This window comes from Vipera ursinii (genome assembly GCF_947247035.1).
Source record: "Vipera ursinii genome assembly, chromosome: 5".
NCBI lineage: Eukaryota > Metazoa > Chordata > Lepidosauria > Squamata > Viperidae > Vipera > Vipera ursinii.
The window spans coordinates 31,812,887-31,957,065 of NC_139518.1; the positions used below are offsets into that span (position 1 = coordinate 31,812,887).

The following is a 144,179-nucleotide window of genomic DNA, read 5'->3' on the forward strand; positions in this document are numbered from 1 at the left end:
AAATTGCAATATGACTTTTCCAAAATGAATTGCCCTTGTTATATTTCCTTGGGGGGAAAATAAATCACACAAAGAACAATAATCAGGAACCGATTGTGTCAGTCCAATTGCATGCCCCCTTAATAATCCCTATTAAGAAGATTCAAAAATGATATGGAAGTCAAAAATACTATTTTAAAGAATATTTCTTTTAATTATTTTTACTGATCTCTATATCATTAAACAATAAAACATGAAAATGGGATTGAAATAAAATACTTAAAATAATGTAAATGCATTAGTTACCTAGTATAAAATAAAGGTAAAGGTAAAGGTTCCCCTGCACATGCGTGCTAGTCGTTTCCGACTCTGGGGGCCGGTGCTCATCTCCTTTTCGAAGCCAAAGAGCCAGCGCTTGTCCGAAGACGTCTCCGTGGTCATGTGGCCGGCATGAGTAGATGCCAAAGGCACACGGAATGCTGTTACCTTCCCACCGTAGTGGTCCCTATTTTTCTACTTGCATTTTTACGTGCTTTCAAACTGCTAGGTTGGCAGAAGCTGGGACGAGTAACAGGCGCTCACTCTGTTACGTGGCACTCGGGATTCGACCCGCCAAACTGCTGACCTTCTGATCGACAAGCTCAGCATCCTAACCCACTGAGCCACCGCGTCCCTTTTAGTATAAAATACAATGCTGTAAAATCACACACATTATACATGGGTCCTATTTAAATACTCAAAGAACATAGCAAATGAATAAAACTACATTGCAGCGCAGGGGTTCATGGAACAACCCACCAGTTTGATTTATTGTACATGTTCACCATTTCTACATTTCTGAACTGGGAAAAGCAAAGTGGAATTCAAAGCACGCCCAAATGTAAAGGAGTCTAAACCGTGTTTAGCTGCAGAATGCTTTTTCAAATCTACCAGTTCAATAAGGAAGCTATGAAGAGTGGAGTAAATGGGAGAAGCTTTACTCAGGGAGAATAACGTAACATCATTGTGAATGAGTTCCAACTATTCTGTCTACCTGATATTTTCTTTCAACACTCAAATGGAACAGTGCAAGCAATCTCCTGATGCACCTCATCTTTCTGGTATTTTTCATTTATTTATTTTGGTTTCGTTATGCTTTTTTTGTTTTGTACCTCCAAATTAGCATTCAGTTGTGGTGACTGCCTTGGCTTATCAATGTACTTGACTTGGCAAGATTTTGAGAAATGTTTTGCCATTCCCTGCTTCCTGGGACTGAGAGAAATTACTTAGCTCTCTAAGGTGGGTCTAAGATTTACTGTCTCCCAATTTCTAATCAAATTTTAGGCTACTATAGATCAATTACTAGTTATATGGATCCATTACTTTGTGAAATGACCCTTTACTGTTAAATAAGTATAAAGATGAGCAAGTTTTGCATCTTGAATGAATACCACATCTCTGAGCTATTTTAAAGCATGCATGTCATTTTGCAGGCAAATATTACAAAGCTCTTAAAGATAAAGATTTCATTCATTAAAACTGTACTTTCTTTAAGCACACGCAGAAGTTTGAGAAAAGAAGTGCATGATTTATTGAATAGCAGAGAGGTGCCATCCTTGCCCATGGGATCCAACAGTTTTTTTTCTGAATCATTTATGAAACCTCCTATAAATAACAATTTAAATGTATAATGCCAGACATAAATGGCTGGTTTTGGCAAAAGCATCATAAATTGGAGTCATGTGACCATGGGACACTGCAAATAAAAATAAAAGCAAGTCAATTGTCAAGTATCCAGAATGCAGCCACGTTACCACAGCAACAGTCCAGGCTGTCAGAACTTTGAAACTGGGTCATAAATTTGTTTGGGGGGACCGTCGAAACCTTAAACAGTCATTAAATAGTCGCATGTCAAGGACCACTTGTATGGGGAAAACTGGAAGAGGAATTCCATTTTTTGTTCTTCTATTGCTGCTTGGGTAAGTATTGATGTACATTTAAAATCTTGTTGTTTGATAACATGATGATTCACCTTGAATCATTGTTTCTTATCCCTTGAGATCAGATGGAAGAAGCCATGATACAAGACCAATATCCAAAAGATCATTGAAAGCAGCCAATGTACTTTGCATCCATCATCCTAGAAACATAACTCTACATATTTAACAAAAAACCATGGAATCAATATTTCAAATATTATTTGTAAATAATTTTGTAATACCATCGACCTCAGACCAACTACTCTGCAAAGCCTTGTTTAAAACAGCAAAATAGGGGATGGGTATCTTGGAGAATCCCGAGTGCCATGTAACAGAGTGAGCGCCTGTTACTCGTCCCAGCTTCTGCCAACCCAGCAGTTCGAAAGCAAGTAAAAATGCAAGTAGAAAAATAGGGACCACTACGGTGGGAAGGTAACAGCGTTCCGTGCGCCTTTGGCGTCTAGTCATGCCGGCCACATAACCACAGAGATGTCCTCGGACAAGCGCTGGCTCTTCGGCTTTGAAACGGAGATGAGCACCAGCCCCTAGAGTCAGAAATGATTAGCACGCATGTGTGGGGGAACCTTTACCTTTACCTTTTTATCTTGGAGAAAGAGGCAGGGGGAAAGAATGCTGGCTGATGGGGACTAGAAGACAAGCTTTTTCTCCAGCAGCCCCTGTGGGCAGTGGCGTAGCGTGGGGGGTGCAGGGGGGGCCGGCCGCACCGGGCGCAACATCTGGGGGTGCGCGCTCGCACTGAGCTGCTCAGGGAGCCCCAAGGGCTGCACAGAGTTGGCTTGGCTCCGCTCTCGAGCTGCTCTTTCTTGCAAAGCGAAATGAGTTCGGCAGGTGAGATGGGCGGCCACATAAACTGAATAAAATAAATAGAAGCGGCCAACTCTCCGCCCAGGCTCAGGCCAACCGCAAGCGCCCCGCAGGCGCCCTGGCAGGTTTGACCGAGCGAAGACGGACCCGCTGGCCGGCCGGCCTAGCTTCGTGCGCATGCGTGGCTTTATTTAGCGGGGCTCACGTGCGAGCTTGAATGCAGCGGCTCTTGCAGGTCGGAGCCCCGCCCAGCCGCCCTCGAGAGGGACCCGGAAGCATCCCGCATGCGCGCGACTCTTCTTGGAAAGTCTATGCCGCTGCAGGGCGCGTCTTTTCAGCAGTGCCGTGACGTCACCGCCCACCCGCCCCTCTATTTCCACTTCCGGTTGCCTTGCCCCGGGTGCTGACAACCCACGCTACGCCACTGCCTGTGGGACATCCTCCCTTTCGGAGATTAGAATGGCCCCAATCCTGTTAGTCTTCCTAAAGCATTAAAACCAGGCTATATCCCACCCACCCCCATCTCATTGAGGGTGCTACATGCACTAAGGGCCCCATCTCCTGGCTATATTGTTAACAAGCCACATGTCTTGCTTTGTATGTACTCTAATTAGACATTTTAATGTTTTTAGTGTCTTAATGGCTTTTACTGTTTTTATTGTTTTAAAATATTTTGAAGATTTTAATTGTAATGTATGCTTCTGAATTGTGACCCACCTACAAGTCGTCTGTTGAGATGCACAGCTATAGAAATCAAATAAATAAATAAATACATGCATACACACATACATACATACCAGAGAGGAATAGTTTACCTGTAGCCTATATGTGGCTTGCGAACCACTTGCAGAGTTAGCATATGTCTTCATGGTAGGGAAATGGAGGGAGGGAAAGGTGGCCTTCAGAATGGAAAAAATATTCATCACTTATACATTACAGGATAGTAAAAAGGTGGAATTGAATGTCTACTTCCCACATTCATAAAGGATGGGGAAAGTCTAATCTATATTAAACATAACAAGCAGGAAATCAGTAATTAGGACTTCTAAGTACACTTCAAAGTTAAGTTCTTAAATATGTGTCATAGATGTAAAAGGAAGTCAACAACACACACGTGCACACACATACTCACACACACATAGAGAGAGAGAGAGAAAGAGAAAGAGAGATAGAGATAATATGTTTTAAAATCATTGGTACTGCGACTTAAATCTGCAACACACCACATTCTCTGCTTTGCAAGTCCTTAGTTGCATTCCCAGCAGGAACAGACACGGCCAAAACACAGAATAGATACAAGACCCAAACCTCTTCAGCAGACATAATGTACCAGCTGCTTTTGGTTTTTCCTTCATAGTCCTTGATAGAACTGAGGAAGGGTTGATAACAGGACTTCAATTGCTTTCAGATCCTCTTCTTAAATCCTTTATATTTAACCTATTCATTATAAAAACTTGGATTAAGTATTCATACCCAATAGAGTTATTCACATCTTTTAATTTTTGAGTCTAGCCTTTATGAACATGAATACAAAGTCATTGATTTTGAATGAGAACAAGACTGCATTCCCAAAGAATCAGTAACCTTGTTTAGTTGTGAAGTAGGAAGTACCTAAGGTTATTTAAATGCATGTAAAGGATTGGAAGTTACACATGCTGACCTCTGTTCCAAGATTCAAACTTGGCCTTTTATATTGTCATCTATGTAAATACAAAGAGAATTCTTCATTCAATCTGGAACATGAATGCCTCTTTCACTGAAGGCTGTCAAGAAACAGGACCAGCAAGCTTGAGGCCAGCCTTATGCTACTTCCAGATGTTTAGATTTATTTATTTGTGTGTGTGTGTGTGTGTGTGTGTGTGTGTCTATGTATGTGCCACCCATCTCATCTAGAGACAACTCTAGGTAGCTTTTATTAAAGCCTAGTAAGCCTAGTAAACATTAAAATGATAAAACAATAATGATAATTTACAGTTGATAGATGGGGAGAAGGGAGCATAAAGTACACAGAGGGAGGTGAAGTCTCCTCTTAATCTGCTAGTCACATTCAGAGCATGCACTCCCACTGGGGCCCCAGGCCAACTGGCAGAACTGGGTCTCCAGGCCCTCAGAAAGTCAGAAAGGTAGGTGCAAATGTCACCTTGAGGGCTACAATGCTTTAAAGGATAGGAGCTATGATAGAAATGGCTCTTCTCCTGGACTCCCCAGTTGAAATTCCAGTACGTTCTTGCTGGCATGGGTAGAATGGATCAATCTCATTGGGGTGAGATGGTTCCTCAGATAACTTGGACCCTTGTCATGAAGAGCTTTAAAGATAATAGCCAAGACCTTGAACTGTACCCAGAAGCAAACAGGCAACCAATGCAGCTTTTGGAAAGCAGTATAACATGGGTCAACGTAGCCCCCTCCAAGAATTGCCTATGCTGCCATATTGTATACCAGTTGCAAGTTCCAAATAGTCCTCAAGGTTAGCCCCATGTAGCATGCATTGCAATAATCCAAGTGTGAGATGACCAGGGCTTGAGTAACTGAGCGCAGGGACTCTTGATGCAAGAAAGGGCACAACTGGTGCACAACATGAAGTTGTACAAAGGCTCTCCTAGCCACACTTGCCACTTGCTCTTTAAGTAGGAGTTGTGAGTCCAGAACCCACAAGTTAAATATCTTGTGTGTGCACATGCTTTCAAGTAATTCTTGATTTTGGTGATTAGATAACTATCTACATAGATTTTTTGGAATTAATTTGCCAATGCTTCCTTTCTAGAGTTGAGAGAGAGTGACTGGCCTCAGGTCATCCAGCTGCCTTTAAGCCTAAGGCAGAATTAGAACTCTCTGTCTCCCACTTGCTAGCCTCATGACTTTAACCATTATACCAAAATGGATTACTTTTAAACATCTGATTAATTTAATTCCTAAATAAGGCTTGGATATGTGTAGTTTAATGAAGAGAAGGGTGAGGGGTGACATGATAGCAGTGTTCCAATATCTCAGGGGCTGCCACAAAGAAGAGGGAGTCAAGCTATTCTCCAAAGCACCTGAAAGCAGGACAAGAAGCAACGGATGGAACAATTAACCAGTGGAACAACCTGCCTCCAGAAGTGGTGAATGCTGCAACACTGGAAGTTTTTAAGAAGAGACTGGACAGCCATTTGCCTGAAATGGTATAGGGTTTTCTGCCTGAGCAGGGGGTTGGACTAGATGACCTCCAAGGTCCCTTCCAAATTCTTCTTTTTCTTCTTCTTCTTCTTCTTCTTCTTCTTCTTCTTCTTCTTCTTCTTCTTCTTCTTCTTCTTCTTCTTCTTCTTCTTCTTCTTCTTCTTATTATTATTATTATTATTATTATTATTATTATATAAGCAAGCTAGGTTTTGTCTCTAGACATGTGGTTGGAGATGCACACACAATACAAATACTGTACCTAGAAGAAAAAAATAATAGTCTGAAATGATGTAGGTCATTTTTAAGCTTTGCATATTATATGAATCAGTTTTGCCAAACTGCAAATTATAATTAATTTTTTTCAGTCTGCCATTATGAAAGCATGTTTAATTCTTTCATATTATGTTATATATGCATTTAATTATGTAGTTTATGTCAGGCAATACAAAGGAAGGCCTTTGAAAAAATAAAGACTTGAAAATAAAACTTGAATGAAAACAGGGAATCAAACTTTCTGAATAACTTTATAGTAATTCTTAATTAAAACATACCTTTTTCTTTATCCATTTAAGTTCTTTGATAGTTGTTGAAATGCTGGACATATTTCTTTTTTATTATTATGGAAACAAAATACCTCAGGGTACCTCGGGGATCACCTGCTGCTGGCGTCAACTTCCCTCCGCCCTGTGCGTTCCCACAGAGAGGGCCTCCTCAAGGTGCCACCGGTCAGAGAATGTCGGCTGGTGGCCCCCAGGGGGAGGGCCTTCTCTGTGGGCGCCCCGGCTTTATGGAATCAGCTGCCGGTTGAGCTCCGGATGACACCTGACCTTCGCTCCTTCCGACGCGGTCTGAAGACCTACCTATTTGAGCAAGCCGGCCTGGCCTGATGGGGGTTGTGCTGGGGTTTTTATTGGGGATTTTTATATTATTCTACTGTTTTTAGCTCGGGCTCTTATTTAATTCTTTTTTTAATTTTTGTATTCTGTATTTTTTATGTGCCCTGTTCACCGCCCTGAGTCCTTCGGGAGAAGGGCGGTATACAAATATAATAAATGAAATGAAATGAAATGAAAATGTCTATAATTTGAATATGGAAGTTATGTTTCTACTTCACATTCCAGATTATCAGTTGCTAACTGGAAGCTTTCTAATTTTGCTATTTTCTAGCATGTTTAATTTTTGTATTTGTATTCTGTATTTATTTGGGGAATGTGCATAATGGTGTAGCACTGTTCTTGCATCATTTCAACATTCCATTCTATGTTCTTGGTTTAAGAAGTGCATGTGACAAATCTGTCAAACAACAAACAGCTCAAAGTTGGTACAAAGATGCCACAGGAATTCAGTTATAAATAGCAGCATTTGATCTCATCTTTATGAATTCCTCTTTTTTAACCATAGCTAGAAGTAAATAACAAATAGGACATGCATATTTTCATATACATACATATACACACATATACAACCTGCATCCAGAAGTGGTGAATGCTCCAACACTGGAAGTTTTTAAGAAGAGACTGGACAGCCATTTGTCTGAAATGGTATAGGGTTTCCTGCCTTAGCAGGGGGTTGGATTAGATGACCTCCAAGTTCCCTTCCAACTTATTATTATTATTATTATTATTATTATTATTATTATTATTATTATTATTATTATTATTATATATGCACATATATAATGTATATATGTATACATATATAATGTGTATATACACATTATATATATATATATATATATATATATATATGTATATATTATTGAAAAGTTTTACAATACATTTTTGAATACAAACCCCCCGCCCTCCCCCTCCCCTCTCCCCAACCCTCCCTTCCCCTACCCCCCTCCCCGACTTCCCAGAGCTAAATACAGGGTATAAAAATACAAACATAATCTAAAATATGCAAACAACAATAAAATATTAAATTCTATCACACTTTAACTCTCAGTAAAATAACTACAAGCTAGTTATACATCATATATATCCACTACTTATTCAAATGCTAAGTGAAACTTTTTAGTCCCATATTTATTCTGAATATAATCAATCCATCTCCTCCACTCCACAATGTATCTCTGTTGCGATTGGTCTTTCAAATATGCTGAGATCTTTGCCATTTCCGCCGTTAGAAATTTTTAAAGTCCATTCTTCTATAGTCGGCAGTTCTTCCTTCTTCCAATATTGCGCTATTAAAAGTCTCGCTGCCATAATTAAATTCAACATCAACTTAGTGTCTACAACGGCGGTATCTGTGGTAATACCCAATAAAAACAGCGCAAGAATTCACAAATTACCTCATTGCATCAAATCCAAGATTGCACCAGCACACAACCACTCTGCAATGTCAAACACAGGGAAGAAGAGCAACAACCATTTAAGATCCCTGGCATGAGAACACAGACAATGACCAGAGTTATGGCTACAACACATGGAGCTATAAACAATTCACTTTTAACAACAGATACCCAAAGACAAATACATCCCAAAAACGGGTGCGCGACTACTCAAAGAAATACGGCAGACCTCAACAAACAGATCTGAGCATGCTCCATAAGCAGAGTGCAGACACCAACAGTATAAACGGAATCTCCCCACCCCAGCATCTCCATCCTGATGACGTTGGCAGTTGGCCAACGAAAGCTTGATTTTTCAGCAATAAAAACTGTTTTAGTTTTTAATTCTATCCCAGTTTTCATTTGTTTGTTAATTTTAACATTATATATATATATATATATATATATATATATATATATATATATATATATATATATATATATATATATATATATATAATACACACACATACGTGTGTGTGTGTGTGTGTGTGTGTGTGTGTGTGAAATTCCAGAGAACCTGTAAAAGAGGCAATGCCTGGGGACAGAGTCAAGAGATGACTCAGCCTAGAATGATTATGTGTCCACAAATGATCCAAGCCCAGCCCCCCCCCTGAATTCCATTGACTGTTATCTAGTGCCTTTTTAATGCTGACCAATTAGTTGCCTAGATTGTTATGAACAGGCTTCAGTAATAAATCATCTTAACTGGAACTTAAAATATAGTACTGATACTTTGCACCTGACAGAATCAAATCAAAGTTTTTTAAAAATTAAATTCTTAACTTCTCTTAAGCGGGGAGATGGATGAAGGAAGGTGCTCATGAACAAGAAGCCTATTCAGTTCTATTAACTGAAATGACATTACCACAAAACATTCAATTTTATGAGAAAGCTGATATGCAGAATGACAGACTCACATTTATATTATGGCATTCTTTGTATTTCAAACACAGTAATTCATGTAATTAGCCAGGGAAGTATAGTTATTACCATTTTATGAAGAAGTAAAAATATATGTCTCAAAAGGAATAAGGTCATTTTCTTGTTTGCTTGTTTTGCATTCTAAAAAATAATACCTATATAGATGGTCCTATAAAATTAATTTATCCACCAATTAAATTTTAGAATTCTGATTGAATCTGATAATAAAAATACTGGCTTTCTTAGTTGTCTATTCCAGATTATAGATATAAATGCAATATATTTACAATGGCATTGTTAAATTCAACATATACCAGCCCTACTCATTTATAAAAGATACTTTTGTTTCCTGTTAAAAGAATACTGATAGCTAGTAAAAATGTAACAAGAAATATAAGCTGTTGTTTTATTTTGGCCTCAGCAATTCATTTCCTGGTGTGTCAGTCTTAAACCTTTAATTGGAAAATTGCATAATGAATGGACACACCTATCAATGGTTTGTTAAATGTTATTTTTACGAAATAGCTTTCCTTACTGTTATGACAACCTTATATTTATGACTTGTATTTTAACGCACAGTCACTCATGCGCTCGTGACCTCCCGTTTAGACTACTGCAACGCTCTCTACATGGGGCTGCCCTTGAGGACCACTCGGAGGCTTCAGCTGGTGCAGAATGCGGCCGCGCGAGTTGTGATGGGGGTTTCCCGATATCCCCATGTAACACCTCTACTCTGCATGTAGCCAGCATGACTAGACGCCAAAGGCGGACGGAATGATGTTACCTTCCCCCGTAGTGGTTCCTATTTTTCTACTTGCATTTTTACGTGCTTTCGAACTGCTAGGTTGGCAGAAGCTGGGAAGAGTAACAGGCGCTCACTCTGCTATGCGGCACTCGGGATTCGACCCGCCAAACTGCCGACCTTCTGATTGACAAGCTCAGCGTCGTAACCCACTGAGCCACCGCGTCCCTATTATATCTTAGATATAGTTAAATAATCATTTTACCTCACTGGAATAAATTCTGAAAGTAGCTTGAGATCCTAAGTGAGATATGCAGACCAATCTTATACATTTCTACTCGTGGGCACAGGATTATATTATTTGCTAGTCTGAAACAATTGGAAATGAAGATGTTAAGCTCTGCTTATAAAAAAAGTAAACAAAATAAGTTTCTGTTACGATTTTATACATTTCTTTTGACATGGGAGAAATGTGTTCAGTTCATTTAAAAACAATACTTCTTTCTATATATAGCCATTACATCAGCGCACATTTACAGGTTTCCCAAACATATTTAATTTATTTGTAACTGTTTATTAGTTACCATTATGGTCGATCTTAAAGACATGATTCTACTCTGGTAAATAATAGTATGCACTGCAGTAGTCTTCAAACTTGGCCTTTTACGACTTGTGGACTTCAACTCCCAGAATTCTTCAGCAAGTGTGCCTGGCTGAGGAATTCTGGGAGTTGAAGTCCACAAGTCATAAAAGGGCCAAGTTTGAAGACACCTTGGTTTAACACATCTCTTTCTGGATTTATATTGTCTTTGAAAATAGTAAGAATTTGTCTCCTGTTATCTTGTAGCACAGAGAAGCACAGAATTCTGGGCACATGTAGAGTTTACAAACATTTGTTGTTGTTGTTGTTAGTTGCGAAGTTGTGTCTGACCCATCACGACCCTATGGACAACGTTCCTCCAGGCCTTCCTGTCCTCTACCATCTTCTGGAGTCCATTTAGGCTCACACCTACTGCTTCAGTGACTCCATCCAGCCACCTCATTCTCTGCCGTCCCCTTCTTCTCTTATATATAGTCGTAGAGAGAGGTGTAAGATACGTGCATATCCTAATTTAGTTTCACAGTGACAGGAAAAAAAAATTGGTCTTAAATTGGAGACTTGAATTCAGGTGTGTGTTCAGCCAGAAAGGAGTCTAAAATGCCTGCTGGTTGACAATACACATTTTGCCTTAATACAGGTAGTCCTCAACTTACAACAGTTCATTTAGTGACTGTCCAAAGTTACAACAGCTCTGAAAAATATCACCGTTTTTCAGCTATCACTTTTTCAGCAGCCCCATGATCATGTGATCAAAATTCAGATCATTGGCAACTGGTTCATATTTATGATAGTTGCTGTGTCCCAAGGTCATGTAAACCCCTTTTGCGACCTTCTGACAAAGACAGATTCACTTAACAATGGGGTTACTAATCAAGTGCAGCAATTCATTTAACAACTATGGCAAGCAAAGTCATAAAATGGGGCAAAACTCACTTAGCAAATGTCTCTTAGCAACAGAAATTTTGGGCTCAATTGTGGTCATACATTCAGGACAACCTGTATACATAATTTACTTTTTGTTATTTCATAGAGTTCTCTCAAAACACATACAGTTTTGAGTTAGGTGGCAGTTTACAATAATTTTCATGTGGATCTGTCTAAAATCAACCTGAGTTTTGATTTGCTGTAAATTAGTTTATTAGAAGCCTGAATTGGTTCTGAAACTGGTTTTGCGATGCAATATATATGCGTTTGACATCCATTCGATTAGATTTGTGAAAACCGCCAATTTCCATAGTTTTAACTCCATTAAAAACTGTAATCATAAAAGAAGCGTGGACTGCCAGAACTAGGTATCCATACAACGTGTCAGGCTAACAAGAAGCGAGAGGATGCGGGGGGGCGGGGGAAACTAGTCGAGCAACGCTACGTATGAATCACCCCTCCTCTTTCTGAGGTTTTACCGCGTGACAACCAAATCCTATCGCCACCGCGCCGCCGTCATCCAATTATCAGCCCCATTCGCTCGCGCGCCCCCAGCGGCGGTCGAGGAGAAAGACAATACTCCTCCCCCACCCTACTTTTCGTTTACCGCGGCAGCCGTTTGGAGCTCTCGCGAGACTTGTCGAATCTTCCCCCGCTCGCTGGGTTTCCACGCCACTCCCCTTAATCCCTCCTCCCCGCCGGCTGTGCTCCTCCCCTTTCTCCTCCCTCCCCCCCTCGCTCTTGCGCCGCCGCCCCCGCCTGATCTGTCTATGTCTCGGGGAGAGGGGAGGGGGGCCTTCTCGGCCCTGCGCACTGAGCGATGTTTGGCCGCCATCGCGGCGGAGGAAGAGGAGGTGCAGGAGGCTGAGGGAGTCGCCGCCGCCGCCGCTACTATCGCCGCCGCCGAGTGAGAATAGACGGCCGCTTGGGCCTGCCACGGCTCGGCTTTTCGCTGTCTACTGTCTGAGTAAAGGTCGCCGGCGCCTCTGTTGTTGCCGGCGGGAGCTTTTTCCCCCGATCCCTTTCCCTCGCCGCTTCCTCCTGGTCCCCAGGAAGGGGCTCCGCTCTCGCCGAGCCCCAAAATGTCGAACCTGAGCAAGGGGACGGGCAGCCGGAGAGACACCAAAATGCGGATCCGAGCATTCCCGGTGAGTGGACTGAGGCTGCGTCGCTGCGCAGGGCCTGGCTCGGTTCGGCCTGGCGAAGGGACGAGACGCCGGCCTCTCCTGGCTCAATTGCCTGGGAGCCTCGTTGCGCTCTTTCTCTCGCTTCCTCGACCCGGACTGTCAGCGACTCTTAAGGCTGGGGGGGGTGTGTGGAGGTGGGGGGGGGAAGGAAGTCGGCCTTGCAGCTGAGGGATCCAGCGAGCTCCGGTGCCGCGGTTTGGCGAGCAAAGGAGAGCCCAAGTTTCCGTCACAGGAAACGAAGAGGGAGGCTGGAGGGGCCGTCGTTTGCCCCAGGGAAGGACGCTTCTCCCAGGCCTTTTGTAAGGGATCTGTTCTTTCTTTTAATTTCGCTGATAAGGGGGCGAGCCTTTTTTATATAGAAGAATAAATTAACTCGACGGGATTCGGCCACGTACCTGTCGCGCCTCTGTCGGCGGGCCCACCTGGGATGTTTGCAAAGTTGCTTTTGGAGCCAGTAGCGATAAACGAACCTGCACACAGTACAGAGTTTGAAATCAGAAGGCAAAACAAACCTAGTTCTGAAGTAGGGCACAGTTGTCATTGGGGAGGAATTTTGGGGGGATGATTTTCTTCCATAATTGCTTCATAATTGCTTGGGAGGCCGGTGTGTGGTGTAGTTGGTTTACATAGTGTGGTGGGATGGAGGGTTTGTTGTCACTGTGTGTTGGGGGAAGAGAGCAGGGGGGGAGGCTCAGCTAATCTCAATGTACACATGTACTTTGACAAGTTTTATTATTATTATTATTATTATTATTATTATTATTAATATTATTATTATTATTTATTATTATTATTATTCATACCTTGTGATGATTTCAGTTGACATTTGCTTCAACTGAAGGTTGGAACCACAAACACGAGGGCATTCTCTCATCAAGGATTTCTGTAACATGAAGGCTTGGGGATTTTCAGTCTTTGAATCTGTTTCATTGAATCTGATGTACACATATCTATAAATTTGAAAGGCAATGGCTTTTCTTTTTGACCTAAGCAAAAGTTTCCCTGTTGGTTAAGGAGTATAATGGCAAATAATAGTTGACCTTTGCAAAGATAGAAATTGTGCCCATTTAACAAATTATTTGGCAGCTGTCACTGACAACAGTACATTCTACAATTTCTTATTGAAAATATGTTTTGAAGCAGTCCATAGATTAAAAATAAAATCTTAGTATCCATACCAGTTTACATAGAAATTTACTGGTTTTCTATAGTTTCACAATATTAACATGTCAGCTTTTAAATATATATATATTTATCTTCTTCCTATTTCACTAGATTTGTGCTCAAAATGCTCTTTAAATCTTCTTGCATTAATAACTATTTGAGTAGAAGCTTCTTAAGAACCAATGAAATACTGTAGTGTTTTTCTGTTTAGTTGATTCTGAAGTGACTACACAACCAGTGGGATTCTTCCAGGGATAAAGTGTTACACTTTTTAAGGAAGTTTTGTTATTTTTGATTGTAATCAATATGTGTAATATATTAAGAACACATTTAATATTTAAATGTATTATCAGGAAAGTGTTCACTGCATGTTCCACTTGCCTGATAAGTTTGGTAAATGAGATCTATGCAGCAAAAAATGCTTAATGTACAAAAAAGTTAACTTGACTAAGAAAAGCAGAGTTTGTAGTCAGGATACATATTCTTCATTCTGCTTGCTTTTTACAGATGAGCCTGTAAAATGTTGCTGGGTGAATATTCCTCCCATGAAATTGTTTCATATTAATGAATATTTAAAACTATTCTGATAGTAACTGCATAGATGTTTTACAACATGCATAGAGAGAATACATAGATAGCCCCATATAAAAGTTAGTGATTCTGTGTGCAAAGAATATGTATAAAAATTAATGTATTGAATATGAGTCAGATTTTATATTTCTGATAATAGAGAATATTTAGAGAACAGTAATTATCAGCTATTTTTTTCTGATCCATACATAGCACTGAACCTCAGCAGGGTCTATTTCGCTTAGGCACCGCACACACATACCCCCCCCCAATATCAATAAAGAATCGTATACAGGTCTGCAGATTATGTTAAACTAAAACTAAATCTCATTATGGCTTAGTGCAATATGCGTTTTAACTGGCTTCATCGTTACTGTCACATTACTAGAATGTGTACTAAGTTCTGACATCTTAATTTTAAAAAGTATTGACTCAGGTTTAATGTATTGAGTGGACAAACATGGTTTTTTGTACAGTAGCATTGAAATTTTTGAAATAGTTCTAATTTTTCTGGTTTTGTATAGAACAATACAGTTACTGTAAATTGTTCAATTTGGGTACAATATCAGTATCAGTTATTTAATTACATATGCAAATTGACAACCCTGTCTTATGATGAGTTGATATGCATAGGACTTGGTAGCAAATTATTGATATTGGTCACTTATTAGTATGAACATATGATTAGGTACTGAATTAATTCATGAGGTTATTACCAATTATTCAAAGAGGTTCTTAATATGTCATTCTGATTAGATTAACCTGCTACTTTCCTAAAAGTCCGTTAGATACTCCTTGGTCCATGTCTGTGCTATCTTTTATACCTGTTTTCTTTGCAAAAAGAGCACACGTATGTTTTGTGCAAAGTCTTGTTAGCCTGTGAGGCTTCTTCCATCTGCTACCCCTCACCCCAAATAAATGTCAGTGATAAGTTCTTAAGAACATAATTTTCCTGCAAGGACCACTCTGGGGTGATTATGAGTGGGCATGCATTTCAAAAATGTAATGTGAACAAAAGTGGAAATGTCACATTGCCCTAACTATATGCCATTGAAAAATATATAATGTGTATTCTTTGAGTATCTACTCCCAGTTATAGTGATATATTTTCAACATTCTTTGATTCATATTTCTGTAGCTTTGCTTTTTATTCATATTGTAATTACTTCATATTTAAGACATGGACACATAATTCTTTATGTGTCAATTTTCTTTATATCCAGACATGGGTTTAACACTTTCAGTATTGAGAGTTTCATGATCTTAGCACTACAAAATATAATTGTATTGAATATAAAACTTTTTTTCATATTTAATTAGATATAGTTAATATGATTACTGTTCAATCATATTGTACTTTACAATCCATTTTATAATTTTCCCTTGAAATCAGTTTTAAAAAAACAGTTTATTAGCATCTTTTGAAAGCCAGTGGAAGACCTACTTTAGTCTTCTGTAGTTTAGAAATTGTAAGCAACCTCTGATGTAGATAAAACACAAAAATATTTAGATTAACGTATTTGAGTTATTCTGTTCCTCTTTGAAAAAGTCTTAGAAATATAATAATATGAATAGTAGAACAAAAGATGATCAACCATTTTTTGAAGTATTCAAAGTGATTTCAGTCTGGCTATTACCTTGTATCAAAAAGATTACAGAGGTTCTTGTGATAACTTAAAAATTTGCATTTATGAATGGTAACCATTTATGAAAAAGTTCTTTATTCTGGCTTGGACTTTAAATTGCAAAATGTTTCATGAAGATACTTCATCCATTACATCTTTCTGTCTTAAATAATTTGTAATTTGTGCCATAAAATCATGTAGATTGACATAAGGATTGTTGATAAAGACTTTATTCACAGATAATTTTTGCCATTCTCTGTGATCAATACATTAGCTTATTTTTAGTGCACTTCTGCCTTGTAAACCAGGAGGAGTTCTCAAATATACAGCATTGAATTTCATTGTGAGACTTTCAGTTTGACTCCCTCAGAGGAAATCAGGCCAGGGATAGTCTTATCAGTGCCTAAATAAAATGGCAATAAATGTTTGCTGAATAAGTCTACTTATGACAACTAGATAATGCAGCACAAAGCATTCATTAAAGTTGCTTCATGAAGCACCCCCCAAAAAAAGAACACCTGTTCTTTAAGTATTAAAGCATCTTCATCCTCTGTTAAACTTGGTATACATGCATACATAGCTGCTTCATTAGTAATCACAGCAGTAATGTTTATAGCTCTGCACATACAAATATTTTGCTTAGAAAGCCTTTGGAGCAGCCATCTTCTGGATATGATTGCATTAATAGTTGAGATGTTTACACCATTTTTTTTGCAAATGTTTTGCATAGCGTTTCTAGATATAAATATAAAGAATTTCAGTTGGATCCCAGATTAGTTATATTATTTTTCTTACCATAATGGAGGCAGAAACAGAGTATAATAGTTTGAATTGTAATATTCTATACTGCTTTGTTTCATTCATTGATTTGCCATTTTTTGCCTAAAGCAGTGATGGCGAACCTTCTAGAGACCAAGTGCCCAAACTGCAACCCCAAACCCACTTATGTATCATCATGTGCCGGGTGGGCATGGCTCATTGGGTGAGCATGGCCCATTGGGTCGGTGTGGCTGCAGTGGTAATGGCAGACTGGGTGGGACTAAAAAGTTCAATCAATAAATTCCAACTTTGCGAGATCTTTTTTTCCCCACGAGAAGTTGAAAGTGATTGATTGATTGATTGAACCTTCTTTTTTTTTTGCACATGGTGTTGGAGACCTAAAGTGAAAAGGTTTTATAAAACCCAGCTGAAGGACTGGGGCAATGGTGTGCGTGCCGACAGAGAGGGCTCTGCGTGCCACCAGTGGCACTCGTGCCATAGGTTCGCCACCACGGGCCTAAAGTGTTCTTATTCTAATTTTTAGGTTTTAAGAATGTGGCACCCAGTCAAAATCTAGTTCTTCATTACCATATTCATATAGAGAAAATAATACAATATTTTTGGTGTAGAAATTTTTCTTAATCAAAATGAAAGCTATTGTGGTTACAAACTGCAATACAATGTGGCTTAATTAAAGCAAAAGCAGTAGCATTCTTACATTACATTGAGAACACACCAGTTGTTTTGAAGTATGAACAATTTAAGGTAACAACTCCATTTTACTCATTAATTTATGTAAAGTATCAATTATATAATGTATGAACAGTACATTGAAAATTAAGTTCAAGTTTCAGTAGTTTATACAAATTCATGTTGAAGTCGTTCAGAAAACAGTTACTCTTTAGATTCATATTTGTATATTTTAAAGGTCCTTAAACTGCTTTCTGTTTTTTTGGACTAAGACTATAAAATGTTTCCAGTATCCAACCAAACATTATTAATTGTTCAAATGCTACCCAAAATGTGATGTGAGTGATAAGGAATCTTATACTTTGCTACTTCAAAGTATTTTGCCTCTGGTATTACTTGCAGGTTTGTGAAAAAAACATCTGAAGTAATTACATCCAAGACAAGATATTAGAGAAAGGATGGTTCAATCTTTGATCTACTTTTTTATATAATTATCACTTATAAAACTTATCGCTGATTTAAAGTAATTGGGCAGTTGAGAAGAAACATAATTGTTTCTTGTTCCCAGCCTTTAGCATGGATCCATGAATTCTGATTCACTCTGCTAATCCCATATTTGGTAATATCTGAATGGGGGGGTGTCAAAATGGGCACTATGGTGGTTACAGCAATGTTGTTAAAAGCCCTGCCTGTTTGTATATGTATATGATGTCAATAAAACTCTCTTTTTATGACCAATTAATCCCTGCCTACACAAAATGGTTAGGCTTTGATGGTCCTATGACAACTGACATTTTGCTTGTTCTGTCACACACCCATTCATCCTTTAGCCCTCACCATAATTGCCACTGCTCATGTTTGGCCTGGAGTAAAAACAATCATTCTCATATATAAGATAAAGTGTCTTATAACACCTGAAAAATAATCAGGTCGTTATATATTAAAGTTTGTTTGACTCATACTGCCATCAGATTATTTTGTATTTTCTTGCAAAATATCAATATAATTTGTTTTCTCCTAGAAAGTATTACAATAAAAAAAATCCTATTGGTAATTTGTTGAAAGTACAACATCAGCCCAAACTCATCCTGCTTTTCAGTTTTATTCAGGAAATGAGTTAAGAACTATTAAAATATGAACCAACTGCTGACAAACTCAAGAAAAGATTGAGGTTGTTTTCTATATTGTATTTAATGAATTATGGTACTTCTGAAAAATATAGTGCAAGCATAGTATAAATAGTTCTTATTTACTGATTGCATTGTACGATGACTGTCAAAGTTACAATGGTGTTACAACAATGACTTGTGTTCAGTGCCTACATTTATGACCTTCACAAGTCTGCAAAGCAAAGAAAACTGAAGTAAGACTATAAACACAGTTGCAGTGTCGCTTACCACTCAGTTCACTTAACAACAAAATTGCCTTTTCAGTTGTGGTTGCTAAATAAGGATTACCTATATTTGTCATTCATTCATTCAGACTTATCAAGCTCTGATAGATATTAGTTTGCTTGGATTGTCTGTCAGTAACTACTACAATGAGTTATTGTAGGGTAATGGTTGTGATATTGGTGATATCTAGCCATCTTGTTTTCTGTTAGTCCCGTTTTCAATTGTCTTTGTTGCCATGCATTTTGAGAGACAGGAAAGTCTACTGAGTAGTCTGGCTGCCAGCAGTTGCTAGTTCGTTTAGTTCAGGCTGTAGCACTATCCAGAGTGCACCATGAGGAGGCAAACTAGCTTTAGAACCTTTACACAGGCTATATTGAAACAGAATTTCAACAAGGCCTCAAAACCACAGCTATGTTCATAGACCTAACTGCAGCATATCAACTGTTTGGAAGGATGGGTTGTATACAAATTGTGCCAGACATGCCAGCGACAAGGAGATGCAAATCTGGATATGCTGATGATTTGGCCATATATCAGTACAAGAAAAACACATGGAGATGGCAGATATTCTCCTGTCCAAAGATCTTAAAATCTTGGGAAAATTCTTCATTGACTGGAGGCTTACTCTTAGCACCAGCAAAACAGTAATTTTGTGCTTCCACCTTCACAACAAGCTAGCATATGAAAACCCCAAGGTCGTCTTAAACAACAACTTACTGTCTTACAATACCTAAAATATCTTGGAGTAACATTGGACCAGACTCTCTTCTATAACTAAATGGGGAGCTTCAGCTGCCACCCTCGGGCCATCAACACTAGGGGTTGGTCTACTCTGCAGCAAAATACTGGGTCCCTATATGGCTTAACAGCTTCCATTACTAGTAAGTTAACCAGACTCAAGGACACCATTAGGATTATAAGTGGAAATATTAAAAGCACTCTGACTTGCTGTCTGTCCTGAGCCATATAGCACCACCATCTGTACAAAGGCAAGTTGCATTAGTGAGAGAATACAGAAAAATTATGAACAATTCACTCCTATTGATGCATGCCAATCTTTCTCACTCATCAGCTGGAAGCCTCAAATCCAGGAAGCTCCCACTGGCACTTACACAACATCTGCCCAGCAACTTTAACATCAATTCCTAATGGAAAGCCACATGGATTGCTGAACTCCCAGACATAGGTAGACGTAAATGATGCCACAAACAGGATTCCAGGCATTGAATTACCATATCAGCAGCGGACAATCCTGAATAGGATTTGTACCTCACACAGCGTCTGCCAGGACCCTCTGTATAAGTGGGGCATAGACTCCTCCCTTCAGTGTGATGCAAGGTCCCATGTCAGGCATCATGACAGGCTATAACCTGAGGGCATATACAGTACAGGTAGTCCTTGACTTTCAACTATTTGTTTAGTGACTGTTCAAAGTTACAACTGCACTGAAAAATGTGACTTACGAGCATCTTTCACAGTTATGACCTTTGCAGCATCCCCATGATCATATGACCAAAATTCAGATGCTTCGCAACTGGTTCATATTTACGACCATTGTAGTGTCTCAGTTATGTGATCAACTTTTGCAACCTTCTCACAAGCGAAGTCAACAGGGAAGACAGATTCACTTAACAACTGGGTTACTAACTTATGAACTGCAGTGATTCACTTAACAATTGTGGCAAGAAAAGTTGTAAAATGGGGCAAAACTCACTTAACAAATGTTTCACTTAACAACAGAAATTTTGGACTCAATTGTGGTTGTAAGTCGAGGACTACCTGTATCTGTTTGTTTTAATGTAAAAAGTGTTGCACTTCAGTGGTTAGATGACCTAGACCAGGAGTCCCTAACTCCCAGTCCGTGGACCGGCACTGGGCCATGGCATGCCAGAAACTGAGCTGCGCAAACAAGCAAAGCTCCATCTGCGGGATGCAGGCAGTACATGAAACCGTGCACCTGTGGTCCGCAGAAAAAGCTTGCTCCACGGAACCAGTCCCTGGTGCCCAAAAGGTTGGGGGCCTCTGACCTAGATATTGGTATTTGAACATAGCCTTTTTAACATTTATATTTTTTTTTCTAATCTAAGTGAAATGTTATATATTGCTAGCCTGTATGATACGCCACACACTAAATAAATAAATAACTTCCATTTTTTCCAAATATATGGTTTTCTCTAGTGACTATTGCCTTGCACTGTATTTCCAAAATACAAAATATATTAAGGCTTTAACTTCATTGAATAGTATTTCCAATTGTTTACTTGATTTAGTACTGAATTCTTCATTCTGATGGTCCAAGATATTCTCAACATTTTTATCCAGCATTCAAGGTTTCAGTTTTTCAGCTACTCTTATAATCTGGTTTATGCAGTTATTTCTTAAAATTTTTAAAGCCATAGCCTGCTATTCTCCCCCCCCCCCCAATCTGTAGTTAGAAGGATTGTTGGGTCTTCTCATTCTTGTTGCATGAGATGAGCGGAGACTTGGAGATATTTTTCCCAAATACAGTTTGTTTTTACCATTAATATTCCATTATTGGTATAGTTAAAATAGCAAAAATTAGCAAAACCAGAACTATACTTTTGGAATGAAGGAGGTTGTTACCAGGCTTACAAACTATAATGTGAAAGTTGCTTATGTAAGACCAAATATCCAAACACTTTCCTAACTTCTTGTATAGAAGTTTAGTTGTTTTACATTTTTCTTGCTGACTTATTTGTTACATTCACTTGACTAATTGCATTTTTGTATGAGAAAAGGAAAGGCTTTGTACTTTTTGTTAAAAAAAAAGACTTGCAAAAGGAAAACATGGACTTTGCTTCCTGGAAGTATTTCTTTTGCTGTTTTTTTAAATTAGTTTGTAAAGTGACAGTTTGGAAAACAGTACAAGAATTTAGGCTTGATCTGAAATTATCCTTGTTGATAATTCTGTTTCCTTCTTCAGGGTATAGAAATGTATACTTATAAATACAGTGCTTTAGGCAAACGGTACTGCTGAATTTTAGCAGTAATAGATATCGGTTGCCTATTGCTTATGGAGAAGGAAACAGTTCCAGAGCTAGAGAATTTGTGTGAGAATTTTTAGATAGTGTAAAAACATTCAAACTGACATTATCTGACAACTAAATGTAAACCATTCACTAAATATTGCATTTAAGGGTCATGAAATAACGAAATGTAAATGCAACAAGAAAAATATATGAATTTGTCTATGTTTATAAAAATGTGAGAGCAAAAACAAAATACCTCAGTGACTATATTTTCAAATAGAAACTGAATTATGACTAGAAATTGGTATAGTTTTTATTTATATAGAAACTATTAACTGATTTGATTGGTACCACAGATCAGAGAAATATAAGAATTACAGAATGTAAATATAAGCATGTAAATATTTTTTTTGCATTTGTTCAAATTACTATGCATACAATATATGGATAATTAATAAAATATGCCAACATCAGATTATAAAGAGTAGGGTATCAGCCTTTTGTGATGGGAAAGTGAAGAAATAGGTGTCATTAAAAGTCTTGGAATATACTTTAATATGGTTAGGTTATAGTAACAGAATATTGAAAACCTGTCAGAACTGTTCTCTACTCCAGTTTATAGCTATCCCAGTCATGGCAGAGATAAGTTTCTCATATTTTTTCTTTTTCAAAGAGTCAGATATCTTTCTTCTAACAGCTTGGCGTTCTCCTCCTTCTCTGAGTCAACCCAATATTTTATCACATAGGAATTGATTCTTCATTAGTATAAATAGTATGAAAAGTTTTGTATAATTAAAAAAAACTGCTTAGTGATTAGGTTGGCCATACAGTATATGATAACAGAATAAAATATATCAAGAGCCAGTGCCATGTAGTACTTTAATGAATGAAATGTGCCATATGTAAAACGAAATAATTGATCATACGTTCGGTGGCTCAGTGGGTTAGGACGCTGAGCTTGTCGATCAGAAGGTCGGCAGTTTGGCGGGTCGAATCCTGAGTGCCGCATAACAGAGTGAGCGCCTGTTACTAGCCCCAGCTTCTGCCAACCTAGCAGTTCGAAGCACGTAAAAATGCAAGTAGAAAAATAGGGACCACTCCGGTGGGAAGGTAACAGTGTTCCATGCACCTATGGCGTCTAGTCATGCCGGCCACATGACCACGGAGACGTCCTCGGACAAGCGCTGGCTCTTTCGGCTTTGAAACAGAGATGAGCACCGGCCCCTAGAGTTGGAAACAACTAGCACGCATGTGTGGGGGAACCTTTACCTTTTACCTTTTTATTTTAGTAAAGAATGTAATATTTCATCTAGATGAGCCAGCTTAGCTATTGGCTATGATTGTTAAAAAATCCTGGAAATTGAAGTCCATAATTCAGGATGTTTTCATTCTTGCCATATTGCCAACTGCCAAGTGGCTTTTGAGTACTTGAGCTTTTACAATATTTGATAGTTATGTACATATATCAAATAGAAATATAGTTGAATGAAATCTGACAAGTTGTCAGACTTTTATCAATTTATAATGTAATGGGATCAGATAAATTGATTGTTAACTCACAGTACTAAAACCCATAGTAAAGTATATGATTATATGCCTGGCAAGGGTCAAATGGAAAAAAGAACTGTGAAAAAAAGGAATATGGAAGAGCATTACTGTCAAACCTGAATTTAACAGACTATTTAGGATTCTGTTAAATCAAAATGTCCATTAAATTTGAAGGTGAGAAAAGAAAGAAGTATCTAATAACAGGAAGAAAGATTCAGTATTGAATCACAGTGATCTGTAGAATAGATAGAGGATTGTGCTTGCATCCTTGGTGGAAGCCCTGCTTTGGAGAAAAGAGTGTAGGGAGGGGTAAGGGCAGTGAGAACATAGAGGGGCAAGTTATTCCTTTCCTTAGGCTGTAGTGAGAATGGAAGGATGCCAGGATGGAATAAAGAAAGATTAATATTACTAATTGTTAAATGTTTTGTATTATGTTTTTATCTTATGCTGCAGACTTCCCAGAGTCACTAACAGTGAGAAGTGCAGCACATAAATTTAATAAATAGTGGAGAAGGGTAGTATAAAAGTTTACTATGCTTATGTAATGTACTCTGTAGCTTCTCAGTAGGGTCAAAGTTGCACCTCCACAAAGAGAGGAGGAGTTACAGTGCATTCAAACCCCCTTCACTTTTATCAATTTTATTATGCTGTAGCCTGATTCTACAGTTGTTGAAATTTCATTTTTTCCCTAATTAATCTACACTCAGTACCCCATAATGACAAAGTGAAAGCATAATTTTCACTTTGAGTGTGTGAGTGAGTATGTGTGTTGTGAATATAGTCAGTGAGACAATGACAAGCACAGGAGAATATGATGAGGAACACTGAATGGCCATTACAGAAGAGAGTCTCATACAGTGATACAGGGGCCTTCTTCTAACTTAGTAGTTCCACCTGGGTGATTGAATCATTAGATACCTTAGGCTTCCTTGGTAAATGCCAAGTCTATATGAAACCAGACTATCTGTTCACACTGTAGAGGTGGGTTCAGATGTAGGCTTGACATACATTATGAGATTTGGTTGTACAATGATGGTGATGTTGCTCTGTTAAAGGACTGTCCACCTTTAAGTTCAAGTTTTATAGCAATAGCTGCCATGCCAAGAATAGGAAAGGTAGATAGGTTCAGCCCCTTGGCAGAGACCGATATTGTTCCAGAGATGAATGATGAAAAATTATGTCTTGGTGTGCTGTCAAGACAAAACAGGACTTCTAGGAGTGTTTAGTTGTTCTACTGCTTGAGAACAACCTTCAATTTCTGGACTATTCTGAGAATGGGTTTTGGGATCTCTCGGGTTTTGGAGCTGTAGGGTCTTGAATGCCTTTGAGGGTCTTGAATGGCTAGCGTATTTATAGCCCCCATAATGATTTTGTCCCAGGAAATTTCAGTGTCCATCAAGAGCCTTGGTGGAGCAGTGGGCTAATGCCTCCTTAAGTAACACCAGCTGCCTGCAATTAGTGCAGGTTCACATCCCACCAGGCTCAAGGTTGACTCAGCCTTCCATCCTTCCGAGGTAGGTAAAATGAGGACCCAGATTGTTGGGGGCAATAAGCTGACTTTGTAATAATGCCGCTGGGGGGGGCCCCGAAAGCCCTAATAAGCAGGCATATACATAGAATGAAGGCTATTGCTAAGCACATTGAGTTGTGCTTTAGATTGTAAGCCGCCCTGAGTCTTCGGAGAAGGGTGGGATATAAATGGGATTAAAAAAAAAACATAGGCAGGCACAAACTAGATCTGGTCTTTATTTTGGAGTAGGGTAGTTATAGTATGAATCATACAATTGATATCTGTTCTTTGTCACAGATAGATCATTTTCTGGTCAAGCAGGAGATTATCTTAACATATGTCAGGGCAAACAACTTATTAAGATGATCCCATGATTTTGGTAACTAGTTAAAGCTGTTCCTGACTAGAAAGCCTAGCTGATCATAACACACTTCTATTACTGACTACTACCACATGCTGAATGCGGGGTAACCTTTGAAAAGGCCTTGAAAACTATCACTGGTACAGAATTCAGTGCTCAGATGGCCAGTGGATTATACATACTATTGCAGAATAATTCTTAATTTTGTAGTTACTACACTGATTGCTAGTAAGGTTTTGAGTCAAAAATGTTGAGGTTTTTTACCTGTAAAGTCCTATGTGGTATAGGGTAACATTAGGGACTGCCTTGCTCCATATATTCTGTTTGCAACAACAACAAAAAATAGACACTCGTTCTGAGAAGTAAAAAGACATCCACTAAAAGGTGGACCTCCCTCATTGCCCTAACATTGTGCAACATGTTGCCACCAGAAGTAAAGTTAGTCCCTTTGCTTTGGGCTTTCTGGGTGTGTTTGAAGTGAGTTTTTGATCTAAACTGGTGGTAAATGAGCACCATTTCTACCTCTTTATGTGGGTTAAGAAGTTGAATTTTTTATGGATTGTTATTTTATGTTTTACTGTTAACTATTTAGAAATAGATTAGGCATTATACTGTATCAGTAAATAAAAGATTTGTATGCATTATTTTTCTGATCTCAAAATAATCAGTTTTGTGAAAATTATAAAATCCTGAAATACTATTTTATTTATTTTTATTTTATTTTATTTTATTTTAATTCCATTTTGAACTTCATAAAGAAGCTAAAAGCTTTAGAGTAGCCTAAAAGCTTTAAGTAATTTATTTCTTTTTTAAAAAAATGTGTAAATTGTTGTGTCACTAACAAAGATCTAGGGAAGATAAAGTGTCTGTATTTTTGAATCTGTCTTTTTGTTCAATGTAAAGGTACTTGGGTAGGACAGGTTTCTTTGTTCTATATCAGGGCTTTTCAACCTTTTCACCCATTGTACCACTTTTAGGATATGGCAACATCCGAGTACTACCTGTTGCCTAGCAAGGTGTCAAAAACTTGATGACAAGAAAAAAGAAAAAAAGTACAGGTAGTCCTCGACTTACAACAGTTCACTTAGTGACTGTTCAAAGTTACAATGGCACTGAAAAAAGTGCCCCCTAAGCCACAGCTGAGCAAGACACCTGCCTGCCCTCCTGGCGGCGCTCTTCCTCCTGACTGAGGTTTTCATTGTTGTGAGCATTTCTACTGAGGATTGGCAGTGGTGTGTGTGTGTTTGGTTTTTATTCCTCTCCCCCTCTGCTGGGTGGTTGCAGCAGATTTTGGTCACTTCACATGACCCTGGGACACTGTGACCGTCATAAATATGAATCAGTTGACAAGCATCTGAATGTAAATCACAAGACCCTGGAGATGCTGCAACATTCCAGCTGATGAGCACTTCTTCTGGGCTCAGCAGAAACGCCAGGATCAGTGCTGAGCTCCAGCTGGAGGCTGGCACTGATCCTGGCGCTTCCATTGAGCCCTGACAGCCCTGAAGAAGCGCTGATCCTGGCGCTTCCGCTGAGCCCTGACAGCCCTGCAGCTCCAGCCATCTCTCGCTCAGGCTTGTGCAGTGCTGCCACCGGTTCAGCTCATTCCCCTCCCCCGCTGCCACTTTTCTAGGATGGCCACGTACCACCTGCCAGGTGCCAATGTACCACAGGTGGTACCCGTACCACTGGTTGAAAAGCCCTGTTCTATATTATTGACTTGCAGAGTTCAGAAATTTCAGTCAGTGAGAATAGCATGATCTCTACCCATACACCTTTTAGAAGAGTGGTCTGAAAATGCGGATGTATGAGGATGATCCGTATATTTGTGGAAGGAGACCAGGTCCCTGAAGACGATGTTCCCCTGGTAGTGTGATTTTTAGTAAACCTTGTCTCTCAGCTCTTGTTAGATGGATAGAGACAGAGAGAGTAGTCAGAGAGTTATCTGTAGCTTGAGCTTTTTTATCTTTAATATTGCTTTATTTCTTCAGATGGCTAAGTTGACATACCTGGTTATTCCAAATATATCTGAAATTTTATTCATCTTATATTGAAATATTCAGAATTTAATAAAGTCTTCTGCAGTGTTACTGAGACAAGTAGCCGCTTATCATCTTAACACATTTCATTAAAAGCTACCTCAACATTCTAATGACGTCACAGACGGTCCTATGGCTCTTAGTAACCAAATTAGAACTTTGAGTTTCTGTATGAATGGTGTATACTTGTTTAATGAAGACGCTTTTTATAAAACTATTTGAAATACTTGAAAACAATCCTTTTAAAGGATTTTTAGAAAATGATTGTAAAGAAAACACTTCAGAGGTAATACACTTGCAAATGCTTGATTTGGGGGGGGATATATTCAGTATGCATATTACCTGTAAACTTTCTGGTCTTAGATGATCCATTATTTGGCATGAATCCTTAGTTATTTTAATTGCTGTATCTTAATTTTCCAGTTGCTCATATTCTTAAGCTTATTGTATTGGAGTCCAGCAGTCTTTGAAGTTCAATTTTGTGCTTGACCTGTTTCACCCAGCCCCTTGTTTTATGTCTCAGCAATGGTGATAGGCCATTCTATGTGTAACTGCTGGATTCCTGAAGGTAATTCATGATTATGGACAGAATTGGACATAAGTTTATCTGTATTGGAATTTTGGTAACTGATTAGACTCTTAAATTGCTGAGTAAGGTTCTATTCATTCTGTGTTGATATATCTAAACATCAGTAAATCCTTGATATATAGTACTTGAACTATTTCTGAACATATACAGAGAAATCTATTGTACCGGTAATATATCTCACTGCACAAACAGCAATACATGAATATTTAACATTACTAAACAGTTAGGATATATAAAGCTATATTAAGATACCTTGTTTCCTAACTTACAGAGAAAGCATGCATATTTGCAGTTAGAACAAAATCTTGGATTTAATTCTGAATTTATTATGTTAAATATGCAGTTGATTCAGTTTGTGAGAAATTACCTAGAAAAAAATAGTGCATGAAACTTACATTTTGTAATGTTATTGTTAACTTCTGTTGCTAAAAGAGAAGCGGTTTCATGTTTATACAGTGAATTGTTGCAGTGTCTTCCACAAGTATTTTTAAGTAGTATAATTCTAAAAGAAACACAGACATATACATCACATGTAGATTTATTCTTTCTAATCTTTGGTTTAATAATATGTTTGTTAAGATTGTTCCATGCTGTAATGTCAGCTGTTTTATATAATGCCTTTCTGAAGTACAGTATTATCTTGAATCTGATTAGTAAATTCTCTTCAGTAAATTATAGGAGTATTTGGGAAAGAACAGTAAACCAAGGTTTGCTATTACTTCCTTGATCCTGATCCTCCATCCATTTCCTCTACTGGCATGATCCTAAGAGAATAACACTTATATTTTCTTCCATTTTCAGCTAACCCTAACCCTAACATACTGTCTGAAAAAAAAACTGCATTTAGCTTTAATTTAATTATGTAACCAGGTTAAGGTTACAACTGATTTGAAATTTTCATTCTCAGACACACATATATACCATTGTATCCCAGTTTGGTTATAAATAAGGTACTTTTATCCATGGGCTGTTAGGCTTTGGAACGAGAAATAACTTGTGTGAATTTTATGCAGAATTGACTTGGGAGGCCAGTGTGTGTGTGGTGTAGTTGGTTCACATGGTGTAGTAAGATGGAGGGTTTGTTGTCACTGTGTGTTGGGAGGTGGGAACACAAAGGGTCGCTCAGCTAATCTCAGTGTATACATAGTTGTACTTTGACAATAAAGATTCATTCATTCATTCCAATAGTATGTTTGAGTAAAAAAAGGAGGTGGAAATGTTTTTGACACCCTATGGCAGGCATGTCAAACTTGCAACGTCACGTGATGTTGTGTGATGTATTGTGACTTTTTCCCCATTGCCAACAATGGGGTGGGCGCGGTTTCGGTGTGACGCATCCGGCCCATGGGCCGGCAGTTTGACATGCCTGCCCTATGGCTATGCTAGGGGATAGGAACACACTAGCAACTGATTCTAAACTATAATTTAGCTTAGCTTACTGTCACTACTCAGTATTCTTCATGTAATTGACTCTTAAAATGAATACTATCTTTTGCATTGTTTGTTAACATTAAAAGCATTTGATTCCTTGATCACTGTTATCACTGATGTTTGTATATTAATGGAATATGTATGGAATATGTTGTATTTTCCTTTTGACATTTAAATATATATAAAATGTGTTTTTATGTGCACGCATGCATGCATTTGATATGAGTTCTGATCATCATGTGTTTGAACCTGCTCATTGTGACTTAGTATACTGGAAGAACCAATTACTATGGATTCTTCAGAAAATCATGGTGAAAATAGTTCTGATTTTCCTTAAGCCATTTTACACAAAGATAGATATCGAATAGGAACTCTGACTTCAGTCTTTCTTTATAATTCATGTATCATTAGAGATATTGGGGTATTATCTTTGAAATCCTATCTTCGAGGAATCCTGCGCATCCTATTTCTTGCATTCTTCCATTTAAAACATTATTAGCTTTGTAACATATTTTACAAAATTCCTGAAGAAAAATTCTAAATAAGAAGCAAGTAACCCCAAAGATTCAGCCTGAATTAAAACAAGCTTCTCCCACATTTCCATCATACTTATTTCAAAGAGGTATATTTTGCTGAAAAACTCAATGTTTGAGATTTAATATAGAAAATCAGTTGAATTGGACAAGATCAACATGATTTTGAATTATCTTTAAATTGGGATTGCAGCATTATGTTCCAACTCTTAAGAAAATAGGCTAAGTTGCTATATGGCAGTGAAGAACTAGTGAGAGTTCATGAGCCTGTTGACTTTAAGCATTGACAACCTGCTCCTTCTTGACTTACGGTATGTAGATGTTAACTATTTATCTAGTACCATCAAACCTTTTCTGAAAGCAAAATAATTAAAATAACTACTTTGTCTTTTTAGGAAATTATTCCAATAACCCTTCAGTGCCAGCATAGGGTGCTGCTGTGGCTTTTTGTATTCAGCACAGAATTTCTCTTTGTCTTTATAATTTTATCTTGAAATGTAAACATATTTGAATAGTAGGAGATTTAAAAAGAATAAATACACCCGTAACAACAATTTATTTAACATTGATTCTATAGCATGGCTTGAGTCTCCCTTGATGTGAATAACTCCCCCCCCCTTTTTAAAAAAGAATATAGCCTTTTGTTTCTCTCTTTGTATTATTGCTAAATTCCCTGTCAGTTCAATTGGAATTATTCAGTTTCAGAACAGGTTTTCAACCTTTTCAAAAGTTGATTAGATCCTCTTATGTTTTAATGTTGGGAACCAGACTTTCCTGTTTTCGATTGAAATTGAACTAAGGGAAATATACAGATATTCTTTGTTTAATCTCAGTTTACAGAAAAGCTGAAGTGAAGAGATTGTATGCTTCTAGAACAGGCGTGTCAAACTCAATTTCATTGAGGGTCGCATCAGCATTCTGGTTGCCCTCAGGGGGCCGGGTAGGTGTGGCCAGGGTGGGTGTGGCCTAATGGGTGGGCATGGCCAGCTCTACATTGTTCGTGTCAAGGGTGCCTATGGGGGCCTGGGCAGCAGTGGGACAGATCTGAGGGTCCCTGGCAGAAGGGGGTGGGACCAGGGTAAGTGCCAAGGCATGGTCCACTGGAAGAGCCTCACTGTTCCTTTCAGGCCATGCGGGGGGGCCTGTATGGTGGCATGGAGGTCAAAAACCTAGTCCGGTCCTCGGCACTAAGCCCAGCCCCAATTCCCCAAGGAGGTGCCCAGATGCACTTACCTCCTTCTCAAGGCTGCTGCCCGCTGTGCTTGTTCTCCTTAGCCAGGTTGCTCATGATGGGTATGATGGCAAAGTCAGAGGGAGGCCAACTCCTTCTCCATATGAAGCCGCTGGATGAGATCATTTGTGGTGGTTTTTTGGTTTTTTTTGTTTTTTTTAATCCCATTTATATCCCGCCCTTCTCTGAAGACTCAGGGCGGCTTACAAATTTTAAGCAGAAACCAATGTGCTTAGCAATAGCCTTCATTCTATGTATATGCCTGCTTATTAGGGCTTTCAGCCCCCACCAAGCGGCATTATTACAAAGTCAGCTTATTGCCCCCAACAATCTGGGTCCTCATTTTACCTACCTCGGAAGGATGGAAGGCTGAGTCAACCTTGAGCCTGGTGGGATGCGAACCTGCACTAATTGCAGGCAGCTGGTGTTACTTAAGGAGGCAGTATGCTGATGATACCCAGCTTTTTATCCATCCCAAATCAACCCAGTGATGCCCTCGCCATGATGTCCCGTTGCCTGGAGGCGGTGAGGGTCTGGATGGGGAGGAACAGGCTTCGTCTAAATCCCGACAAGACCAAGTGGCTGTACATACCGGCATTTCGGGTTATCCACTCTATTCCATCTTTAACTATGAGGGGTGAGGTGTTACCCCCGTAGATAGGGCTCGCAACTTGGGTGTCCTTGACTCACAGCTCAGTTTAGAAGATCATATAGGAGCTGTGACCAGGGGGGCTTTTGCCCAGGTTTGCCTAGTGCGCCAGTTGCGGCCCTATTTGGACCAAAATGCCCTACGTACAGTCACTCATGCGCTCGTGACCTCTCAGATTGACTACTGCAATGCTGTCTACATGGGGCTGCCTTTGAAGTCCACTCGGAGGCTCCAACTGGTGCAGAATGCGGCCGCGCGAGTTGTGATGGGGGTGTCCTGATACTCCCATGTAACACCTCTGCTCCGCGAGCTGCATTGGCTTCCAGTTGTCTTCCGGGTGAGATTCAAGGTGCTGGTGATGACCTATAAAGCCCTAAATGGCATGGGTCCGGATTATTTACGGGAGCACCTTCTGCCGGCATCAACCTCCCATCGTCCTATGCACTCCCACAGAGAGGGCCTCCTCAAGGTGCCGTTGGTCAGGGAATGCCGACTGGCGGCCCCCAGGAGGAGAGCATTCTCTGTGGGCATGCCTGCCCTATGGAACCAACTCCCTGTTGAGCTCCGGATGGCTCCCGACCTTTGCTCCTTTCGCCGCGACCTGAAAACTTGGGTTATTTGAGCTTGCCGGCCTGGACTGGGATTGGGATTTAATTTTTTTTAAATTTTTAAACTTTTAGAATGTGTTTTACTTATTAGGGCTAATTTAATTTAATTTATTTTAACTTTGTATAGTGTATATTGTATATTGTGTTTATTGCCCTGTACACCGCCCGGAGTCCTTCGGGAGAAGGGCGGTATATAAATCCAATAAGTAATCATAATAATAATGTGAGGAGACCTGGCTTTGTATCCAAAGCTTCCTTAGCAATAGGATGGGAGACCCCCCAGGATAGGCCAAGAGCAGGGCGCAAGGGGATGGTGAAAGGGCAGCAGGGCAGGACTAAGGCAGTACTTCCCTCAGACTGTCCCTCCTTCCTTCGTTCCTTCCTTCCTTCCTAAGAGTGGTGGGAAAATATTTGAGATGAGGGAGGGAGAAAAACAGGCAAGAAACACAGCTGGGGAAGTTTCATCCTTCATGAAGAATGAAGAAATGCACCATCGCCTGGAAGTGGCCAGCACATGGCCCTTGCCTACTTCAATATCCAGCTTGGTGGACTCTAGGGGAGGGGATGCCATAAGCAGCATGAGTCAATGTTACCTGTGCAATGCTGCCCAGTCCCTAGCCTGCCTGAAGTGGCCAGGGCCATGTGCTGGCCACTTCCAGGCGATGGTGTATTTCTTCATTCCTCACAAAGGGTGATACCTCCCCAGCGTGCACCCAGGGGGCGGGGCCGATGCAGCAAGAGCCGGTCCCTTGCTGTTTCCAGACGGCCTTGTGGAGCTAAGACTGAATGCGTTTCAGCATAGATGGCCACCATGAAATTGTACATTGGCTCCCAGCTGGCCTGGGCTGGGGTCAAGGCAGCGGGGCCATTCCTTCACTGTTTCCAGGATGGCTTCGCGGGCCACATGAAACCACTTCACGGGCCAGATCTGGCCCCCGGGCCTTGTGTTTGACATGTCTGCAATAGACATTAATTCAGTTTTTGTTAATATTTTGCCCTGATTGTGCCCTTTCTTATATACTGTACATATGCTCATGCAAGAAAGCATATTATTTTGCAGGCTTGGGTTCAGTGGCTTTCAGAACCATAACTGAAAAGTCAGGGAAGCTGAGCAATTTTATAGGAATTTTGTCTGTTCTTACCTACACACACGAACGCGCGCACACACACACACGCACACACACACACATTCTATGTTTATTTGGGAATTTCTCTTAAATGCATCATCTATCTTTTAGGTAAATTTGGTCCTTAATCTGATTTAGAGGAAATATGTTTTGAAAACCTGACACCAATAAACTCTTAACTGTACTTTTGTATGTCCGCATACAGATGACCATGGATGAAAAATATGTTAACAGCATTTGGGATCTATTGAAAAATGCTATCCAAGAAATTCAGCGGAAGAACAACAGTGGTCTCAGCTTTGAGGAACTGTATAGAAATGCATATACTATGGTATTACATAAACATGGAGAAAAATTATACACTGGATTACGAGAAGTGGTTACAGAGCATCTTATAAATAAGGTATCTGAAGGCAATAATTTCCTGAAAGCATAGAAAGCGATATCTTGTTTGAACATTTGCTTGTCTTTAGAACAGAGACTGGTATACTTTGGCTTGGGTACATTTCTCACCTACCTGGAGAATGCAGAGCATAACTGAAAACAATGTAATGTTGTTGGATTAAGGAACTCAAATTTGGGGATATGGCTTTTTGTTGATGTTTTATTTTGCTTTGGGGGAATAACAGATAAAATTGATATATTAAGCTCCTTAAAATGCAAAAAATGGCCCAGTTTATGAGGCTTAGAATTTTTTAAGAGCTTCTGTGCATATTTACATTTATACAACATTTAACTTGATTTTGGGGCACAATGCAATCTAGTGGGGCACTAGGGACCTCAGGATGGGATGCTGGATCAAGCAAGTTTTATATTTCCAGCGAGATGTCTTGTTGGTGATATAGAGATTGAAAGAAGATTGGTGATGGTAGCTGATGAAAGAAGAAAAATAGCAGTGTGTCTGTGGAGATTCTCCATCATCATGGTTGTCCCAAAGGTGCTTTTTCCAAAAGGCACCTGGACTTTCTTGGGTTTTTTCTTGAAAATATTTTACTTTCCATCCAAGACGTTTCTTCAGTTCTAATTGACTGGTGGGGAATGCAAGGATTTATATTCTTTGCAAGTTGTTTGTTAACTCTCTGAGAGTCATTGGGGCCACTTGGGAGTTTATATACTCAGTGTTTCCTCAGAGTCACCTGAATTGGAGTGTAAACAGGTGTGGGACCTTCTTGGGACTGCAACTTGCCCTTTTAGCCCTTCCAAGAAGGTTTCACACCTGTTTACACTCTTATTCAGGTGACTGAGGATACAGATAAACTTCCAAATGATCCCAATGACTGTCAGAGTACTAATGAGCACAAGATTGCAAAGTATATAAATCCTTTCATTCCCCACCAGTCACTTATAAATGAAGAAGCTTCTTGGATGAGAAATGAAATGTTTACAAAGAAAAACCCAAGAAAGTCCAGTTGCTTTTTGGAAAAAAGCATCTTTGGGACAAAAAATAGCCATACTAGTTGTATAATTAGTAACATAAATTTTTGTTGGTTATTGACCAAATGAATATTACTATTAGCATAAACAAACCATTTATAAATAGTATCTAAATGTCAGAGTACTTTACATTTTTACATAAATTTTTATTACAGTTAAAATCAATTAATTTAAATTAATTAAAATAAATTAATCTAGGTAAATCATCCACGTACAGGAGGTTAACATAGCAGAGATATTGTTTATGATAAGGGAAAAAAGCCAAAGCAGTTTTTTCTTTATAAGCAGAAGTCTATTTGTCAGGCTTCCAGTCTTTTTTCTTTGGTTTATATAGAGGTTTGAAATTTCTACTTCTGGTTTTCAGCAAACCATTTTTTAAAATTATCTGTATCCAGAAGAAAACACTTTTCCAAGTTTGTACGAAATAGCAAATGGTTTGCTGTAAAATAAAAAATTAAACTCTAATTATGTCTAATAAAAAATAAAGAATTTACATCTTTGTGCTTGTTAACAAAATCATTGATGGGCTTCAGTTCACATGTTTGGTTTAAGTGGTTAAAGTGCTGGCCTGAGTACTAGGAGAGTCCTTCTTTAGGCATGAAAGCCAGCTGCATGACTTTGGGCCTGTTTCTCAGCCTAATCCACCTCGCAGGGTTATTGTGTGGAAAAAAGGAGGAGGAAGTATTATGTATATTTGCCACTTTGAGTTACTTATCAAGTCATACAGGCAGGATAAAAATCAAATAAATTATTGGTGATTGTCTGGAAAGCATAAACCTATATAGCAGCTTGATATTATTAAACACCAAGAGGTGATAAGGGATTTTGGCAAATAAGTAAACTGCTAATATTTATTGATAACTATTGAGTGTGTTTAGAGCAGGGGTGTCAAACTGGAGGTGTGCGGGCTGGATGTGTCACATGCAGGCCACGCCCATCCCAGTTCCACAAGGGCAAAAAAAATGTGACATGTCACGTGATATGATCAAGTTTGACACCCGTGGTTTAGAGCATTTCAGCTGTAGGTTGAGTTAAATATTGTAATATTTGCATTAACAGGTTGTTCTGCCAAGGGCATATTAGACATTTAACCTAATCATGAGACTTCAGTATAGCAAGTACCGTACATGTTTGTGCTATAATCAGAAATCGATGTTATAATAGAGTGGGGGGGGGGGAAATCCAATTTACATTCCAGCATCTTTCACAGATAATAATGGGCACTGAGTGACAATATAGATTATACTATTATTTGTTTCAGGCATTGTAAAACTATAGTGAAAAGCTACTAATCCTTTTCAAACGGTTGGCATGTGGTATTCTCACAAAATAATCATATTTCAGTGAACTTTGAAATTTCTCTTCATCTGTTCATATTCAGAGGAATAGTAATAGGAAAAATGAAATGGCTGTGGAACAGTAGTATAGTAGTTGTAAACTGCATTCATTTGTCTATTTGTCAGGAAAGCAGTGTCCTTCAGGTCATTAGCGTTTTTCTGCTTCAGATATCAAAGGGGATACTATTGTTTGCTCTTGCTATGCAACTACTTAATGAATTCAGTGTAGGAAAAATATTCACTATTTTGACATTTTGTCCCTTAAGTTCCCCCTTCCCAAAAATCAATGTTTGACTTCATTCATTCTTGATAATGTAGGATATAATTGCTCATTTCTGATCTATATTAAACAATTTATTCAATTAAATATTTTGTTGTAGGTGCGAGAAGATGTATTAAACTCATTAAATAACAATTTTCTTCAAACATTAAACCAAGCATGGAATGATCACCAGACAGCAATGGTGATGATTAGAGATATTCTGATGTATATGGTAAGTAAAATCTGAAATTCCAGTTACAAAAATGGTCAGTTAAAATGCAAACATTTTCTACTCCATGTTGTTGGAAAAATTGATTCAAACTTACATGATTAACTGATACACAGAGGAAAGAAACCTTTGTTTCTACCTCTGGCTTTAAAAACTACATTATTTGGCACTTGCTTTTATATTCTTCCACATTATTACATATTGTTTGAGTTTCCTGAATTTATATCTTTAATCTATTTTTGTGTAAGCTGACCCTAAAGATAATATATAAAAATGAAAAATCATAAATACATATAACTCCAAAACTAAAATGGGGTTGGCTCACTTAATTTGCTATCTGTTCAGTTTGAATCATCCTGGGTTATGTCTTGCCCCTCTCTTTTGTTTTTATTTAAAAGAATACTACTCTAAGGATTAAAAGATTGCAAAAAACAAGGAATTTTGCTAAACCTGGTTTATATATTCACTGTTAAGTTTTTATTATTCCTAGCCTAGCCAATACAAATGTGGAGGAACTATTGCAGTAGTAGTTCCACATACAGTGAAATACAAGGAAGTGTTTCTTTTTCCTTTATTAAGGTTGGGATTACAACTAATAAGGCTTGGTAGAAATGCAGATTTGACACTGAAATAGTGATTTGGATTGTATGGCAAAAGCCACATTGCACTTGTTAATATTTTAAAGAAGCTGCATCTTATATTGATTCTAGGAAAAAGATGCCTTTGATCTAAGAATGTTCTGCTAGATAATAATCTTTGCATTCATGCATAGTCTAGAACATTTATTCAAATTCATTGTACAATCCTAGTAGCTAACATTATTACCAACCCATATAAGCTTGGAATAAATAAATAAATAATTTTGTCGTTTATCTGATTAATAGGCAGACATGCACTATCCAGTTTAATTGTTCATGGTTTTGAAACTGTAAAACAGTTTATTTAAACTATTTTTATATTCTAATTAGGTTATTAAATGTGAATGTAAATAGCGTGTAGCATTATTTTTAATGATGTTTAGTATATAGTTCCTTTTGTTTACTACATGCAGGACTTAAAAAGATGTTAGCCTTCCTCTAAAGCAGGGGTGTCAAACTGCCGGCCCGCGGGCCAGACGCGTCACCAGGAAACTGCGCCCACCCAATTGCCGGCAATGGGGAAAACACTCCGATATGTCGTGCGACATCATGTGACGTCACGAGTTTGACATGTCTGCTCTAAAGGGCTCAAATGGTCACTCTGAAATATTTCAAGTAGTCATTCTTTTTGCAGTTCTAATCACAGCATATGAAATAATTTAACACTTTTTATTGCATTTTAATCAGGTATTGTTTCATACATGTGAAGTCACATGTTTATTATGTTCTATCTGAAAGAACTTAAATTATATATAATTTGAAATGGGTGTGTTAACATAATTTGTTGTACGTTAAGTTTATATGTATTGTAAACAATGGGTTGGAGCCCAGTTTAATCTAGATTACCGTATATGTTTTGTTATCATTGAACTCATTCCTAAATCCAGTTTATTTCAATAGACCTACTCCAAGTACGACTAGGTTTAGATCCAACCCATTAATGACTAATACATTTATCCAGTGTACATTTTTCTATAAATGTAACATTAATTTTGATATTATTAAATGCAATATTTTGGTAAGAAACTTAATAAAAGCATATTGTAGAGATGTGCTGAAGCAGAATTAAGTTATTCCACTATAGATAAACTTCACTTATATAGATGCTTTGCATTTGTATTTGTACTTTGATTTTAGGACCGTGTGTATGTACAACAAAACAACGTGGAAAATGTCTACAATTTGGGATTAATAATTTTTCGAGATCAAGTTGTACGGTACGGGTGCATTAGAGATCATCTCCGACAGACTTTGTTAGACATGATTGCAAGGGAACGGAAAGGAGAAGTGGTAGATAGGTATGTCTCTGCAAATGAATTACATTTGACATCGTTTTATTGGTTTGGGGTTTTTTGTTTTACTTCTCAATCATTTTTGCTATTAGATTTTATTGGGGTTTTTTTTGTTCAATATCATATGTCATTTTACATTTTTCAACTCTGAAATTTTAGTTGTTTTGAGCTAGTATGAGGGAGATCAACCACGCCCACCCCATTGCCGGCAATGGAGAAAATGTCACGATGTGTCACGACACATCATGTGACGTTGCGAGTTTGACACCCCTGATCTACACAGTTCACAGTACCTACAACAACCGAGTTGAGGTGCTTCGTAATTCACAGCTGAATATATAATCACAGCTTTATCTTATCTTATATGGCTATCAAACTAGTGAAATTCTGGACAGCAAAAGAATAAAATAATGTCCAATCTGTTGAAAAGAAACAACAACTTAAGGCACCCATAGAAATCTCTTTTCAAACCATTTGCATGTGTCTACCTCATTGTTCCATTAAATTAATCCCCAGTCAGGGCTTCATTGCTTTACAAAAAGCCAACAGTCAGGGCTGTTGGTATCCCTGAAAGGAGGCTGTTCCATAAGGCAGATGCCATGAAAGAGAAGGCATGCTTCCAAGGATGTACCTTGCTGGTGACACTGCTTCACTGAGTGAACTCAAGAGTTTGCCCACTCTGCTAGAACTGGTGGGATGCACAGAAACCATGAGGGATAAAAGTCCTGCAAGTAACCTGGCCTAGTGTCATGTAGGGCTTTAAAGATGAAGACCCAGTGCCCTGAATTGCACCCAGAAGCTTCATGTCAATTTATTATTTGGGGATAAAATGAAGTTATTTCCAAAATGCACACTAATAGATGTTGGGGATAAACAATTTTCTGAAAACTGACACTGATTTCTTTTTTCTTTCTTTTTGGCTTTGGTAATGATTGTACACTATTATCTTTGGCTGATAAAAAAACCTTTCTCGGTACTGTTCTAGCTCTTTCATTTATTGAGAACTGTGATACATAAAACATTTACTTTTGTGTGAAACATAGAACAAGTATGATTACATGAAACACTTATTGAATAGTTTGCAAATATTAATTTCACTAAAATTAACCTAATCTGCAAATTCTACTGTTTTGACAGAGGAGCAATAAGAAATGCTTGCCAGATGTTAATGATTCTAGGCCTTGAAGGAAGATCAGTCTATGAAGAAGACTTTGAAGCTCCATTTCTGGAGATGTCAGCAGAATTCTTTCAGGTACAATGCTGCTTTTCAGTATTTACAGATAGTAATAAAATGGATTTCCCCCAAAGTTTACAAATCCCTGTTATTTAATTCTAGATTCATAAATATCAATCTGGAGTATTGTTATTGGCCCCTAATGTAGAGTGGTTTCTGCTTCAGGTTTTTCCTTTGCTCTGAACATGAGGCTGTGTTCGCTCAGCCTTGACCTCTGGTGATAATGGATTTTGGTGGATATTAATGCATGGCAAATATAAGAGTTAACACAGTAGTAAGGTGATGAATTAGTCCCTTGAGCAATTACTGCTAAGAGAAACTGAATGGGTTTCGTTTATTTTCTGTAGTTCTTCACAGTTTCTGTAGTGTTCTATTTTCCTTTATTTTATTACAGATGGAAAGTCAGAAATTTTTAGCAGAAAATAGTGCTTCAGTTTATATTAAAAAAGTAGAAGCTAGAATTAATGAAGAAATAGAACGTGTGATGCACTGCCTTGACAAATCAACTGAAGAGCCAATTGTCAAAGTTGTTGAGAGGGAGCTGATTTCCAAGCATATGAAGACCATAGTGGAAATGGAAAATTCTGGTCTAGTTCACATGTTGAAAAATGGAAAAACAGAAGGTAAGTCTGTGTAGTGCTATCTGCAACAATAGTGAAGCCTCATGTGGATGGATGCTAATTGAGACATTCCAGGTGATTTCAAAATGATAACAAAAAAGGAATAAGGCAAACTGATTTCAGAGAGAGAGGGCTATGATTAAGTAATGCTGCTTCTGGAAAATTGGAGAATTTAATGAAACATCAGAAATACCACATTATGATTATTTGCTGTGTAATGTTACAAATATGTTATTATTAGATAACAATATAAAATTTATGTATATATCTGCTGCAGATCTTGCGTGTATGTACAAATTATTTAGTCGTGTTCCAAATGGTTTAAAGACAATGTGTGAATGTATGAGTACCTACTTGAGGGAACAAGGTAAAGCACTTGTATCTGAAGAAGGTGAAGGAAAGAACCCAGTGGATTATATTCAGGTAATCAAAGCCTTTAAATACTCATTTTTTCTTATGATGAAAATGTTTCCTTTAGCAGAAGTGTACTTACATAATTCAAGTACTGGTTCAGCAATGTTTCATAGTAGAGATAAGCAAAGAGAAATTATTAAGAATCATTTTCCCTAAAATTTAAAAATGTATTTACATTTTAATACTCTTCATTGGCTTCTCAAATTAGCTAACTATTTTCATATGAGATAAACTAGATTTTTCATGGCTGTAAACAGAAAATTTCCGACTTTCCTGTCAATTCCTAGAAAGCTTATAATTTTAATCCCAAAGAAGCATAATAAATAAATTTTCAATTTACAAGAGGAGATTCTCAATCATCCAGGTCACGGTTGTCCCAAAGGTGTGTTTGGTTGTTTTTTTTTTTCCAAAAGGCAAGTGGGCTCTAGATTTTTTTTTCTTTGAAAACATTTTGCTTCTCTTCAGGTCTAACTGACTGATGGGGAATGGAAGGATTTATATTCTTTGCAGTCATCTGCTTGTTAGCTCTTTGAGAGCCATTGGGGTCACTTGGGGTTTTATCTGTATCCTCTGTGTTCCCTGAATCAGAGCGTAAAGGGTGAGGAACTTCTTGGGACTGCGGACAGGAGATAGATGGTATTGTCTCCCTCCCCCTCTGTCGAGGGAGGGCTGTTCAGTTTTGACGTAGATGTCAAATTATCTAAAACACCATTCAGAGCAACAACCAAGATGCCTGCAAAGAATATAAATGCTTCCATTCCCATCAGTCAGTTAGAACCGAAGACGTTTCTTGGATGAGAAATGAAATGTTTTCAAGTAAAAAAACTAAGAAAGACCAGTTTTTGGAAAAGCACCTTTGAGACAAAAATAAAAATATTTTTACTTTCAGTGAACAGTACAGACAGACAGCTCTTTCATAGATCATTCCATCTGGCAGCACAGGCCGGCTTGTCTGAAAGGGAGAAAACAATTCTCTTGAAGTGCCAGTTTTCCTTTTCTTAGATAGCTTTCTAATATGGTTCATACTAGGTCAAGGGTAGGCAACCTCGGCTCTTTTATGACTCATGGACTTCAACTCCCAGAATTCCTGAGCCAGCTTGGCTGGCTCAGGAATTCTGGGAGTTGAAGTCCATGAGTCATAAAAGAGCCAAGGTTGTCTACCCCTGTACTAGGTGCACAAAATGCTTCAGTCAAAAATCTTACATAGTTCTCATTTTTCTTCCTCTGGAACCTTTTTCTAAACTAATTTGTGAAAGTCTCACTTTGAAGAAGATAATTGACTAGATTCTCTAAACCTGATGGTAAATGAGGTTACTTTATTATATTTGGGTCGGCAATAAATCTGTGTTTGTTTCTCCAGGGGTAGCTAGAAGTATGTGGGATGTAACTGCTTTCCTAGCCTGAATTTCTGTCAAATTTGTCAATTGGATTAAGGCACCTTTTGACAACTGTCTGATTCAGTGAAATGCTTTTTTATTAGGGAAACAAACAAAGCTTTTCAAGAGACCTCTTTTCACAGGAAGAGAGGCAGGTTACTGCACCTTCCAGTATTGTAGCATCATGATGGCTACTTTTTGGGTGAATTCTAAATCAAAAGTAAATATAATTCACCTTATCTTCTCCAGAAGGTATAATTTTGGGGATATTTTAAGTATAATATTAGGGAATGAAGAACAAGAAAAGGGCCAAAACAAAAAGCAACCTTAATCAATAACCAAAGCTTAATATTTACATATTAATAGGAGCCCAGAAAGAGGGACACGGTGGCTCAATGGGTTAGGATGCTGAGCTTGTCGATCAGAATGTCGGCAGTTTGGTGGGTCGAATCCCGAGTGCCACGTAATAGAGTGAGCGCCTGTTACTTGTCCCAGCTTCTGCCAACCTAGCAGTTCGAAAGCATGTAAAAAATGCAAGTAGAAAAATAGGGACCACTACAGTGGGAAGGTAACAGCGTTCCATGCGCCTTTAGCGTCTAGTCATGCCGGCCACATGACCACGGAGATGTCCTCGGACAAGCGCTGGCTCTTCGGCTTTGAAACGGAGATGAGCACTGGCCCCTAGAGTCGGAAACGACTAGCACACATGTGCAGGGTAACCTTTACCTTTACCTTTAGGTGCCCAGCAATACAGCATATATCATTCAGAAGTATAGCATAACATCAGAATCTCCTGATACTCAGTTTCAGGTGGCTTTCATGATTTCCAGAGTTTGACTCATTAGGGATTTTTTTTCTTCCTAAGAAGGCATTCCTTGAAAGTTTTTTAGATTTTTAGAGACAGTTGTTTCTTCTTCAGAAACATGCCAAACAATACAGCATCTTCTAATCAAGATTTTGCATTATTTTCTGCAAACATCAGTCACATAGTTTACCTCTACATAATAAATTAATAATGGTTTAATTGGAGTGAAGGATTCCGATTCCCAAGAACTCAGCTTGAATATTTGCAATTGTAAAAATGGTGTGGGGTGGAGTGCAGTGGAGACTCAATCATGAGAACGAACCCCATGTCATTATCCCCAGAAGAGTCTGAGAAGAACATAAATTGTCTTAAAGATACTCATCTAGCCTTAATTTGTTTTATTATAGGACTGCAAGGGCAATATAGCTGAGAATATAAATGTGACAGGATAACAGGCAAGGAAACGTCAACATCCAAGTTAAAGGATTTTTGGCAACAATAAAAGTTACCAGTCCAATAAGTTCCAAAATAATAGTGACTATGATTTTCATATAGAATATAGTAGAAATCTAAAAAAATAATATGCTTTGTTGTTCTAAGGGCTTACTGGATTTGAAGAGTAGGTTTGACCGCTTCCTTCAAGAATCTTTTAATAATGACAGGCTCTTCAAACAAACAATTGCGGGTGATTTTGAATATTTCCTTAACCTCAACTCTAGATCTCCAGAGTATCTCTCATTATTTATTGATGATAAGCTAAAAAAAGGAGTCAAGGGAGTAAGTATCCTTTCTATTACAACTGTTCTGCTTTTGTGACAAAACAGCTACCAAAATATGTATTTCTGTGTGTTAATTTATTTCCATAGTGCAAATTAATGTGAATATAAATTATATATTTGGGTTTTTTCCCACGTAGAATTGAAGGTGCAAGAGCAACGTTTCGACGAAATCTCATCCGTCATCCTCAGGCTGGTGGCTGAGGATGACGGATGAGATTTCATCGAAACGTTGCTCTTACACCTTCAATTCTACGTGGGAAAAAACCCGAATGACCAAAGATCCACATACAAACACCCGCGAAAACCTCAGAAAACATACATACATACATACATACATACATACATACATATATATATATACACACACACACATACATACATACACATACATACACATATATATACATACACGCTAAATGTTTGTTAAGTATTTAGAATGCACTTGCTTGGTCCCAAACACGGGACAAATCTTATCCTGGCCCAAGGCCATCTACAGGCAGTAGCCACAGCAGTCGCAGCTCATATTTGTGTATTTTTTTTTCTAACAAAGAATAAAGGGAGACAGATATGATCATTTCAAACTTATTCTCCTCAGTCAGCCATAACCTTCTGAGAAAAAAAAATTTACACACACAGACACATATATATATATATAAAAGTATAGACTGAATAAATTCTTTTTAGGAACGTAAAACTCTGCAAAATACTGTATATATAGTTAAATCGTGTTGAAATAGTGAATGTAAGCCTCCATTCATATATTTCTTTGTTAGAATTAGGTATGTATATAAAAATTACTAATAAGTTATATGCTCATATCAAAATCATACATAGATATTAAACTAGGCCTGGAGAGGTTGGTTATGAGGTCTTAGTTGTGGGGAGAATCAGGATTTGAAGGCAGATGTAACTCACTTGCCTTTCAGTTACTCCATCTGTTATATCTTTGCTGTCACATTTTGAAGGAGTTACATTAGTTGGATCACTTTCAGTTAGTTTTCAGATCTGTAATACTTTAAGAAAGCAGCATTGATCATGCTTTTTCCATGGGTTAGGAATAGGAGGCATGGTGATTCTCCGCCTTCCTCCTGGGCTGGTTCAGGTCACTATTGATTTGGAAAAAGGGGGAGCAGAGAACTAGCATTGCTTTGCAGAATGCCTCAGGGTTTGGTTCTCTCCCTGCTCCGAGTTAACAATTATGTTCATTGGCACAAAGCTAGATATCATCAATATGCTGATGATTCTCTGTGGTGCAGCTTAGATCCAGACCCTGCAATGCTGATGAAGTTCTGTAGGGATTTAGATGGAGAAAAGAGGCTCAGATTCACATCTTGTAAGAATGAGTGGTTGTGGATTGTGGAACCCCGAGGGTATGGAGATTTTTTTGTCTTTGGTCCTTGGTGGGGTAATACTGCTGCAAACAGATCCAGTGCACAATTTCATGGCTTCTGTTTGAAGAGCAGATGGCATCTGTAACCCTGCAGGCCTTTTCTGCAGCTTTGCCATATGCGCCAGTTATACCCTTCTTGAATTGGGAGGCCCTTCTGCCTTACTTAAATCATGATTGGATGAATACAATGCACTCTACATGAAGCTGCCCTTGGACGCGCCAGCTGGTCTAGAATGCAGTAACATGAATACTTATTGGCATACCTCACTTACATGCACTTTTAATTGTGAGCAGCACTATAATCAATTTGATTCTAGGTAAAACTCAAGGTGCTGGTTCTTACCTATAAAGCCTTTCATGGAAACAGAACTAGACTATTTATGGCAACATAGTTGTTTAAGCTGTCATATTTAAAGATTCAAAACTAAAACATTACTTTATTTCATTAAAATGAATGTTATGTAAATGTTTCACTCATATTTATAGAGTTTTGATTTTTGTTTTGTTCATAAATAGAATGGATCAGATAATCTGTTACTAGTTTTTTAATCCCTGCCTAAATTAACAGCAAGATAATTTAGTTTTGAGAAATATTTTCTATAACAGTCATAGTTTTGACTCTTCTAATAGTATATTGCCTATTATTTTTATCTTTATAGCTAACTGAGCAAGAGGTGGAGACTATATTGGACAAGGCAATGGTTTTGTTTAGATTTATGCAAGAAAAAGATGTATTTGAACGATATTATAAACAGCACTTAGCAAGGAGGCTTCTGACAAACAAGAGTGTTTCAGATGACTCAGAGAAAAATATGATATCTAAGCTAAAGGTAAGCAGTATAACGATTTCTCGGTGACTTTTCCACTTAGCTTTAATTTTATGACAACATTTATTCAGTGGGATAAATTGCAGTGTAATTGGTTGTTTCAGCTAATTGTAAATGTTATATGATGTTAAGAAAGCTATATTTGGTTCAAATATTTTGTTTTTGTCAGTAAAGAATTATTAAGCCATTCTGGTGGAGTGACTAAGAAGTTATACTAAGACTGAGGATCCAAGTTCAAATCATTTTCAGCCATGGAATCTCAACTTGTTGTACTAGTCACACTCTGTCAGCTCAGCTTGTCTCATAAGGCTTTTGTTGTGGGTTCCTTTACATAAGCCAATGTGCGCTCTAGTAAAAATTCAGAATATAAATCAAATATCAATACTATAGGGAAGTATTTTTCTTCAAGTTGCAAGTAACCTCCATATCCACAGAACATGCTTTTCCCTCTTTGCTTGGAAGAAGCAGTTGGATTCTTTGGGCTAATGGTTCCTAAAAATAATCCTCTTAAAAAGCAAAATTCCCACCCCATCACCCAACCATAAAATTTTACATTCCTGCTTTTAGCATGTGCTTGAATTAATATGCACCTGCAATGATATTTTAAGAATTATTTATGCTTCGAAAGGCCTAAGGAAATATTTACTAAATTCATTTATAGATATTTAATGGGAATATTGCCAATCTCTATTCCATGTTGAATTTTAAAAGATTGAAATAGTAAATTCTTATTTTCAGTAAAATTTACTAGAATAGATGTCTGATAATCCAGATATAAATTAGCATAATTGCCTGTTGATATTTACTGCTGATTAATTAGTGCCTGGAACCAAATAGAATGTGTTATTTTTTCATAACTTTCTTACACTTACTTAAATGTTTGTATTAAAATTCTAAATAGCTAGCCTAAGAGGTTTTTCTCTGTTTAAATCATCCTAAAAATAACTTTCTCTTTTGCAGACTGAATGTGGATGTCAGTTCACATCAAAATTGGAAGGAATGTTCAGGGACATGAGCATTTCAAACACAACAATGGATGAATTTAGGCAACATCTACAGGCCACAGGGGTAAGATGCAATTTTTTTATTTAACTTCAAGGATTCACAGACTTTTTGACCTGGTAGACACATTTGGAATTTTGAGAAGAGGGTGTGTGACCCTTTGTCAGGTGTCCCCCTACCAAGGCAGACCAAATAATTTATTGGGGGAAAAAACTCTTACAAAGAAATTTCTGCAATCACTAGGTATGAAAAGTGCATCATTTATATAGCAAATCAAAATGTTTATTTCAAAAGAAATAAGACAAAAGGAAAGCATGTAAATTAAAAACTGCGTAAAACTAAATAAAAATGTCAGAGTAACATTAGGCTAGTATTGCAAATAAAAGAATGAAACAATTTTAAAATAATATTCAATAATTAATAAAAGTGTGTTGTAAACCTATGTCAGATTTAAGCATTATCCAAAATTTCTATCTCATCTAGAAAGTTATATCCTCATATACTAAAACATTTAGAGAAGCCGAGACTTCATATGTTTCAGGTGTGGTAAAAGTCCATATATAATCTTAACAGTTCATGAATGATTTTCAGATTGAATTAAATTTGATATCAGACCTATTTTTCAAGTACAGATATATTGTTTGCATTGATGCATACCCCACAGCTGACAGAAAAAACAATTATTTCAATATTTATTCTATTGTACAATAATCATATTCCAGGATTCTTGAACTTAATGCCGTCAATATAAAAGAATCTGATCTAATTATTACTTTCCAACAGTTTTTAAAAAATGAAGTAAACTAATTTGGCAATTAGCATTGAAATAGTTTCCAAAGGTAAAACATTTTGTACTCTCTGATATTCATGATAAAATTTATATTAGTCTTCCACAGATACTCCTCTTGTTGCATATCGATTTTTTTTTGTTTAGATTCTGCACTTTATCATATAATCTTTTGTTAAATTGCTGAATCTTATTTTAATAACAACCTGTATGTAATTATATAATTGGTCATTCCTTCCTTACATGTTAAAATTATAAATATAAACTTAGATATATTTCAAAAATCTAACTGAGTTGCTTCACCAGCAGATGGCAGATTTTGATTTTTGTAATGAAAACTAATTGAATAATTTGAGGTCTGCTGCATTGAAAGCTTTTTGTAATTCATATATTTTAAAAAATATAATAAAATCTCTTGTAGATTATAATAACTTGAAAGCTACCTAGCTGAGATATAAGGACCTTCTCATCTTGTTCTGAGTTTGGGATGAAACAGAATCTAGGCAACATGAAGAGGGCAAGGTTAATGTACAGGTAGTCCTCAACTTACAACAGTTCATTTAGTGATCGTTAAAAGTTACAATGGCACTGAAAAAAGGGATTTATGGTCATTTTTCACACTAACGACCACTGTAGTATCTCCATGATCATGTGATCAAAATTCAGATATTTGGCAAATGACTCGTCTGTGACGATTACAGTGTCCTGGAGTCATGTGATCATCCATTTGCGACCTGACCAGCAAAGCTATTGGGGATTCATGTAACAACTGTGTTAGTAACTTAACAATTGCAGTGATTCACTTAACAATTGTGCCAAAAAGTCATAAATGTTGCAAAACTCACTTAACAAATATCTCACTTAGCAACAGAAATTTTGGTCTTGATTGTGGTTGTAAGTTGAGGACTATTTGTATATTGCTCCCTTTCTCTTTTTAGCAATTATTTATGTGTGTCATTTCCCACTGGCCAAGTTATCCTGAACTTTCCCTCCTTCTCATCAGCTACTTGCATTTCTCCCTATTCCTTCAGCTCCAAACTACTTCTGGGACAAAACAACTCTGTTTTGTTTCACATGACAAGATACCCAATATGTACATGTTTCAATTTGAAGATGGACCACTCAAAACCGGTTGTTCCTTTCACAAAATAGATCATATGCATAATGTTTCCTTATATTCAATTTCTTCTGTTATTTCTATCAGCTTTTAAAGTATGCTATTTGTGAACTTGGAAAGTAATTTTTCATAGATAATAGCTATTCTCAGCATTATAAACAGATGGAATTTAGCTAATGGTCAGTGGTTGTTACTGGTGGTAAACTCTGGACAAAATTGCATGGAAAGTTAAGAAAATATACAGGTAGACCTCAGTTTATGACTAGACACTTAATGACCATTTGAAGTTATGATGAAAAAGTTGGGAAAAAAAGTTACTTAACAACCTGTTCTCAAAATCATGACAAATCCACTCAACCTGATCACATTTCAGACAGTGGCAACTGGCTCATATTTACAATTGGTTGCAGCATCATGTGATCATTGATTGCAACTTTTTTTGTGGTTTTCCAGCAAAAAAACCTGCTGTGTTTAACTGAACAACTATGATAAAATCAAATCCAGTCACATAGTGACTCAACCTCATTGACTCAACTAAAATTTCGGGCTTAATTGTGATCATAAATCAAAGATTATCTGTATGGGAAACTCTTTAAGAATGTCTATTAGTTCTGAAAGCTTCAATGGGATCTTAGATTTAATTTTTTACAGTTACAGTCCCAATGTTTGGGTTTATATTATGCTGAGCTTGTTGATCAGATGGTCAGCAGTTTGGCAGGTCGAATCCCGAGTAACGCGTAACAGAGTGAACGCCTGTTACTCGTTCCATCTTCTGCCAACCTAGCAGTTCGAAAGCATGTGAAAATGCAAGTAGAAAAATAGTGTTGTGATTCAGGGTCAGCCTGTGGGTTCGGCAGTTGGGTCGGACGATTCAGAGGAGGAGGAGGAGGGGGGGGTGTTGAAGAGGTTGCTGAGGGGGTTGGAGAGCTTGCTGATGAGAGCCCTCAGCCAGGCCCCTCCCACCTGGTCACGACGCAGACCCAGCTGTGTGAGCCTGACAGCGTGGATGAAGATGACCCACAGCTGGCCCTGTTCAAGGACACCCGATGCAGGAGGCAGTCAGTCAGGAGTAAACAGAGGAAGGCAATGGGGCACCTCGGAAGGAGGCAGAGAGAAGCCACGCCCTGAACTGTATAAAAGGGGAATGCGTGGGAGGGCTGGTTTGCTGAAGGCAACCGCTTGAATAGCTCCTGTTTCATGGTTCGTGTCTTGTTTTGTTTGCTTTTGTATCCATAAATTTGGCAGGCTTAGTTCCAGCCTCTTGCCTTCTTGTAAAAGGGGTTGTCCCTGCCTTTTCTGCAGGGCCGGTAGCAGGCTGGTACAGACCAGTTTGCCTTCAGCCTCCCACCCCTTACTATTATCATGGAGCAGCTACGTGCTGAGAATGCCCAGCTCGCCCAGCAACTCACTTTGTTGGCAGCTCAGGTGGCTCAATTGCAAGCTCAGGTCCATGCTGCACCCCCACCATCACCCCTACCCAGGAGAAAACGCCAAGTTGCGATGCCGGATAAATTTACTGGCAATCCAGAACTGTTTCCTGCTTTCCTGGGATAATGCCAGCTCTTTATCAGCGTGAGAGCAGCTGATTTCCCCACTGACCGGGATAAGGTGGGGTTTGTGTTAAGCCTTCTTTCGGGTGATGCAGCTCGTTGGGGCACGCCTCTGCTGGCTCAACCTAGTCCATTGTTGGACAACTTTGTGGGGTTTTGTGATCATATGCGTCTGATGTATGAGGACCCTATAAAGACGCAGACTGCTACTCGACGCCTGAAAGCTCTGAGGCACGGTCAACGCCCCCTACAGGGCTATATCAGCGATTTTCGGCTGCTTAGCCAGTATTCCGCCTGGAATGAGGCTGCGCTTGTGGATGCCTTCCAGGATGGATTGTCGGAGGAGATGTTGGATGAGCTGGCCCGTGTGGATATTCCGTCAGACCTGAATGGGCTGATCCATCTCTGCCTGCGGATCGATGCTCGGTTGCAGCAGCGAAGGAGTCGCCGTGCCACCCCACAGACCCCTGCAGCCCCTGTTGTGCGTGAGCCCCCAGTTCAAAGGGAGGAGCCAATGGAGCTGGGTGCCGCCAGGTCTCATTTATCAGTGACTGAAATGAACAGACGATCGGGGGGGGTTGTGTTTTTACTGCGGGGACCCTGGGCATTTGGCTGCTTTTTGCCCAAAGAAGCGACAGCGGGCATCAGTGACCGAGTCTGCCCCGAGAAAGTCCCCTACTTTTCTGTCGGGAAACGCCCCGAGCCCGATCTAGACGGTGTGATAGATCAGGCGTCCCACAACAACACTGAGCGACATCTTTCCGATGCTGCCTGTGGACCTCCACGGCATCTGATATTGGAGGCACGTCTGATCCTTCCTGGCAAGCCAGAGGGGATTCCAGTCCATGCCTTAATTGACTCTGGGGCCACTACAAATTTTATGGACTTAGCATTTGTGGCCAAATGGGCTGTTCCCCAGTGCCCGGTGGATCCGCCCATGTTAGTGGAGACTATCGATGGTCGAGTGCTCCTGTCTGGGCCAATTACGGCCGCCACGCAACCATTATGTATGGCCATCAGTTCCCATGTGGAGGCCATCCAGTTCTATATCACCTCAGATCTGCATTTCCCCGTGGTCTTGGGACTGGAATGGCTCCGGGCGCATGACCCACAGATCTATTGGTCACAGAACTTGGTCACCTTCCCAAGCTTGCAGTGTGTGGACCACTCCCGCCATATCTGTGGCGGCCAGGTGGAGGGTTCCCCAGGGGTTTCCTTGCCTCCCGAACTGTCCGACTTTGCTGATGTGTTCAGCGAGACAGAGGCGGATCAATTACCCCCGCACAGGCCGTATGACTGCCCCATTGATTTAGTCCCTGATGCGCCTCTCCCAGTGGGGCGTTTGTACTCCATGTCGGACCCCGAGTTGGCTGCATTGCGGGACTTTCTGGAGAAGAATTTGGCTCGCGGTTTCATCCGGCCCTCGTCCTCGCTAGTGTCTGCACCCATGCTCGTCAAAAAGAAGTCGGGCGAATTGCGGCTTTGCTGCAATTATAGGAAACTCAACACCATCACGGTGCGCAATCGTTACCCGCTGCCCCTCATCCCCGAACTCTTGGACTGACTCCGGGAGGCTAAGATCTTCACGAAACTGGACCTGCGTGGAGCTTACAACCTTGTCAGGGTTTGGCCGGGTGATGAGTGGAAGACGGCATTTGGTACTCATTATAGACATTTTGAGTACACGGTGATGCCGTTTGGCCTGACCAATGCCCCCGCCGTGTTTCAGCATTTCATGAACGAAATTTTTTGGGATTTGTTGGATCAGTTTGTCATGATCTACTTGGACGACATCCTGATCTACTCCCCGTCGCGTGAGGTGCACCATCAGCATCTCCATCAGCTCCTGCAGCGACTCCGAGAACATCGGCTGTTTGCCAAGTTGGAGAAGTGCCAGTTCTACTGGGTGACCATCGATTTCCTGGGTCACCGCATTTCTCCTGAGGGCATTGCCATGGAGCCAAGTAAGGTTGAGTCTTTGCAGAGTTGGCAACCCCCGCGTCGTGTGAAGGATGTTCAGCGACTTCTTGGGTTCGCCAACTATTACCAAACTTTCATCCCTGGGTTTGCTTCCTTGATAGCCCCCTTCACCCGGCTCCTGCAGAAGAAGACTCTGTTCCAGTGGAATGCTCCAGAACAACGGGCTTTCCAGACTTTGAAGGAAGCCTTCATGAAGGAGCCCATCTTGAAGCATCCTGACCCGCAACGGCCGTTTGTCGTGGAGGCAGATGCCTCCGACATTGCCATTGGGGCGGTGTTACTCCAGGCAACGACGCCCAGCGGTACCCTCTTCCCTTGCGCGTACCATTCACGAAAACTGAACCCTTTGGAGCGCAATTATACAATCTGGGAGAAGGAGCTGCTGGCCATCAAAGTGGCGTTCGAGGCCTGGAGGCATTATCTGGAGGGAGCGTGGCATCAAATCGAGGTCTGGACGGACCATAAGAATTTAGAAAGCCTGCAGACCGCTCGGAATTTGAACCAACGCCAGATCCGGTGGTCTCGTTTCTTTGCGAGGTTCGACTTCCGAGTTCAGTACATACCTAGCGGGCACAATCAAAGAGCGGATACTCTGTCCAGGAAGCCCGAATATTCCCGAGTGGAAGACAAGCTTCTGCCCAGGACAGTGATCCCCGTCAAGTCTTTTGCTGCGGTGCGGGAGCCGGTTGATATACGGGCTCGGATCCGGGAGGCACAGCAGCAGGAGGTGTGGGTGGCTCAGTGGAAGGAGGAGGTGGGGCCAGATTCTCCTTGGACGTTCACGGATGGACTCTTGTATTATCGTTACCGGCTCTATGTTCCGGGAGGGCCACTCAGAGGACTCATCCTCAGCCAGTGTCACAATAACCCGGCGGCGGGGCATTTTGGCCTGTTCAAGACCCTGAACCTGGTCTCCCGTACCTTCTGGTGGCCCCAAGTCCAACACGACGTCCAGTCCTATGTCACTTCCTGCATCCCATGCAGCCAGGCCAAGTCAGCGACAGGGGCCCCGCCTGGATTACTGCAGCCCTTGCCGACACCCAAAAGACCCTGGGGGGCTGTGTCCATGGACTTTCTGACAGATTTACCGCCATCCTCTGGTTTTAGGACAGTGTATGTGGTGGTGAACATGCTGACCAAGATGGCGCACTTCATCCCCTGTCGTGGCTTACCGTCAGCCCGCGCCACTAGTCGTATGTTCATTCAGCAGGTGTTTCGGCTGCACGGCCTCCCTGATAGAGTCTCTGATAGGGGGGGCCAGTTTAAAGCCCGCTTCTGGCAGGAGTTGATGCATGCGTTGGACATCAAGATTTGCCTCTCATCCGCGCATCATCCTCAAACTGACGGAGGAACTGAGAAGGTCATCGGTATCCTGGAACAATATCTGTGCTGCTACGTCAATCTGCAGCAAAACAATTGGGTGGACTATCTGGCCATAGCTGAGTTTGCATTCAACAATTCGCAGCACACCTCCACACAGATGACACCGTTCTTGGCCAATGTGGGATATCACCCCTGGTTTTTCCCCCTCTCTCCCGTGGACTCACCGGAGCCGGCAGCGAACGACTTCATGGCAGAGTTACAGGCGATCCATCGATTGGTGCGACGTCAGTTAGAGAAGGCCAAGACCGATTACAAAAGGTTTGCTGATCGGTCAAGGCGGGATACGCCTCCACTATCGGTGGGAGATCGGGTCTGGTTGTCCACCAGGAACCTACCGTCAACACGTCCGGTGAGAAAGTTAGATCACCGATATTTAGGACCGTTCCCAGTCGAGGCTGTCATCAATCTGGTTGCCTATTGCTTAACTGCCACGTTCCCTGCGCGTGCACCCAGTCTTTCATCGGTCTTTGTTGGTCCCCGAGCAACCGGCCTGTCCACTCCGCCGAGCGGAACCTCCCCCATCAGGACCTCGTGATGGAGACAGCACCCCCGAGTACGAGGTCGCCAGCATCAGGGACTCCCATTGGCTGAAAGGTCGTTTCCAGTACCTGATTGAATGGAAAGGCTACGGACCAGAGGACTTCACCTGGGAGGACGCGACCGCCGTTCATGCCCCTTCTTTGGTGTCCGCTTTTCATGAACAATTTCCATCCCGACGGCATCCGGATCGGCAGACCCTGGGGAAGGGTCCTGCGGTGCAGGATAGTGTTGTGATTCAGGGTCAGCCTGTGGGTTCGGCAGTTGGGTTGGACGATTCAGAATAGCAGGAGGAGGGGGGTGTTGGAGAGGTTGCTGAGGGGGTTGGAGAGCTTGCTGATGAGAGCCCTCAGCCAGGCCCCTCCCACCTGGTCACGACGCAGACCCAGCTGTGTGAGCCTGACAGCGTGGATGAAGATGACCCACAGCTGGCCCTGTTCAAGGACGCCCGACGCAGGAGGCAGTCAATCAGGAGTAAACAGAGGAAGGCAATGGGGCACCTCGGAAGGAGGCAGAGAGAAGCCACGCCCTGAACTGTATAAAAGGGGAATGCGTGGGAGGGCTGATTTGCTGAAGGCAACCGCTTGAATAGCTCCTGTTTCATGGTTCGTGTCTTGTTTTGTTTGCTTTTGTATCCATAAATTTGGCAGGCTTAGTTCCAGCCTCTTGCCTTCTTGTAAAAGGGGTTGTCCCTGCCTTTTCTGCAGGGCCGGTATCAGGCTGGTACAGAACAATTAGGGACCACTATGGTGGGAAGGTAACAGCGTTCCGTGCACCTTTGGCATCTAGTCATGCTGGCCACATGACCACGGAGACGTCCTCGGACAAACACTGGCTCTTTGGCTTTGAAATGGAGATGAGCACTGGCCCCTAGAGTTGGAAAAAACTAGCACACATGTGCGGGGGAACCTTTACCTTTACCTTATCTTTAATAGAATGTTTCTTTCAGCATCATTCATATTTTAAATTATGATGTAAAATACAGTTATTTCTGATCAGATGGGTAGCTGTATAAATTTGATAACTAATGGGCCAGTATAATGAAAAGTAGGAATATAAATTCTTAAACATATATAAAATAAATTGAATATTGAAAGGGTGGAATTATAAGAGAATACAATACATTGTTTGCCTTTATTTTTATAGGTCTCACTAGGCGGTGTTGATCTGACAGTGCGGGTTCTCACAACGGGTTACTGGCCCACTCAGTCGGCCACACCAAAGTGCAACATTCCCCCAGCCCCCAGGCATGCTTTTGAAATATTTAGGAGGTAAGAAATTTATTTACTTGTTTTAAAACGTAGTTAGGGCCCAAATTTTTGTGAGCATTTATGTGTGAAATTATTCTGCATCCACACTAGGTATTCCAAAAGTTACTGTTCCAACAATATTCGATTATTGCAAGATTTTTTTTTGGGGGGGGGAAACATTTAGGCATTTAAGACTTAAAAACATTATTTACATTACATGCAGTTGTTTTAATAGGTTCTTCTTTATTACATTTGTGTGTCTGCCTATTTTATGTGTGTGGACACTGATTGGTTCACAGTTATAAGATTATAATTAGTATGAAACATTTAACTTTTGAACTATGTTTTTGAAGGAATATTGCTTATATCTGTTTTTTGAAATCATTGATTTTCGTAATAAATAATAAATAAATATTGTTTAATACAATTTTTATATGGACATCAAAAATCTTTTTGTTGGAAATTCACAATACAGTTAGGCAACTGTTGGTTGATTTTCTTGAATTTTGTAGATTTTATTTAGCCAAACATAGTGGACGGCAGCTAACACTCCAACATCACATGGGTTCTGCAGATCTTAATGCCACCTTCTATGGTCCTGTAAAAAAAGTAAGTGCCCTTGCTTATAAATAGTGTGGTTTAAGTCATATTTTAACAACAGTTTGCTGTATTTGTACTTTTCAAAAAATATTTATTTTGGCATTCAGTTATCTTTCAGAATAGCCACTGTACAAATTTTATATGTACTTTAAGCAAAAAAATGGATACAAAAGTGCATCATTAAGAAATAATTGACATAAACATGAATATACTCATTAAAATGACAAAAATGCATATATAAAATATATTTTTAAATGTATATTAGGTAAACTTGCATATACCATATGCCATATGGTGGTTTCATAGTCTCAGATACGTTATTTTTTCTAGGGTTAACCTGCCCATCTTGTTTGACTTTATCTTAAAATAATTTTTATCATTGGCCACAGAACAACGGAGTTGGAAGGGATGTTGAAGGTCTTCCAATTCAATCCCCTGCTCAAGCAGGAAACCCTATACCATTTCAGACAAATCGTTGTTCAGTGTCTTCTTAAAGAGTACCTACAACTTCATAATTTTCAGAGTGTGATTTTACAGCATTCCAGGATTTTACAGCATTCCAGGATCCACAAATAGCATTTTAATGGTCACAGCTGTAAATTGTATATTTCTAGTTTGATTCAGAGTAACAAGGCACAGCCTGACAGTACGATCTGTTGGAAACTTACTGATAGCAGTACTGTGATGACATATGGTTTATTTATGACTCTCTGGCTCATTTGTGCTTTGTTTCTGCTCTTTTCTCAAATCATCCAAAGACATGCAAGACATCATTAGCTAAAACAAAAAAGAAATAAAAGTGTTTTTTGCTATGCTCGTTCCACAGATTACATTCTTTGTCAATGAACTGTGATTTGGCTTAATAGATGTTTTGGCATTTCATGCTTTCAGTTACAGTTTGAAAGGCTTTTGAAAAGATACACTGGTAACTTCGATCTTCCAATAACTTATTAAAAAAATAAGCAAATCATTAAATGCACAAAATAATTTAAGTCCTGTGACAAGAAAACAAAGATAAATACCTTTAAATGAAAAGCATCTAACAACTTAAAACTTTTTAGTGAGTACACTAAATACTTAATCACTAAGTAAATGAAAATGTTCCTAGAATGACTTTTGATTATTATTATTTTAAACAGGAAGATGGTTCAGAGGTTGGTGTAGGAGGTGCTCAAGTAACTGGCTCTAATACACGGAAGCATATATTGCAAGTCTCTACTTTCCAGATGACAATACTCATGCTTTTTAACAACAGAGAAAAATACACTTTTGAGGTATGAGCTAAGTCTTTGTTAGCTGTACACTTTCAGCTGTCTTTTGAAAATGCTTTTATTTTTATATATCATGGGAAAATAGGATGAATCATATATTTGAGCAATTGCATAGGAAATTCCCACATGTAATACCTAGAATACTGATCTTCACATCTTAACAGATCTTAACATCTTCACTTGTTAATTAAATCTGAGTATGCTATATTTGTTATGCTTTACATTTTTTGTTAATGTAATCTTGAAATTATATTACACCATTGTAAATGAAATTGATATGCTGCAATTCTTCCCACCCATTATTTTTATTTAAAGTGTTTAGTGATAATATTACCATATTCATACTCTGTAAATTCACTTTTTTGCCATGTAATAAGGTGTGAAATGCAAGTGACATGGGAGTAAAGTTAGATTATTGCATTTAAATGTCACCATATATGGTCTTCGAAATTCAGTGTACAATTAAAGAACAAACCTATCTTAAAAGTGAATACTTAGTGGATTGGTAATGTAGTTAAAACTTTCTTTAAAAGATATTTTACATCAAAATTGACTTTGTTTTATAAATGTTTAATAATGTTCTAGTTTGGTATTTAAATTATTTTGTGAAAAATCTTGCTAAGAATATTGCCAATCATTAGGCAAGTGAAAATAACTTTTTCTGGACTTAGAAATTTGGAACTTGAAATTCACAATTGTCTTTTTGAATGCACTTTCATATTTTTGTTTAAAAGATCTTTATTTTGAGAAGCAATGGATATTGTGGGTTATTTCTATTTTTTGAAGTGGTAAAGGGCAAATCAATGAGGAAGAATTGATATTACTCTCTGTGTTAGAGAATATACCCTGCCCTTGTATGGAATGGACAACCTACAGACTGCATACAGGTAGTCCTCGACCTATGACCACAATTGTGCCCAGAATTTATGTTGCTAATTGAAAAATTTGTTAAGTGGGTTTTGCCCCGTTTTATGACTTTTTAAACTGTTGTAAGTTGAGGACTGCCTGTACAACTCCCCAATACCTTAATTGGTCACCCCATATCTTAAGTTCACACCACATAAGTTCAACCACTAAGTGCCCAATTTTGAGTGGGTATTAGTTTTTTTTAATAACAGTGGGAATGGGAATCTTAAACTTCTAAAGAGATTGTTTTTTCAATTTTCACTCTTCACCTTCAGCTTCTCTCTCCTTCCCAGTATTAAGTCCCTTAAAAATGCCAAACACAGGCTGATGTTTCCATAATGCTCTGTTGGTGACATCAAAACACAGATTCTCTTTTGTGACCTCAGTTTGGTCAGGAGATTGAACTATAGTCCCCCAACGTCTGTTTTTTTAAAATTTGCCTTGCTGTGTACAAAATATTTATTCAATTTGATGTAGGAGATACAACAAGAGACAGATATTCCTGAAAGAGAACTTGTACGAGCGCTGCAGTCCCTCGCATGTGGAAAACCAACACAACGGGTTCTTACAAAGGAGCCAAAATCAAAAGAAATAGAAAATGGACATATATTTACAGTGAATGATCAATTCACATCCAAACTGCACAGAGTCAAGATTCAAACAGGTATGTTCACTTTCACTTAGCTGTCAATTTCACTATTTATTGATTCCTGGTTGCTCTTTCTCTCATACTCCCTTCATCACAGCTCCTCTGGCTTCTCCATTGATTTCAAATATTTTACTGTCTTGTCCCCAAAAAAAGCAGGGGAGGGATTCTTAGGGGAACATCATTCTCCTTTTTAGAATTGATAGTCTCTCTTAGACATTCTACTGAAATCGCTAAATCTAAAGGTTTTCATTCTCATATTGCTGGATCCAGTCACATTTGATTCACTTTGTTATTTATCAGTTAGATCTCTGTGATTTTATACTCAGATAATTCTCTGTCCAATCGTTCTTTCAAATTCCTCTTTTTCTGGGTGAGGATATCTCCTAAGGCTTAGACTTTTGTCTATTTTTGTCTGTTAATATATTGAGTCGGGAGACTTAAACAAAATGTCTCTCATGAAAGTATTAGATTATATATTGAAACTTCATGACAAGCATCAGTCTTCTTTTAAAGGTATTCTCATGCCTTCCAGATATTGCTAAAAGACAATACATAATCAATTAAAGGTTACATAAACAATTAAAGATGCTGGGAATTTTATCTGGGAAGAACATAAGAACCTCACCTTGTTTAAGGAATGAAAAGCAAGTTTCATTATTACACTACTGGATCACTTTGACTTGGCTTATTTTCAAGGACTGATTACTATTTTTAAAAATGCTACTTTTATTTTAATTGTGGGCATCTATTCTATTCTTTCAGTTGCTGCCAAACAAGGAGAATCAGACCCCGAAAGAAAAGAAACAAGACAGAAAGTAGATGATGACAGAAAGCATGAGATAGAGGCTGCTATAGTGCGGATAATGAAATCTAGAAAGAAGATGCAACATAATGTGCTAGTAGCAGAGGTAATTTAATTAACGAAACATTAAAATTAAAATGTGTTTTAAGTTTCTAATTAATTTGAAATTAAAATTTCACAGTTGCAAGAATCATGAAAATTCCAATTAAGAGAGAGTTTTGTTTTCACAAATGGAGTTAGGCACATATCCCTGAGGAAGGACTTCTGTCAGATTGGATGATGCTCTAGTTCTAGCCCCAGCTTATAATCTTAATAATAACCATAAAAGTGGTTCATGCCACCAAAGCTAGCGATCCTTGTTTTAAAAAACTTATATGACACCTTTTTTCTGGAAGGAAATAATCTAGACCCAGGTCATTTTATTCTCAAACCCAGACCCCTGAATTGGCCGTGGAAACACTAGCTTCCATATGGTGTATAGTCAGTCTAATTTTGATGTAACATAGCATGTATACATGAAAGCAGGCTTGCCTTTCCTAGACAGTTACAGCTGACATGGAGAGAGAAAAAAGTAAATATGTCTCATAAATTTCACTGTGTGGATACTGTCTTGCAATTTTTCGGACAACAGTGGTGAGGTTGTTTACCATTACCAGATTTTTGATGTTTTTGACTTTAATTTATTGCCCTGTAATCCAGATACTAGCATATTCTTCTCTGATTATCTTCCAAACCCAGTGTTTGGTTCCACCTGCTTAGAAATAGTCCTACCTTCAGCCGCCATGTATTTGTTTATATTCAGTGATGTTTACCAAAGGATCCCAAAAATACAGAATTAGTTTTTCAGTTTATGAAATTTGTGAAAGTATCAATAATCGAAAACGCATCCTACATATCTTGCTTTTCACACAAAATCATATCCGGGTCTACTTACTTGCTAGTATAAATGATATTAAAATACTTTACCTTTTGTTCCAGGTAACTCAACAACTGAAGGCACGATTCCTCCCAAGTCCAGTTGTTATTAAAAAGCGTATTGAAGGACTTATTGAGCGAGAATATTTGGCACGAACACCTGAGGACCGCAAAGTATACACTTACGTAGCATAAAACGTGTTCCACAACTATGATTTATTCTTGGACTATATTCTTCGCATGAACTGAGAAGTTCTTTTAAAAATCATTAAATATTAAGACGACTATATCTTCTATTAAATTACAATACATGTTCTAGACCAGTCAGATCAAGCCTTTACTTCTTCAGAAAGTTTTTCAACATCAAAATGATTGAGCTTCAAGCTTCTCAGCATTTATCCCTGTAGAGATCATCCTTACAGTTTCCTCGGGAAAATGTGAATGTGCCGCGTTTTTGTTTTCAATAATGTATGAAAACAGGAGAAAAAAATAAAAACAAATTTAGAAAATACAGCTCATTAAAAAAAATAAAATTGTTGGAATTTCATTTCCCTGAATCTTCAGTGTTGATGTAAATGTGTTTTCTATAGTGTTGCTTAGCACTTTGTGCATTGTATACGTTGGGTTACAAGAAAAACACATGATGGTAAGATTGAATTTCCAAAAATACTACTCTGTTTTGGACTTTTCTTTAAAGAACCATGTTTAATTGACTGTTTGGTAAACTTATAAAAGCCCAATTTTGGCATGGTTTTCCTTTCCACCTGCACTCATTCATATTCCAGTTAAAATGAGCAAGAACCTTTTTTTCGGCACAATTATGGGCTGTAATATTTGGCCTTCCCTTTTGTCATTTGAGATCTTCCAAATTAAATTGCATATTAATTTGATTTGTTCTGATTTCTTTATAGGAGAAATGGGAAAACATTAGTCTGTATAAACTGTATGATACTTTTTGCTATTGTATTCACTGCTCATAGTGGATTGTACAGAGCTATGTTTTTATTTCACTCAATGTAGACAAAACAGATTTAAAATAAATGGATTTAGTATACACAGAGCACTAGTTCAAATATATTAGAGCACAGGGATGGCAATTTATTAAACCAAATACTGCCCTTTGGAGAAGCACATTAACCTATGCTCTCATGAAGTAGAAGGAGATTTTACAGCTTTTTAATTTCTCATTTTTCAGGAAGTTCAAGTGAAGCCACTGTGCACTATTTTACTGTTTTAAAATGCAATCTTAAAATGCAATAAATATTGTTACTTTGATCTTATTAAATCTCCAGTTCTTGCAACAAGTACTTTCTCCTCAAAGTGGGTAAGGATGAAGTTTTGACTATTACTAAAGCTTTTAAGATCTGATTTTTAAAAAAAAATTCAATAGCATTTTACTGTGTAATCTGATACCAAATGAATTTTTATGTAGCTCCTATACTATACAACCTAGTTTTACAGCAAATGAGTTCACAAAGATTCTTTTTGTGCACAAATTGTGAAGTGCTGCTGATCAATTTAATTTTACTTTAAGTTCATAAATAGTATTCAGATGTATAGCATGTACAGGAAAGGGAACTGGTTGAATTCTGTTTCAACCTGTAAAATTGAAGTTCTCATTGAGCTTTTCATGCGTTACTGCTGTACTTTATTTGTACATTTGTATAAGAGATTTTTTTTCAGTACTGAATATTTACAGTCTGCTTAAGCAGATAAAAAGTGGTAAGCCTGGTTCTGCATTGTAGGGTTGCTATTAGTAATGAATGTTTTTTCCTATGTAAAAGATTTGTTTTTCCTTTCTTTTTTTTCCTTCTATGGGGATCATTTTGAGTCATTGCAATATGAAATACTGTAAAAGAACTATAGGCAATATTCTTGCAGTTGGGGTTGCTAATGTTAAGAATTAACATTACAGTACACCAGTTAATGTGTACTTTGTTTTTTTTTGACATTGTGTGATTGTTTTTATTGAGAATATTATTTTTTTAAAAAAATATGTGTAGGTAGTTGTTGGTTAATGACCATTCAGTGACCATTTGAAGTTATGATACTGAACAAGGAGACCTCAAAATGGTGGCCAATACTGCATTCTCATCATCACATGAGAAACATCAGAACTTTATATAAAACTATGGAGACTTCCCCCTTTGTCACAGAGTTTGTATACACGTCTCTGAAGACGTGTGGTCTATTATCTACAGTACTGTGCAAAAGTTTTAGGAAGTTGTGCAAAAATGCTGTAAATTAAGAATGCTTTCAGAAATAGAAGTATTAATAGTTTATTTTTATCAATTAAAAGTGGAAAATAAATAAACAAGAAATCCAAATTGAATCAATATTTGGTGTGACAACCCTTTGCCTTCAAAACAGTATCAATTCTTCTAGGTACACTTGCACAGAGTTTTTGAAGGAACTTGGCAACTTTCAGGATTCCAAACATCTTGGAGAACTAACCACAGACCGTCTGTGGGTGTAGGCTGCCTCATATCCTTCAGTCTCTTCATGTAATCGCGATCTCAACGTCAGTGATGTTGAGATCAGCTTTGTGGGGGCCAAACCATTCCAGGACTTCTTGTTCTTTTTACACTGAAGATATTAATGACATTGATTATATGTTTGGGAGTGCTGTCCTGCTGTAGAATAAATTTGAGGCCAATCATATGCCTCCCTGATAGTATGGTATGATGGATAAATATCTGCCTGTATTTCTTAGCATTGAGGACACCATTGATTTTAATTAATCTCCAACTCCATTACACTCCAAAAATGCAGCCCCAAACTTGCAAGGAATTTCCACCATGCATGACTGTTGCCTGCAGACACTCATTGCACTGCTCTCCATCTCCAGTGAACAAACTGCCTCCTGCTACAGCCAATTTTTCCAAATTATGACTCATCAATCCAAAGCGCTTGATGCCATTTTTCTGGACCCCAGTTCCTATGTTTTCATGCATAGTTGAGTTCCTTAGCTTTGTTTCCACATTGGAGGTAGGGCTTTTGGGGCACAGTTATTCCATGAGGACCACTTCTGGCCAGACTTCTCCAGATAGCAGATAAGGGTACCTGGGTCCCACTAGTTTCCACCAGTTCTGTGCTGATGGCACTGCTGGACATATGTCGAAGAAAACCATGAAGTTTCTTTCATCTGTTGCATTAAGTTTCCTTGGCCAACCACTGTCTACGGTCTTCAACATTGCTTGTTCCTTTGTGCTTTGAAAGAGCTTGAAACCGCAGTCTGCTTTGAAATCTTTGCCTGGGAGAGACCATGCTGATGCAGGATATAAACTACCTTTTGTCTTGTTCCTGTGCTCAGTTTTGCCATGCTGTATGACCTGTGACATGAAACTTTTCCACAATCTCACCTTAGAAGCAAAGGTTGTTCCTCACCCAGTGTTAAGCCTCCTACACATGTCTTTCACTTAATGACTGAGTTGCAACCTATATATGAAACTGATGATCCTTAACATGTGCTTGGTATAATTGGTTAATCATACACCTGACTAATCCTACAAAATCCCTGACTTTGTACTAGTGTGCAAGTGTAAGAATTGATGCTGTTTTGAAGGCAAAGGTTAGTCAAACCAAATATTGATTTTATTTGGATTTCTCTTCTGTTCTCTTTCCATTTTGTTAATTGATAAAAATAAACTATTAACACTTCTATTTCTGAAAGCATTCCTAATTTATAGCATTTTTGCACAACTCCCTAACACTTTTGCACAGTTAGTATTTAGTATTTACTACTAAAACTCCCATCATGATCTTTAACTGTGATACAGTGCATCATTCAACAATAATTTTTAAACCAAGGTACCTCAAATAGGCTAACTTACAGAATCTGGGAGCCATGATTCTCTCCTGAATTCCTATCCGCTTCCCCGGTTACTTTATGGAAAGCTTGCAGGAGAAATTTAGAGGGAGGTAAGGAAGATATGATTCCTGGCAGATTTCCACAAAGAAATTCAATGGGAAGCCATAGGAACTCCTAGCAAACAATTGTTTACCATCTATTAATAAAACAAATGAGTTTTTTAACTTAACAGTAGGCAGGATTTCTCACTTTCTAACTGCTTTTAAGCAGTCTTCCCTAACCTTAACTCTTGCAGCAACTTGATTAAATATAAGTGGCCTATTAATACACACACACCCCAAATGCATTTATATAAAATTGTTCTGAAAGGGAAAATTAAACGAAGTAATTGATAGACCCTTATGAGTACCTTTTCCAATAAGAGGCAAAATAATAGTTTCTTACAGTCTTAAAATATACTGCAATTTTCATATTTTAATTTAATCTGCATTTTAATTATTTAAAGTGCGGCTCTATACAAAGGTAAGTTCTAATGCATTAATATGTTCCAAAAAAGGAAACATTGGATTTGAAGATTTATTCTATAAGGGACTCCATGTTTTAAAAATAATTTGAAAGAAGGGCTTTGGGCCTTATGTCAAAGCAACTATTTTTCTGCTATTCATTAAAAGAGGTGGTACTGGGATTTTTAGTTTATCCCCCAAACTTCTGAATCTGAAAAAGGATTTTTCTACTTTTAATAAGTTGATTCAGCAACTCAACATTCATAAATTTATTCATACACTTGGGGAAAATGTTTTAATAATGTCACGTTTGCACAAAGTCTGTTTTCCCAACCATTTTCAAAATCTTACTCTCAGTTTTGCCAACTGATGCCATTGATACCTCTTGGTACATTAATTCCCAGAATATTACACCACAATGGTCTCTATGAAATTCCAAGAATTTCACCTTCTGGAGAGTACATAAATTAAAATTTTACAGCTGAAAATAAAATATTTTTCCATCGAAGACAGGAATACAGCCTATGGAACAGTGTTATTTTTAACTTTGCTTTGTAAAGTACTCAACACATGATTATGAATGCAAGAAACAACTATTTGAGAAAGAATTATACAATGTATATATTGTTTCTTAACAGATAACTGAAAATCCTTGCACTGGATCCAGGCATAGTGCTTTGTGAAGACGGCTTCCCTCCATTAATGAAGGGAATCATCACTGACTCCAGAGGAACACTGGAATGAAGGGTTTTATTCTCGTTTTCATTTTCCAGTGTCACATATACATGCCATATTCTAGAGATCCTTAATTTTACCGAATAGCTCATCTGGAGAAGAATGAATCAACCAGGAGGACAAGTTGAACTTTGAAGAAGCAGGATACAAACAGTATGAATGGTTTGGAACTTTGATATTGAAGAGAATACCTTGGACAGTTAAGAAACCAAACTGAAAATTGATCAAATCAACCCAAAGCTGTCACTGGATGCACTTTTGTTTATTCTACTTATGCAAATACCAAGCTCTCTGGAGAATGCTCCAATGCTATGAAAGGTGGAAAGAGAAGAACGGGATGCCCAGCAGCAAGGTGTATTGACTCAGTTGCAGTGGCAATAATTGCACCACTGGAAGACCAGACATGTCAGGGACAGATCATCAGAAAGTCCATCCTTCCATGCAGGAGTTGATTACAACGTGATGATAAAAACTGGCAAAAATGTGCCTTCTCACAATTTCCCCTAGTCTAGTACTTTGCTCATAAAACTATGGAGATTTGTAAAAGACCAAATTGTGTACCAATTGTTTTTAATCAATAGCACACTATAAAAGGAAACAGTAGTATGTAAACCATTGTTAGTGTGAAAAAGTAATATAGGTGGAATATCTTCCTCCCCCAAGGATCTTATTAGAGGACAAAGCACATCAATTTTAGGATATTTCAAGAGTTATAAACTGAATATTGAGTTTTCTGTAGTCTAAGACAGGACTACACTCTGAAAGTTTTGGATTCAGGAGGCAAAATAAAACACGAACTGCTGAATTTTAATTATTTGTTTTTGCATATTGGTGCTGGTATGTATGAGAAAGATTATTTGGGTTTAAATTAAATTGATCCAATAATGGCAATTAGTATTTCAGTCCTAATTTGCTTTCATTTTAAGTTGTAATAATAAAAACATATTACATTGTTCTTAAAGCTGAATATAACTGATAACAAAAATGCATGCTCAGAAAAAGTTTGCTGTCAGAATCCACTTATATCTCATTTCATAATTGTATAGGTAGAACAACGTGCTATTACTGGGGATTCTGCCATCTCTCCGAGGGGGGGGGAGAGGATGGTTACTAAAGTGATTTTCAAACAACAGGGGATGTTTTAACGGGGGAAGGGAGGGGGACAGACAGGTCTGGTTTGTATCTTCATTTACAACTGAAAAGGAAAGCAATAACTATAAAACCAAGGAGAGTTCCCTTTCCCATGGAAGGTCCTGACACCTAGCAACTGACGACAGCCTGACCAAATGGATGAGGGGAGGGGCTGAAATGGGAATGGTTTATATAGGATTGAAATGTAACTTTTCTCAGATTCCGTCTTGTATTCCCACAATCGATTCCATCCTAGTAAACATTTTCCTTTTGGACTAAACTTGCATCCAAGAGTTCTTACTTCCTAAGATGTGGATTGAGGTGGGTCCTGACAGTAGACGGAATCTGCTTTAAGAGTCAACCTGGAAGGGAAAACCTTACCGGGGGACTTTGCAACAAATAAAATGCCTGGCGACGAAGCAAGAGAGGAGGGAAGCCCCATGGAGGGGGAGTCTTCCCCCCAAATGGAATCCCAGAGACAATGGGAAGCTGAAGCAGCATATTCCCCCGGGAAAGAAGCGGTGGAGCAGTACAACCGAAAACCCCGGTGGTCGATGGGCGTTGGAAGGAAAAGTGAGTGGGAAAAGGCTTCGGGAGAAACGACCCTGAGGCAGAATGGAGGCAAGAGATGGAGAGTTCCCTGCACGCCAGCGAGGAGGAGCGGATCCTGGAAAAGGCCATTGATCTGATGAAAGCAACCCTGAGTTCACTGAGGGAGGAGAGAGCTGAAAATCGCAACCGAGGCAGCGCCTGGGGACGCAACTGGAAAGGTAACGGAGGGGATCCTACACCTGAAACCCCGGGGCCATCCAATGGAACAGGAATTGCTGCCTCAGCAGTACCCCCCCCCCAGAACCACAGATGGGGACCAGGATGAGGAGCGATACCGGCCACGGTGCAGACAACGCTCCAGCCAAAGACTCCCGCCCCTGGAAGTAAAATTCAAGGGGGAGCCATCACGACTGGGATTTTTCCTAACCCAAGTCCTCAGCTACATGGAAGAGTACGGACGGGACATCCCCAGTGACAAAACACGCATCCGAATTGTGCAATCTGCCCTGGACGGGACGGCTGCAGACTGGGTGGTGAACTTGCATGACTCCAACGCCCCAGAACTCAACGACTTCAACCGATTCATGTCATCTTTGAGGCGACGGTTCGAGGATCCTTTGGCTGACCGTAAGGCCCGGGAGAGAATCAAAACGGTGAGCCAGGGCAGGCGAGCAGTGGCTGATTATACCCAAGAATTCCGAGCCATTGCCAGCAAGCTGAACTGGCCAGAAGACATCCTCCTTAGCCACTTCAAAGACGGTCTGAACTACGACCTGTATGATGCTTGCCTGCCTCGAGGAGACCCACCCCACCTCGACGACTGGTACATCCTGGCGGAGGAAGTGGAAATAGACCTACTGAAGAGACACCGCAGAGGAAAACCATGGGGCCGCCTGCCACCCGAGCAAACACGCGAGGGGGAAAACCCACCAGCCACAGCCAAAAAATCAACAAGTTGCTTCAACTGCGGGAGAGAGGGCCACCGTGCTGCAGAATGTCGTTCAAAAGCCCCCCCACAAAAACCAGAGGCATCATCCTCCAAGAAGCTGGGGAAGCCCCAAGGCAACACAAAAGAATCTTCCATGAAGGGGACAGAGGCTGTAGAGTCCACAATTCCTGCCAGGAACTGGGACTGGACTCTGGCCTGCACCGCAGGGACGGTGGACAACTCGGAAGACAGCTCAGAGGGAGAACCATTGGTAAGTGGACCCCTTCCACCCATACTTAAGACAGTGACTATATTAGCTTCCCCTATGCCTGAAGCAGCCAAAATAAAAGCTCTGATAGACTCTGGGTGCATCCGCTGCCTTATCAGCCCAACGCTGGTGGAGAGATTTCTGAAAGGAGAGCCGAATGTCAGAATCCACTTATATCTCATTTCATAATTGTATAGGTAGAACAACGTGCTATTACTAGGGATTCTGCCATCTCTCCGAGGGGGGGGGGAGAGGATGGTTACTAAAGCGATTTTCAAACAACAGGGGATGTTTTAACGGGGGAAGGGAGGGGGACAGACAGGTCTGGTTTGTATCTTCATTTACAACTGAAAAGCAAAGCAATAACCATAAAACCAAGGAGAGTTCCCTTTCCCATGGAAGGTCCTGACACCTAGCAACTGACAACAGCCTGACCAAATGGATGAGGGGAGGGGCTGAAATGGGAATGGTTTATATAGGATTGAAATGTAACTTTTCTCAGATTCCATCTTGTATTCCCACAATCGATTCCATCCTAGTAAACATTTTCCTTTTGGACTAAACTTGCATCCAAGAGTTCTTATTTCCTAAGATGTGGATTGAGGTGGGTCCTGACATTTGCTTTGTTTATTCTGCTTGAATAAAGGTAGGATAAAAATAAGTAATAAATAAATTGGTGTGATTTAGGATATGAAAGATTAAAACCACTAATTTAGTTAACCCAATATCCTGTCTCCCACACCACAGCTAGCCAGATTTTAGTCTTGCATGTAATAATGATAATGATAATAATAAAGTTGAAAGGCACTTTGGAGGTCTTCTAGTCCAATCCCCTGCTCAGGCAGGAAACTCTATATCATTTCAGACAAATGGTTGTCTGGTCTCTTCTTAAAAACTTCTAGTATTGGAGGCAAATGTAATATGAATCCAGCCAGTTTGATTAATTTATAGATGATTTGTATGTAGAAAAGTGGGGTACTTCACTAAATCCATTATTAGTTTAATCATAAGAAAGCATATGATGTGGATTTAGCCAGGGCCAGCTAAGTCCAGAAATTCTAGGAACAAGGTATAAAGTTGTTACTTTTCTAATGATGGCACATATCTCTACCATTCCAAATCTTTATGAAACGTTGGCCCTTTAATTTCCACGTAATCCAACATTACGATGAAGTGGATTGTTCTAGGGCAGGTTGCCTAATCTGAGGCAGACGATCATACACAACCCCTGAAAGTTTTGGGCATAATGTGAAAGACCTCCTAAGTACTTAGACTTAAATGAAATTTGTTGGCCTATCCACTAATGGTACTACTTGCATACCATTCAAAAGCTAAATGCAGTCCTTGGTTTGGAAAGTTTAGACCAGCTGTTCAACTTGTTAAAGGGTAAAGAGCCACGTTGAGAAATTAAAAACCATGGTGGTCTCAAAGGAATATCTTGGTATCAGCTGTTTGATGGGTGACAAGGGGAGGATCAGAAACACAGCAGTGGCAGCAGTGAATTTATTGACTTTACAAAATGAGGAAGGACAGCTCAAGGCTGCAGGTTGTACAGGCCTCACTTGGACTCTACTCGGAGAATGTCCATCTTCCGTTTTGCTATGCCGTGCTATGCTACTCCCAGTGTTTGCCTCTTGTAGTGAGACAGGCAAAAGAACCTTTTGTCAGAACGTTTCATCATTAAGAGTTCCTCTGATGGCAGTCGTGACTTTACTCACACCATTTTTAGTTTTCATTTTTCCCTCAGCTGAATTACCTTTTAGTGACTGCAGAAATCATTTTATGTAGACATTTTATAACTGAGATGGTCTATTGTTGTATAGAGTTCATAGGCTTGTTCTGAGAAGAGCTATAAATAAAACCGATTAATTTTCCCAATTAGTATCTCACTTTAAACTGAAAGTCGGACCAGAGACAAAGCAACAGGGAAAAGCTGTTTATCAAAACCTAGTTTCAGCCTACTGTTTGAGACCGGGCCACCAGAAGTGGTTTCACACCCATAACACGGAAGTCTGTGCTCCCAGATCACGCTTAACCGGGGGAATAAACCACAATTGGCTGGCTACCTTCAACCTGCTAAAACCCACCAATCGAAACGGCCAGCTTCGCATAGCAGCCGAAGCAACGCCAAGCGCCGAGCAACTTGTTGTTGTTGTTGTTAGCTGCGAAGTCGTGTCCGACCCATCGCGACCCTATGGACAACATTCCTCCAGGCCTTCCTGTCCTCTACCATCTTCTGGAGCAACTTGCCCTCTCCCAACTTCCCCCTCGTGATGCCAAGGTCCCCTGAGTCTGTCCCGGGGCTTTCCGTGCCCAGCCTTCCCTTTGCCCCTCTCGGACGTTACCTTGACAAGCAGCCGCTGACCTCGCGGGGAAAAAAAAAAAAAGCCACCAGCGTGGACCAGCCCTGCGTGACGCCCAGAAGAGGCGGGCCGGCAGAGCGGATGGGCGCGCGAGGGCAGCGTCTCCCTTCGCTTGTGGGCTGAGGCGTCGAGCGAGGCCCCAAAGATGCCCCGAGATGTTTTCCCCGTAGAGGCTGCGTGGAGCGGGCGAGGGGCTGCTGGCGAAGGTAGGACGCTGTGTTGTTTGGTAGTCTAGGCCAGCGTTTCCCAACCTTAGGAACTTGAAGATGCGTGGACTTCAACTCCCAGAATTCCCCAGCCAGCTATGCTGGCTGGGGAATTCTGGGAGTTGAAGTCCACGCTTCTTCAAGTTCCTAAGGTTGGGAAACGTCTAGGGCAGCACCAACAGCGCCGCTTTTTTTTTGTTTTTTGTTTACCTTCTTCAAATTCTCCCCGTCGCCGTCCGGTATTGTAACGCTGCCCTTAGCTGGGCAGAACCGGCCGGAGCAGGACCGACGAGACGAGGTGTCCGCGACTGGCCTTAGCCTGGCAGCCGCTTCCTTTGTTTTCCCAAGTTTCGCCGGGGCTTGTCGTTCGTTTCCTTTCTGCACCCACCCCTCTTTCATTCCAACCCCCCCCCCCCTCCCCCAACAACTTTCAATAACTTTTCAATTACGAAAGACGATGTACGTCGGCTTTCCTCCGAAATGCGGCCTTCCCGATGCCTTGGGTTGCAAAAGCCCCTGATTCCCAGTCATTCCCGCATCCGACAGCTATTTTGGTTGGGGGGGGGGGTGATAAAAGTTGGGAGTCCAACGCTCTTACAGAATACCAGGCTGAGGAAGAGTAACATGAAGTAATCGATAAGTTTTAAATGAAGTTGAGAAGCAGTAAGGACGGTGCTTTAGACTACAGTTATCAGTCTGTCTAGTTGTAAAGAAATGTTGTATGAGCAGATCAAAGGCTTGTCTAAACTATCATCCTCTCCTGGAGAAACTATTTACTTAGATCTGTTTTCTTTTCATCACTTTATACACATTCCCTTTTTTCCCCCCAATTTATAGATGTGGAAAATCAATTTGCTGGAGAGAAAACCAATCAAGGTTTGCATTTGAGATAATTTCAGTACCGTAATAATTTGACTGTTTAGAGGCCATTTGACTCCTGACAAGTCTGGACCGCTTAAAAGAAATACAGAATGAGAAACATGCAAAAGTTATTGTAATGAACCTGCTATAATTGCTAGCCAGCTTTTTTGCTGGGGAAAAACAACATGAAGGGGATACTATGTTTATGCTTACAGGTAGTGCTCAATTTGCAACCATTGACTGTTTGAAACATTGTGAAAAAAGGTCATAAAATGGGGTGCAACTCAACTGTCTTACTTAGCAACAGAAATTTTGGGCTAAATTGTGGTCGTAAATTGAGGATTACCTGTATTTTATCTAATGGTATTAGAGATATGCCATGCATTTAACTCTGTTATGGTTTGTTTGCATGTTCATAATTTATTAAGAATGATTATGTGAAAGAGTACCTGTGGAAATAAGGGAGGTGAAGAGACAGTGAACTAGTTAGTGAAAAACAATTAAAGAGAAATGTAGTGCTGTTAGCTTACAATCAAAGAAATTCTCAAAAAATGTAAATTTATCCTTGGCCAAAGTTAGAAAAACATGTATTGTTTCATATAGTTGTGTTCTTATCATATTTAGCTGAAAGCAGCATAACTCATTAAATACAGTGGACTTTCAGAATAGATATCTGTAAGATTGTGCTTTTAAGACTGTGCTGTGTTGCACTATGAATGATAGTCTACTTCCTGCCTATTAAATGTCAGGTTTCTACTGACTCCTATTATTTCTAGGCATTTGATTTCCAATCATGTATTATCAAGTTGAATTGTTTTTTGTAATCAATCCAAGTTACATTCAAGATGGTCTTCCTTGCAGTTTTCGAGTTTTGTTTCTCTGCTGTGTTGGCAATTTTCTTTCTGGTCATGTGCAAAGAGCTTATTTTCAGTTAGATGTTGAACTGTATCAGCTACACACTAGGTAGCAATTTGAAAGTTGTTAGTAAACAAATAATTGGTATGTAATTGCCTTTGCTACCCCTTTTGCTGGATCTTTCATTGTTGTGTAGATTCTACCAGATATTAACCAATCTTCCGATTTCACCTCTTTGTAGTATGTTGTTAAACTGCTTGGCAACAAATGGATTAGGCAGATGTTTCAGTCAAAAAAACATGTAGTTTATCTTCAGCTAGTGCTGATCAGTTCTTGATCTTTGCCTTTTTCTCCATTTCAGCTATATTACATGTTATTTCATTTCACTTTTTATTTTTATCCACTACTTTTATCCAAACTGCGTTCTTGTTGTATTTCTTTGGATTGTCCCATGGTTGCATCCAGAACTGCATTGTTTCTTTGTTGTCAGGTATTGACTGGTTCACTGGAGCTTCTCCATTGTTACTTAGTAGAAATGTTTCTGATTCCATTGAATTTGGATATTCTGCATGTAATGTACAATTTGAGGTTCATTATGATTATCTTCTTAGCTAATAAAGCAGCTAAAATACAAAAACCTGCAAATAGAATTAGAATGACTGGCAAGAGAAAGCAAAATAGTACCAATAATAAGAAGTGTCTTAGGTGCAATCCCAAAACATCTGGAACACCACTTTTACACACTGGCATTAACAAAGTCACCACCAGCCTACTGCAAAAGGCAGCTTTACTTGGAATAACTTACATGTTATTGTAAGTGTGTAGTGGGGTGCCCCAGGGCTCTATTCTGGGCCCAGTGCTCTTCAATATCTTCATTAATGATTTGGATTAGGGGATAGATGGGGAACTCATCAAATTTGCAGACGACACCAAGCTGGCAGGAATAGCCAATACTCCAGAAGATAGGCGGATACAGGAGGATCTGGACAGACTCGAACACTGGGCACTATCTAACAAAATGAAACTCAATGGTGAAAAAAGTAAGGTTCTACATTTAAGCAGGAAAAATCAAATGTACAGGTATAGTATAGGTGGTACCTTGCTCAATAGTAGTAATTGTGAGAGGGATCTCTGAATCCTAGTAGACAATCACTTAAATATGAGCCAGCAGTGTGCTGCAGCTGCCAAAAAAGCCAACACAGTGCTAGGCTGCATTAACAGAGGGATAGAATCAAGATCAAGTGAAGTACTAATACCACTTTACAATGTTTTGGTAAGGCCACACCTGGAATACTGCATCCAGTTTTGGTCACCATGATGTAAAAAAGGTGTCGAGACTCTATAAAGGGTACAGAGAAGAGCAACAAAGATGATTGGGAGACTGGAAGCTAAAACATATAGGGAACAGTTGCTGGAATTGGGTATGTGTAGTTTAATGAAGAGAAGGGTGAGGGGTGACATGATAGCAGTGTTCCAATATCTCAGGGGCTGCCACAAAGAAGATGGAGTCAAGCTATTCTCCAAAGCACCTGAAAGCAGGGCAAGAAGCAATGGATGGAAACTAGTCAAGGAGAGAAGCAACCTAGAACTAAGGAGAAACTTCCTGACAGAACAATTAACCAGTGGAACACCCTGCCTCCAGAAGTGCTGAATGCTCCAACACTGGAAGTTTTTAAGAAGAGACTGGACAGCCATTTGTCCGAAATGGTATAGGGTTTCCTGCCTGAGCAGGGGGTTGGACTAGATGACCTCCAAGGTCCCTTCCAATTATTATTATTATTATTATTATTATTATTATTATTATTATTATTATTATTATTATTATTATTATTACATCCTGCGGCAATACCTTTAACACCAACAGACAACAACATCTGCCTCTTCCAGGTCCTCCGGAAGGTCTCTAGGTGAATAAAAATGCCAGAGACAGTGTAAACATTTGGTCAACTGCAACAAACTGTAATAATAACCAAAGTGCATTAACAGCTCTTCATCAAACTGGGAGTAACAATTTGATCTTTGCCACAAATCTGAGTCTTTTACACTTGAATATTTTTATTAATGACTTAGATGAATGAATCCTTATCAAATCTTCAGATGCAAAATTGAGTGAGAAAATAGAAATAAAAATTTAAACAATATGGATGGGTTGGAAACCATGTGTAAAATTAATAATACAATTTTGTACTGCTGTATAAATAGTTCTACTCTATTTTGCATTGATCATACAAACTCCAATCTGGGTGTGATATGTTAGGAAAACAAATGCAGAAAAGCACAATGAAGATGATTTGGGGGCTAAATATTATGTGGAGAGATTGCGGTAAATGTTTTAACTTTGAGGGAAAAATGGCTGTTTAAAGATTTAAAGAGAAATCATATAAAGACAGATCAATACATATTCTTGTTTGCTCAGTTTCACATCATAGAAGAATAGTCTTAACATAGGAGAAGGCAGAGGCCCACTGAAATTTAGGAAAAACTACTAAAGAGCAACTGTGGCAGTGGATTGAGAGAGTCCTTCCCATGAGCTTCTTCAGTAAATATGCTCAAATTGAAATTGGATTAATTCATTAGATTGTGACACTTTTTAATAACCATAGACATAGATCCTGTCCAGAATTAGTATCGTCAACAGCATTCATTGCTGTTTTAATAGAGTCCATTCTAAGATGATTAAAGGACTGGATACAAAAACATGTAGAATGGTTGCAGAAATTGGGTACGACCTCTCTAGAGAAAAGAAGGACTGGAGGGGACATGATAGCCGTATTCCAGTATTTGAGAGGCTGCCACAAAGAATAGGAGGATCAACTTATTTTCCAAAGCACCAGAAGGCTAGACAAGAAACAATAGATGGAAACTAACCAAGGAGAGAAACAACCTGGAATTAAGGAGAAACTTTCTGTCTTCAGAAGTTGTAGGTACTTCATTACTGGAGGTTTAAGACTAGACAGCCACCTGTCTGAAATGGTATAGGCCAGGGGTAGGCAACCTTGGCTCTTTTATGACTCGTGGACTTCAACTCCCAGAATTCCTGAGCCAGCCATGCTGAGGAGAAAGAGTGAGTTTCCAAGCTGAGCCAGGCTGGCTCAGGAATTCTGGGAGTTGAAGTCCACGAGTCATAAAAGAGCCAAGGTTGCCTACCCCTGGTACAGGCTCTCCTGCTTGAGCAGGGGGTTGGACTAGAAGACTTCCAAGGTTCCTTCCAGCTCTATTTTGATTTATTGACCCTTCTTTTTCCTTTCCTTTTTGTCTTTCCTTTTCCTCTTTTCCAACACTATAGGCTCCTCAAGGGTCTTCAAATAATGTACTAAGATATGATATTTTCAGTCCAGTTATTTGTACCTCAGCTGAAAATTCTGCATTGTTTGTCCTATTTGGTGCTTTTCATGGCTTTCTGTGATATCTTTAAAAGTCATCTGCAATAACTAAGTTCAAATGTGTTGATATTTGTTCTGCTTTTGTAAGTCTAACTTTTGCGTATATGGAGTCTCACAAGAAAAACCATAATCTGAACAATTCCGATCTTTGTAGTTATAGAGAATTTTGAATTTTGAATATTTTTCCAAAGCCTTTGTTACTACCTTACAAATCTGTTATCTGTTAGTAGTTTCTAACTACTGGATCATTTACAGTTAATGGTTAATCCTAAAATCTATCTACCAGTTTAATGTCTTCATTATCAGTTCTGATGCTAGGTACCCTTTATTATTTAATCTTGGTATATAATCTTTTTTTTTACTGTGCTCTTTGATTTTCATTACTATATTGTAGATCAGGCATGTCAAACTCGTGATGTCACGTGACATTGCATGACGTATTGGGACTTTTTCCCCATTGCTGGCAATGGGATGGGCGCAGTTTCGGCATGCCACATCCAGCCCATGGGCCGGCAGTTTGACATGCCTGTTGTAGATAATTTGCATTTTGACTATCAGCTATTTCTTGCTCTGAATTTGTATTTCTGAACTGAGTAGGGTGTTGAACTTAAAGGCACAGTTCTGTGGCATAAAGAATACTTGTTGAAAACAAAACTATAGAGATTACATCCTTTTTTAAAAAAATCTTTGGGAAATCTAATCCTGGTTTTTTCCCCACAATTTCCTGGTTGACTTTAAAATACAAAAGCTGTATGTTGGTACAGCTGTGATTTTAGCTATTCACTGACTGCTGGAGAACCAATATGGAGTTGGTACTGTGCACAGGTCTTCTTAGACTGATATTCTTATTGATTGCTAAAGTTGTTATAGGATTTGAACTAATATGAATTTTAATGAAACATTGAATTCTACTTTGAAATGCAAGTTTTTAAAATATCCAATTAAATTATTTTGCATAAACAATAGATTGCAGCAATGTGATTGTATGATGAGTAAAAGGGAAGAGAATATTCCAGCTTTTTCAGTTTCTGCACAAATAAGACCATAAATAAGAGCATGAATAAAAGAGTGAACTTAAATAGTACTGCTCAAAAGGTACAGTAATTCTTTTTAAAATATTTTAAAATTTAATTTAGAAAGAAAAGGCATTCCTTTTGGTCTCTTGTATTTCACTTCTTAGAGTATTATCCACTAGTCTGCAAGTACTGCAGTTCTTTGAACAAGGTATTTTTTGAAGCAACTAGCTAAGAAACCTGATGGCAAAGATACCATGTGTAAATAATGTGAGAAATCAAAGTAATTTGTACTGTTTTATGTATGTACTTTCCTCTAAATAGAATGAATATTGAAAAAGCACACAAAAGATATTTAAAGCTTTTAAGAACTGCCTGGCAATAGAAATTGTGACAAGTGAAAAAGTACACAGTAAAAGCCACAGCAGCTTCTGCCCACCTAGGAAATTCTTCTCTTTAAAAAAAAAAGTAGACTACAATTTTCATCATTCTCAGCCAAATAGGGATGTGTTTTGTTTTGGTTTTTTGGGTTATATGAAGCATGAAGGCATTAGGAGAATTAAATTTGGACATAACATTAATGAACCCACCTGATTAATTGCTAGTAAAATAAAGGAAACTCCATGCAATATATATTCATGGGAAAATTAGAGTTTTCAGTTAGAGCATTAGCATACACCCACATGAGAAAGTTATTCAGGAAAACAGAAAGCAAGTGATAATTAAGGGTGATAGAATAATTATTATATAGCATGATTTTTCCCACGTCTCTTTCTGTTTCAAAGCTCTCTAGACTGGTCTGGGAAATACATAGTAAAATACGTTATCAAAACAGAATTGTGAGCAAAACAACTCTTTGTATGTCCTTTACAGTTTAGAAAGGGAATTTGATACAGTAATATAATTTACTTGCTTCTAAAAAAATTGGAAGATTGGATCTATTGCCACTGTTGAGTCTTGTTATAGTAAAACAAAATACAACATATAAAATTACAGTTCTAATTTTGAGAAGAAGGGTATTGAAATACATCCCTTTTGCTCTATTTATTTATTTTTTAATTTATTTTAATTCCATTTATATCCCGCCCTTCTCCAAAGACTCAGGGCGGCTTACAAGCTTAGCAGTAGCCTTCATTCTATGTATATGCCTGCTTATTAGGGCTTTCACACACACCCCAAGCGGCATTATTACAAAGTCATCTTAATTGCCCCCAACAATCTGGGTCCTCATTTTACCTACCTCGGAAGGATGGAAGGCTGAGTCAACCTTGAGCCTGGTGGGACACGAACCTGCACTAATTGCAGGCAGCTGGTGTTACTTAAGGAGGCATTAGCCCACTGCTCCACCAAGGCTCTTGTATTTAATTTACAAGTGGAGAATATAATTTTTTGAGAGAAAAGTCACTTTGAAATTACTGCAGGACATGAAGAATTTTTGAGAGAACCAAATTTCTTATCCATTATTATTTTAAATTCATTAACTTAACACAGGGTATTGTCCTCAACTAAAGTCCTCTAGAAGGAAACAGTTTCCACCTCTGACAAGACCAACTCACTTACCCTGCAGCATAGTGGAAAAGAGATAGAAAAACAAAAAAAACAAAACTTGTCCACTGTTTGCTTAAGCTCCAACAGTCATAACATGGAACCTCTATGAATCACCCATTGTTGCTTTAACAGATACTTAAACCACTGATTTTATGTGCCACTGAGTTCTCTTGGTGATTATAAAAATCTGTTAAGCCATATGACTCTAGAATTGGGTGGTATCATTAAAAAAAATCCTTTAGAATTATCCCATCTTGGATAAGGATCAATTATAGATAATTTAACTAAAATACAGCCCTGGATCATATACATATATTATTTGATTTACATCTTCATTCACGCTTGCTGTAATATCCAGGAATTTTTCATTTTAAAAGCCAGACATGGTCCTTTAAAATTAAACTGGATTTGCTATCCACGTGTCATGTTTATTTTTCCCCAAGAGATTCTAATAATACAATGCAAGGAAAGCGTTTGATTATTTGAGAACAGTAAAAACTGCAAATGACTTTGTGATATGACTTCTGAAACTATAGTTTAGCAAGGAAACTATAGTTTAGGACAAGAACAGAGGAGAAATTCTGAATGAGAGATGACTATTACCGGTAGGAAATAAACAGTTTTAAAACAGTGTTAATGTTATGGAAATTGAGCTCTCATTTAAACTTTACTGTGGACAAGCTATGTTTCCTATCAGTGTGTTTTTGTCTAAGGAATGACCTGCCTCCAGAAGTTGTGGGTGCTCCAACACTGGAGGTTTTAAAGAAGAGATTGGAAAACCATTTGTCTGAAATGGTAAGTTTCCTGCTTGAGCAGGGGATTGGACTGGAAGACTTCCAAGATCTTTTGAAAAAGCACCTTTGGGACAATCATGAATTGGATGACTGAGAATCTCCATAGACATTCAAGATCCCTATGAACTCTGTTATTCTGTATTATTTAAATACTTGCTCATATGGTTGATGACCACCTCTCATGATTTGGAACTACTTAGTCCATAGGTAGTTTTGTTTCAGCTGCTCAAAAGCAGCTATCTGTTCTGAAATATCATATCAGAGTGTTTGGCATTTTCAAGGTTGATCCCAAATCCGTGAGCTGGTAACTAGCTCACAAACCTTTTCAGAAGGCAGATACATTCAACTCTTTAGTGTGAGAAAATGAGCCTCTGGAATAACTGGAACAGAGCCAACTGGCATTGTAAGAAGCAGCAGTTATCAAACTGGCATTTAGAATCTGTTTCCTTCACGTCTTGTCTTTCCTGACTGACATTCTTCCTGTTATCTTTGGTATTCACTTTGACTCTCTGTAATTGTCCAATTTCCTTTCTTCTTTTAAAAGAATGGTTTATCAGCACAAGCCCAGGAAGGGTGTTGTCACAGGAAGATTGCTGCCTTCGTAAAACGGGCAATGCACACAAAGATGGAGGAAAAAAATCTGAACCTTTAAAATGCAAACATCATCTTGTATTTACATTATTTATATAATATAGGCAGAGATATCTTTTTACCCTCCCTAAAATTCTGATAATTTACCCCAACTTTTTTCCAGATGTAAATGTACAGCCCTGAAAAATTTGAAGAAGGGCATTTGAAAGCATGAAATTGTATAGTATATTGAGCTCTTGCTTGATTTAAAGGATAAGAGACTTTACTGTATTTTCCTTTTTTCCACTACTTGGACTTCAGATCTAATATACAAATAATAAATCAAGATGAAATTGTGGGTCTGCTTTGTACAGACATTTGTAAAGCTTAGAGAATTGCTTAAATGAGAATTAGCTGGGAAGAGTGGGTTTTATTCTTTTTAACATGGTTGTTGTACAAGTACGATCTTATAATCGATAAAGCATTGATTATGTTACTACTTGTATCTGAAGGTCACGGTGCAATGGATGTGACAGGAGATTCCATGAGGATGACTGTGCACCTGCTTGCCAACACTGGACATGCAATACATTTGCAACAAGCTCTTGATCAACTTCAAGAATGGATCTGCCTGGATGTTCGCCTCTTTCTTGTCTCAGAATGCCCTTCTCCCATTAAGTATTATGAGACATATCGCCAAAAGAGTTTCAGGTTTCCTAGTACTTCTGTTCTCCTTTTTTTGCATGAGGACTTTGGAGAAGAACGGTTTTTCCAGGTCCATGACTTCTTTCAACATCCACCTTGGCAGCCTATCCACATTGAGTGTCCCAGCAGGAAGCTATCCCTCCATGCCCTTGATCATCAGGACTTCTATGGACTGGATGAGCATATGCCGGTATGGGGCCTGAGACAAGTTCACTATGGCATGGAAATCCTTCGTGTCACTCTCTATTGTAGCTTTGATAATTATGAGGATGCAGTAAGACTTTATGAGACAATCCTGCAGAAAGAAGCCTCTGTCCAAAAAAGCAGCTTCTGTGCTTTCTTACTGTACACAACACAGAGCCTCGTGGTTCAGCTCTGCTTGAAGCAGCTGCCCTTGGGGATGAGTGTTGACCTGAAGGAATCTTCAGTATTACAGTTCAAAGTGCATGAAATTGGACAGCTGGTTCCACTTTTGCCCAATCCTTGTGTCCCAATAAGCAATACTAGGTGGCAAACGGAAGACTATGAAGGAAATAAGATCCTGCTGCAGGTACTTGTTGTCACTGCAATAGATACCAAAAGACATGATGGTAGAACTTTTGTATTGTCCTTAGCATGGATATTATGCAATAGCTGATACTGCTATTTTCACAGATAAGATCATTCTTCAGATATATATTTATTTGATATTTGGTATGGCTGTACAGAGTGATTGTAAAGGCATTTTATTCATTGGGATAAGAAACCACTTTGTCCCACTGATTGATTATTGATTGATTAACCATATTTGAAGTATTGAAGCAAGAATGTCTTCCAGAAAACCTGGTGTGATTCCTCTGAAGACTTACAGATGGTATGTCCATTTAAAGTGCATGTGGTTATGAGTTTGGAAACCATTCAAAGCCAGACTTTCTGAAGGTTGCCACTGATTTGCAATCACAAAATATTAATGTTCTTTGCAATTATATATTAATTAAACCTTTTAAAATTCTGTCTTATTTTGCAGTTATTAAAAGACAGACAAAATCTTTCAAAAAAAACATCTGGACTTCAGCGGGCTTATGGTTAATCCAATGACATGTAAAGTGAATGCCTCGAATTACAGGCCTTGTAAAAATTATCATAAGCATGTACTGTATAAACAAGTAGACCAATAAAAATAGAATTGGTGAATAGAACATTTTAGGGTAACAATTTATCCTTTGATTTGGTATAAGCGATGTTATATCTTTTCAGTGTTTGCTTAATTATTCCCACTGCTGTCCCACTTCCTCTGCCTCCTCCCCCACCCCAATTCCATTTAAAGCTAAGAATGTGCTATTCTTACCTATGTCCTTAGTAGAACCCTTTAATTACTGATTTGTGGTTGATGGTTTTATAGCAGGAGTCTTCAAACTTGGCCCTTTTATGACTTGTGGACTTCAACTCCCAGAATTCCTCAGCCAGCGTGCCTGGCTGAGGAATTCTGGGAGTTGAAGTCCATAAGTCATAAAAGGGCCAAGTTTGAAGACCCCTGTTTTATAGGATCAAGTGTAGATCTGACTTTATTCCTATTGTCAAGGTGCAGTTAATTTATTTATTTTTGTCCACAGGTTCAAAGCACAGGGTCAAAGCACAATGGAACTCAGCCTCTACCTCCTAATTGGCGCAACAGCACTGATGAGAAAGTGTCTCTCCATTACCACTGTGATTTATGCTCCAGTGTAATGACTCCCAGAACTGCTGTTCAGCAGAAAAACCGGACTCTTCGAGCCATGAAAAATAAAAACAAATCTGCAAGGAGGATGGTGCAAACTCCTACAAGTCTTTTCAGCCCTTCACAAAGTAGCTTTAATTCTTCCTCCAGTTTGTATAATATAGTACATTCTTCTTTGCAAGATCTAGGCCCTTCCCCAACGAACCTGGGCACTAAATTGAGACATTCCAGCCATGAGCTCTGGCTATGCCAGAACAAAGCAGAGGAGGAGGAGGAAGAGACTAATGTTGACACAGGCAAGAGAGTAGTACCTTTCACATGTGCTAACTCTCCCCTAAACAGATTTTCAAGGGACTTACAAAAAGAACTTCTTCAGTCCCAGGTACCAAGCAGTTCATTTATGGAAACAGGTTTGGGTTCTGAGGACAGGAACTCTCTATTGTCTTTGCATATTGCTGAAATTAATAAAAGATCAGGATTTAATCCTTTTCAGCTGAGCACATCAGGAGCAAGTGATGGGAATGAGAAAGATGAGGAAGAGTTTTTTATATGATTTGAAATTTCCATGTGTCTTTTACTGCCTTATTTTTGGAATATCAGAAAGTACAATTGATCTGAACTTCTGTATAAATAATCTGGCAGTGTAATGCTACCTTTTTATATTAATACTACAAAGAAAGGTTTACAAAGGTTGTTAAGAGAGCAAAAAATGTTTATGGATTAAAGTTAGAACTTGGGAAAGAAAAGGAAGAATTTTGCAATATAAATTTCATGTACTGGAGAACACTGCTCAATAGATTGGAAGAAGCCATTCATTTTAATGCACCCCATAAATTTACAAATCTAGGAGAAAAACCGAAATCTAGGAAAGCTAAAAGAAATTTGGGAGGCATCAAGTTGGGATGATGAAAACAGTGCTTTATTTAATCTTAACTCATCTGACTCATATGGGAAGCTTGTTAGTTCTTGGGTAAGGCCTCCATGAAATATCCTAGAAGAAAGCAATGGCAAAAAATATTGCCACCAAGAAAATTCTTGGACACTTTTTGTGAAATCATGAAGATTCAAACTTAACTTTTCCATACCATAGAAATGGGTTTAAAGGTATAGAAAACCAAATAACTATTGTCATTTTGTCATAATTACTATGCTAAATCTATCCTCATTTTCCCCGTGCTTCCTGTACTACATCTTGATGTCAGAAGTATATGAAAATGCAACTTTGGGTCTTGGGGACTGATGGCTTTCCATTGTTAAAAATGGAACTTACAAAGCAGAGGGGCATTCATAAATCTGGCTTCTAATGTCAATCCAAATGCAAAACTGCTTAGAATGGGCAAGATTAGACAATATGTCTAAGGCCAGGATAAATGCTACAATTCATTAAGCATAAATATAAGTCAACTTATAAGATAAACTGATTATTCTATCCACTTATTTTCATTACATTCATATTGAAACCTAGTAGCAATTTTTCCAGATTGCTCTGGAGAATATATCAAAGCTCATTCTGGAGTCCAGTTTTTGCACCTTGATGGAAAATGTAGTGCTACTGTTGTGACTACTGTAGGAATATTTCTTAAGCTATGGGCTACTTATGTCTAACTGATGATACTTGATAATGAGTCCTAGAGAACAGGAAACAAACACTCAGCTTGTTACACCATATTCATTTCTCAATCTGTTTATCAGAGAACTTAGATATATGATCAGAAGGCTGAGCTATATTCAGAATGATAAATAACTATAAGAACTATCGCAAATATAGGTGTGACTTTGTGCACTTGCTTTAACAGATGAGTTAAATTTGTCAATAACGAATTGTTATCTATATTAGTAAAGTAATATTGTGCTATCAATGTATTGATTGTCATTACAAATATTTTTTTCTACTGCTAGGCAGAGGTGGAAGGTCTGAGGCTCTCAAATCATATGTGACACCGAAAAGCCTTGGGTGCCCCAGATATCCCCAAAGATATTATCAAATAAAAAGTTTAATATGACAGAAGCTCATAGATTAAATGCCATCAAGTCAATCTGAAGGGGGGATGCGCATGTGCATGCTTGCCTGCCACTTTGTGTGGCTTGGTTTTGAACAGCTCACGACCCAGTAGTGGACCGGGGATTGGGGACCCCTAATCTAATTAACATGCCAAGTATTGTTTTGCAGCCCACAATGATTTTTAATTGTTCATTGTGACCCTTTCCCCTCTACAAATTATACAGGTCTGATCTAAACACATCCCAGCACTTGAATACCTTTTCTAAGGTCCTTGTGGCTGCTGTACCAAGTGCTACTCTGAACCCAGGCTCCCCAACCCCTGGGCCATGAACCAGTATTGGTCCGTGGCCTGTTAGGTGCTGGGCCATGCAAACGGCAGGTTAGTGAGTGAAGCTTCATCTGTGCATGCGTGGGATCTCGGGTATGTGCAAAACCACCACCACCACCACAATTCCAGGAAACCATTCCCTGGTGCCAGAAAGGTTGGGGACTGCTGGTCTGAACTATATTTTTTAATTACTTGTCCTTTTTTAGTAGAAAGTTGATTCTGTAAAAGGCAAAGACTATTCACCACTTCAATATTTTCATTGTCAGGTGCAGGAATTATGCTTGTAACTATTGTGTGACAGAAATTTAAGTGAATGATTAATGTCATTTTAATTATGTTTATAGTATAAATGAAATTAAATCAATATTATTTTAGAATTGAGCCTTACTGGTTGCACTCAACAAAATGTTGTTTGGAAATGGGCGTATTTTTTTTTAGCAAAGTGCAAGTAGCAAGACCAGAGAAGCTGAGAGCTAGAAGAAGTGCAGCCAGTGCGAGAAGGCATTTGAAGCTACATACAACAATATTGTGAAGCAGAATCAAGAGGAGGTATTGTCATCTCTCCATTTACAGTTTCCTTCCTTTCTCAGATGAAAAGACTGACTCACTATAGAGTGCTTCACTATGCTTACAAACTGTGTGAACAAAACTTTTGTTTCAAGCCTGAGACAAACCGCCATGTTATAGAAATTCAGATGCTTTTATGTCCCACCCTCCCATCTTCTTAAGTTTTCAATGAAACTTCATTTCCAATAATCTTTCTTCCATCCACCCCCTGCTTCCCCTCAGCTGTTACTGATATCCCATCATGGCATATCTCACTGGCCTTCCTTCCCAATCTTCCATTCTCTCCCTCCCCCCTCAACCTCTGCCACCAAAGGATCGGCTTGTGAACCTCATTGCAGGAGTCTCCCAATCATTTCTGGCTCAGCTGCTTCTTCCTGCCTCCTGTCAGACATCACTACAGATTTCCTTCCTATTTCTTGTTGATGCACACACTTCACACTAAACACTTCTGCCCATCAAAGAACTGTATTTCAGGTCACACCTGAAATAAAACAACCCCAAATTGTTTCAATATTTTGTTTTTAATATCCAGGTTCAAATTTCCATTTTATCATGAAATTCACTGGCTTTGGCCATTCATTCTCTCTAATGAAGTTGTTACTATAAAATAAGAAACAGACCTCATCAACTTACAGAAGGAGGGAAGGAAGGAGGGAAAGAAGGGAGGAGAGGGAGGGAAACTTGAACAATTTTAAGACATCTTAATTCCAATAAATAGGTTCTTAACTGTTCTCACAAGCTGATTTTTGAATGCATTATTTTAGCTAAACAAAATTAATAATGCAATTGCCCTGCTTTGAAAAGGATCCAGGGCTGAACCAGGTGAGAAAGGCATTTGCCTGAACTTTATTTTTGTACAGGTTCAAAAGTAAAGGCTTAAAAATGTACATGGAAGTCAGCAAAGTTAGCACTGGCTGTCCTTATTATAGATGAGGAAGAAACAGCATCACAGATAATACATAAACATCAGTTGCTAACCAATCAGGATAACAGAGTGGGAAGGGACCTTGGAGAACCTCTAGTCCAGGGGTCTTCAAACTTGGCCCTTTTATGACTTGTGGACTTCAACTCCCAGAATTCCTCAGCCAGGCACGCTGGCCGAGGAATTCTGGACGTTGAAGTCCACAAGTCATAAAAGGGCCAAGTTTGAAGACCCCTGCTCTAGTCTAAACCTCTGTTCAGGCAGGAACCCTATATGATTTCAGATAAATGATAGTCCAATTTCTTCCTAAAAACCTCTAGTGTTGGAGCACCCACATCTTCTGGAGGCAAGTGACATTTTCACCTCTGAAGCAGTTCATTTAAAAACCAATATCAGAGATGGTTACTATATATTCAACCAGCAGTTTATTTCTTAAACCTGATCCACCTTGTATGCTAAACTGTCTCCATAGATATAGCTAGTAGGAATTCCATGGAGAAATTGATCACTGTTTTGACAATGTGAATATTTCCTAAGCACTAAGTTACTTCCCCCAAATGTTGCCAACTAAATCTTTCCTGAAAATCTATTCTACCTCAGTTCTTCCAGAATGGCGAACCCGCATAGATATTCATTATTCTGAAGAGTTGGCACTAACCATGCCAACTAAATAAGAGAGATGCATAGACTTGTGACGGCCTGCATAGATAAAAAAACTCATCCTAGCTGAATCATGAAAGGCTATTTTATATAATTTATTATTCCTACTAATTTTAAAGTTCTGATGATGAAACGTTAGACTAGTGAAAGGGAGGCATATGTTAGGATAGGTAGCCTTGTGCTTCCACATCTTACTATGTGTCATAGTCCCATATTTGGTCTATATGTCATAGTCCAGGGCTCTTCAAACTTGGCCCATTTATGACTTCTGGTCTTCAACTCCCAGAATTCCTCAGCCAGGCATGCATGAGTTGAAGTCCAAAAGTCATAAAAGGGCCAAGTTTGAAGATCCCTGTCATAATCCCATTCACACTGCACTTAGTATGAATTGTGACCTTATAAATAATGAACTGTTACCTCAGTCAATTCATATTACCTCCAGATAGAAGCAATCATGTTTGTATGATTAAATATTTAGAAGGAACATAGAAAGCTATCTTGTACAACTCAGGCCTAGGTCTACCAGTCTATGATATTCCAGATTTCAGAATCTAATACAAACCTGGTGAGTGAGGGCTTTAGTTCTTCAGGTTCTTAATTTTCTGAATTTCAGCCTTAACCTTCTCTAACAGTTTAGTAAAATAATGTCAGCTGCAAAGAATCAGGACCACAAGTTCGGTTCCAGTTAAGCTAATTTATTGCCCATGCCTATACACAAGAATCTAGTCAACTAATGGTCAGCATTAAATTGGTTCTAGGTAAGAGTTAACAGTACTCAAGGGAGGCTGGACTTGAACCACTTGGGGGAACTTAATAATTTCAGGCTAATTCCTCTCTTGACTGTGGCCCCAGGCTCTGCCTGTCCTTCTACAATATCAACAGATTGTTAAATAGCTGTGATAATATATTTGTCACACACAAAAAATCATTCTAAGCCAACAACATTTCTACAGATGGAATGACCTGCTTTTGTATGAATTTTTGCACAGAAGGTATATTGAGATATTTCAGTTTGTTTATCCCAGAGGAAATAACTGGATAGAAAGGAAAATGCTTAGAGTAATTTTAGAAATTAATTTAAGTGGACTGCGGTTGTTTCTCCCTCCATTGTAGCCAATTAGTATGCAGCATGACTCCCATTTTCCTGCTATCAATGAAAACATAATTTGAGGAATGTCTCAAAAGTGCTGTTCCAATATTTATTTGCAATTGTAATTTTCAGTATGAAGTCTTTGCTTCTCAACCATGCTGAGTTTAGCTCCAAAGAGCTTTATGAAAGAAGAAGAATAAAAAATGTTTATCATTATCGATGCAAAATGCTGCAGCAGTCTAAATGAACTTCAGGTTGCACTGTGCTTTAGCAGTGTGGGTGCTATTTAGTTGGTTCACAATGATGGGGAAGCAAAAGGGACATTTGGGACTGGATATAAGACAGGATGCTCCAAAGTTATAGGCTTAGTTGCCTCAGGGCACAATAACATCTTTTGTCTTGCCTGAAACTAGCAGTAGAGTTATTTCAAAAAAAGAGGGGGAAAAAAACACCTTCAGCTTGGTTGCCAAGAAACTGAAACAGTATCCCATAGCATCTTGGAAGCAAAGCAGAAGACTTTTGGAGGTTTGCCTAGTGTGTCCTGACCTGAGTGTAAGATTTTGGAGTAAGTGAATATCTGATGATTAATGTAGAAAGAAGAATTAGTTTTATCCTGTCCTAAACATACCATTATATCCTGTATGCTGCCTGAGCTATATCTGCCATATATAAAATGACAAGTTGCTTATAAATGACCTGAATAAAACATAAATAAAGATCATGGTGCTGGAGAAGACTCCTATGAGTCCCTTGGACTGCAAGGCGATCAAACCGGTCAGTCCTAGAGGAGATCAACCCTGACTGCTCTTTAGAAGGCCAGATCCTGAAGCTAAAACTCAAATACTTTGGCCACCTAATGAGAAGGAAGGACTCACTGGAGAAGAGCCTAATGCTGGGAAAGATTGAGGGCAATAGAAGAAGGGGACGACAGAGAATGAGGTGGCTGGATGGAGTCACTGAAGCAGTAGGCGTGAGCTTAAATGGACTCCAGAAGATGGTAGAGGACAGGAAAGCCTGGAGGAACATTATCCATAAGGTCGCGATGGGTCGGACACGACTTCGCAACTAACAACAACAACAACAAAGATCATCCAGAGGTAGGAACAGAAACTGCAGCTGTGGACAGGAAGGACTGTAGCTAAGTCTTAAGACTATAGCTTGCTTAAAATGCTAATACAAACTGGGCAGAGCTGGCTTGTTGAAGTTAACATGAATCTCCACATAAGACTTGAACAAGAAAAACAAACATTTGGAACTTGTAGCTGCATATGGGTGTAGAAGTACTATGCAGATTTGATTCATGATAAATTGTAGTTTAGCATCTTTTCTCAGTATGGCATTGAGTTAGGCATTCAGACTTGATACCAGTGTTTTGTGTTACATTTTATATAAGTGGAAAGTTTTAATATTTCAGAGGCTTTACCAACATCAGTAGCTCAGTCACAGTAGAGCATGGAATATATTGAGAAAAGGCCAGCCTGAATAATTGGTTTCTAGAGCAGAAAAAAATGGAATTTATGTGATGTTTTGATGCCTACTATCTCCTAGGAAGCTTATTGCTTGATAAGAAATGCATATTTTATGAAGTTTTGTGGAGCTACGAGATAGTAGGCAGATAAAGAGGAGCGACAGCTGCTACTTTGATAGAACTTTGATAAAAAATATTAGAGCTTGCAAAATGTTTTTAAAAGGAGTTTCAAAAACACATTGGCATGAATGAAGTAGCTTCACTTTTTCCAGTCCAACTGTTTCTCCATTCATGTGCAGGTAAAGCCTCAACTTTCCTGCTTCTCAGAGAAGTATCCGGTGTGCTTCAGATGAATGTGCAAGAAAAGGGAAAACATTCAAAACAGCTGGAGAAACTTGGAAAAGCCAGTGGTACTTTGACAGTTTGAAGGAAGGTATTTCATTCATGCTGATGCATTTTTAAAAATGCTTCATTTAAATACTGTACAGAATCATAAAAAGAATATTGGTATTTGCTAGTAGTCTACTGGAATTCCACCAGTTTCATTGGTTCCTTCTTAAACTTACCTCTAACATTTTGGTACAGATTTTAACAAACTTTGAAAGTATTAATAGCATATTTTGAAAATTCAGATGGTGCAAAATGCAGTGGCATGAACATTTATGTGTGTTTCTGGCAGAACACATACCTCTGCTGCCAGTTTTTTTTCTGTATCCAATTCAAGGTGTTTGTGTTTACCTTTAAAGCCCTACATGGTATAGGACCAGGTTATTTGAGGGACCACCTTCCCAGATTTTATCTGTTCTTCCCACCAGAACCAACAATGTGGGCATGCTACTGGTTGAATCATCTAGGGAGTTACATCTGACAGGTCTTAGCAATGGGCCATCTCTGATGTGCCTGCATAGTAGATTCTTCTCACCCCTGGGGCGAGGATGGCTTCATCTCTTCTGAGCTTCCAAAAATCCCGCAAGACCTGGTTATTCCAGCAGGTGTGAGGAATCCAGGGGATGGGAAACTAGTGATGCGGCTCCATTATTATTAACATTCCTTCATCTATAATTCTTTGTTTTAGCTCTGTTCTTATAGTTGTTAAATTTTAAAAAATAATGATAATTGTTTTAGTTATTTATTGTTTTAGTTTTATTGTAGGCCACCTAGTGTCACTTGTTTGTGAGGTGGGCGGCTATATAAATGTGATAAAGATTTAAAATAATATTACATATCATGAAATTATTCACTTTGGATTATTATTTTTCTAAAACAGATAATTATTTTATTGGCTGATGAGAAGTGCAAATAGGAGAACATACAAAATTATTGGTACGTCCACATAGGAGAAATATAATACATAAATGTTAGCCAAATTTCCCAAAGGTGTTTGTGGTTGTGTTCCACCAAACAGCAAATTCTGGGATTGTTTTTTTTCCCATAATTATTGTAAAAGCAAAATTGAAATGTTGGAATCACTATTGTTTTAACATCTAGTATAGTGGCAGTGAAATAAACCAGTAACGAGTTTAGATTAACAAATAAACATGAGTAGTTTTTCACAAAAAATATATATAGTTATTTTAGCAGGGATTTTTAAAAAAAATATGGATAAAATTATAGAGGATAGAAGTATTTTAAAGAAATAAACAATAATCAGTACATGATATTTATGTAATTATGTGGGAAATGTGAATTAAATAATAAGGGTATATCAATGTGCATAATAGGCTGTGTTGAGAAAGTTGTTTATTGAATTTATCTAGAAACAGGAGAAGCTTCAATCTGTTTCTAATATAAATTAAATATTTGTTTTTTCCAGTGAGGTTATTCATATTTACTGGAATATGCTGCATCTCCATCTTGTGGTCAAAATTGGCAAGTTTTCTTGAATATTTGTTAATTGTACAGAGCAGGGTAGGCAACCTTGGCTCTTTTATGACTTGTGGACTTCAATTCCCAGAATTCCTGAACCAGCCACGCTGAGGGGAAAGGGAGAGGTTTCCAAGCTGAGCCATGCTGGCTCAGGAATTCTGGGAGCTGAAGTCCACAAGTCATAAAAGAGCTAAGGTTGCTTACCCCTGGTATAGAGTATCTTTCATAACATTCCTATGATTATTTCACACACCTGTTATTTGGAAAAGTTGCTCAGAATTTATCTATTCCTTCCATATACCACACACAAAGTACAAAAGTATCTCTGCTGAAAATATTTGTATATGTCAACAGTTGACATCTGCTGAGGTTTTGGGCTGTGTTTCTGTGTATCTCTGATGTTAACCTGTTGCTGTTTATAAGAGGGCCACGAGCCTGGTTGGCTTTCTCTGAGCAAGGGTAGCTCAACTACTCAAGTACTGAGGCAGAACAGATACCAGCTCTGTCTATACTGGCAACATTGCAACATGAAATAACAGATTTCACAATATCAGCAGTTCATAAATAGTAAATACTTTATTTAAGGGAATAATATAAGGAAGAGCTATTTGTTAAAGTGGAATAGTGTTAAATTCAAACGGGATATTATACTACAATGATGATGGCCATTTTATGCACATACAAAATACAAAGTGAACAGATTTGGAATATTAGATCTGATATTCACTAAACCAAGGTCCATTAAATCAAGGGTTTGTTTAATTTTTTTCATCTCTGGTTGATCTTTAGTCATAATAAATTTAAATTTTAAATCTTACTTTATTACTCCGGTAGGGATGAACAAGCCATCTCAATCAAAAGCTAGATGGAAACAAATCTCTGATAAGAAATACCAACAGCAAAAAATGTTGATATTTTAATGTTTCAGTCTCCCAACCACTTTTTCCTCTAAGAGGGTTACCTAGAATAATAGGCACCTGAAGAACAAAGTATAACACTGCAGAAGTGAAATATGTTATACTGAAAACCCAGGTATCATCTCCCATGGCTTTACTATAGAATTAACATATAACGTGTAAAGGTGATCAGCTTGCCAATGCAAGAATGCTTGCATTGTTTACATTACAAATTTACATTATAAATTTGTTATACAAAATACAAAAAGTTTACATACAGATTTCTTACTCTTTAAAGTATTGTGAGATTCTAATGGTACAACACTATCACATCTGTTCTGGAAATGATTGAAAATTTAGAGGCAAGATAATATGGATATATGTATAGATGTTTTTGATGCAGTGCAAAGGAATGGCAGCAAACCCAGACCAGTACCTTAATCCTTTGTGTTAAACCAGAGGTCATCAAACTTGGCCCTTTTATGACTTGTGGACTTCAACTCCCAGAATTCCTCAGCCAGTGTGCCTGGCTGAGGAATTCTGGGAGTTGAAGTCCACAAGTTAAAAAAGGGCCAAGTTTGAAGACTCTTGTGTTAAACGAATGGCACAAATAGCACAATCAAGATATCCTTAAGCAGTGACTCAGAATGCCATAGCAGAGCCCATAGCACTAATATAGAAACTGACAAGGCAGATGGTAGATTTTAAGTCAGCACTGTATTGTATGGGGTGAAAGGCAACGGAAACCACTTTAATAGGAAAATTCTTAGATTGGTCTGTTCTTTTGTATATTACAGGAATTCCTGAACTGTTTATCTCACACCACCTCTAAACTCCAGAATTAAAATGTGCATGAAATATCTACTTTTCTGCATTCTGCCCTCACTGCTAAAAAGAACAACTATAATTCCTTCACCATCATATCCTTCTTTTTTCATTACCAACCAAATAAGCTGTTTGTTTCTGTCTTGACTAAAGAGCTAAAAAACATACAACATACAAAAGATTGGCAGCTAGATTTTTATTTCATGTAGAAATTCTAATACCTAGCATAACATTCACCAAAATTCAATATTCATATGAGATTATTTCAATTTATAACAATCTCTACACACACACAGTATTTATATATTAAAATATATTTGTTACATATCAGAGCAACATAAATTTTTCACAATTACCAAATTTGAGGTGATTTGGGTTTCTTTATGTGACATCCTAGGAGATTTCAGTTATTAATGTTGGGATCTATATAAGAGCTAAGAGCACCAAAATCTTACAGGATTCTTAATTGTAAAAATTTGGTTGATTTTTGCTAAAAATAGGGGATTGTCCAGAAATATTGCTAATCCTTGAATCAACACGTTATTCCTAGGCTTTTGAGAACAGATAGATCAATATAGAATAGGTGTTGTATGAGCTTTTCAAGAGAATGAAAACAACTAATTTGGAAAGACAGGAGGTAGAACCCTTGAATTTAAACTCTGGAACAGAGTTGTACAGGAAAGAATAAATATACGGTATGTTTTACTCTGTATTCTGCAGTTAGATAACTGTATGTGAATGGCTTCATCAGTGGCGTAGCGTGGGTTGTCAGCACCCGGGGCAAGGCAAGTAATTTGCGCCCCCTAACCCGTGGATTTTAGCACTCGAGTCTGCCGCAGGGAGCCCCACATCCTGGGCGTCCGCCGCACCCCCCACCCACACCTCCCCTGGGAAAAGGGGGAAGGTCCGGCATCCCCTCCCTCACGTGCGGCAGAAGCGCCGGGACCTGAGGCCGTGCCAGGAGGCGGGCGGCGCAGCGGAGCCTCCGCTTTGGAGCCGGCGGGGGGGGCAGCTGGGGGCGCCGCCGTCCCTTTCTTACCTCTGATGCCTGGAAGAGAGCGGGACCCGCCAGCGCAGCTGCCCGTCTCGCTCAGGCATGCACCGCGGCTGGCCGGGGCTTCCGCCGGGGGCGAGGGAGGGCACGGGGAGCGAGGGAGGGGGCCAGCACGACGCCCCGTGAGCTTGGCAGCCCTTGGCCGGAGCTGCGGCTGAGCCTGGAGCCGCACCAGCCCGCACCTGCTGCCCCGGGAGAGCTCGGCTCACTCCTCTGACCCCCCTCCCACCACCACCGCCCCCTCAGCCACGTGCGCCGGGCCGCCACCGCGGGGGCCGCTTTAGCGCGGAGAGGGGGAGGCCAGTCCCCGTTCGGCCCGCCAGCCCCGGGAGAGCCTCGCCAGCCGCTGAACTCTGGCTTTTGAGCAGGAGCGACCTTGCCCTGCTTGCCCTTGCCCGGCGCCGGGAGCAGCCGCCGCCGCCCACCCCGCTTTCCGCAAGCCCCGCTACGCCACCGCCACCTGCCGCGGGGTGAAGGAGTCGGGGCCGCACTGGCGGGCGCTTCTCTGGCAGTGGGGCATGCTGGTGCCCTGCACTGCGCTCTGTCTGCGGGGGCCGCCCTGGGAAAGGTGGAAGTGCAGCTGTGGTCTGGGATGGCTCCGAGCCCTGTCTGGCCGGCTTTGTGCCTCCGTCCCCCAAGAGTAGCTGGTTGTGAGTTGCTGCTTCCCCGAGTGCGCCTCAGCCCCGGATCCCCCCCGCGGGACTCCAGCCGCGCGAAGGGCGCTTCGGCGCGTCTTCCATCCCTCCCGAGTGCGAGCGCGCCCCCCCCAGATGTTGCGCCCGGTGCGGCCGGCCCCCCCTGCACCCCCCATGCTACGCCACTGGGCTTCATGTCCACAATAAAGAGATACAGTAAATCTTGCATAGTCATCTCTGAACAACTTAATACTTAATCTTTTCTTCAAGCTAATTCTTGATTAAGAGGCTAAATATCTGGAAAGCCAAGATTTATAGGTTTGTCTGGTATGAAGCCCAACAGTTAACTTACAGCAAAAATCTTGCATGGTTAATAAGCATTTTTTCAAGCCTCTACATAAGCCAGGTAATACCTGTTTCTCATTTACATTAACAAATCTATATTAAAGTATTTGTAGCACAAACTAACTCAAAACTTAGCCTTCCATCTATAACATGAGTAAATCTCATTAATGTGTTATATCCTTTAACGTAATTTATTATTGGCTATTAACGGCTAAGGAAAGCTTTAAGTAAACTTTTGAACCTGACTAATCAATTGGTCTTCCTAAAAGGTTCAGATTAATTTCTGACCATTTGTTTTATAACTCATCATCTGTAATAAATGTTTGATCTAAGTGATAATATTTTACAATGTTTTGTTTAATAGACATTATTCATTATGGCATGCATATAAACTCATAAATTAGTCTAAATGATATGTGTACTTATTTGCATCTTTCCATTAATTGGAATATAAGAAATAACCTCATACTGAGTCATAGCACTGATCCTTCTAGACCAATATACAATAGGTTGATCCTAGCTAGATTCCCAATAAGTGGGAGTTCTTAAACAAGGATATTTAAAACAGATATGCAAATGATTCCAACGAGGGTGAAAAAATTAGGAGGTGGCAATGGAGGCCAGAAAGGCTAAATAAAACCCTTGGGGAAGATCGGAAAAGATCTCTGTAAATTTTAAGTCAAACAAACACAGAAAGCTAATTTCTGCATTAAGATCTTGAGCAGATACCCAAAGAAGAACTGTGGATAAAAGAAGCTCTTAAGGATGAACGTAAAAACAAGACTGCCAAAGATAAACAGAGGAAAATAAAATAGATATCAAAGCAAACTACAGAAATTGCCAAGAAGAAAAGAGAAGCAAAATCCAAGAAACTCAGAACTCTTAGGAAGGAACCTACCAAAGAATTTTAGATGGCTGTTGCAAGAAACAAGAAACAGAATTACAATGACCTATGTAATGATATATTGGACATGGAAACTGGTAAGGAAAAATAAGGAAAGTATTCCAAAATAATTCTGAACTGAGAAGGAGGTTCCAATTATAAATCTCTGCACTAAAAATGCCAAGAAGAGATGTTAACAGATTTCAAGAACAGGCCAATTGGCTGAAACATTTGCAGCCCTGCAGTCATTATTAATTCTTAGAAGCATTTCAGTCTCATCAACATTTTTTCAAGTACTTGAATATTTACTGCAGTGGCAATGGAATTGTGAGGTTGGAGTTAACTTTTGTCGTACTAAAATAGTTTTTAATGATTTTCTTTAACATAAATCAGACCAAAAGTATAAAATTGGAGTCCCAAAAAGTGCTTTTTCAAAAGGCAACTAGACTTTCTTTGTTTTTCCTTCAAGATTCCTGTTACAGAATCTGGTAGTCCTTCTGGAAATACTTTGAAACCTCCTCCCTGAGGGGAGCAACAGAAACAGACCGTAAAGTGGGTTTGTGGGGTCTCTGACAATGCTTTGAGCTCTAAGCACGTAGCGCTTATAAGCAGTGTCCTGAATAATGGGAAGCGGGCTTCGTATAATCTTCTTGGCTGTCCTTACTACTCTTTGTATGCCTCTTTGGGTGTTCCCCAGGAAGCTTTTTTAAGAAAATAAATAGTGGCACAGCTGGAGTGGTGGACTTATGGTAAAATAATATCTTTTAATTTTGATGATCCTAACCTCAAGTCTGAGAAAGAGCTAGAATCAGAAGGACATGTCTGATTTATTTATTTACAACTGAAAGAATGATTTAAATTAGACAAAAAAACAGCTATGGTTTGGACTTTATTAAAAATATATGGTAGTGTTGAACATATCATTGCTAAGGTCTATAAAATGTTATTGAAAATGAATTTGGAAAGTGAATTTGTAAAGCATTGTATGATTCAGTGGGCAAGGAATTTTGGATATAATGTAAAGCAGACATGTCAAACACAAGGCCCAGGGGCCAGATACAGCCCGCGAAGTGGTTTCATGTGGCCCGCGAAGCCATCCTGGAAACAGTGAGGGAATGGCCCCCAGTGCCTTGGCCCTGGCCCAGAGACCCTCCTTCTGCCAGAGACCCTCAGATCTGTCCCACTCCTGCTCAGGCCCCCATAGGCACCCTTGATGCGAACGATATAGAGCTGGCCATGCCCACCCAGTAGGCCATACGCACTCTAGCCATGCCCACCCAGTAGGCCACGCCCACCCAGCCCCCTGAGGGCAACTGCAATGCTGATGCGGCCCTCAATGAAATTGAGTTTGACACCCCTGATGTAAAGCTTGAACAATGGGAGAATATGGACGAAAGGTTTAAAATTTATATTAAATTACAATTTAAAAGAAAACTTTTATAAGATGATGTATTGTTGGTATTTAACACCAGATAATTTATCAATAATGTATAAAGGTTTTTCAAATTAATGTTGGAAATGCAAGTTAAAAAAGGGACCTTTTATCATTTATGGTGGACATGTCATAAAGCAAAGAAATATTGGAGTAGGATTCATATTCTAATACAGAAGATTCTTTATGTGAATATAAAGATACAACCAGAATTTTTTCTTTTGGGTTTAATGGAAAAAGACTTTGAAAAAAAATGGAACTTTGATGTTATATATGTTGATGGCAGCAAGATTACTCTATGCATAAAAATGGAAGAACACTTTGATCCCCACAAAGGATGAATGGCTGCAAAAGTTGATGGAGTTAGAAGAGATGGCTAAATTGACTGCTTTGATAAAAGAAAGAAAAAACATAAGTACTTTGTTTGTATTTGGAAACTGCTTCTGGACTTTGTGCTTGAGGTGGAAAAAATGATATTTTCAACCATCTTGGCAACAGCTCTTTTGCTTCATTCGGTTAACCACTTGTACAGTCACCTAACAACTACAACTACCAGTAGGAGAGCTGGGATTGTGGTCACTGAGTGAGTCAGTCATGTGGGTATCTCACTTAATGACCGCAATGACTGATGACCAAACCTCCAGGTTCAATTATGATAGTAAGTTGAGGGGTACTTGTAAGTGCAGTTCAATGGTAGAATTGATTGACCAGAGAGTTGATGAGCTCCCTTTTATTAAGAGGATGTCTATGATACTTTAATTTGCATTTCTCAGTGAGCAGGGGATTCGACTCAGTAATTTAAATGGCTCCTTCCAAATTAATAATTTTATAAATCTATGGAACAGTGTTAAGTTCCGGTTATTTTAGCATCAGTTTATTGAGTGTTTGAATTCAGCTAGCAGTGGCAAGATATTTTCTGTCTTACAAAGAGAAATAAAAGATTTTATCTGGAACCCTCTGCTTGCAATGGATGTATTCCACCACTAAGGTATGCCCTTTACTTATTCATTTTGTAATGCATAATAAAGACTTCTCAGTGTCTCTTCATGTAGAACATCAAATAAAAGCAGTTCATTTCATTTTCAGGAAGTGAGTCAATGCAGCAGTAATATTGGAATACATCTAAATAAATTACCGTATCTCAAAAATCCATAACCTATACTAGGAAACTACCCTGTATTAAGGCAATAATGGTCACAAATTGGTATGTTTCAGCATGTGGCTATGACAGAAGTTGCAGCCAGTAAGTCTCTAATTTCATCTCATAGAGCAAATACTGGATTCCATCTAAAAAGGGGTTCATTTAAGTCTAAGATTATGAAGCGCATTTATGCCTCACCCAAGACTTACTTGGATTAAGAAGCAATCCATGGCACTATGCTGAAGATAATGTTCAAATCCCAGTCATGAAGCAGTGTGACTGGAGAACAGATTCAGTGCTTCAATCTGAGCTTGTCTGGAGATTGTTTTAACAAAAAAAGGGAAAAAAAGAGTGACAAGCATATACAGTCTCTCTCTCTCTCTCTCTCTCTCTCTCTCTCTCTCTCTCTCTCTCTCTCTCTCTCTCTCTCTCTCTCCCCCCCCTCTCAAGGAATTTTGGAACTATGTTACTTCCTAGTGATGTACAGTCAGGCTTCTATGTGGAAATGTAGAAGAATTATTACTCCATATATTCTGACTACTAATCAGCAGGTCATATTGGTGTCAGAAGAGTTTTAAGGAAATAGCAACAAAAAGTTCAATTACTGAATTTCAGACATAATTCAGTTTATTAAATCCTTGTCTGTTTAAAGCTAATGCATTAAACTAAGGAGTGCTTTATAGGCAATCAGTTTTTTAAATCAATCAGTTCGTGATTATTATTGGGATATGAAATCCCAGGACTGAAGAAAGAAATGATAAATCATTTCTATACTGTTACAAGAAAATTACACCACAATTTCTTTGTAGGTGAAGAAAGTCACAGACAAAAATGATGAATCATGCCTTATTATAAATCGGCACAAAGATTTAATAAAATGTTTAAAAGAACCAGTTTGGTGTAGAGGTTAAGGCATCAGGCTAAAAAGTGGGAGACTTTGAGTTCAAGTCCTGCTTAGCCATGAAAGCCAGCTGGGTGACTGTGGGCTAGTCACACTCTCTCAGCCCAAACCACTTCACAGGGTTGTTGGTATGGATAAAATAGGAGAAGGAAGGTGTGCTGGATATGCCAGCTGCCTTGAGTTATTTGTAAAAATAATAAAGGGATACAAACAAACAAAGAAATTTCTAGCTGCTTATTAAAAGGAACTGTTCTCCGTATTCTCTCTTAGCTTTCAAACTGTTCTGTTATAAAATACACCCTTCATCTGAACCCACTTAATCTGTCATTACAAATGTATACATTTATTAATATAATCGATAGCAGGTAGTCCTTGTCTTACAATCACTTGTTTAGCAACTGTTATAATAGCACTGAAAAAAGTGACTTAGGAACGGTCCTTGCACTTATGAGCATCACAGCATTCCCACAGTCCCATGATCAAAGTTCAGGTGATTGACAATTGGCATGTATTTATGATAGTTGCAGTGTCCTGGGCTGTGTGATTACTATTTGTGACCCTTCCAGACAGCTTCCAACGAGCAAAGTCATGGGGGAAGCCACCTTAAGGGCTGTGTGATCGACTAAACAACTGTAGTGATTCATTTAACAACCAGGATAAAAAGGATTGCAAAACCAGGCACAACTCATTTAACAACCATCTTGCTGAGCAATGGAAATTCTAGTACCATGTGATTGTAAGTTGAGGATTACCTCTTTGTGGCAACCATCTCTTCAAGAAACTCTGGGCAGTGAACAACATAAACACAGAGAATGTCATTAAAAACAAAAAACCTGCATAAAATAAAAACACACCACCACTAGACATGCGCACACCTGCCAGAGCTCCTATGCCATCATCCCTAATGTATAGAAAACTTCAGTAGAAGGTGGTTAGCTACTGAATTTCAGCAGAGGAGAAAGTCCAATTTAGAAATGTATTTTATATAAAAGCATTCCCTGATGTGCTCTAAAAACAGTCCATGCTCAATATGGGATAGCATGTGCCCCATCCACCTCATCTCAGGTGCCTCCTCTGGGACCGCAGTTGGCAAACTCCAAAACTCTTTATCAGAAGAAAGTGCTTCTAAATTACTCAACTTCAACTGATTTTGCACGGGGCAAAATCAGGGCATAGGAGTTATCTTTTTCCACAGAGATATACTGTAGATGTAAAAAGGAAATAAACCCTGAAATTTCTTTTCTGAGTTTGCTTATTTCAAAATAGCGATATTCCAACTTAATCATTTCAAGAAAGCACAAAGTCATCTTCTTGTTTATGTAGCTTTGAGAAATCTTTTGGTGTCCAGGAACTGCTCTTAATTTTTTCCCCAGGAAGCCATGTTAAGTCTAATGGAAAGTTGGGTCATGCAAATAGGTATGGCTGAATATTGAAAAAATGTTGTTTGTTATTTAAGGTTCATGCTAAATCTAGTTTAGGTCTGACAGCATTACTATGATTTATTTCCTTCCTCAAAATAACAAGAAACCACACTTTTTAGCAAAACAGTATACAGAAAAGGGGTGCTGTGTCTAGGAGTTATCCAGGAATATTCACACAGGTTTTAGATGATCTAGTTCTGCCCTAATTGTAGGGCTCCCCATTCCAATTCCTATTACTCTCAGGAACAGAAGTAGAAAATGCCTATTGTCCTTCAGTCCTGTTTATCAGCTTCCAATCTGGTCACTTTCCAATTTCATCTGGTATGATACTCTACATGGACCTTATCTTATCAATCAGAATCTTATTTTAAGAGATTTATACATATGCATATCACATGTCAGAGTTAGACAAAAATTTTGTTACTGGCAATGCATTCTTTTTTAAAGAGGGCAATTTTATTGGCCTCCATCAATTACTGGGGCATGAATAATAATGTCATGAAGGAAAAAAAGGTTTTGTAGTTAAGACTGAATTGTCCAGCTCCTCCTGAATGGTAAAAATTGGCCTTTTGGAAGGAGATGATGTGATGCCTTAAACTTAACCCATTTCCTGCAAAAGAGTTTGGCTCAAATACTCAAATAGGTATTCTGATTGGCAGGGACAATCCTATGACCCAAGGATCGCCACTTTTGTTTTAAACATATATGTGACCACTTCTTCTCCAATATATAAATGTATCTATGTCACAATGCTCTGTAGAGGCAATCTGATCAGTTCTGTAATAATATTCAGAGTCAAGAGAATTCCTTTTTATGCATCTCCCAATTGCTATTTCTTTGTAACAACAAAACTCCTCCTCTTTCCTGAGTCTGTTTGAGATTAGTTTCTTAAGATATTTACTCTTTGGTCTTGCTAGAACAACCAAGGCAAAAAAAAAGAGCAAAGTTTCTTGGCTGTGGTTACACACAGCTCTGAATCAGCAGCTTGCATCATACAATTTCACAATGGGAAACTGTCTGACCACAGTTACAGACCAATCCAGCTTGATCTGCTGTTACTGAACTGCATCACAGTTAAGTAGACACAATAGCTTTTTGCCTAGTAGAAGACCTGGAAACATTTTATCATCTTTACAACCTGCCAGATAAATTAATTTGAGCTATGTCTCATACTGTTTTTTCTCTCCTCTCATATTTCTTTAGTCTCTTATTCCATATTTTTTTTCATGGTGGGATTCTGTTTTGCACTTTGGACATTGAAGGAAGGAGATTCAGACATCTGTTTCTTTTAAGTTTAAAAATGAGATTTGCTATTATTCTACTTCATGGGAAACTTTGCTGGCAAACAGAAAGTATATTTTTCCCTGCAGCTTTTTCCTAAATTCAAATTAATCCAAATCTGAGATCCATAAAATACACTGTGTACTTTTTAGCCTTTTCCAACATATTGCTTGCTAGCTGGGGAGGATTGAAAACATAATCCAATCACTTGGTGAGAACTTAGTGGGAGAAGCTGCTTCTTACTCGCCTTCATTGTTATAGTATTGTAGTTATATGATGTGGCACAGATTCTTTTTTCTTTAAAACATGAGGTATAATATTAAGATGCTATAAAATGTGAAGCACACAAGCAGTTTTGATAATACAGCTATGAAGTTTTTTATACAGGCAGCTCTTCAAAGGAATAATTGCCCAAGGTATAAAAAAGGGTGCTTCATAATTTCTTTTGGAGTTAATGTGGTTTGGAGAAGATAGCTTTTTTCATCCCTCCAGCATTCAGAACCTTCCTACTTGGCTCTGCTACCTGGGAGGAGTTTTCCAATATACATCTTCCTACCCTTTCCACAAATTTCCTTTCCATCTAGTTGAATCAAAATGGTTGAACGAATATGGAGCACCACACAATAATTTATTCACAATTAATATGTTTTTGTGCAAGATTCCCCCTCCCCAATATTATATTTCTACCACTATTTTACTAGAGTTTCATTTCTTCAAAACAGTATGGAGTATGGCTTTAAAATTACTATTAATTAAATGATTGTGTTCATATCCTGCATCAAACATATTACATTTTAATGTAGCAAAATATATGGAATGACATGGCAAGTATCTGGACTGCAATTTTGCTAGTAAGGTAGCTTCCTAAGTTTGTCCGACATGCATCATTCGTATTAAGAGAGTTTGAATCAGGAACACACTGATCCACATAAGTGATGATACCAAATTCATCTGAGATCCTTTGATTCCAAAACTGTATTCAGCAAGATTGCAATGCTTGCCTAAATGTGAGGAGACAGGCTCTACTATTCCTCAATATTGTCCTCTAGCTTAAAAGTTCTCTCTTCATGTTTTTGGACACCCCTGTGATAATAGGGGATTAGAGCAATATCTTTTTTATTTTACACACACACACCCTTTATTTATTTTTTGCCTCAGTGTTGGAAGTAACAATTGTAACACTGGGGTGGGAGAGAAGGCAAAGGAAACAGGAAAAGCATTTCCCCCCCCCCGTCAATTTTCCTATCTACAGTATGTGCTACTGGCCCTTTTAGCATGTCCTGACTATAAAGTTACCCAGGCTGGATTTATGTGGGGATGTGGTAAGATTAGTTTTACCTTCTAAAAAGCTTCCATTACCTTTAATGTATTTGATTTGCCAACAACATCTCAGCCTCTCTTATGTAATTTCTTTCCTTGTAACCGTCAGTGGATAATGTCCTGGCTTTCTATTAATTACACTTGCTGATTCCTAATACTAGCCAAAATATTCTTGTCTATTTGTGGTTTTTGATTTACCCTAAGGGTTTTTAAAAGATTTACTGAACTGGAGATTAATAATTAATAACTCACCATTACAATGGTGTTGTGTTCAGACTCAGTGAACTACTATTCTCTTCAAACTAGATAAAACTTTGCTTGAAGCCTGTATTAGGAACTCTGCTGTAGAATCAGCATGATCATTAAATTTGATGAAAAATAATTTATGAGACGTTCTCATAACTGGAGTATCGAGTTTCTATCCTTATTAAGTGGCCAAAAAGTTTGTGTGAATGCCCTGTCTTTAACTGAAGAGTCTCTTATCCCTCAGTCTTACTGTTCCTGGCTTCAGTGAGATATCCGGGAAAGAATCCAGAGGGAAGTATTAGCACTACTTTTCCTTCTAAGGGAAAATCCTGCCCTTGGAATAACAGAATAACAGTTGGAAGGAATCTTGGAGATCTTCTAGTCTAAGCTCTGCTCAAGCAGGAAACTCTATACCATTTCCAACAAATGGTTGTCCAATCTGTTCTTAAATATCTCCGGCATTGGCACACCCACAACTTCTGGAGGCAAGTTGTTCCACTGATTACTTGTTCTATCAGGAAATTTCTCCTTGGTTCCAGGCTAGATCTCTCCTTGATTAGTTTCCATTCATTGCTTTTTGCCCTGCCTTCTTCTTTGTGGCAGCCCCTCAAATAGACTGCTATCATGTCACCCCTAGTCTTTCTGGAAAATTTCTCCTTCCTAAGAAGAAATTCAGACAGTTCAGTTGCCCACATTTGTGTGAAACTGAATTCAGGAGGCAAATTTAAAAACAAAATTCTCATTGAAATGAATTCCAAACTCAAAGGAAATTTGATTTTGAACCTGCATCATGTACAGCTCTTTGTTCTACTTTAATCTGTCAGCAAACTGGCAGCTTTTATGAACTGATTTTTGAGGTAGGATTAAACTATGAACATCATTAGTGAGTGAACTTTCATACTAAGTAACAGCATATGGCAAATGTGAACAATTAACAATTTATAATGTGATCAAATTTCAGGACAGAAACTACTAAGATCTCAGTGACTCACTATGCAGGGCTTAAAAATTCCAATGGGATGGTGTCATGTTGACACCACAGCTTTGGTTGTCTAGACAAAACTAAGACTATGATAATCTCTACTTTTTTCCTTTTCAGGTCAAGGAAATCATGGACTTGGATTAGGTATAAATAATACGTTGCATTTTTCCTATCAGAATCAATCGTGTAAATGTCATGATTGACATTCCTCCCTCCCTCCCCCCTTCCATTATTGTTTTTTATAATTTTATATGTATATAACCAGTTTATTTATTTTATATATTTCATTAATATACTACCACAATTGTATGGAGACTCTAAGCAGCAGGATATACAGTACAGAAAATTTATTCTTTGGGTCTTCCACTATCTGGAATGCCATTTAAATTAGTTTTTATGACAATATGAGATGAAGCTGATTTTTTTTTTTACTTTTCTAAGAAGCTCTTTTGTCAAATCAGTAAAATGGAAAGATCTACAGCATGGAGGGAAATCTCTGACATGTGCAATTTCAGACTCACTGAAATGAAAATGGATATGGTTGATAAATTCAGATTCATAAATAATGAGCAGCCATTCACAGAAACCAAAGAAAAGATTGTTAACCTCTGAAATGGATGGATGGAAAGTCAGACAAACAGATAAATATGGGAGTCAGAAAATTTATTGCCTGAACATTTTTTTAAAAAAATATGGGAAAAATGTTTTGGTAACTAAATGCTGAGGGGAAAGCAAGTCTTGGATGGGGAGGGTAGAAATTTAATTTTTTTTTCACATTTTGGGGTACAAACACATGCTTGTGTTTGGACTTCATGATGCTTTAGTGTTTCTGTTTTCACTCTTATCTGCCCCTCCTCCCAATCTCTTCAAATCACATTACTGAAAATCACCCATGGTCCTGCTGCATTTCAGTAGCATATTTTGAGGGTATTCTGGGATTGCAAATATGGGCTGGTATATGTGTGTCTGTGTGGGAGCATGTGCATGCATGCATATCTGTATACTTAAACAAGGATAAAACAGCTATCTAGCTAAAGATCCTGAATAGCAGATTCTGGCAATTTAGGGCCAAAGCACACATTATGTTAAGCATGACTATTGAAAATTGGGAGCAATTGAGGTAATGGAGATCTGATTAAAGCACATTAACATATTAGAAATTAAATCAAATTATGTAATGCTGAATTAGGAGAAAAATGTGTATAGCTGCTATATAAATGAAATATATCAAAGATTGTCACTGGGACAGAAAACAGAGAAGTCATAGAATATTTTTTAACAAATACCAGATTATTATGTTAGTAAACAGATGTTCATGCTTAGAAAGTATAAAGAGCATTTTGCTCTTTATATTGGCAAAATTCTGTCCTGAAGCAAGTCAACATCTTTAAGTCTTCTACATACCAAATAATTATATATGCATCTTTTTGTTATTAGATAATCTTTAAATTAAAGTTTAATAACAAAACTACTAGAATTCTTTGAATTAAACATTGCATTTATCTTTGGCCACCTTATTAGATTTCAAGACATCATTTACATGCCCTCCTACCATTCACTATAAATATATAATTACACTTGCCTTTTCCTACTACTACTAGCAAAAATAACTTATGGCCATCTTAAGTTCATCATAATCTTGTAAAATTTGTTGGTATAAGAGATATTGAAAATAATAATAATAATAATAATAATAATAATTATTATTATTATTATTATTATTATTATTATTATTATTTTATCCCATTTATATCCCGCCCTTCTCCGAAGACCTAGGGCGGCTTACAATTTAAGCACAAACCAATGTGCTTAGCAGTAGCCTTCATTCTATGTATATGCCTGCTTATTAGGGCTTTCACACACACCCCCAAGCGGCATTATTACAAAGTCAGCTTAATTGCCCCCAACAATCTGGGTCCTCATTTTACCTACCTCGGAAGGATGGAAGGCTGAGTCAACCTTGAGCCTGGTGGGATGCGAACCTGCACTAATTGCAGGCAGCTGGTGTTACTTAAGGAGGCATTAGCCCACTGCTCCACCAAGGAACTTCAGGAATTGAATGTAGACCTCTCTCAGGAGAATATAAGCAAGTAGGGAAAGTCCTGTTCTCTTTGTTCTTCCTTATGGGCTTTCCACTACACAGAATCATAGAATCACCTGGCTGTATTTATACAGGTTTTGTCTGATCCCACATATATGAGGGACTTTCTAGGTCACTTGATTTTGCATCTCGCACCTCTAATTTCCCTATTTTACAAAACAAAGTTAAACTTGGTCACTGTTGATCTACGTTTCATTTCTCATATCACACACAATCCCTTGGTGGAGATCATGATAACGTTTCCCCCTCTTTTCCAACCAAAAGCAACACTAGGTTCCCAGTGGTGAATGGAAAAGATGGATCTTGTTTAGTTCTTTGTTATATACACTTACCTGTATAACAAAAGCAGATAGTAGATTCTCAGCATCTATCACTAGCCCTCTGAATGGACAGCAGGTTTATGTTGTAACTTACTAGCATAGGAAACAATAGAAAGCAAGTGTGGTGGCAGTGGTCAAGGTATTAAAGAGCACCACATCAGGGAGATTCACGTTCTGCTCTAATCTCAGCCATGCAAGTTCATTGGGTGACTTTGCACTGGTTCTTTTCTTGGCCCAACTTACTTCAGAGAGTTTTGCAGTGGAAAAACTGGGATGGAGGAACATTATCAATGCCACTTTAAGTTCCTTTATGAAGGGTGAGATGAGAAAATAAAGAAATTATCCTTTGCCTACTGTATTCATAAAAGCAAAGAAGGGAAGTTCAATCTTGTACAAATCAAGGACAATCACTTAAAGATGCTGGGGTTTAACAAAAAGAAATTGGTCAAATGAGAACAAAGAAATGGGAGGGTCCATATTTAAATTTGATTTAATTTAAATGTTAATTAAATTAAATAGATTACTGTTCCCATTTGTTTAATTACTTCACCATGGTAAGATTAAAATTTGGTAGCAACCCAAAGGCTACTACACTCAAAAGAGTTGAGAGAGCAGCAGAGTTCGGGTCCTGATGCATGCATTGCATGTAAATCCTCAAGCAGAGAATAGGAAGAGCTCATCAGAAAGCTTTTACTTTCAGCATGATTTCTTTCTTTAAATGTTGAAGATATTTCATTTCAAAAGTGGGAGTAGAAAAGATGTGTCAGGAAGCAGGATAACTTAGAAATGCAATAAGACATTTTGAAAATTAAACCTGAAATATTATGGAAGCCTGTTTTTTCTTCTGCTTTTGGGGGAAACTCACTACTACATAATCACGGCATACTGGATTTCTGAATTCTCTCTCTCTCTGTCTCTCTCTCTCTCTTTCTGTGGGTGTCTCTGTGTGTCTCTCTTTGTGTATGTATGTGTGTATATTTAAGAGGAAGAAATGACCAGAATGTATTTTGTCTCATAGCTTGCCTTTTACAATTGAAAGCCAGAAAATTGAGAAGTTAGTTTATCTGGAATGGGAGACCTGTTCATCATTCCCTTTTTCAATTCCATAGCCGCATGGTGGTGAACCTATGGCATGGGTGCCACAGGTGGTACACACAGGCCTCTCTAAGGGCACACGCACTGTCGCCCAAGTTGTAGGCCTTCAGCTGGGTTTTATAAAATATTATCACTTTAGGCCTCTGCTGCCGTGTGCAAAAAAAAGGTTCAATCAATCAATTTCAACTTCTCCTAGGAAAAAAAAGATCTTGCAAAGTTGGAATTGATTGATTGAACTTTTTAGTCCGACCCAGTTTGCCGAAACCACCGCAGCAATGAGCACCCAATGGGGAATGCACACCCAATTGGCCATAACAACCCAATTGGCCATGCCTACCCATTGGCAATGTCCATTTTGCTCTCCGAGTTCATGGTGACCTAACCCTAAGTGGAATTTTCCTCAAATGGGATTTTCCCATGTATTTTACCAGGAAACATAGATAGGGCAGGCTAGAAAAGTCAATGCCCTTCTAACCATACCCAAACACTCTGAATTTGTTGGCAATGTCCATTTTGCTCTATGTGTTGATGGTGATCTAACCCTAACCCTTAGTGGAATTTTCCTCCAATGGGATTTTCCCATGTATTTTAACAGGAAACAAAGACAGGGCAGGAAAGGAAAGTGAATGCCCTCCCAACCATACCAAAGCCCTCCGAATTTGTTGGTGATGTCTATTTTGCTCAATGAGCTCATGGTGACCTAAGCCTAACCCTAAGTGGAATTTTCTTCCAATGGGATTTTCCCATGTGTTTTACCAGGAAACATAGACAGGGTAGGCTAGAAATGTCAGTGCCCTCCTAACCATACCAAAGCACTCCGAATTTGTTGGTGATGTTCATTTTGCTCTCCAGGTTTATGGTGATCTAACCCTAACCCTAAGTGGAATTTTCCTCCAATGGGATTTTCCCATGTATTTTAACAGGAAACAAAGATAGGGTAGGCAAGGAAAGTCAATGCCCTTCTAACTGTACCCAAGCACTACCAATTTGTTGGCAATGTCCATTTTGTTCTATGAGTCCATGGTGTTCTAACCCTAACCCTAAGTGGAATTTTCCTCCAATAGGATTTTCCCATGTATTTTACCAGGAAACATAGATAGGGCAGGCAAGAAAAGTCAGTGCCCTCCTAACCATACCAAAGCACTCCAAATTTGTTGGTGATGCCTATTTTGCTCTATGACTTCATGGTGACCTAACCCCAACCATAAGTGGATTTTTCCTCCAATGGTATTTTCCCATGTATTTTAACAGGAAACATAAATAGGGCAGGCAAGGAAAGCCAGTGCCCTCCTAACCATACCAAAGCATTCCAAATTTGTTGGCGATGTCCATTTTGCTCTCCAAGTTCGTGGTGATCTAACCCTAACCCTAAGTGGAATTTTCCTCCAATGGGATTTTCCCATGTATTTTACCTCGGAACATAGGGCAGGCAAGAAAAGTCAGTGCCCTCCTAACCATACCCAAGCACTCTAAATTTGTCGGTGATGTCCATTTTGCTCTATGAGTTCATGGTGACCTAAGCCTAACTCTAAATGGAATTTTCCTCCAATGGGATTTTCCCATGTATTTTACCAGGAAACATCAATAGGGCAGCCTAGAAAAGTCACTGCCCTCCTAACCATACCCAAGCACTCTGAATTTTCTGGTGATCTCCATTTTGCTCTGTGAGTTCATGGTGATCTAACCCTAAGCCTAAGTGAAATTTTCCTCCAATGGGATTGTCCAATGTATTTTACCCTGAAAGATAGATAGGGTAGCCTAGAACGTTCAATGCCTTTCTAACCATACCCAAGCCCTCCGAATTTGTTGGCAATGTCCATTTTGCTCTCTGAGTTCATTGTGACATAACCCTAACCTAGCCAGTTTTTGATTCTTTATAAAATATGGGACTTGCTAAATTGACTATCGTTTAATGCACTATTTTGCAAAGACATTGTTTTCCTGATTTCAGTTCCGATAATCTGAAGTATCCTCAGAGACTGGGTGAGACAAGAAACTTAATTGAAATAACTCAGAATCTTTCTTCACTTGCACATTTTAAAATAAACCATTGTTCTTCTCCTTTGCCCCCTGCCTGTGAGCAAGAAAAGTCCAAGTTACCTTCATTCATATTCTCTGCTTAGTCTGACACTGTTGAAGGGCAGCTTTAAAGTGTATGTAGTTTAACGTGATGGGATTTCTTTAGTAAAAGTTCCCAAATTACTTTAATGAAACTTGTATAACTATTTTTTTCAAGATAGGGAAGGCTAGAAATTTGCATCAAGGATAGCAAATATCATGCTGATTTAATGACTGTAAAATTCAAGGACTGGAGATGGGTCAAAGAAGGTGAAGAAGTGCAGGGTCTAAATTTCATCATTTGTAATACTTTTTTGTGGTGATTGTTCTATTATCAGATTTATGTACAAGCTGAAAAGAGCAAAGTAATTGTGCTGCTACACAAGCAAGATTTAAAGTAGAAAGATTTTTACAGCTTGATGATCAAGATATCTTTGCATATCAAGATTTATTCCTGGCCAATTCATATTAGCAATTATGTTTTAACCCTTCCTTTTGAAAAGCAAGCTAAAAGCTGTTTCTCCCTCATAGACTTACAGCATCAAGTAACCACTGTTAAATATACTTTAAAGCCTATTCTCAGCTATCATAATATTGGCACAATGACAGTTGGATTATCCAAAAAGAGTCATTAGTGGGCTCTTTTATTGTTCAATTCAAGTCTTCCCATCTTGTTCTTTAGATAATTCTACCTGTCCCTTTAATCAAAGCAATAATATTGGGATTATCTATATGGGTAAATTAGGCATGAAAAATTCAATGTTCTCTAAAGTCAGATGTGCATGTTATAACAATTCAAAGTCAGAAATCTGTTCTTCTGCTACTACATAATATTCTAGAGGCTACAGTTTTTAGGAAATTACTGAAGCTCTAGCACTACACCCACACTTGAATCAGAGTAGCAATAACTACACTGGTTTTTTAAAAAAATATTTTCATACTCAGCCATGGTCTTTGAAACCTTCCAGCTTCTTGGGAAAACATTCCTTTAGACTGAAATTTCTCATGTTCTCTTAGCCAGTTTAGGAAGTGAAAATATCTGTTTTTTCCATCCCTGTTGTTTTACTAAAGGTACACTAAACATTGCGACAATTATTAACTGTGAAGATGTTTTCTTCACAAATGAGTAATTGCAGAGATCTAAGAACTATGAGTGGCTCATCTTAGCCCTAAAAAGTACACAGAATATATTAATGATTTCAACAGAAAATCAGGCCAGTGTTCCATATTCAGTGATAGATAGATGATTAGATAGATAGACAGACAGACAGTTAAACAGACAGATTTCCTTCTACCCTAAAATTGTACAGTCTAATCCTTTTATTTGGGGCCTGAAGCAACAGGTCATAATAAACACCTTTTGCAGACAATTCTGGAAGGAATGAACTGGGGTGCCTGTTGTCTGAATGCTCATTATTCCTGACATAGTCTTATTATTTGGGTAATTTTTATTTATTTTTTTAAATTCCATTTATATCCCGCCCTTCTCCGAAGACTCAGGGCGGCTTACAAGCTTAGCAGTAGCCTTCATTCTATGTATATGCCTACTTATTAGGGCTTTCATACACCCCCCAAGCGGCATTATTACAAAGTCAGCTTAATTGCCCCCAACAATCTGGGTCCTCATTTTACCTACCTCGGAAGGATGGAAGGTTGAGTCAACCTTGAGCCTGGTGGGATGCGAACCTGCACTAATTGCAGGCAGCTGGTGTTACTTAAGGAGGCATTAGCCCACTGCTCTACCAAGGCTCAGTATCCAGTAATCCAGTAATAGGAAAAGGAATACTCTTGGGCAGTGCTTTTTTTGTAATAAAAATGGTGCCGGAACTCAGGCCAGGCCATTCCTTGATCGGCAACCTTTCACTCCCCTCTCAAGCTGGACTGCCATGCTAAGGTGGATGGGATGGGTGGGGTAGGCCTGATCCCCCTCCACCATTTTGGAGTTAGAGGGGAGTGATGGTGAACGGCTCCACTGCTGCTGGAGGGGCTTTCTTTAAGCTTCACTCAGCAGATCACCTGCCTGGGCACAGCTGCCACCTCCTTGTCCCCTGCCAACTCTCTCATGGCTTGCGCCATGACTGGGAGGCACAAGCCTCCCCTGCCACCTCCATCCATCAGTCCTTTTGTCACCTGTCCCATGGAGAATGGAGAACACAGCAGTTCCGCACAGGGATGCAGAGCAGAAAACAGCACTTGCTTGCTGCCCTGCATTGCCTCACATCTCCCTTCTGGAAATGGCAGCCCCATTTCCTGCTGCTTCTCCTCCTGGTGCAGCTCTTCCCCAAAAGCATTTCTTTGCTAACCTGCTTTCCAGCTCTGGCGTTCTGCTGCAGGGAAACAGAGTTTGTGGGACTAAAAAAAGTTCAGTCAGACCTTCCAACTCCTTGTGAGATCGTTTTTTTCCCCCGCAAGAAGTTGGAAGGTCTGGCTGAATTTTTTTTAGTTCCATAAATTTCATTGAAAAAAGGTGCCGGAACACTGTTCTGTGCATTCTATGACAAAAAAAGCCCTGATTAAATCCTGAGTTTAGCCCCGAAAAATAAGAAACTGTGAGAAAGAAACTCAAGATTGCCCTATCTTGATTCTTTGGTATAAATCCCAGAATGAGGCAATGCCAAGCCATGTCCATCCTATTCCTATGAAAATCACATAGATGTTTCTGTGCAGTTATTTTGAGTAGAGTTTGACACAAGGGAACTTTTTTTAGTTCCTCAAATTCTGTTGAAAAAAGGTGCCGGAACACCATTCCGTTTGTTCTATGACAAAAAACCCCCTGCTCTTGGGACTATAGGAGAGGGGTGGGCAATGTGCAGATTGGATGTGGCCTCCAGCTCTTATTTTGTATTTTATGGAGTATTCCAAGATTTTTTTCATCAAAAGTGTTGTTTTTTAAGGGCACAATTGCCATTTTCAGGGTCCACAAACTGTATAATCATCTGGAAAAGCCAACATGTTTAATTACATTTTAAAACAAAACCTAACTGCATTTTTGTCATAAACAGAAAGGAAAAAATGAACAATAAAATTTACCTAATGAATAGGTAAAGAATAAGCTTTCTCTAGCATATAATGTAAAAATGAAATTTAAGTATTAGTCTGAGAACCAGTTTGGTGTAATAGTTAAGGCATCAGGCTGCCTGGGAGACTGTGAGTTCTAGCTCCACCTTAAGCGCAAAGCCAGCTGGGTGATCTTTGGCTAATCACTTACTCTCAGTCCTAGGAAAAAGACAATGCAAGTCACTTCTGAAAAATCTTGTCAAGACAACTGCAGGGACTTGTCCAATATTTATTTCTTTTGTTTGATTGGTTATTTTTTAAGGGACCACCTCAAGGGGACAGAAACTGCAGAGCTAAGTACCATCTGAAAGTGTTGTGTGCAGCCTGCAGAGACTCTCCAAAAGTTGCCACTTGATTAACTTTTATAGCAATAGAAGAATAAATTGTCAAATACATTGGGTAGGTGCTCATCATTAATTATATCCCATTAACTCAATTTTAATTACAGTAGTCTAAAATTAAAATTTTCAAGTACTGTAATTAACTTGTTTTGATTTTCCAATACTCTTGAGATGTCAATCAAAGAATGCATGTACAGTAGTTCTTTGCAAAAAAATGGTACAGTGTTTTTTAATCTAGCAACAAAAACAACAACAATATGAGTTAGCAATCATCAGTCTTAGGAATGTATGCATTTCTCAGCCTCATTTTTCATACATTCTGCAAATCATCAATTTAGACTTCTGGTTAATAACAACATGTACCTTGCCCAACAATTCATTGCATGGGGAAGAAGATCTCATCAGAGTTTCTTTTGATCGTGGTTTTTTTATTACCGTTTTAATCAGGCTTACCCAACAGTTGTAATCTGCATCAGAGGTCTCCTGCATCTGCACAACCAACATTTCTGTCCCTTTTTTCCCCACTTCATCCTATCCTCCCATCCCATTTCAGTTCAAATCTTACATCAGAGTCTAGGCACTTTGTATCTGATGAAATGAGCTGTAGTTCATGAAAGCCTGCATCTTTTAATAAAATATGTTAGTCAAAAAAAAAAAAGGTGCAACTAGAATCCTGATTTTTTTTTGCCTAACACTACTCCTCCAATAATCTTAACTTCAGTATATATGCCACAGTGTGTTAATAACAAATGAATCTGTTCCTTCTCAATAGGAAACATGTTAACTTTTGATGCATATAAAACCCAATTACTTGAGACCACTGGACACATAAAAGGAAATAGCTGCCTTGGGAACTTGCTCATTCAGTAAATAGCTTACAAAATAATGCTAACAGGTAGAAAACATCAATATATTCAAAGGAAAATGATGAGGTTGCTCTCTCTCATCTTCTTTAATTTGTCATGCTATTCATCATTTCAAGGCCCAGCTTAGCTTCATTTTCATTTTCTTTTTTAGGATAAGTGCTCACATCTACAAAATTCTGAGCTACAGCCATATCCCATTGTTATTTTATATGAATACCTAAGGACTAATGTAAATCCAAGGGCTTCCTTGGAAATAAAGATCATGGAAGTCCTTGATTATCACCTCGAGTTATAACTGTGTTTATAACCTAAACTTTTTTTTAAAAAAGTGGCAACCCCTGAGATATTGGAACACTGCTATCATGTCACCACTCATCCTTCTCTTCATAAAACTAGACACACCCAATTCCAGCAACCATTCCTTGTATGTTTTAGCCTCCAGTCACCTGATCTTCTTTGTTGCTCTTCTCTGTACTCTTTCTAGAGTCTCAACATCTTTTTTACATCGTGGTGACCAAAACTGGATGCAGTATTCAAAGTGTGGCCTTACCAAGGCATTGTAAAGTGGTATTAACACTTCATGTGATCTTGATTCTAGCCCTCTGTTAATGCAGCCTAACACTGTGTTGGGTTTTTCTTTCCTAAATGTAGAACCTTACTTTTTTCACCATTGAATTTCATTTTGTTTGAAAGCGCCCAATGTTCAAGTCTGTCAAGATCCTTCTGTATCTGGAATGTTGGCTATTCCTGCCAGCTTGTTGTCATCTGCAAATTTGATGAGTTCCCCATCTATCCCCTCATCCAAATCATTTATGAAGATGTTGAAGAACACTGGGCCCAGAACAGAGCCCTGGGGCATCCCACTACACACTTCCCTCCATGTAGATGCAGTTCCACTGAGGACCACACACTGAGTACAGCCAGTCAGCCACCTATGAATCCATCTGGTGGTGATGCTGTCTAACCCACATTTTTCTATCTTATCAAGTAGTAGGTTGTGGTCTACTTTATCAAATGCCTTACTGAAGTCCAGTAAATTATATCCACAGCATTCCTCTGGTTCACTAATTTTGTCACCTGGTGAAAGAATGCAATAAAATTTGTCTGGCATGATCTGTTTTTGACAAACCCATGTTGGCTTTTGGTAATGACTTTATTTGCCTCTAGGTGTTCACTTCTTCTTGCAGTTGCAATGTATGGCTGTGAAATTTGGACCATAAGAAAGGCCGAGCGCCAAAGAATTGAGGCCTTTGAACTATGGTGCTGGAGAAGACTCCTCTGAGTCCCTTGGACTGCAAGGCAATCAAACTGCTCAATCCTAGAGATCAACCCTGACTGCTCTTTAGAAGGCCAGATCCTGAAGTTGAAACTCAGATACTTTGGCCACCTAATGAGAAGGAAGGACTCACTGGAGAAGAGCCTAATTCTGGGAAAGATTGAGGGCAATAGAAGAAGGGGATGACAGAAAATCAGTGGCTGTATGGAGTCACTGAAGCAGTAGGCGTGAGCTTAAAGGGACTCCAGAAGATGATAGAGGACAGGAAGATCTGAAGGAATGTTGTCCATGGGGTTGCAAGGGGTCGGACATGACTTCACAACTAACAACAACAACAACAATAAGGTGTTCACTGATTCATTGCTTGATTATCTTTTCCAAGATCTTCCCAGGTATTGAGGTCAGGCTGGTAGTTCTGTAGTTTCCTAGATCCATTTTTTCCCCTTTTTTGAAGATGGGCACTACTTCAGCTCTTTTCCAGGCCTCTGGTAGTTCCCCACTGCTCCAGGATTTAAAAGTTTTTTTGCCTCAACATTTCAAAACGCCATAAATTTTTGAAAGTATGTTTTCTTATGAAAATCTTTTAATATACTTTTGCATACTTTTGCTAAACTGTGTTTAATATTCTTAAGAAACAACTAACAGCTAATTCCAGACACTAAAATACCAGCAATTATGCAGATTTTTTGTAAGACTCTGTATGATTATAATGTACACAGGACGATCACAAGCATATTTTGTAGATGACTGATTTGTCTCAGAAGGATGATGCAACTCAGCTCAGAATTTAGATCTAAATAGGAATAGGTAAGGTAAAGGTTCCCCCGCACATGCGTGCTAGTCGTTTCCGACTCTAGGGGCCGGTGCTCATCTCCGTTTCAAAGCCGAAGAGCCAGCGTTTGTCTGAGGACGTCTGCGTAGTCATGTGGCCGGCATGACTAGATAAATAGAAATAAATGGGAGTAAAAGTGAGAAACAATGAAAAGAGTCCTATCTAATTTACCAAACTTGATGAAATTTTTAGTTGGTCATTTCACATGACTGAAGAAGCTGAAGTATTATATCATCTATGGAAAAAGAAAGAGAAAGAGAGAAGGAAGGAAGGAAGGAAGGAAGGAAGGAAGGAAGGAAGGAAGGAAGGAAGGAAGGAAGGAAGGAAGGAAGGAAGGAAGGAAGGAAAAAAGCTGCCAAGTATTCTGAGCTAAAAAAGTGATCTATCTTCTAAATTAACTTAGTATGGGGAAATCAGACACAAGAATATCTGTAGCACTGTTCTTGCTATGAATTCATCTACCACAGTATACTATGTATTAACCCAAAGGCTCATCTGAGACTCAGATTCCCTAAAGAAGATGCCCTGTATGAATGTGGAGAAAAAACAATTTATCTCATATATACTATGATGCATACAATGTCCTTCAGTGTGTACAGAGAAAGACCTCATGGTGGTGAGACAAAATGGTGTTGACATGACCTGCTACTGGGCAAATGTCATTTAGTTTTAATCCTAATTATTTACATACTTTTTATGTATGCTATGTTTTATGACCTATTTTATACCTATTTTATTTGAATTGTAAGTGCTTCTGACACTAAAAAAGAAAGATCAAGTAAGAATCCTTTCCAGATTTACCAAAAGTATCAAGGGATAAGACCTGGAAAGTTTCCATCCATCCATCCATCCTTATAGGGTTAAAAACCATACCATTGGAACATTTGTGATTTTCAAAAATGAAAACCAGTTTTTCTCTCTTGAAAACTAAAATGATTGATGATTAGGAATGTTCTTTAAACAAAACTCTAATTTTAAATGCCTTTCACAGCTGAGCTTCTTAAGTTTCTTCACAGATAATCCTAGACTTCAAACAGAGGCCAAAAACGTAGTTTATTTAGATGGTAAGACAAATGCATCACTTTCAGGATGATGAAAATGATGATGCAGATACTTTCTGTACATTCTTTCAACATGCTATGTACATATCAGTCCAATATTTTCACTCATCTATATATTTTATTTTGTTTTCATAAAGAGGGTGAGAGATATGGAATTGTCACCAATTGTGGCACTAATTCTTGTTCTACAAAACAAAGTTGTTACTCTTTAGAACATTGCTATGATGGTGATCTGATCTTCATTTCTTTCCCTATCCTAAATCAATTTGTGATATGAATTTTGCAGGCATTTACACAATACTTGTCTGTAAGAAGAAACATACAATTCTCCTTTGCACAAATCCATTCTAATAATTAGTAGTCTTGCTAATATTTTGTTACATTACTTTTAAGAATGTGCAAGTTTGAGAAATCTCTCCCACTAAAAGTGCTGGCGTTTTGTTGTTGTTCTTTCCTTTACATGGTCACACAGTGTAGGTGGTTGTTTGCCTTCCAGTTGACGTTTCTTTCCTTTTTGGAGTGATGCAAGACTTTAGTCCATGCCTTTTGCCATCTATGCTTTTTGCAGTTGCTTCAGAAGACAGTCTCAGTCTGTTCAAATATCATTTTCATTCTTCTCTGAAACTGCTGTCTTGATGACATCTACAATTAGAAAGCAGCAATTTAAACATGTTTTTGTTTTGACAGCCTCTCCAATCCCCAAGAGAAAAGATTCTGTCTAAAGTGCAGTGCACATAAACACACACACACACACACACACACACACACACACACAATATGTCTTGAGGGATCAGAATTTAAATTATCAGATAGATAGATAGATAGATAGATAGATAGATAGATAGATAGATAGATAGATAGATAGATAGATAGATAGATAGATAGAGGCAGACAGACAGACAAGGGTGGATCTACAGCTATTTGGAAGCCTTTTTGTGTTGTTTAAAGAGCTGTTTCCCTAGAAACATTTAGTTCTTAGGTATTTTTATTCCAGGCACTTTATTGAATGGGGATAATTTGTTCAGCGGATGGCATCACTTAATTAAAAGTCCCAGCTTATGAGGGGGAAAGAATCAAGATCACGTGAAGTGCTAAAACCACTTTACAATGCCTTGGTAAGGCCACACCTGGAATACTGCATCCAGTTTTGGTCACCACGATGTAAAAAAGATGTCAAGACTCTAGAAAGGGTACAGAGAAGAGCAACAAAGATGATTGGGGGACTGGAGGCTAAAACATATAGGGAACGGTTGCTGGAATTGGGTATGTCTAGTTTAACAAAGAGAAGAGTGAGGGGCGACATGATAGCAGTGTTCCAATATCTCAGGGGCTGCTACAAAGAAGAGGGAGTCAGGCTCTTCTCCAAAGCACTTGAAGGCAGGACAAGAAGCAACGGATGAAAGCTGGTCAAGGAAAGAAGCAACCTAGAACTAAGGAGAAACTTCCTGACAGTTAGAACAATTAACCAGTGGAACAACCTACCTCCAGAATTGGTGAATGCTCCAACACTGGAAGTTCTTAAGAGGAGACTGGACAGCCATTTGCCTGAAATGGTATAGGGCAGGGGTGTCAAACTCAATTTCATTGAGGGCCGCATCAGCATTGCGGTTGCCCTCAGGGGGCCGAGTGGGTATGGCCTGGGTGGGCGTGGCCTACTGGGTGGGTGTGGCTAGAGTGCATATGGCCTACTGGGTGGGCAAGGCCAGCTCTACATTGTTCGCATCAAGGGTGCCTATGGGGGCCTGGGCAGGAGTGGGACAGTTCTGAGGGTCTCTGGCAGAAGGAGGGTCTCTGGGCCAGGGCCAAGGCAGTGGGGGCCGTTCCCTCACTCTTTCCAGGATGGCTTCACGGGCCACATGAAACCACTTCGCGGGCTGGATCTGGCCCCCGGGCCTTGTGTTTGACATGTCTGGTATAGGGTTTCCTGCCTGAGCAGGGGGTTGGACTAGATGACCTCCAAGGTCCCTTCCAACTACTACTATTACTTCTTCTTCTTCTTCTTCTTCTTCTTCTTCTTATTATTATTATTATTATTATTATTATTATTATTATTATTATTATTATTATTATTATTTTATTATTATTATTATTGAAAAAATCATTGTAATTTATTATCTGCCATTGTCATTTATGTCTTGTTTCTTTTTCCAATTCTCTAATCTCTGCAGTTCAATAGGAATCATCTGTATCATCTGTATAGATAACAAACTGTTGAATAATGTTTCTTTGTCTTTTAACTGCTTTTTAAAAAGAGAAATATCTAGTTATGAAGATCTGTTGTTAATAAGGTAAATAATGTCTTAAAGAAAATAAACTCATATAGATAAGGAACACCTGAGATAAATTCACATCTTGCAAACAGGTGTTTTTGATTGTGGAGGCATATAAACACATTTAAGAAAATAAATAAAAAGTATGGAAAGCTGCAAAATTCTAAATGACTTTGTGCAACATGCAACATCAAAAACAATAGAAACAGAAATAATACAAAAAGAACACCGTATGACTCAGAAGAAAACATTCAACTAACAAGCTTTCAAAATATGGTGGGGAGCATATAGATATCTGCGGGTTGGAGGCTATTCTAGAGGGCAGCTGCCATTACAGAGAAGGCATGCTTGCTGAGTACCATCAGTTGATGGGACCTGGAACACTTCTACTCTGTTTGACTGTCCAGGCCAAGCAAGTCCTATGTTCAGAAGGACTTGGTGATCACCATTTTGAATTGCACCCATAATTGAATGGCAACCAATGCAGTTCATGGGCAATGATGTTACATGGGCATTGCTCATGGGGAAATAATTTTAATACTCTCATCACTGACCACTCTGCTACATTCTAACTTTACTAGATTTTTTTAAACTAGAGAAATAAAACTAACAAGAATTAATGATTAAGATAAAAGGATAAAGAATGAAAGGGAAAGCAAAGCCAAAATTTCAGAGAAAAATACAGTAAAAATACAAAGAAGTGACTTCAAATTTTCTTTTACAACAGGCATAAGCATAAATTTACATTAATCTCTTACTCTAAGTTTTTGATATAACTTTCATTTTTCTTCTATTATCTACTATATTTTATAATCATCAAACCCATATATCATGTCATTTTTTCCCATTTGGAAGTCCAAAGGGTACTTCTAATCATCATTAAAATTAGTGTTTTTTTCTCTAATCAAGATGTCAGTTTTATCATCTCAGCTAGCTCCATCAACTTCACCATCTATACTTCCATTGTAGGTAATGTCAAATCTTTCCACCATTGATTATATAACAGTCTCACTGCTATTATCTTATATTTGAACTCTTTTCCATTTGTTGGAGCCGTTCTCTGTCCAGGTAAGCCTCCACCTCACCCTTGGTCACCCCCATGGCCATTGCCAACATTGTTGCCATCACCTGGTAGCCCTCAGCCAATTGGTGGCCTCGCTGGTGCTGCACGAGGCTGCCAGTCGCTCGGCAGCTCTGGAATCGGCCTGGGAGGCCTCCCAGCTGTCTGGCGGTGCTGCAGTCATGCTGCGGATGATTACTGGTGGTGCAGAGGTCATATGGGGCTGCCAGCTGATTGGTGGCGCCGGAGTTGGGCTGACAGGCCTCCCGGCTGTTCGGCGATGCCGCGTTCACCGGTGGCACTGCTTTCAGCAGTGTTGTGTTCCGTGCATTGCTGCTTTTGTCCCCCCCCCACTTGAATGTTTAGCCCAAGGGGCTTGACAATTATAACATAATGTGAATTTCAATCCTTTTATCCACATATTCTCCCATTGTTCCATTTGTATATTATACCCAAAATTTTAGCTCATTTATCATATTTTTTCACTTGTTCATCTTTTTTTTCAAATTTCAACAAAGGTTTATACATTTTACCAATAATATGTGCATCATTTGTAGATGATTCTATTTCAAATTGTTTTAACTACAGCAGCAGGTGTATCACTGGGGAGGGAATGTATATTGTTACCTCATTATGTCATTCCTTAAGAAGTAATTGATATGTCTAAAGAAATTTGATTGAAAATTCTTTAAAACATCTCTGTAATCATGATTTAGCACACCAAAACACTAGAAGAAAAGTTCCTCTACATAGCACTTTCAATTTTCCCCAACAACAACTCTGCAATATGGGTTGGGCTGAGAAACAGTGAGACACAAGCTCACATGGTGAGCTGAGGGTGAATTATAACCTGGTAGTCCCCACACCTAGTCCTACAACTTAACCACTACACCACATTAGCATACCTTGCCACTTGCTCAGACATCCTGCAATGTCATCTGTTGTGAAGCAATATGTTTTCTTTACCTCTTTCTACAAAGAGTATCCTGTCTGCTTAAGGAATAAAAAAAGCTGCTTACAGGAATAGGAAAATTCAGCATAAAGTTATTTAAGAGAGTTCTAGGGATGCCCTGCACTTCCATTGATGATGTCAACTGCGCATAAGGAAAGAGCCACAATGGACTGCCCTATGGCACAGAGGAGAATACAGAGGAAATTTTAGAAGGCACATTTGACCTTCTCCTTCCTGAACTTTTAGCCATAAGCCTATTTGTGTTTTTATTACATTCCATTGGTTGGAGAGTCCAGTTGCACAATCTTTGTAAACATGGCTTTGCTCTCATTCCCAATCTGTTTATTTATCCTCCCTGCTTTCCTGTCAGTCTACCACCCAGAAGGAGCTACTGCTACTGTATGCAGTAGTTCTTCATGAGATTCCAAACATAAGTCCAGGCTTTAGTCAAAAGGACATGTTACAGCTGCTTTCTGCAGGTGGGGTTCAATTTTGTTAAACCAAGCACAGCAAAGCCAGGAGAGCCAAGGCTAATTTTAACTTCTCAGCTGAAATGTAAATCCAAGGTGGTGGCTTTTTTTTCAAAATGAAAGCTATAAGCCATGGTTACCTTTATAACCTGCAAATAAGCTAATCATTCACAGCATAGATGTTTAGATCGATGTGTGAAGTTCCTGTTGGGTTGTGTTTTTTTTAGTGTTTCAGGGGTATTGTGATTGTTCTTTCAGGGATCCAGCATTTCTTCTTCATAATTCCTCTTTCTGGTTATGTTGTCTTTTATTTTATAATGTAATCCCAGAGTCTTCTGGGATTTGGCAGCTTCTAAATTTAAATAAATAAGCCTGATTTACAGAAGTTGAAGGAAAGTGATGGAATTGATATTAGTTATTTACATGACCTGAGAAAAATTAAGCCCACTGATTCCAGCCAAAATACTTTCTGTTTGAAACAGATACTTTGTGAACTATATCCAGATTTAAACATGCATATTTCAGTCTCAGTACTGACCAATATGTATTTCAATTTGAATATGGAATACCAGAAACAAGCTGTTCCTGCATGAAAAAAATTGCACACAGAATATTTTGCACATCTCCAGTATTGCTAACATCAGTAAGATTGTCATATGATTCTGAATTAATAGTTGAATGAGGTCACTAAGAATTGACACCAACTTGATGATACATAATCAAAGTTAAGAAAAGAAAAGAAATGTTAAATTTGATAAAACTGTCCCAGTAAACTTTGTATCTAAAAACCTATTGACAGTAAGGGGTACTATTATAAAATAGCAATAGCACTTAGACTTATATTCCCCTGCATAGTGCTTTAAACCTCTCCTTGAGAGGTTTACAATCTCAGCATGTTACCCCAACAACAAAAGGGCTGCTTATTTTACTGACTTTAGAAGGATGGATGGCTGAGTCAATCTCAAGCCCCATCAGGATCGAACTTCAGACTGTGGGCAGAGTTAGCCTGCAATACTGCATTCTAATCACTTATCTGATGGATTTATAATATCTATCAGTCCAATATAGACATAAGATAAATTACTTGATGGGACATCTGCAAATTGGATAGTTCCTTTCTTTTGAAGATATCGTATTTCTTTTTCTTACCAAAGAACTAGTAAGTCCTCTTTCCTTAGTTGTTTCCATATAAGGAATCATTCATGTACTGTAGTTTCTGTCTTGTAGCTCCTAACCCAGTAATCCTTCTTTATAAGAAGTTGAAGGAAAAAAATAAAATTTATATTAAGTATTTGCATGACATTTGGGGAAAAACGCTATCTGAATGTCTCTTTTTATATAAAAAAAGTGGTGAGTCGATTTAAGCTATTATTGTTGTATTGTTATGATTCTAGATCAATCACTGCATGTTGAGAGAGCTACTGCCCCAATATCATTTTTATATATTATACCATACTGGAAAATACATTTAAATTTGTTTCCTGCCTACTCTGTCTTAGTCTTACAATTCTTTACAACCCAATAAAATGTTGGAAGAAAAATATGTAACAAATATATTTGTTTGAAAATGACCTATGACTCCTGAAAAAAATTCCCAATACTTCCCTATGGAAGAGTCAGCTGTGCAGTTGCTGAATGCATTGACAACAGCTACATTTTAAGCCTCCCCGATGGGGTGGAATGTAGTCTGGAATCCCAGGAGGGAAGGGCTGCTTCACAGAGAACAAAGTAGCAGAGTAGCTTGGAATCTCAGAAGTATCTCTATGTGTCATTCTTTGTTCTTTGGGTCTGACACCTTCCAATCATGTGACCAAGGCATTTGCAGTCTAATCCATCCTTTCCAATGACAGTGATGGAGAAAAGGTTGAAAAAGAAGCATGATTGAGAAAAGGCTGAAGAAATAGCAATGCAATCAAAATTCTTGTTCTGTTTATATCATAATTTTAATTTGTTTCCTTTTGTTATTGCAATACACAGTCATTTTGATGTTTCAGTGCTGTTTCTGTGCATATGAACTTTTTAAAATTAGTTTACATAATTTTACATGGTGACCTACATCAAGAACAGACATCTTGATGCTCTCAGATCACATATGTCTTTGCCCTATCAGTTCAGCAAGCGGACAGAGAAATAATGAAAGTGAAAGAACAGAATGGTTTTTTAAAAATAACAATGGATACTTTATCCAGTTTTAGATATGACCCTACCCACCCCTTGTTTCAGCTGTTTTATCATTGATTTATGATTCCTAACCAATTAGGAAAATGACATTCTCTTCTTCTTGGTTTCCACAAGTCAATATTTACTTTATTAAAATTACCTTATTGAGTGTTTTCCCTCTCCGTGCAGTAAGTGGGAAAGGTAATTGAAGCACTTTGATCAAGTTTGCTCAGATCTTTTCTTGCCAACATTTTCCTATAGCTACCAGGTATATATATGAGGAATGAGAAAGTTGGTGGAAAGGAAGGAAATTATTTCTATGGAGCTGGGTCCAGCTTGGGGCTGGGGTGTTGGTGATCAACAGCTTCTTAAGACAATTACTTATAGCTGTATCCTTGTAAATGTTATTGTCCAATACAAATTTCATCAGTCTGGCATCCCTTAGATGGGGTGGGATGGTAGCCTAGCATTCTCAGAACTTCTCAGGAGCATAGCTGAGTTTCAATCAATGAATACTTGCAGAACACCAGTTTAGAAATCTTTTATTGCCATGGAAGAAATAACAGTTTTGAGGAAATGATTGTACTGTACATTCATATTTCCCATTCAATAAATAATTTTTAAAGATTTTTTTCATACTCTACACAATTCACTGGAGTTTTTTGTATATGAACTTCCTGAAATGGTAAGAGCTTGTGCTTTCCACTGAAGTCGTGCCATGTACTAGATTTTGTATTGGCAGACCAAATCAACCCATTTTTCTAAGGAGTAGTATTTAAATGGTGTTACTAGCAAGTGTCTAACAATAAAATCATTACTGTGGCTTTGCAATGGGATTTCTGAGGATTCTCAAAGAGCCATTCTGTGGCCTGTGAGACAAAGAATTCCTTCATGCTACAATGAAAGCTTTCACTATTTTAAAATCTACTTTAAAAAAAATGAATGCCAAAACTAATTGTGTAAATTAACTCAGTTCAGTACTACTATCTATACTTGTCCTATCTTCGCTTGAGGTCTTGTTCCAGGAAAAGAGAGGCAGCACGTGCTATAATATATAATTTATTGGCTGTAATTAGAATATCATGGTTTCTTCTTTGACTCCACCCCACCCTAAAAACATAAAAAATCAAATAATCTTCACCCAAACCCAGCAGTAAGAACAGACATGTTACATTTGTTGCAACTGAATTCTTATTTATCCTCCAAGCATACATTTCTGTACTTTGGGAGAAATCATGAGAGTGATATTTCTGAAATAAATTTTTCCCAAAACATTTTCATTAATTTGATAGACATACCCTCCTGTGAAAGTGCTTTTGGTTTAAAATGAAAGTGCTTCAAAGCAACAATGTGTAATTATGCTGATGAGGTTTCTCAAGAATATTCTGAGTTTGTGAATAAAATGGTAGAAAAAGGCCAGTTATTTGAGTGGATATAAACAGTCACCAGGTTAGTCATACTTAATGTAAATGATTAATGGGATTAATGGGATTTAAGTTATTAATGGAATTAATGGGATTTAAGTTATTCATCCCCTTCATCGATTATTGCCTTGTCGTGTTGAAGGGGCTTGCATAATTCAATGAAGCAATGAGCTATGCCATGCAGGGCCACCAAAGACAGACAGGTCATAGCAGAGAGTTCTGACAAAATGTGATCCACTGGAGAAGGAAAGGGCAACCCACTCCAGTATCTTTGCCATGAAAACCCTATGGATAGTACCAAAAGGCTGGAAGATGAGCCCCTCAGGTCGGAAGCATCCAATATGCTACTGGGGAAGAGCAGAGGGCTAGTACTTGTAGTGCCAGAAAGAATGAAGCGACTGGGCCAAAGCCGAAAGAACACTAAGCTGTAGATGTATCTGGTGGTGAAAGGAAAGTCCGATGCTGTAAAGATTTTTTCTCCATAGGAACCTGGAATGTAAGATCCATGACTCAAGGCAAGCTGGACATGGTCAAACAAGAGATCACAAGACTGAACATTGACATTGTGGGCAAGAATCCCTCAGAAGAAATGGAGTAGCCTTCATAGTCAATAAAAGAGTAGGAAAAGCAATACTGGGATACAATCCCCAAAATGACAGAATGATCTCAGTTCGAATCCAAGGCAAACCATTCAATATCACAGTAGTCCAAGTCTATGCCCCAGCCACCGGTGCTGAAGAGGATGAAATTGACCGGTTCTATGAAGCCCTACAGCACCTTATAGAACTAACACCAAAAAATGATGTCCTTATCATCATGGGGAATTGGAATGCTAAAGTAGGAAGCCAAAAGATAACCAGAATAACAGGCAAGTTTGGCCTTGGAGTACAAAATGAAGCAGGGCACAGGCTGATAGAATTTTGTCAAGAGAATATGATGGTCATAGCAAACACTCTTTTCCAACAACCCAAGAGACGGCTCTACACATGGACATCACCAGACGGTCAACACAGAAATCAGATTGACTATATGCTCTGCAGCCAAAGATGGAGAAGCTCTATACAGTCAGTAAAAACAAGACCAGGAGCTGACTGTGGCTCAGACCATGAGCTCCTCGTTGCAAAGTTTAGGCTTAAACTGAAGAAAGTAGAGAAAAGCACTAGGCCACTCAGGTATTAGTTAAATCATACCCCTGATGAATATACAGTAAAGTGACAAATAGATTTAAGGAATTAGATCTGATAGACAGAGTGCCTGAAGAACTATGGATGGAGGTTCGCAACATTGTACAAGAGGTAGCAACTAAAACCATCCCAAAGAAAAAGAAATGCAAGAAAGCAAAATGGCTGTCTGAGGAAGCTTTGCAAATAGCTGAGGAAAGGAGGGAAGCAAAAGGCAAGGGAGAAAAAGAAAGATATGCCCAATTGAATGCAGAATTCCAGAAAATAGCTAGAAGAGATAAGAATGCCTTCTTAAATGAACAGTGCAAAAAATAGAAGAAAACAATAGAATAGGGAGGACCAGAGATCTCTTCAAGAAAATTGGAGAGATCAAGGGAACGTCTCATGCAAAAATGGGCATGATAAAGGACCAAAATGGCAGGGACCTAACAGAGGCAGGAGAGATTAAGAAGAGGTGGCAAAATTACACAGAAGAACTACACAAGAATGAGCTTAACATCCCTGATAACCACGATGAGGTAGTCACTGACCTTGAGCCAGACATCCTAGAATGTGAAGTGAAATGGGCTTTAGAAAAACTGAGCAACAACAAAGCTAGTGGAGGTGACAGTATTCCAGCAGAGCTATTCAAAATCTTAAAAGACGATGCAGTAAAAGTGCTACACTCAATTTGCCAGCAAATTTGGAAAACTCAACAGTGGCCACAGGATTGGAAAAGATCAGTTTACATTCCAATTCCAAAGAAAGGCAGTGCCAAAGAATGTTCAAACTATCGCACCATTGCACTCATTTCTCATGCTAGTAAAGTTATGCTTAAAATCCTACAAGCTAGACTCCAGCAGTATGTGGATCGAGAACTACCAGAAATACAGGCAGGATTTCGAAGAGGCAGAGGAACTAGAGATCAAATTGCCAGCGTATGCTGGATCATGGAGAAAGGTACAGAGTTCCAGAAAAACATCTACTTCTGCTTCATTGACTTTGCTAAAGCCTTTGATTGTGTGTATGACAACAAACTCTGGCAAGTTCTTAAAGAGATGGGAGTACCAGACCATCTTATTTGTCTCTTGAGAAACCTATATGCAGGTCAAGAGGAAACACTGAGAACTGGACACAGAACCACTGATTGGTTCAAAATTGGGAAAGGAGTCCAGCAAGGCTGTATACTGTCATCCTGCCTGTTTAACTTATATGCAGAGCACATCATGAGAAAGGCAGGGCTAGATGAATCAAAAGTTGGAATTAAGATTGCCAGAAGAAATATCAACAACCTAAGATATGCAGATGATACCACTCTAATGGCAGAAAGTGAAGAAGAATTAAAGAGCCTCTTGTTGCAGTTGAAGAAGGAGAGTGCAAAACTTGGGTTGAAACTTAACAGTAAGAAAACCCAGATCATGGAATCCGGCCCTGTCAATTCCTGGCAAATAGATGGGGAAGAAATGGAGGTAGTGACAGATTTTATTTTCCTGGGCTCCAAGATCACTGCAGATGGGGACTGTAGCCAAGAAATTAAAAGACGCTTGCTCCTGTGGAGGAAAGCAATGGCAAATCTAGACTGCACACTAAAAAGCAGAGACATCACCCTGTCAACAAAAGTGCGTATAGTCAAGGCTATGGTCTTCCCAGTTGCAATGTATGGCAGTGAAAGTTGGACCATAAAAAAGGCTGAGTGCCAAAGAATTGAGGCCTTTGAACTGTGGTGCTAGAGAAGACTCCTGCGAGTTCCTTGGACTGCAAGCCGATCAAACTGGTCAGTCCTAGAGGAGATCAACCCTGACTGCTCTTTAGAAGGCCAGATCCTGAAGTTGAAACTCAAATACTTTGGCCACCTAGTGAGAAGGAAGGACTCACTGGAGAAGAGCCTAATTCTGGGAAAGATTGAGGGCAAGAGAAGAAGGGGACGACAGAGAATGAGGTGGCTGGATGGATTCACTGCAGCAGTAGGCATGAGCTTAAATGGACTCCAGAAGATGGTAGAAGACAGGAAGGTCTGGAGGAACGTTGTCCATGGGGTTTCGATGGGTCGGACACAACTTCACAGCTAACAATGACAACAAGTTATTCATGGGTCCCTTCTAAGCATGACTAAAGCTGGCTTTACAACATTATTTATTGATTAAGCTACAGTTGGCTGGTTTCATATAACGCACTAAGCCAAAACTAAACAAAATATATTTATGATGCAGTGCAATGAGTGAATCCAGGTTCAGTCTGAAACCAATTATTTAATTCATGAGATATACTAGTTGTGTCCTATCAAAAAACCAGAGAGCTTGCAATGGCAGAAAGTGAATCACAGAACCATAGTGGCTGCAACAATCCTACTGATGGCAGTTGATGTCAATGGCATGCACATCCATGCCAGATGCTATCAAAAGTGGCTCTACATTAGATAACCTGATGCTTATGCTCCATCACAGTTCTGGGAAGAAAATATGGAGCCACTGCTAAAGGCCATTATAAGGTAAAGGTAAAGGTTCCCCCGCACATGCGTGCTAGTCATTTCCAACTCTAGGGGCCGGTGCTCATCTCCGTTTCAAAGCCAAAGAGCCAGCGCTTGTCCGAGGACATCTCCGTGGTCATGTGGCCGGCATGACTAGACGCCAAAGGCGCACGGAACGCTGTTTCCTTCCCACCATAGTGGTCCCTATTTTTCTACTTGCATTTTTACGTGCTTTCGAACTGCTAGGTTGGCAGAAGCTGGGACAAGTAACAGGCGCTCACTCTGTTACGCGGCACTCGGGATTCGACCCGCCAAACTGCCGACCTTCTGATTGATAAGCTCAGCGTCCTAACCCACTGAGCCACCACGTCCCCTCAAAGGCCATTATAGAAGGCCTTAATTGTTAATAACAGATTGGAACAAGGAGCAATCTCTTTGAAATAGCAAGATTTCTCCTGTTCCTGTGTAGATATTGTATTTAAGCAGACAATCTGGAAAAGGGTTGGAGGTCACCAAAACAGATAGTTTTGAATATGGAAACAAAGAACTTTGAGGAAATGGTTATATCTATCCTAAAGGAAAGACTGAAGGTAAAGAATAAATCATAGAGAAAAGGGGGAAATAGCAATGCAATATAGTGACAAATTTAGTAAACCAGTCCATGCTCTCTATGGTACAGCCAGGATGCACACATTTTCAATTAATACTATCCTACCTAATTCATATAGTAAGTTATTACTGAAATAGGATAATATACTTGTAATCCTTAAAATATAAATAACGTTCTTGGATAAACTCTTATTTTCATTGATTAAGAAAGCTAGAAAAATTATGGAAATCCAGAAAAGTAACATCTGCCTTTAGAAAGCTTTTCATTTGGAAACCACATTAATGTTGTTTTCAGAATGCTATGCTAGCCTAAGTGGACTCTGGTGAAGATTGAATATGTTTGTGGGGGTGTATATGCCTGTGGTTGTTTTTGTTTTATTCTGGCATGTACTCAGCACTCAATGTTTCTAAAAAAATTATTTGTCCATTTTGGTGGCTATGGTTGTTCTTAGAAAGGCTGTACTGAGAAATAGGGATGCAGCTAGGCTCATATTTGCATTTTAATTCTGCCAGATCAGCCAAATTAACTCTGGCAATCAATGGGATCATAGATCTGGCAGCCAAATTGCCCTCATATTCCATCTGAATATATCACATCCAGGACCCAGAAGGTGAACTGCATTATATAGTCTTGATAAACATACAGCCCAAAACATTTCATGGAGGACTTTATCACTGTACAGAAAAGTCATTCATTTTCAGTGCAATCCCTGGGAAATTTTATACACAGAGATGATATATTTGTGCAGAGTTAATTGCTGCTTTTTCAAATAATCTATTTCTTAGCTTATTACAAAATCCTTTTATAAGAGCTTAAATCTCATGACTAAAATCAAAGAAACAAATATGGAACCCTCAACATAATTCCAGAAAATCAAGCTACCATTAGATTAGATCGTGGATATTCTTTTTTATATAATTTCATCCTGAATGTAAATATAATTACAGTTTTTTGTGTTGCCAGCTCTATATCACATGACAGACAATATAGAAATAATATAAATGCCAAGAAATATGATAATATCGACATATATTTTACATGGTTCTGCAACTTCAGCAACATAAATGAGGTTTCTGTCTCAGGTAATTTACAGTTGTGAAGTTCTTTGTGCTCTCTGAGCTTGGTTGTGTTTGCAGACATTTCATCACCCAGCTAGGTAACATCATTACTGCTAGTGAGTATGGGGTAGATATCCCACCTGCACTGTCAGAGCAAACCCCACACTCACTAGCACTGATGATGTTACCTAACTGGGTAATAAAATGTCTCCAAGCAAACAACAAGCTCCAAGAGCACAAAGGACTACAACCCTGAGATAGCTACATATGTTCTCTTCTGTTGCGACCTACAATTTTTATAACCACGGTGGAAGTGATAAATAAGTAGATAACAAAAGATAGAATGAAATGAGCAATTCTATCAACAAAAGTGGTTTCTAACTTCTAGACTGAGGGCAACCTAATAAGTTGGAAAAAATATCTTCAGCTGTATTATAGATATTAATAATCACTTTTTTTCAAAATGTGGCTTAAACAAATTTAATCTGAAAACTAATAATGACATTTCCCATCGTCATTTCATTTTTCCCTTAAATTGAAACAATTTAAGCATTACTGAGGAAATATTTTTTTAAAAGACTAAATTTTCTGATAGGATTTCATCTTCATCTTGCATGTTTTATTGCTTCATCATTCTAACAGCTGAACTTAAATTATTGCCTTTTTTTCCTTAACTACATTAACTTTCAGTTAAAGATGTCTGAGCATTTCCAAAACTAAACCCCTCCTCTACTAAAAAGGTTACCCAGCAGTGTGTTAAATTCAAGGAGAAGAAAAATATAGGGTAGTTTGCAAAAGCAACCATCTAGAATGAAAGACAAAATTACTTCCCTGTATTTGGAAAGATGTGAATTATATGGCCAGAGCTTTTTGTATCTTCCTGAACCACAAGATATTTGAATTTAACTGTCACTGTCCCTGACCAGCTGCATGTCTATTAAATTGCCTTACCAAAGGAATGACTCTTTACCACTGACAAATTATAGTATCAAAAAAATAAAAATAAAATGCAGAAATGCTCCTGATCAATACACACACACACAAACACACAAACACACAAACACACAAACACACACACACACACACACATGTATGAGCAGTATTTGACAATTATCACCTGTTCTCCAAACCTCTCTTTCAAGAGAACATTGCTACATGGTAGCAATTCAAGTGCAGAGTATACTAGAATAGACAGATTATGTGAACCATTTTCAGTCTGTGTTCAAGGCTGGGCATGGGACAGAGTAGTGTTGGCTGCTCTCATGAGTAGATATAGATGGGGATATTGGACCTCACTTGATTCTTTTGGATCTCTCAGTGGCTTTTGATACATTGAGAAAATAAAATGAAATAATAGAAATAAACAGGATTAAACAAGACAATATAAAATGCATGCCTATGCTTCCTTAAGATTAAGTATTTGGAGTACCAGTATAAACAAATTTATCTTTAGAAACAGTTGCAAAACTGTCAGAAACATTACTTTTGGTTTCTTTCTAGCATAAGAACTATGATTTAATCATTATCTTGTCAACCTTTATTACTTGCAGATGGTTATTTAAAAGTAAGAGTAGTTTCCTTTCTTGATTGTTAACAACTCAACTGTTAACATTAATAAACATAGAAACATAGAAACCTAAGTGCAGAAAAAGATCTAATGGTCCATCAAGTCTGTCCTTCAGGAGGTTTTGTTGTTGTTGTTTTTTCCTCTCATTCATTCATTCATTCATTCATTCATTCATTCATTCATTCATTCATTCATTATTTTTAATTCTTATTTTTTAATTTTTGTTGAATGACAGACATGTGTTTATCCCAAGCATGTTTAAACTCACTGATGACTGACGCACTAAGCATCTCTGGAAGTTGGTTCCAAGCTTTCACTATCTTTCTAACATTACTTCTGAACTTCCTTCCTGTCAGTTTGAGGTTATACCCCCATGTCCTTGATTTTTGCTTAATATTGAAAATAATAACTATAACAACAACAACAATGATGATGATGATGATGATGATGATGATGATGGAAGGGACCTTAGAGGTCATCTAGTCCAACCCCCCTGCTCAGGCAGGAAACACTATACCATTTCGGACAAATGGCTGTCCAGTCTCTTCCAGTGTTGGAGCATTCACCGCTTCTGGAGGCAGGGTGTTCCACTGGTTAATTGTTCTAACTGTCAGGAAGTTTCTCTTTAGTTCTAGGTTGCTTCTATCTTTGGTTTGTTTCAATACATTACTTCTTGTCCTGACTTCAGGCACTTTGGAGAATAGCTTGACTCCTTCTTCTTTGTCGTAGCCCCTGAGATATTGGAACGCTGCTATCATGTCACCCCTCACCTTTCTCTTCATTAAACTAGACATACCCAATTCCAGCAGCCGTTCCTTATATGTTTTAGCCTCCAGTCCCCTAATCATTTTTGTTGCTGCCTTCTATTCACATAATACTGCCTTCTATTCACATCCTTAATATATTTAAAGGTTTCAACCATGTCACCCCTTTCTCTTCAGTCCTCCAGGCTGTACATATTCAGTACCTCCAACCTCTCCTCATGTCTTACACCAGGTGTCCCCAACCTCCGGTCTGTGGACTAGTACTGGGCCATGGCATGTCAGCAACCAGTCCACACAAACAAGCAAAGCCCCATCCACGAGATGCATGCAGCACACAAAACCATGCACCCTCCAATCTGTGGAAATACCTCTCTCCACGGAACCAGTCTCTGGTGCCCAAAGGTTTGGGGACCTCTGTCTTAGACAGAAAACTGTATAAGTAAGGAATGAAAACTTATTTAAATAACTACAAAACACACAGAGAGATTAATTGATAAAGTAAGGCATTGATAAATAGCTTAAATTACGTGGGCATTGTACATGTGAGAAATAAGTAAGTTGAAATGAAAAAGACATTGTATTGACTAAGATCCTATAAAATGCTTTGTTGAAGTCTTATGCTCTTATGAAAGCTGCAAATGAAATCTGTTGAAAATTTATTTGTTGTTATTCCCATAAAGTTGCACCTTGTGATCAAGCAAAACTTGGGCGTTTAAATAAGGCAAGACATTTAATGGAAGAAGACTCGAAGGAAAGATACAGTATATAAATGAATTAATTTAGTGCAAGAATATAGAACCAAGTGTCTCCAAATATTTTTAACTGCAGCACTCATTTTTCCCAATGGCCGTGTGAGTAGGCCAGTTGGCAATTGATGATTCAGGGAAAATTAAATATTTCAAACAAGAAGATGTTGGGAGAGAGAAGGCATGCCTGAGCATGGTATCTGTTTCGAATTATGGAACTCAAACTGTTCCAAACATGAAGAAAGCAGAGCAAATTATGCAGGAAGAAGAAAATATACAAAAATTATACTCAAGCCCAAATGGATTATTCCCATGAATTCCAGCCAACATAAGATGATGGGATGTGTTGCCATGCCATGTATTCTTGAACGATACATAGCTGGAGAATTTTGCTGTAGTAAAATCCTGTTCCATATTCGCATACAATTTGACTGGAATCTATTTGTATATTTTATGCAGCTGTATCTCTGCTAGCTGGATGTATCTCTCTATATTACAGAGATGAGAGTGGGTGAAAATATCCTGTTTAAAAAGCAACAGCCAAAAAGCTCCATCAAAATGTAGCCAGGTCTGTGCCAAGTAATGAAAGGAAGGCTTGCCTGTGTTCATTATAATGTAACTCTACTTGTTACCATACACTTCCCAGCAGAAGTTTTAGTTTGGTGAGCTCTCCATAAAGGTCATTCTATTCATTTAACACTACATCCGTTTTTGAAAATAAACAAGATGACACAATCTCCTAAACAAATCTTAGCAAAGGAAAATGTTCTCACTGTGGTTGGTTGAAATGTTTTGTTAATAAGGGGTGTTTCAGAAAGAAAAGTTCTCACAGGAAAGTCAAAAAGGTCAGAACGGAAAGAAGTGTCTGTTTTCCCACTTCCAGGATTGCTTCACTTAATATTTCCACAAACATGATTTTCATGAAGTTTTTTTCCCCATTACTAAAATTTCTGCTCATTGGTTCATTTGGAAATGAAGCTACTGTTCCAAGGTGACTTCAGTTTAGAATATGCTATTAAACAAAAGTAGGTTCTGGGAAATGAGCAGGTTTCAGTGATGTATTTCTAACAGTTATAACTATTCAGATGACGAAAGTCTGTTTCCGTGCATTAAACAGTACAGTAAAGTTCCCAACAAGGCACATTCACTCTTTTTCTCTTGTCTATAATTTGTCTCAGCCTCCCATTTCAAGCAATTTAAATTACGTTGCCATAGTTCAAATTGTACTAGGCTGCCAAAGTAGCTAAGCAGTTTTCTTTAACTGGCCAGAAATTACACTTGCTAGGGAGAGTGGGATGGGAAAAGTGGTTTGTTCCATTCAAGACATTAATTGTTGTATATGCAATAGAAGATTATGCTCCAGTTTATAATGGATGTACCCAAGATATAGCCACTTTTTCTTTATTACTTTTAATTAAAGAATAAACTAAAATATGTGTTTTTCTTGTTGATTGATTGATTGATTTGCCAGCCTGAGAATCAGTTGAACATGTGTGAGGCCAGCCATATGTGTATTTATCCTGTCAAAGGTAATTGAAAATAGCAAGTTTAGGCAGCTGCAACTTTTCCAATCAGAGGGAAACAGGCTGTGAAAATGCAAAAGTATTGGTACAATTCCTAACACTTTTCTAAAAGTTGTCATTAAATTGCATTTTTTTTTCAAATGAGAGAAAGTGGAAAACTTTAAGATATGGAACATAATCACATAAGTTACAATCAATTGATCTGTTTATTGATTTACAGCTAATAAAATCAAATATTGCTTTTTCCTATTCCTGTCCATTTTTTTAGAATTTGTACCCCAACATTATGATCAAAGATGCAGTGTGGCTCTTTGCCTGAAAAGGTTATGTACCCTGTTCTTCCTTCTCATGACTAGGAAGTCCTTTAATCAATGTCTACATTTATCTCTGCTCCAGTTCTCTTTTCCAAGCAATATTACATTACAGATAAGACTTAAATGGAGAAAAGTTGTTATTGCCTCCAGTATCTATAAGAGATTTCTCTTCCTCCCAGCCTTCCTTCTCTTTTATGACACATAGTATTATATCATGTATTAGACTGTGAAATAAAACTCAACTTGTACATAATTTTTGTTATTTCAAATTAGAGTTCTTCTGTGATTTATGTCTGTTTCTTGTTATAATTTCAGGATGTAAGCTACCTAAACTCTAAATCAATTTTATAACCTTGTAACTTGTTCTATGGATAACTTTTGATCTATATTGTAGGACAGAAATATAGTGTTCAGAAATGTAATGTTAAGTAATGCAAAGCTATATATAACGAACAAAGAAACTAAAGACACATTGGCATAAAAGTGCTATATGTTATTTTCTCTTCTACTGTATACTTAGGATCAATGGCAATAATTAAGTTTCAAGAGACGTTTCAAGCAGATAATAGTATCCTGAAATGTCAGGAAGATCTTTTATAGTTGTAGTGGTTTTTTCGGACTAACAATATTTGATAGGACAGTGCAAGGAGAGGAATGAATGACAGAAGGACGTTTTAAGACCGTTGACAAAGGAATCCTTCCAGAAATCTGTAGAGTAGTTAAATGGAACCAAGATACACATTGAGAGGAAGATAGTTAGTACTTAGGTCTTGGGTTCTATGACTTACTGCAAAGAGTGACAAAATCAACCAAATGAGCTCTTCTCAATTACAAACTGATTCAGACATGAACAAGATGAGGCTTTCTCCTCACAAGCAGCTTTTGCTTCTTTTCAATTCAGTGGTTAGAAAAGTATTGCCATTTCTTTCACTGGTATTTTTTTTCATTTGGTATATTTTTGTTTAAAAAAGGTCTTTAAACTTATATTGAAAACTTCTTTCACTAGGTATTTAAAAAAACTCACCTGGTAATATAAAATGTGACTATCTAAAAGTTACCAATAGCTAAAAAATCCTATCATTCTATGCTCTATGGTCTGATTCTGTGTGCTATTAGCAGCTTTTAAAAACAACAAGGGAAAAGACACCAGTAGAAATATAAAAATAAGGTTTTTGTTATTTTAATCAAAACAAAAAGCCCACATTGTGATTTCCTGACCCTTTGAATTCTCTTGAGTTAGAACAGCTTTCAGTTCTGGGACTACTGTACATTTTGAAACAAAAGATTGACCTACTGTTGAACAAGTAACTAATTAGAGTTCCAGTGAACTTAGCAGGAAATTTTATAAAAGGCTAGTAACAGTTGGCTGTCTTCCAAAAAAGGCTCAAGTAGCTTTGAAATAAGATCACTATGGTGAACTATGACTAGACTGGTGCTAGAGCTACCAGCTCCTCTTTCAGAAGCCAAATATCTCTAATTTGACCTCTCTAAAATGGCTTTCCACCAAAACATAGATGAAGTGCTTCCAACAGAAAAGAAATCATTTTCTAGATCTCTGCTTTTCTAAGTTTTTGGTAACTGTTCTTTCAGTGAGGCAAGATTCTTTTTTTTCTTCCTTATTTCAAAGACAATCTATGTAAACTCTCACATCTTCTAAAAGAATTACTCATGCAGACTTTATCTCGTATTATCTGACAACTACAGGAAAGCATTTCAAAGAGCATTGATGAATATTAAAATTTATATTGGACTTTTTCAATTTCACTTTAAAATATCCATTTTCCTATTTGAACAACTACTGTGTCATTTATAACAGCTGTGCTGGATATGGAAGTAGTAAGAGCAATCAAATGTTGGCATTTTTCCAATTTCAAATGTGTTTTAGAGAAGCAAACAAGTAGAGTGATAAACTTTCAAAACTCATCCCATGGGTTCACAAAAAACATTTTCCTGTTTTTTTGTAAACAGAAACAACTATATTGCAAGAAAATTCTGCTCCAGCTGTTCCCTTCATCAATATACCCCCACTTCTTCATTAATATATTATTATTTTTCTATGCAGCTTATTTTTCCCTTTCTGATTTCCCTTACTGATTGCTACATTGAAAAGAAAACAAAGCTTATGAATCTGCTGCTGCCAAGTATCAGGCAGTCTGATCATACCCTTTTACAAGGTTTACTGGTGGGAAATGAGATCTATGGTATTATTATCATAGCTGATTTTTTTTTTTACTTTGAGTGGGACCATAGATTTTTCTCCCTTCTGCTTAGCTGTAAGTGGGAGCTACAGGGCAAATATGGATTGAAGTTTTTGGCTCCTGGTTCTGCCAATCTAGCAGTTCGAAAGCACGTAAAAATGCAAGTAGAAAAATAGGGACTACTACGGTGGGAAGCTAACAGCGTTCCGTGCACCTTTGGCATCTAGTCATGACAGCCACATGACCACAGAGATGTCCTCGGACAAGCGCTGGCTCTTTGGATTTGAAACGGAGATGAGCACCGTCCCCTAGAGTCAGAAACGACTAGCACGCATGTGCGGGGGAACCTTTACCTTTACCTTAGTTTACAAGAACTTTTGAGTTTACTGTTAGCTGGAAGGTGGGGAGCTTGTTCATTAGTCCCCCTAAATAAGTTTTCTGGTGAAAGTAGCTTACATCCTAGCCTCTTGAATTCTAACTACAGATTTGAATCCCTTCCTCATCCTACTTTTTCCATGCATGGTTATTGCAGTCCCTAATTTGTCCAGTTCATTTAGAGTTTTAATTAAAATCTTTTAGCTAACCACACATAGAGCATCTTTACTTCTTGATTATTTCTTTTGGACCTGGAAGTGGCTGCTAAGCTTTATAACTGAACAGTTTGTTGGAAAGTCACTGACATAATGACAAATCACAGGCGAAACAAGAATTGTGGAACAAAGAAATGGAAAGCGCATTTTCCAGAATAGAACAAAATGTGCTCCGTGTGCATTCAGAACTTTTTTACTGGAGTTAAATTGGAGAGTCATATAACAAAAATCACTGTATTGTGCTTTCTATACACCCACATACACATATGCAAAGCACTTTTTTTGAAAAGCACAGAAAACTCTCTAGAAAATCTTGGCACACTAAAAGATCTCAAAGTCCTCTAATCCACATGGCATGATATTGTTTAATTGTAATCAAGCCCTCCTAATTTGGTTTGCAATCCACTTTTTTACTGACTGCTCAATAAAAATTGACTTTCTTGCAAAAAGCTAGGTGTGGTCAAAAATGGCACATCTGAATGAGACTACAGTTCTGACTGAAAATTGGGAAGCCACTGTTTTGTGGTCTCCTTCAATGGGGTCCCTGGCTTATGAGAACAATATACAATACTATCACACAGCAATGGGCAAAATTCCAGCCCCTGGTTCTAAGCATTGATCTAGGGGGCCTTGATTTTCTAAAACTCTGCCCATCTTCATCAGATGTCCCTCTTTCATGCTATGGCCAATGCAGTGCTCCCAGTGTTCCTATAGAGACTGGTCTTCCACTGTCTAATTTCCCCCCTTTTCTCACAATGAGGCCTATGATAATTTCAGAAAGGGAAATTGCTGCTTCAAAACAGATTATACTGCAGGAAGGGGGATCAGGGAGAAATTAGTTTTGAATCACTGGATTCTCCCATTGAACCCATCAGATATATTAAGCCTCTGGAATTTGTGTACTTATTGCATCATTACTATAAAATCTGTGTGAGGAATAAAGACTCAATGATCCTCATGGTAAAAAGCAAAATTTTGGAATTAAGGCAGGAGATGGGTTTTGCTGCATATCCTGCATTCAACTCAATATTGTTTTGCCTACTTGCAGCCATGTACTTATGAATTTTTCAGTGGCTATGCAAATATTCTCTTATGTCAGGCTGCAATATTAAAAACAAGAGACTTGTCAACCAAAACTATATTGATAATTTATAAGCAAAAAATGGTTTATACTTTTCCAGTCCAGTCTCCTGTTTTATTTCTCTCTGCTTAAACTGTTGCTGAAATCTTTATTCTTTATTATAGAACAACTACCTGCAAGTAGCATTTGAAATACTTCAATTCTTTATGGCCAATTCAGACAAATATGTGATTGTTTCACTTATTCTGAATGATTTAGAATGCTCAACTTGTAAAGTAGCTCTCTGTGTTCATTTTTTTCAACTTGTAAAACTAAAATCATATGCTTTTTGTTCCCAGAATGAAATACAAATAGGATCTCCAAATAAATATATAACCTGTACCCCCCATGAAAAGAGCAATTATACAATCCAGTATATAAAAGCAGTAAATTTAGGCAAAGTTACAGATACTAAGCAACAAAAATTTCATAAATAACCACTTTAATTGACAAAACAAAATCAATTTTGGAATTAATTTGGAACAACACTTTTATTTGGAGTTAAACTTAAAAATCACTTAATTTTGTGCTCCTTGAACTGCATGCATTTTAATACTTTTAATTATTTTGCATAAATTAAAATTACCTCTGACTGCACATTTGTTTTTCTACTTCAACAATTTTATCAATATTGATTGTCAAGTAAGTATTCTCTAGAAAGGAACAGACAAAACTTCAAATTAACAGAATCATGCAAGAAGAACATAATCACCCACATCACCAGCAAATGTCCATCTGCTCCTGTGATAATTAGTTCAGTGTGTTTTGTACATCAAGAACATAGCAATTAATATCTTTCCATCAGCTAATGAACATGACCAACTCTTCCAAATACTGAGAGATTCTAAGTCTGTGCCTATCCAGTTGTAGTGGCTCTCACCTTCATTAGGGGTTTCACACTACATCTGATAAATACGGAAAATATTAAAACCTCCCAGAATTCAAGCTACTAATGAAGATTTTGATTTAGGGACAAATTTAGTACTGGGATACCCGTTCCCTAAGAGCAGGTGGAAAAATTCTTTTCTGTATCCCAAGTGTGGCAAAGAAACATTTCAATGAGACAAAAGCCTTCTCCAAGGCTGCAACAACGAAACTTCCCATGTGAGAAAGGCCAAGTTGGCAGCCAATCTACTCATGTTTTGCTAGTGAGCTAAGATCTTTCTGTTGTTGTTGTTGTTAGTTGCGAAGTCGTGTCCGACCCATCGCGACCCTATGGACAACGTTCCTCCAGTCCTTCCTGTCCTCTACCATCTTCTGGAGTCCATTTAAGCTTCAGTGACTCCATCCAGCCACCTCATTCTCTGTCGTCCCCTTCTTCTCTTGCCCTCAATCTTTCCCAGAATTAGGCTCTTCTCCAGTGAGTCCTTCCTTCTCACTAGGTGGCCAAAGTATTTGAGTTTCAACTTCAGGATCTGGCCTTCTAAAGAGCAGTCAGGGTTGATCTCCTCTAGGACTGACCAGTTTGATCGGCTTGCAGTCCAAGGAACTCGCAGGAGTCTTCTCTAGCACCACAGTTCAAAGGCCTCAATTCTTTGGCACTCAGCCTTTTTTATGGTCCAACTTTCACTGCCATACATTGCAACTGGGAAGACCATAGCCTTGACTATACGCACTTTTGTTGACAGGGTGATGTCTCTGCTTTTTAGTGTGCAGTCTAGATTTGCCATTGCTTTCCTCCACAGGAGCAAGCGTCTTTTAATTTCTTGGCTACAGTCCCCATCTGCAGTGATCTTGGAGCCCAGGAAAATAAAATCTGTCACTACCTCCATTTCTTCCCCATCTATTTGCCAGGAATTGACAGGGCCGGATTCCATGATCTGGGTTTTCTTACTGTTAAGTTTCAACCCAAGTTTTGCACTCTCCTTCTTCAACTGCAACAAGAGGCTCTTTAATTCTTCTTCACTTTCTGCCATTAGAGTGGTATCATCTGCATATCTTAGGTTGTTGATATTTCTTCTGGCAATCTTAATTCCAACTTTTGATTCATCTAGCCCTGCCTTTCTCATGATGTGCTCTGCATATAAGTTAAACAGGCAGGATGACAGTATACAGCCTTGCTGGACTCCTTTCCCAATTTTGAACCAATCAGTGGTTCTGTGTCCAGTTCTCAGTGTTACCTCTTGACCTGCATATAGGTTTCTCAAGAGACAAATAAGATGGTCTGGTACTCCCATCTCTTTAAGAACTTGCCAGAGTTTGTTGTCATACACACAATCAAAGGCTTTAGCAAAGTCAATGAAGCAGAAGTAGATGTTTTTCTGGAACTCTGTACCTTTCTCCATGATCCAGCGTACGCTGGCAATTTGATCTCTAGTTCCTCTGCCTCTTCGAAATCCTGCCTGTATTTCTGGTAGTTCTCGATCCACATACTGCTGGAGTCTAGCTTGTAGGATTTTAAGCATAACTTTACTAGCATGAGAAATGAGTGCAATGGTGCGATAGTTTGAACATTCTTTGGCACTGCCTTTCTTTGGAATTGGAATGTAAACTGATCTTTTCCAATCCTGTGGCCACTGTTGAGTTTTCCAAATTTGCTGGCAAATTGAGTGTAGCACTTTTACTGCATCGTCTTTTAAGATTTTGAATAGCTCAGCTGGAATACTGTCACCTCCACTAGCTTTGTTGTTGCTCAGCTTTTCTAAGGCCCACTTCACTTCACATTCTAGGATGTCTGGCTCGAGGTCAGTGACCACCTCATTGTGATTATCAGGGACGTTAAGCTCATTCTTGTATAGTTCTTCTGTGTAATTTTGCCACCTCTTCTTAATCTCTTCTGCCTCTGTTAGGTCCCTGCCGTTTTGGTCCTTTATCATGCCCATTTTTGCCTGAAACCTTCCCTTCATCTCTCCAATTTTCTTGAAAAGATCTCTGGTCCTCCCTATTCTATTGTTTTCTTCTATTTCTTTGCACTGTTCATTTAAGAAGGCATTCTTATCTCTTCTAGCTATTCTCTGGAATTCTGCATTCAATTGGGCGTATCTTTCTTTTTCTCCCTTGCCTTTCGCTTCCCTCCTTTCCTCAGCTATTTGCAAAGCTTCCTCAGACAGCCATTTTGCTTTCTTGCATTTCTTTTTCTTTGGGATGGTTTTGGTTGCTACCTCTTGTACAATGTTGCGAACCTCTGTCCATAGTTCTTCAGGCACTCTGTCTATCAGATCTAATTCCTTAAATCTATTTGTCACCTCTACTGTATATTCAACAGGGATATGATTTAATTCATACCTGACTGGCCTAATGCTTTTCCCTACTTTCTTCAGTTTAAGCCTAAACGTTGCAACAAGAAGCTCATGGTCTGAGCCACAGTCAGCTCCTGGTCTTGTTTTTACTGACTGTATAGAGCTTCTCCATCTTTGGCTGCAGAGCACATAGTCAATCTGATTTCTGTGTTGACCGTCTGGTGATGTCCATGTGTAGAGCCGTCTCTTGGGTTGTTGGAAAAGAGTGTTTGCTATGACCATCGTATTCTCTTGACAAAATTCTATCAGCCTGTGCCCTGCTTCATTTTGTACTCCAAGGCCAAACTTGCCTGTTATTCCGGTTATCTTTTGGCTTCCTACTTTAGCATTCCAATCCCCCATAATGATAAGGACATCATTTTTTGGTGTTAGTTCTATAAGGTGCTGTAGGGCTTCATAGAACCGGTCAATTTCATCCTCTTCAGCACCGGTGGTTGGGGCATAGACTTGGACTACTG

At 38.7% G+C, this 144,179-nt stretch overlaps 2 protein-coding genes and 1 long non-coding RNA gene across 8 annotated transcripts; 2 read left to right on the plus strand and 1 right to left on the minus strand.

Annotated features, from left to right (window-relative positions):
- The first annotated feature begins 12,166 nt into the window (after window positions 1–12,166).
- CUL3 (cullin 3) lies at window positions 12,167–66,770 on the plus strand. 3 transcript variants are annotated; one of them, XM_083364482.1, is made up of 17 exons: window positions 12,190–12,592; window positions 33,655–33,852; window positions 36,601–36,714; window positions 38,487–38,647; window positions 39,779–39,893; window positions 40,270–40,498; window positions 40,773–40,918; window positions 43,691–43,867; window positions 45,919–46,089; window positions 47,047–47,154; window positions 55,589–55,713; window positions 56,205–56,301; window positions 57,432–57,566; window positions 58,947–59,133; window positions 59,881–60,026; window positions 60,899–64,406; window positions 65,788–66,770. In XM_083364482.1, exons 1-16 carry the CDS (start codon window positions 12,527–12,529, stop codon window positions 61,028–61,030), a joined length of 2,307 nt encoding a protein of 768 aa, XP_083220608.1. In that variant the 5' UTR covers window positions 12,190–12,526; the 3' UTR covers window positions 61,031–64,406; window positions 65,788–66,770. The 3 variants fall into 3 exon arrangements, with proteins under 3 accessions (XP_083220610.1, XP_083220608.1, XP_083220609.1); XM_083364483.1 differs by having other exon boundaries at window positions 60,899–62,159; XM_083364484.1 differs by lacking the exons at window positions 59,881–60,026; window positions 60,899–64,406; window positions 65,788–66,770 and adding an exon at window positions 58,350–58,450 and having other exon boundaries at window positions 12,167–12,592; window positions 58,947–59,068.
- On the minus strand, window positions 55,720–71,090 carry LOC310641433. Its single transcript, XR_014492730.1, has 4 exons — window positions 71,010–71,090; window positions 70,851–70,905; window positions 56,961–57,069; window positions 55,720–56,290 (listed from the first exon to the last, which is right to left on the minus strand). It is a non-coding gene; the product is annotated as an uncharacterized lncRNA (long non-coding RNA).
- A 118-nt stretch (window positions 71,091–71,208) lies between these two features.
- FAM124B (family with sequence similarity 124 member B) lies at window positions 71,209–93,499 on the plus strand. Of its 4 annotated transcripts, XM_083365082.1 has the most exons (8): window positions 71,209–71,332; window positions 72,170–72,208; window positions 80,869–81,611; window positions 82,654–83,139; window positions 85,526–85,636; window positions 90,094–90,227; window positions 91,608–91,663; window positions 93,354–93,499. In XM_083365082.1, exons 1-5 carry the CDS (start codon window positions 71,272–71,274, stop codon window positions 85,562–85,564), a joined length of 1,368 nt encoding a protein of 455 aa, XP_083221208.1. In that variant the 5' UTR covers window positions 71,209–71,271; the 3' UTR covers window positions 85,565–85,636; window positions 90,094–90,227; window positions 91,608–91,663; window positions 93,354–93,499. The 4 variants fall into 4 exon arrangements, with proteins under 4 accessions (XP_083221208.1, XP_083221205.1, XP_083221206.1 ...); XM_083365079.1 differs by having other exon boundaries at window positions 82,654–85,636; XM_083365080.1 differs by having other exon boundaries at window positions 82,654–85,636; window positions 91,612–91,663.
- Window positions 93,500–144,179: the final 50,680 nt, after the last annotated feature.

Bases quoted from the DNA above. Each gene is read 5' to 3' on its own strand.
- CUL3 (XM_083364482.1), top strand. From the start codon at position 12,527: ATGTCGAACCTGAGCAAGGGGACGGGCAGCCGGAGAGACACCAAAATG. The intron at 43,868-45,918 runs GTAAGTATCCTT...TTATCTTTATAG, and splicing joins TAAAAAAAGGAGTCAAGGGA to CTAACTGAGCAAGAGGTGGA. The intron at 57,567-58,946 runs GTATGAGCTAAG...AATTTGATGTAG, and splicing joins GAGAAAAATACACTTTTGAG to GAGATACAACAAGAGACAGA.
- FAM124B (XM_083365079.1), top strand. From the start codon at position 71,272: ATGCCCCGAGATGTTTTCCCCGTAGAGGCTGCGTGGAGCGGGCGAGGG. The intron at 71,333-72,169 runs GTAGGACGCTGT...CCCAATTTATAG, and splicing joins GCGAGGGGCTGCTGGCGAAG to ATGTGGAAAATCAATTTGCT. The intron at 72,209-80,868 runs GTTTGCATTTGA...TTGTATCTGAAG, and splicing joins TGGAGAGAAAACCAATCAAG to GTCACGGTGCAATGGATGTG.